Source organism: Phocoena sinus, chromosome 15 (assembly GCF_008692025.1).
Source record: "Phocoena sinus isolate mPhoSin1 chromosome 15, mPhoSin1.pri, whole genome shotgun sequence".
Classification (NCBI taxonomy): Eukaryota; Metazoa; Chordata; class Mammalia; order Artiodactyla; family Phocoenidae; genus Phocoena; species Phocoena sinus.
In genome coordinates this window covers 5,266,819-5,407,858 of record NC_045777.1, presented here as the reverse complement: position 1 = coordinate 5,407,858, position 141,040 = coordinate 5,266,819, and the positions used below count along the sequence as shown (strand labels likewise).

The window sequence follows — 141,040 nt, the reverse complement described above, 5'->3', positions numbered from 1 at the left end:
CTTCCAATGCTTTTGCAGATATTACTAATGTCTTACTGGTTGGTGAAGGTTCGCTCAACCCCGGGAACATTTGCCAAGTGTTATCCCCATAGCAGGTGCTGGGGATCCCGGCTGAGCCAGACTGGCTAAGGCGTCGGGTAGCAGCTTCATGGCCAGGGGTCCCACCCAGGAGTCAGCTCTGCAAACACTTGGGGGCTGCTTCCTGAACCAGGGCTAAGCCTGTGACCTTTGCTTCTTCCTGGATAAAAATCATCACATCTACTCCCTATGGACAGGGGCCAGGTATCCCACCTGGAGCCCCCCGAAAGTCCTGGAGGGAAATGCTGCCTTGATTCCCACTCTGTTTATGAGAAAGCCGAGGGGAGTTTGCTGGGAGGACCGCCACCTCTCCCGTTCTGTGAGCATCTCCAAGTCCAATAGTAGCAAGCATCCTGCATTCCCGTGAGCTCACTCACCTGCCCGCCCCCTCCCAGGTGAGCAGACAGAGGTGACGCCCAGCCCCTCTCTGTCTCTGCAGGTGGGGAAACTGAGGCTGGGAGCTGGGATGGGGCTGATGTGAGGGCCCCCGAGTTTCCCTTCCCCGCTGCAGACAGGCTGAGAGAGTCATCCAAGGTCGCCCGAGCCGCTGCGGCATGACGGCAGCAGTGTTTTGACTTCTGGTCAGGTCCCTCTCCCATCACGATGCACCACGCGAGGGGAGGGAGGCGTGAGGGCCGCCGGGGGCCTCTTTAATTCATGAGTTACTGGCAGGAGCACAATCTCGGGGGAAGATTGGTGACCGGCTGCAGGTATTGGTGGGCGGATTCATAAAGCTGTCGTCGGCGGCGGGCCGTAAATCAGATGAATATTCAAGATTCCGCCTCGGGAGCAATTCTCGGGCTCTGGCAATAACACGATGGAAGCAGGAAGGCAGGCGCGGTGGCCTCAGGAGCCCTCGGCGCCGGAACGAGGCGCTTTCCACCTGCACAGAACTTCTGCTTCTGTCTGGGGAACTCGGGGCAGCTTGAAAGAGAGAGGAGGGGGGTCATGGACCCCCAAACCCCACTGCAGACCCCATTTCATGGATCCTTTTCACTCAAGCATGTTTTACATGCAGCAAAACCCACAGTCTTAAGTGGGAAGTGGGTTGAGTTTGGACCCCTGGGTGTAACCACCACCCGGATCAAGATCTAGAACATTCCATCTTCACCCCCAAAAGTTCCCTAGTGCCCTTTCCTATTAATCCCCACCTCCCCAAGCCCCAGGGAACCACTGATCCTTCTATCACTAGAGACAGCGTTCGCCTTATCCGTGGTAAACAGAGACAGGGGTGGACCTGGGTTCATCCTCTGTGTGCCGTTTTGGGTCCTGCCTGTTTTGCCCAGCGTCCTCAAGGGGCTGCGCTACCAGCAGGTCACCCTTCTACTCAGCTGCGTGGTTCTCCTCTGCTGGAGGCGACGACCACAGCTGGTTCAGCCATTCCCCTCGGCATGTCTGCCTGGTCTGTTTCTGGTTCTGCCTGTTTAGGGTAAGGCTGCTGTGAACGCCTGACCTGGTCTTTCTGGGCACTTTCTCTTAGGTGGAGTGGATGCACAGTTAACCTTTTAAGGAACCCTCAAGCAGACTTCCAAGTGGACGAGCGGTCCGAGCGCTGCCTCGGCGCCCTGGCCAGCACTCGGTGTGGTCTGCCGTTTCTGTCGCCTCCCCTAGATGTGTGGTGGCATCTGGCGTGGGACTCCCCTTTGTTTAATCCACAGAGTCTCTGCTGGCCCTACAGGAGGGCAGCATCTCAGGCCACTGTCCCACCTGTTAAGCAGGTCCAGTCCCACCCCAGGACCTTTTCACTGGCTGCTCCTTCTGCCTGGAGAATGGTAGGGATGAGGGTCCTCCCTTGGAGATGTCTGTGTTTTCTTCTCTCTCACCCCTGCGTCCTCTGTAGCTGCCCCATCCTGGGGTCCCACAGGCTCACTCGGGGCGGGGATGGGGGACAGCCCTGAGGGTGCAGAGGCTGCAGAGAGGCCCCTGCTGCCCTCCCATCTGCCAGCCCCATCTGTTAGTAAACATGTGTCCAGGGAGAAGTCGCCACTGTCTTCTGTAGCGGGGAGCTTGCTTGCTGTGGGTGAGGTCACTGCGGGTGGTGCCATCATGAACAACCCCATCTGACAGACCAGGAAACTGAGGTCTCCATGGTGCCCACGCCCCGCCCCCGTGTCTCTAGCCCATGGAATCTGGCTTTCCTCTGGGGAGGAGACCTGAGCAGTCTGGGCTGGCTTTAGGCAGAGACTAGACTTGATGAAATGCTTCCGCCTTGGGATTCACGGCCTCCCAGTAGGGCCAAAGGAAAGCCCTTGCCTTTTCTCTCTGGAGGCCATTTCCCCATCTCCCAATTCTCATGAGATGAACCCCTCTGCTAACTCGGGGCTCTATTGCTTCACTGGTATCAGTCAGCACCATAGGTGAATGTTCTGTGGATTGGGAACCTTTAACACCTGAAAGACCTCCTCCATCCCCAGGCTCATCCCCACGTGTCTGGGGCCCCCCTGGTCACCCTGGTATAAGGCCGGCTTCTAGGTCTCAACAAAACCCCAGATGAGAGCCTCCAGGAGTGGGGAAACTCAAAGCAACCTTTGTCCACGGAAACTGCCCTGCCCCAGTTAGCTCTGTCTTGTCTCCCCAGAGCTGAGAGCACTAACAGCCCTAGTCCTTAAAGAAAGGGAGCTGGGACATCCCTGGCGGTCCCGTGGTTAAGACTGCACACTTCCAAAGCACCGGGCACAGGTTCCGTCCCTGGCTGGGGAAGTTCCGCATGTTTCTGGGTGTGACCAAAACAAATAAACAAACACCGGGGGGAAAAAAAAAAAAAGAAAGAAAGGAAACTGTCCCCAGGTTATCTCTGGAGGATCCTGCAGCAGCTGTGATTTCTATTTACCGTTATCGGTGCCCTCCATCAACCCCTCAAATCAACTCCCCCAAAAGGCAGACGCCCCAGATTTCCCCCATGGAGATAAAGGTTTCTCGTTCTAGACTCTCAGAGTCCAAGAAGGAGCCTCGGCAGCACAGTCACGTCTGCTGGCAGACATGTGCGTCATGGAAATCTTGGAGGCTGCCGATTCGGCCGCCCCTGCTGCGGCGCGTCAAGTCCCCAAACGCTTGAAAAACAACATAATGTATTCCTGTCGGCAGCTCTGAGCAAAAGCTCATTTCGTGTCTTGTGTTTCCATTTCCTGAGGATTAATAAGTGTGGAGGGGGACTCGGGCTTCGTGCCGAATATTTATTTGGTCAATATACACATCAATTTAGCAAATTAGAGATTGCAAGCCATTTCTAAGCAGTGCTGTAAAAAGAATAGCTGTGCTTTAAATTTGTAATGGATTTTGGTGTATATGGGGGTGTCAACTACGTGCCTGACACTTCATGAGCACAAAGTTGAGCTCTCCTTAAACTGCCGTGAATGTCGGAGCCATCGTGGGTGTTTGTAAGAAAGCAGACCTTTGAACCCCATTGTCTGGGGGACAAGGAAGGGGTCTGGGCTGGGGATTCTGAAACGCATTTGGAGAAGACAGAGAGTGGGCTTTGGGTGAAGTGACCCTGCGTTTAGACCCTGACTCTGCTCCTTCCGGCTGGGCGACTGCAGAGGGCGGGGTTTCTCGGGCTCGGCACTGTTGACTTTTGGGGTCTATGATTCTCTGTCCTGGGGACTGTTCTGGGCATTGCAGGATGTTTCTGGCAGCATCCCTGGCCTCCATCCACTGAATGCCATTCGCAGCAGCCCCCTCCCCCGTCGTGGCCATCAGAAACGTCTCCAGACATTGACACATGTCCCCTGGGGTGCAAAATCCACCCTCCTACCCATCTGAGAACTACTGGTCTAGAGCCAGGTTCTTCAGCCTCCGTAAGCCTCCATTTCTTCACGGAGACCCCATTGTGCGAATAAGATTCCACCCTACAAACCAGTGAGAGAGTGGCTACCGTTCACTTTGCAGAGGAGAGAAAACGGGCTCAGAGAGGTACTGGGACTTGCCCAGGGGTGCACAGCGGGCACGTGGCTGAGCGGAGGCACGTAAGCCATCTCCTGCTTCTTGGAATGGTCAGTAGCTCCATCCAAATGTCTCCTCCCCAGAAAGGCTCACTCTGTGTCCCTCGGCTCAGGCAGGTTTTTGCCCCCTCTCTCCCCACTGCTCTTTCTCTTTCACCTCCTCTCTCCCCAGTCCCCATTCTCTCCATAGGGCTTTGCCCAGAGCCACCAGTTCATGCGTGTGTTGGCCTGATTCTCTTCTGTCCCCCTGCTCTGGAATGTGGGTCCCATCAGTCAGCAAGCAGGGCTTTCTTCATGTTGTCCCCTGCTGTTTCATCAACACATACGAGATGAATCAAAGAATAACAGAATGGCAGAACTGCCGGGCACTTGCTTGTGCAATGAGTTGTAAGTGGAAGTCTTATGTGTGGCGTTCTGTGAGGTGTTTGTATTAGGAGGGAGCAAGGTCTTCCTTACCTCTTTCTTTTAACTGATGGCTAGAATGCGGACATGATGGCTGGAGCGCAAGCAGCCATCTTGGACTATGAAGTAGAAGCTCTGTGTTGAGGATGGAGGGGCAACAAGGCAGAAAGGACCTGGGCTTTGCTGACTTCTGCGAGTTACCTTACCCACTCCAGACGTTCTTCCTCTGAGCCTCTTCTACATGAGGGTAAATAATCTGCTGCATTTAAGTCACTCTTACCTTGGTTTCTTTGTTCTATGTACCACACTGAATCCTAACCCATGTTCTGGGCTTTTGGGAGTGCCTAGGATGGAGGAGGAAGCAGATGTTGTTCATTCTGTCCAGGTTGTCCAGGTTGTTCTCAGACCTATGGGGCTCATGGGTCCCTTCAGCTAGAAGGAGTCCCACCTAGACTGTCAAGGTCAGTGCTCCCAGCTGTCAAGGTGGGAGGGGTGTTGGTGCTCCCACAAGAAAAGTGAAGCAAGAGGGTCAGAGGAAAGATGCAGGAGGGAGAAATGGGCTGGGATTCAAGCCTTGCAGTGCCAGCTCAGGAACCCATGTTCCTTAGATGACATTGCTGGTTCTCTGACTCTCAGCCAAGTACTTCTAGTCATTCATTCGTTCATTCATTCACTTGTTCAGTGAAGGCCATTCTGTGTTTGCTAGAGTCTGGAGACAGGATGGTAAACACTACTGCTTCTGGAATCCAGGGTGAAATAGACTAGTTGGGGGAGACAGATTGTGAACCAGTAAGCAGGGAACTGGACGAGGAGATTCTGGAGTAGGCGTGCTAGGCTGGGAGCGAAAGGGGAGGAGGAATTGAGAGGGCCGGTGGGGCTGGCTTTACAGGAGAGATAGGAAAGCGCTCCCTGAGCAGGGATGGTGTTGACATACGAGGACGTGGGAAGAGAGGCCCGTGAGAGCTGGGAATGATGCTCTGGGCAGAGGACACAGCCAGCGCAAGGGCTCTTGGGAGTGTCAGGGGAGCAGGAAACCGGCCGGGGGGCTGGCATGGGTCAGCCAGCCTTGAAGGCGATTCGGATGGGGCTCAGGTCATGGGGGGAGTTAGGGAAGGAGCTGGAACTCCACCAGCTCTTCCGCAGTGCTCCGCCTGCCTTGCTGGTATTTTTCAGGAGGTCCCCACTTGCCCCTGGCTCTCTCCCAGTGGTGAGCATGACTCACTGGGTGGGGGGCTTTCTGGGACCACTGGAGTTGCTCTTCCAGCTGTGGGGCAGGCTGCTTACACTGCCTCACACCCACACTGGGAGCAGCTGTCAACTCGCGGCTGCTCCCCGTTGTTGGATAAACACCCCATCTCCCTCACCTCCCAGAGGGAACAGCCTCGATCTCAAGGTTACCAATGGCATGTCCTGCACTGGTTCCCAGGGCTCCCCTGAAGGGCCGGGTCCAAGCTGCCCATGGGGATAACCCACCCTGTCCAGGCCCCTACACTGCCTGCCTCCTGCTTCCGGGTGTCCCTTCCCCACCCCTCCCTCAGGGCTTCTGGGATCACTCCCATCCTTGTCTCCAGTCTGCCCTTGGGAGAACCCGACCCAGACACAGTATGAGCTCTTTCATTCCTCACAACAACCCTGGAAAGAAGATACTGTTATTGCTCCCATTTTGCAGAGAAGAAAACTGAACCGAAGCACAGAGAGGTTAAGTCGTTTGATCAAGGACACACAGGAAGCGGCAGAGCCAGGACTTGAAACCAGACAGTCTGTGTGTTAACACCCTACCCTGTGGCATAGTTGACGTGTGGTTCTGATTTCTGTTTGGAGGCAGGATAAGGCCCCGAGCAGACCACCGTTCTCCTCCTGGGGTCTCTCGGCACCCGCAGCAGCAGGAGTGGCCCTCGGGAACTCATTACCGAGGCTGACTTGGGAGCCCCACTCCTGATCTGCTGAATCAGAAACTCGGGGTGGGCCCAGGATCTCCTCCCAGGAGACTCTGGCCCACACTCCCTCACGTCTGAGAGCCACCAGCGTAGACAGCGGTGTAGATGTGACCTGACATACAGTTTGAAAATCTTCCTCTGGCTGCCATGTGGGAGAAAGGTGGGAAGCAGCAGAGGGCTTTCCATCCTAGGGAGGAGAGTCTTCAGGGGAGAGAGGAGGGTGGAAAGAACCTGTCAGAGTCAGGCTACATTTAGGGCTGAGCCACAGACCTGGAGATGGATGGGCTGGTGGGGGGCGCGGACAAGAAGAGCCAAGGATGCCCCCTAGGTTTCTGGCTTCAGGTAGGGCGTGGGCATAGGCACCAGGGTGGAGAACACTGGGGGTGAACCTGGCTGTGCCCCACTCAGGAAAGAAAAAATCAATAGCTGTGTTCCACAATTGCATTCAAAGCTTTAAAAGAATGGTTGTCCAGCCAAACATGGAGCCCTCCAAGGACGGCCACACCCTGGCAGTACTAAGGTACGAAGGGGGCTTTGGCTGGGACACCAGTGGGCTCACCGTGAATTTCCACGCCGGAGAACAGAGCTATCCCCACACCAGAACCAACTTAAAAACCAGATGATCACTTTTAAAAAGCATTGAAAAATAATTCCGTTGTTTGCACGTGGTATTCGGATGCTCAGGAAACCGATGTTTGATATGGCCCGAGGACGCTCGCAAGATGGAGAGGTGGGGAGAAAGGAATGTGTTTAGGACTTACAGAACTCTGGAATGAAGTGCAGAGCTGTGAGGACAGACCGATGGCAGAGGAAGGAGCAGAGGTGGGAAGGACCGTGTTTGGGGACCAGCTGGCCAGCCGGCTCCCTGAGCTCAGGAGAAGATGCCTGGGGATGGGCTGGGGAGAAGCCTGTCAGGCTGGGGAGGGACATATGGATTCACTGAACGTAGGAGCTCAGGAACGGCAAGTAGAGAATGAAAACAGATGCTTATCTCTGGAAGAGGCTTTGATTGTATGTAATCTGATCCAGCACATATTAATTGAACACCCACCAGGTGCAGGAACTTTGCACATGTGAAGACACAATGGAGAACCAGACAGATGTGGCCCTGTCCCCATGGAGCACATGCTCTGGTGGGGCGGCCCAGGGGTCATCGTACAAGGTCATCGTTGAGAAATGACTCCCTGGGAGCAGGTTGAGGGCGCATCAGGGGCCTCTTCTCTCCCCTAGGGCAGCTGGCGTGCATCTCAAGCAAAGGGGACTGAACGGTCCACCTTGTGGTTTCTTCTGGAAGGAGGAGACACACCTTCTTGCTGCCATAAGGAACCTGTTTGTCTCCCATCTTTCTCCATCCAGAAAGGGGCTTCTCAGTTTGGGACTGACTCTTGGACAGACAGAGGACAGAAGGCCCCCAGGCCACCTCCCCCTTGGATGTCTTCGTGCCTGTGTCCTGTGTTCAGAGTGTAGAAGGTGACAGGATTTAGCTTCCATTTTTGGCCCGAGCAGTTCTGCGCCAGCCCCAACGTGCTCCGCTGAACACGAGGCCTTTGGAGCATGGCTGCACCTCCTTAGAAGGAGCTTTTGGGGCGCTTCTATGGTCCAAACACATCTTTGGAAAAGAGGTTTCATCCCCAGACCGGTTAGTCTGTTCTGAGATTTCTTGCAATCACAAACATGCTCTCTCTGAGAGGGGCTCTAATAAATATGAATTTCTCCAATTGGTCACGTTTCCACGGATGTTCTAGCATACAGGCAGCCGGCGCCCAGAGATGCTTCTAGACTCGCTCACTCCTTAACTGGTTTCTCACTTAATCCTTAATCCTGCAGCATTTTCTCGCCTGGTGTCCCTTCTTCATGCTATGCACTGGGGCATATACGCAAAGCCACAGACTCACGCAATTGAGGACAGGAAGGGACCTTTAACGAATAACCAGCACACAGAGGGCGCTGTGAGCCAGACGCTGTGCTAAATGCTTGACCAGGTCTTAACTCAGTTACCCACCCACCCTCATTGTCAAACTGCCGCCTTAGGGAACTGTCCGGTTCACCCTCCCACCTCAGGACCACGGGCAATGGGACGCACATCCCAGCTTGGTTTCTTCCAGGGATGGGGAACTCCCTCCTCTCTCCCAAGCAGCTGCAGAATGGCTATGCCCAACAGTGCCAGCAGCCACGAGCCCACTCTAGTCCTCAAGGGCTTCGAGTCTACATCCCAGAAAACATTCCTGTGATTAAAAACAACGCTTAATGAGCCCAGATGTTCCTCCTTATATCCTGCTATCCTGATGTGGGTGGCTCTGCCCTTGCTTACCTAACCCAGTACCTGAAACAGACCTGGTCTTCCAAGGAAGCCCCTGGGGTTTGGCCTGCTGCATCCCTGGTGTCACTCCACATTCCGCAGGGAGTAAGAAGCAAGGAGAGAAGGGCACCTATCCCAGTGGCCTTGGACCCTTGGGCTGGCTCTACGGATGCTGGCATATCCTCGGGGGTGCCGGGGCTGGGGAGCAGTTAAGCGAAGCATATGGTTCCACCTCGGGAATAGTGACAAACCGCCCATGCTCGGCACTCTCTGTGTGCCAGGAGTGTTCCAGCCTCTTAGAAGGACGAACCCATGTGCTCTTCTTAGCAGCCTGGGGAGGTGTGGGCCACCCTACCCACACCTGTACTCACGGGGCCTGGTACCTTCTCAGTGCTTGAGAAGTGCAGACTGCTATTAGTCCCATTTAACAGATGAGGACACTGAGGCCAGAAAGCGTAAGTGATTTATGATCAACCCTCCTGAGCCCTGGGCTGGACCCTGGATATTAACCCTGGACACTAACCCAGACATTTCAAGGGATCAGTTCAAGGACATGAATGATGAAAGTGAGGATGATTCTGGGGGCTGTGGCCCCAGAGGTGCTTTCTGAGCACCCCCCACTAAGAGGGGCTATCGTCCTCATTACGGATGGGGACAGTATGACCAGGGAGACTAGACCTGCCTGAGGCCACACAGGGAGGCAGGATTTGAACTCAAGTCCCTCGAAGAGCAGAGCTCCAGTAGTTAACAACCACACAGTACTTCCCTACTGCTTCCTCCTCACGGGCAGCAAAGGCTGGCTCCACCCTAAGTCAGCGCCCTTTACGCTGACGCCCTGTGACGTGCCTAGAGGTGGCTGTAGTGCAGGCAGGATCTGCAGGAGGGGCAGGGCTGCTGGTGGTGGCCGGGGGAGTCAGGGACTCAAATCCTGCAAGGCTGCTCTCCAGCTGTGTGACCCGTGGTCAGTGGCCTACCCACTCTGAGCTCAGCTCTCTGAGTTGGATTACTGTGCCTATTTTGCAGAGAACAAAACCATGGCACAGCTGGGGTTGAGCCCAGCCAGTGAGGCTCCCAGTCTGCCCTGGTTCCTCCCCGCCGCCCTGTCCTACCCCTGGGGCTGCTGGGAGGAGGAATAGGGGCAACTGTCACACCGCTCCTCGCCTAGCTTGGCACACAACAGGCCTGGCCCATCCCGACCCTGCACGGCTGCATTCTGGGCTGGGGCTGTGGCCCTGGGGGGAGAGCTGCAGCTCAGAGGAGGGCTGCCCAGGGCAGAGGGCTGGGCTGGGGGAGCTGTCCTGCATGAGTCCCCAGCTGGCCTGCGGGGTGCCTGGGCTCAGAGCCTGCGAGTGAGCAGCCCCCTCCCCAGGAATGCCTCCAAGTTCAAAACCAGTCAAGGAGCAAACCAGGACAGAGCTGCCTCGTGCACTTGAGGTCACCAGTCCCCCTCCTCCCTCCTTGGATGCCACCAGCTCTGGCAGGTGGGGGGAAGTCCAGCCGGTGTCCCCTGCACTGACCCCTGCCCTACTAGGACAGGGCTTGGCAGGGCCTGGCTTTTCGTTACCAAAGTCCTGAGCAGTGGGGGCAGCGAACCCAAACCAATGTCTCCGAGAGCTCAGGAGTTTCCAGCCAGAGATCCGGCCCAAGCCGGCTCTGTGAAGCATTCCCTGTCCATCAGACAGCCCGCCTGGATGGATTTTCCAGGCCCCGGCATCACGCCCGGCCACGATCGTTCCAGTGGGGTGTTTTGTGAGCACCTGAGAAAGGGGGAGGTTTGGGGTCTGTGGGGAAGGCCTGAGCTTCCGTGGCTGGGGTCACACCACCTCACGGTCCTTCCAGAGCCAAGATGCGGTGGGATGAGTTCAGATGAGAAACGGGGTCTGGTGTACAGGAGCTGGGCAGCCCCAGAGACACCCCCTTCCCGTCACAGCCTATAAAGAGGGGCGGGGTCTTCTTGGAGCCCTGGGGACCACTGCTTATTCACTAAACACCGAAGGAGCACCTGGTGGCGTGAGACTCCAGAATCGGTCATGAATATGAAAATAAAATCTTGGTAAAAGGATGAAGCGATTGAAAAGGAAATGTTCACATTTATTGAGCTTTTACTACACATCAGGCATGGTTCTGGGCGCTCAACAGCTGCCTGGCTCACACCGGCCCCACTGGGTGGGGAAATTATCCTTAGCTCCACACGGGGGAAGGGGGGCGCCTCTGAAGCTCAGCGGGGTCAGCCCCCTACCCAGGGTCCCACGTGGGAAATGGTAGAGCAGGTGAGCTCTGAGCCCCTTGGCCACCTGTGAGCCAGGTGTGGGACAGGCCTGGGATGGAGATGGAGAGAGACACTTCCCCCTTGGGGACCCGTGGCCAGTGGCCAGTTCCCTGTGAGGTGGTCCGGTGGGAGGCACCGCTGGGGACTCACACAGATCCTGAGGGCAGGACCAACACCCACTCACATCAGCCGGCGGGAAGAGTGAGGGGCTCTGCCGGGAGGGACCCGAGCAGCGGGTGGAATGTGCCCCATGAGGGCCGGGCAGGGAGCTGGACCTCCCTCCGCACTCTTCTGTGTCTGGGAGCATCCACAGCTTCTGCCGCCCCAGGCCCACGTCGGCCCAACACAGCTGTCTCCAATGGAGACGGCGGCTGAGTGCCAATCCCAGGGCCACCCGCGGCACTAAGACGGCACCTCTGTGGGGACAGTGATAGGAACCTCCTGCCTGGAAGAGGGACGCCCAAGCTGAGCCACGTGAAAAAGGAGGAAGGGCGTCCCGTGAGAGGGAATGGCCTCGTCCGGTGGCTCCGAGGCCAGGGTGAGGCCAACACGCGTGGGGAACCAGATGCAGCAGCTGGGGGTGGCGGGCTGAGCTGGGGGAGGGCCGGGGAGCAGGGAGAAGAGGTGGAGGGGGTGGAGGGTCTGGCCGGCCCAAGGGCCAAGTTCAAGGGGGCAATGGGGAGCCATGGAGGGTTGCAGCGGGAGAGCAGCAGAACCGGAGCGGCATTTCCCAAGTCTCCCGGATGCTGCGTGGAGAATGGGCAGAGGCGTGAGAAGGGAGGGCAGTGGGGAGGCTCCTGCAGTGTCCCTAGAAGAGTCCTGGTCCTGCAGTGTCCCTAGAAAGATGGTCCCAGCCAGAGTGGCTTCGGAAGTGGGGATTCTGGTGGGTTTGAGGGCTCTAACGAGTGAGTGTTGTCGGGACCATCCCCGGGGAGACTTCTCAAGGGAGAAGATCTGCGGGGTCCTGGGGAGGGATGTGATGCGCAGGGTTGGGGACGCCCAGAGCCCCCTGGCCAGGCCCTTGCCTGTTCCTGGGGTGCTGGGAGGGCCGAGACCCAGGGTGCCGGGTCCTGTCCCTCCGAGGACTTCTGTCTCACCCAGGAGGAGGCGGAACAACCTCAGAGCTGCTGGAAGGGCCAGGAAGGCGTGGCTCAGCCCCACCCTTCTCCATCCCTCACAGGGGGAGGGCAGGCTGGAGCGGGGACACAGTTGGGCAGAGGAATGGAGGCACACTCGGGGTGCAGGTGGGGGGCTGGGATGGCGGTTTGGGGCCGAAGGCAGAGAGGAGGGGCTTGGTCTGGGCCTTGAATGCCAGCAAAGGAGAGGCTGGGTTAGGAGTGGGAGGGGTGGCCCCCGCCTCAGGTGGAAAATCTCTGGACTGTTTTCACCACGTCCAGCCCCTGGCAGTTCCCTTAGATGTCCCCTGTCCAAAGCCAGAATCAGCCAGAAACATCGATGCTTAAGCCGGGGACTCCGATGGGGACATCAGCCACGATGTCAGCGCTGGGAGCGAGCCCTGGGTCTCCGTAACTACCCCAGCCTGGAGCGAAGTCCCAGCCCGCCATGGGATTCAACCCCACATGCCTGACTCTGCATGTGGGTGCTCGGCAGCGGGAGCCCGAAGGGAAGTGGGCGCAGAGACTGTGGGGTTCCCAGGGCACCCGATCTTCCTGGAGCCTGACCGGGGCCCCCAAGGAATCCGAGGTGCAGCCCCGCCGTGATGGCTTCATCGGGGGGGTCACAGACTCCCTTCACAGGGGCGAGGGCACAGGACCGTCTGGGAACATGGACCGGGATGCGGGAGGGGGCAGGACCATGTGGGACCGCGCACAGTGACGGGGCCGTGGTCTTCAGGAGCTCACTGTCCAGCGGAGGGAACAGCTGCTGAGTCCCTCTCTTCCATCCAGGGCGGAGGTCGGATGGATGAGGGACCCTTTTACAGGCGAGGGAAGCGCCTCGGAGGGTCACCAGCACCCTCGCCTCTCTGCCTTAGCGTCATACGGGGCCTCGAGGAAGAGCCCGCTCTCTGCTTCTGGACTGACTTTCCCTTCTTCAATAAACAAACAGCTCTCACTTCCCTGTGTCAGGCCTGTTCGGGCGCATCAGGTGTCTGGGATCCCTGGACCCACACAGCAGCCTGCGAGGTTGGTGCAGGAGGAAAACCGGTCACAGAGAGGCTGTGCGCTTGCCCACAGCTGCCCAGCCTGGGAGAGGGTTTGAACTGCCGAGGCAGCTCTGGGGCAAAGCCCCTGCCCTTGGCTCAAGCTGGAGAAGGAGGCCTCAATTTATCCTGCTGCCCTGAGTCCTGGCAGAAGGCAGGGGGCAGAGGGCAGGAGCTGCTCATTCTGGGTTCTGGGCCCCTGAAGACGTGAGTCACCGAGTCCAGCCAACCACAGCTCGCGTCAGCTCCCAGGGAGGGGGCTGCTGAATGCTGGTTCCCGGGGCCACACTCACCCTACACCTCTTGGTTGGGAGCTCCGGAACCAGCACTTCTATGGAGTCCACCTGGGGTCTGAGGATGGTCGATACAGGCCGGGCCCCGGGTGGGGCTGCCCCTGGAGAAAACAGCAAATGCCTTGGGCGGAACCCCTAGAAACCCATAAACTGTGGGGTGGAGTTTATAGGACAGAGAAATAAATATTGACTCAGGGAACAACCCAGGAAGGCTTCCTGGTGGAGTTGGATGTTGGGTGGGACCTTAACAGTTGAGTTTAGTGGGCAGAGTTGAAGGAGGGCATCCACGTGGAGGGCACTGCCCAGGCAAAGCCTCGGCAGCTGGAAAGGGGGACCCTACACTGGAGTAATCAGGTCTGGGGAGCCCATGAGGGAGGTGGTATAGGGAGTGAAGCCTAGTGGTGAGGCCACATCTTGAAAGGCCCTGAAGGGTAGGCTAATCGTCCAGGTTTCCAGCCGTACTGGACATCAGTCACCTGCGGGAGTTCATTCATTCATTTATGAAATACATACACATTGTGTCCCTACTCGAAAGCCAGACATAGTTCTTGAAACTGAGGGGACAGCAGACAAGCTGACAGACGAGATCTCTGCCCTGGTGGGGTGAAAGTGTTGTCCAGGGAGAGAGACTGAAATGAAAGGAACAGGGAAGTAAAACGATGGCCGATTGCTCTGGGTGCTTAAATGGAAATTGCTCAGTGGGTGTGACAGAGAGGGCCTGGGTGACAGGGAGGGGGCCTCTCTGAAGAGGGGACCCTCTAAGACCTGGAAGATGAGCCAGCCAGAAGAGACAGAGAAAGGAAGCCAGAGGGAGTGTGTGTGCAAAGTCCCTGAGGCAGGAGGATTGCAGTAAATTCGAGGCTGGTGAGATTGGGGCTAGGGAGGGAGACAGGAGGACATCAGGAGATGAAGCCAAGGGGCGGGCAGGGCCAGGTCTGTCCTCCACCCCAGGTTGGGAGGGATTCTGAGCAGTGAGCTCACCACAGACGGTTTTCAGCAGAGAAGAGTCTGATGAGATTTACATGAAATGCAGATTCTGGGGCCCCACCCAGACCTGCTGGCCTGAATTCGCATAGGTGGGGGGCTGGAAGGCTACCTGTGCAGACACATGGACTTTGCTGGACCATAAGATGTCATGTGGTAGGAGGGAATGGTGAGCAGGAGACAGAGACACAGAGACAGAGAGAGGAAATCAGACAGAAGGATGCAGAGAGAGACCGGCAGAGAGACACAAGAGCTCTTAGGGCTCTAGGCGCACCTAGGATATGATACCTACAAGAATGAGGGGGTCGGAGAGGACTGGGAAGGGGCCAGAGAAGATGGGGCCCCCTGCAGGAACTGAACACAAAGGCACCCGAAGGTCACTTTGAGGACACACACCTCTGGGCAGATGGGATACATGTGCAGGGTTGTCACCCTTGCTCTGCAGAAGAACTGCCCAGCTTGGGGATGGCGGGTCCACAGAGATGAGGTGGAGATCTTAGAGTCTGAGCTCTGGACCTCAGGAATCGGTCCTCACCCTAGGCGTCCCGGCTTAGCTGAGGCAGAGAAGTGGATCCCATGACCCCCTGTCTCACTGCTCAGTTAATTCCAAACTTGGGCTCATTTTGCAGAAAAAAGATCAGGGGTGCCACCTGGTGGCCAGAGCCGTGGCCATAGTCGCGTCAGGGCCCACAGCGCCTGGTGGCCCAGGAGTCTATGACGGATGTTCATAGTTATGCAATTACTGCACGTGCCCTGCAGGTAAAGTCGAAGACCCGGACAAAGTCAAAAGAAGCTGACCACCTGGGATTTCAGCCAGAGAGAGCCTTTCTTCACGTACACTGACTTCCTTCAATCTCTTTTCCATGCATCCAGACATTTTTTAACCCAAAAAGTGCATCACACCCCACACAGAGCTCTGGGACCTGCTGGGATTGTCCCTATGCACCACCAGACGCCGGATCTCTTTCCGTGTCGCTGAAGATTCTTTCACAACATAACTTGAGCAGCTGCTCACGCCCTCTGGGTGTGGCCAGCGCGTGACTCAGGCTGGCTGAGCGCTGTAGGTTGGATTTACTGGAGCAAAGTGAGCTTTCCAGAGTTTTTTGGTTTTGTTGTTGCTTCCCTTGAGGAAGATTGAAACTTCAAAGCCCTTGGCTCTGTGATGAGAAGGGGTTTTTGACAAATCCACATTCGGATACAAACCTCATGGCTCTGGGGACCAGGCCCACCCAGCCTCCCAGCGTCGCTCTGAGTTACCTCACGACCCACCCCAGGCTCCTCGCAGAGTCGGAGGGTCCTGACGCAGAATGGGACCGGTCTGGGCCAGTCAGACCTGGATTTGATCTTGCTTTCCTGGGCCTCAGTTTCCTCATCTGTGCAATGGGCAAAATCTGTTTGTCCATTTCATAGAGCTGTTGTGAGTGTTAAACAGCCTTCGTCTGTGTGGAGGGACAGTTCCTAGGCCTCTGTTCAAATGTAGATTCATGGGCTGTGGGTCGGGCAAACCCTGGGATGGCCCAGCCTGTCCTCTTCCTCTGCAGGGGGCTCGGATACCTCCTACCCCTGAGTGACAGATGTCATTAAGTCACAGCTGGTTACACTCACCGTTTGCTGTCACTGTGGCCGTGGCCTTATGGGGAACCGTGAGCACAGGGATGACAGCGGCCACTTCCACGGATGTCCACGGCATGCTCACTGTGTGCTAGGCACTGCCACGGATTCTCTGTTAACCCCCCGCTTTGCAGATGGGGAACCGAGGCTCAGGGAGACTGCACAATGGTTCCAGGGCCAAGCCTCTGCTAAGAGTCTGAGCCCTGACGGGTCCCAGGCTTGGCTGCCCCTCGCTGGGCAGGAGGAGGTGATGCTGCCCAGTGGCCCCGAGGTGTGATGTGTGTGATGTGTGTGTGAGTGATGTGTGTGTGTGGTGTGTGTGATGTATGTATGTGTGTGAGTGATGTGTGTCATGTGTGTGAGTGATGTGTGTGAGTGATGTGTGTGTGTCATGTGTATGTGTGTGTGTGTGATGGTGGGAGGGGGCTGCCCTGTCAGGAGGTCCCCCCTCTGTCCCGGACACTGAGCTGTGTGGGCACTGGTGGGTCAGGCTGCTGAGGTCACAGCCCAGAGGGAGAAGCCGCTGCCTGCTGGGCCTGAGCAGGGCTCACTAGGGGCGGTTCAGCTTCCGACCGTCCTATCCAAACTGATGTCAGATTAAAATTAGGGAGTCAGAGAGGGACGATGGGGTCTCGGGGGGGCAACATGGCAGGGGGGCGGCCTTTGAGATGTGGGCAGCTCAGGAGGCCGTGCGGCGAAGGGCACACTTACCAACAGCACTGACACGGGGACTCCTGGTTCCTACGAGCCAGACACTGATTTCATCCTGCAAACCATCCTGAGAGGGAGGGGCTGTGATTAGCCCATTTTACACGTGTGGAAACTGAGGCACAGGCAGACTAGGTATCTGCCCAAGGTCACACAGCAGGAAGGGGTGGGACTGAACTTCTAACTGGGGTGGCCCTGAGCTTGCTCTCTTCAGCCCTACACTGTCGCAGAGACCCGGGGGCATCCACCTGCGTGGTGGGCCTGCGTGAGGACAGGGGCCCTGACTGTGCTCAGGTGGGGTCCTGTTCCGCTCACCAACGGGGCCCCCAACCCCATATGCCCTCCCAGACCGAGGCATTGCCCAAACATGATGTGGGCCTTCCACGCATGAAGGTTTTCTTTTACATCCAAAGGGGTTATCTTATCCCACTTTGTCCCCTGGATTCAACCCTGGCTGTATGACCTTAGGCAAGTGCCTCAGCATTTTCACCATGTGAAATGGGTTGAGAATTCCCTTTCTTCACAGGCTGGATGGAAGGATGAAGTGACTTAGTACAAGTGGGAGTTCCACAAACGTCAGGGCTCAGGGCTGCAGCGCTGCAGGCAAGGTCCCTGGGACTCCTGCAGGAGCTTGTCTGGGGTCTTCTGGGGGTGGGTCCCAGCTTACAGGAGGGTTCCTCTTGAGGGAAGAAAATCAGCTCTTGTGGGCACTGGGTTTCTGACTTTGGGGTGCTGGCATCCGTGGGAAGGGAGGGCAGTGCAGGGACTTGACCTGGGGTCTGTGGATAAGCTTAGGGTGCAACGCAGAGCCCCAGAACCCTAGGGGAAATGCCGTAGGTCTGGCCACTTTGGTGGGAGGGAATGGTCCCATCCTGCCTGGCCCCAGACTGGGACCCTGGAAGTTCACAAGCCCTGCCTGGTGAGGGGCTATATCCAGCCAGCAGGTGGCGCTCGGACCAAAGCCGTGACAGGCTGAGCCCCGAATCCTCCACTGCAGGCTCTCAGGCTGAGGTCGTCTGGGACCTGGGACCTGGGACCTGGCTGGGACCTGGCTTGGGGCTCCTCTCCCCACAGACGCTCTCCTGCCACAGAGACCAGCCAGAAAGTGGTGCTGGGTGGGGGGTTTCTGGGGTCCCAACTACGGCTGTGGTCCATTTGTGCCCTGGGTGTGTCCACCTGGAGCCAGGCAGGGACATCTCAGCCCCCGAGGGGCTCCTTGGGATCATGGAGGAGCTTTAAAAAATACTGCTTCCCAGGCCCCTCTCCCAGAGACTGTCATCAATCGATCTGGGCTGGACCGGGACTCAGCATTTGTTAGACGCTCTGAGGGCTGAGAATCGCTGTGTGAGATACCCTTTCACTCCATGGAGAGGGTGCTGTCCTTATCTCTGCCCATGTCACAGAGGAGGAAACTGAGGCTCAGGGGTGATGGGACTTACCTGAGGTTATGCTCAGGTTACACCTAGGGCTACAATGCTAAGCCCCACTCATTCTTTTATCTCCAGGATATTAATAATAATAACATCACCGATGCAGGGTTTCTCAACCTGGCACTGCTGACATTGGGGTCCTGACAATTCTTTGCTGTGGGGCGGTGCTGCCTAGCAAAGGGGGAGGTGGAACACAGTCCCACCCCCACCCCACAATGATGTCCAAGCCCTAATCCCCAGAAGCTATGAGTATGTCACCTTACATAGTGAACCAGGCTTTGTGGTTGTGATTACGGATTTGAGGGGAGATTATCCTAGATTGGCGGGGTAGGCGGAGAGTAATCACAGGGGTTCTTAGAAGAGGGAGGAAAGAGGAGGGGGTGGAGGGGAGATTGGAAGATGTGATACTGCTCAATCTGGGGACAGAGGAAGGGGCCACGAGCTGGGAAATCAGGTGCCTCTGGAAGCTGGAAAAGGCAAGGGAGCAATTCTCCGCTGAACCTCCGGAGGAACCGGCTCTGCCCACGCCTTGATTTTAGCCTGCCGAGCTCGTGTGGGACTTCCGACCTCCAGGACTGGAAGATGCTAAGTTTATGTTGTTTTAAACCACTCATGTGCTGCAATTTGTTACAGAAGCAACAGACTACTTCCCCTGCCCCGTGACAACCAAGTCTCCAGACATGCCACTTGTCCCCAGGATGGGAGGATGTGGGTAGAGTGGGCCCCAGTGGGGAACCACTGAACTACTTATTCTTTACTGAGTTCTTCCCACGTGTGGTCCAGCCTTCGGAGGCCCCCATACCGTCTAGCACTCTCGCATACCTGAGCTGTGTGCCCTTAATCTCCTCCCCGGCCCATTCTGCAGATGAAATGGCTGAGGCTCAGAGCCTTTAAATGGGCAGTGAGGGATGGGGGTCACACAGATAGGACAGTGAAACGGATTCCCCTTTAGAATCTCGTAGCCTCCTTCCCAGACTCTGCGTCCCTGCACCCTCATGCCTCCCACCAGTGGGCGGAGCTGGGTCTGTCTCCCCGAGGAGATGCCAGACCTTTCGGGGGCTCTGCAGCCCAGGTAAGGGGCAGCCCTGCCCTCACACCCACTGTCTGACACCCCTGATCTCTGGGTTTTGTGGCCTTTTCCCAGCTGGGCCACTTCTCCAGCAGCTGGTGGAGACTCAGCTGAAGGAGGCAAAGGCCATAGGGTCTCAGGTTGGGGTGGGAAAGAGAATGTGCAAGTGGGTCAAAAGACGTGGGCCAGGCAGTGAGAGCCAGGATGCCTTCACCTCCCCCACCACGGAGGTGAGCGCATTTGACTCCACATTAGCCAATCAGAGCACTCCATTCTCCCCGATTGGTTCAAGGATCAGCATGTGATCCATGCTCAACCAATCAGAATCCTCCCTGGGACATTCTACCTGTTGTGTTTGGCTTGAAGAATTCTCTTTCTGCTGGGGTTGCTAAGCTGACACGCTGTAAGTCTTGGGTGGCTGGCAGCCATCTGCAAAGAGTCTCTCAGAGAGATGGAGAGAAAAGGCCTGAAAATACTGCTTGAGCCCCTGGATCCAGCCATTCCTGAAGCTAGTTCTCTTGATTTCCCAGTTGCATGAGTAAATAGATTCCCCTTTTAGGTTTCTGTCATTTGCAGCCCAAATGCTCCTGGATTTCTCCCTAGACTATTTTTCTTGCTCTAAGCCTCTAATCTTGGCTGTCTGCTAAAGCCCCACAGGTGAGGAGTCCTGTCTAAGCTTACTCTGAGAGGAGTAGAGAAGCTGGGATAGGAAAATAGAATTGCAGGGTGTGGAGAAAAGGGAACCCTCTTGCACTGTTGGTGGGAATGTAAATTGGTGCAGCCACTATGGAGAACAGTATGGAGGTTCCTTAAGAAACTAAAAATAGAGCTACCATATGATCAGCAAATCCGCTCCTGGGTATATACCTGGAGAAAACCATAATTCAAAAAGATACATGCACCCCAATGTTCATTGCAGCACTATTTACAATAGCCAGGACTTGGAAACAACTTAAATGTCCATCAACAAAGGAATGGATAAAGAAGACGTGGGACATATATACAATGGAATATTACTCAGCCATTTAAAAAGAACCTGAAATAATGCCATTTACAGCAACATGGATGGATCTAGAGATTGTCATAGAGTGAAGTAAGTCAGACAGAGAAAGACAAATATCATATGATATTGCTTATATGTGGAATCTAAAAAAAGGGTATAAATTAACTTATCTACAAAACAGAAATAGAGTTACAGGTGTAGAAAACAAACTTGTGGTTTCCACGGGGTAAGAGGGGGGAATGGATAAACTGGGAGATTGGGATTGATATATACACACTACTATATATAAAATACATAACTAATAAGGACCTACTGTACAGCACAGGGAACTCTACTCAATATTCTTTAATGGCCTATATGGGAAAAGAATCTAAAAAAGAGTGGAGATATATATGTATATATATAAACGGATTCATTTTGCTGTATACCTGAAACTAACACAACATTGTAAATCAACTCTACTCCAATAAAAATTTTTTTACAAAGAAAAAGAAAATAGAATTGCATTTGTGAGCAGGTCATGGTGCTTTGGAAAATCACTTCCAACTCTTGTAGCAAATTCCTCCTCCCCCGACCCCATTCAACTCCAGGGATGGCAAGTTCTGTGTGCACAGCTATCATTGCAGAAAGCGGGGGGCGGTGGATGAGCTAGTGAGAGCAAAGTATTGGCGGGTGGATGGACTTAATCATTCTTTGCTTTTAATGGTAGCTAGTTAATTTCCTTCCTGAAGAGACCAGCTTTGACCTTCACCTCCGGCCCCTATTAACTGCTCAGAGAGGGGAAATCTCGCAGGAAAATGGAGTGTTCTGGCTTGGGCTGCAGGTGGGAGCTGAGGCTGAGTCCTGAGATGCATTTTGATGGCCCACTGATACGGGCCCGGTTAGCCACAGACCTCGGGCAAACTTTGAGGCAAGCGGTTAGTTTTCAGCTCACCCCAGAGAGCAGACAATGCCCGAAGCAACGAGTCAAACCTGATTTCAAGCCCCTTACACCGTGTGGCATGTCTGCGAACTGGATATCCCAGGCAGGAGGGATTTGGGGGCCCCAGGTCACGGTGGTGGCCGAGATGACTTTGCCCCCTGTAGGCTGGGCAGTTCCGGCTCATTGGACAAAAGCCTTCCTTCCCTGTGATGAACCCAACTTCCTTGTTGCATGGACTCGCCCAGTTCCTCCTGGAATATGTGCGCAGGTAGAGCCGTGCTTGTCCAGAGCTCAGCATCAAGTCCAAACTCCTCTCCAGCCAAACCCCCACTCGCATTTTCTTTGCATTGGGCTTATCTAGCAACACCCAAACTGCTGTGCTGCTCTAAGTCCTCTTGTTCTGACCATCATGCCTTTGGCCAGGCCGAGCCCCTGCCTAGAACACCATTCCCCGTCCAACCTCCTCCCTCTGCCAGATGTTGAAGAATGAGCCCTAGCGCTTTCTCCTTCCCCGGGGAGCCTCCCGGGCACTCTGGACAGTGTCTGCATTGGTGTTCTGCACTCCTTTAATTCCCCGTGATGGTTCCTGCTCAGGACTCACTGCCCATGTCCCAGGCCGCCTCTCCCGCTGGCTGTGAACTGCTCCCCAAGGGCAGGGCTTGGTCTTCCTCTCTCTGTAGCCCGAGAGCATGGTACTCAGGAGGTGGTCAGTGGAGGGGCCGGTCCAGCGTACACTGGAGGTTCAAGGGTGAAAAGACAGGGCCTCTGTGCCCAGTGAATTTGCTGGCCAGTGCTTGGGGAGATACAGCCGACTTCTGAGGTTCTTACCTGTCTGGTGGTATCCCTTTTCTGGCAACTTTAGAGAATGACCCATCCCTAGCCCTCAAGGCCGAGGTAGGAAGGTTCTAGAAAGGTCAGGTGGTAAAGTGGTCAGGTGGCCAAGATGGGCCTTGAGGAAGTCAGGTCCTGAGTGAAGGGCAGAGAATGGGTGGCCCTGATGGACGGCGGGCCCGGGAAGGTGACCCCCTGGCAGGCTGCTCCTGCCACCAGCAGCCCTGCCCTTGCCCCACGCCGGGCCCAGCCCAAATGCGGAGGCAGGCTGGCCACGTGTCAGGAGGCGAGAAGGTCAAAAATGACACTGACGTCAGCAGAGAGCTCACTGGCTCCCAGGCCCTTCCTGTGGGAGTCCGCCTACAGGCTTCTTGCTCTGAGTTCCACCCTCCAGGGACACTGGCTCTGAGATTCTGTCGCTCAGCAGGTGTCTTCCGCACTTCTGGGACCCCTGCGTTTTGAGCGTCATAGTCGCTAGCTCTTCTGAGATGAGTGTCTCAGCGTTGACGGGGGCAGCCTGACTGCTGCCGGGAGGGACCTCGCTTCTGAATCGCGCAGCTCCGGAGGGAGGGTCTAGGGAAGAGATGGGGCCCCAGGAACACGTGAGCCGCCTCCCCTCGAATTACCGAATAGCCAAGGTGATTTGCTTCACCGGGACTGAGGCTGCTGCCCCGGACACAGGCTTCCCCGGTGGGTGACCTTGTGTCCCCATCTCCGAGGCCCCGTCCTTTCTCCCCTGGACCATTGCTCCCGCTTCCTCAGCCCCCTTTGCTTTCCCCCGATTGTCTTCAGCCAGACTTTTAAATTGTGCCCCACATCAAGTTGCCCCTGATTGAACTCTCCAGGCCTCGCCAGGTCACTTCAGATAAGATCCGGACCTTTCTTCTGGGCTTCCCGGCACAGAGAGACCTGGCCTTGCCCACCGGATCTACTCCCTTCCGCTCCCTGGGCTCGTGTGCGTGTGATTCTGGATGTCACCCTTCTTCCCACCGTGGGGCCTTGGCACTCGCTGTTCCCTCCACTGGCGATGCTGTTCCCACATCTGTGCTTGGCCGGCTTCTCCTTCCCCACAGGCCTGGGCTTAGATGTCACCTCCTCCTGAAGCTTCTCTGGCGGCCTGGCTAAGGCAGCTCCTCTCCATCACGGCGCTGCCCAGCCACCGCCCCAGGTTTTATAGTTTTTTATAGTGTTGGTCTTAAAAGCCTCAAAAGGCTTGGTTTGTGACTGTCTCTAGTCCCTATACTGGGCTCTGGCCCCTGTGAGTGGGTAGTATTTGTCTGTTTGTGCTCTTAGCTGTATCTCCGGGGGAGGGAGCGTTTGAGGGCGGGAGTGGGGCCTGAGTGGGAGCATGAATGAATGAGCGACTTCTTCCTAATAATCGAAACGGGGAAGAAGCGTAAGGTGGCGACAGCGTTATCTGGGGGGAAGAATCAGTGAAGTGGGTGACTAAGAATCGAGGAGGGATCATGTTCCAGAAGTTTCCAGGGAGGCCCAGCTTCACGGGCATGTGGCCTGGGCAGTCACACAGGCCCGTTCAGAGGGGCCTGTTCTCAGTTTACTGCTCTGCTGTCTTTGTCTTGAAATTCTTGCTAAGTTTTGAACAAGGAGCCTTGCTTTTACTGGTTGCGCTGGGCACCACAGGTCACGTCACTGGTCCGGTCCAGGTGTCCCAGGAGTGAGGGGAGCGTATCCAGTCCTCACTCCAACTCGGGAGCCACAGGCTAGACTAATCACCCTCATTTTACAGACGGGGAAACAGAGGCTCCAAGCTGAGCGGTGGGTTAGGTGGACCCCACACGTTCTACCCTAGAGCCCCCGCTCCTGCTACGACCCTCTCCTGTCTCCCAGACTCCAGAAATGGGAGGCTCGTGACTGTTGAATAAATGAATGAATGAGAGAGGGAAAGAGGACACACGGGGCGTCCCAGGCTCACCTGTGCTCCCTCCTGGCTCGCCAGCCCTTGCGACTCCTCTGGGATCAGCTGCCCCTAGGCTGACGATCATCTTGTTGTTGTTGCCTATGGTGGTGTCCTCCAGGAAGCACGAGCGGATGTGGACTCTCTGGGCCACGCCCCCTTCGGAGTGAGGTCCTGGTTCGGGGATTTGAATTTTTTTTTTTTTTTTTTTTTTTTTTTTTTTTTTTTTTTTTTTTTTTTTTTTTTTTTTTGCGGTATGCGGGCCTCTCACTGCTGTGGCCTCTCCCGTTGCGGAGCACAGGCTCCGGACGCGCAGGCTCAGCGGCCATGGCTCACGGGCCCAGCCGCTCCGCGGCACGTGGGATCCTCCCAGACCGGGGCACGAACCCGTGTCCCCCGCATTGGCAGGCGGACTCTCAACCACTGCGCCACCAGGGAAGCCCGGGGATTTGAATTTTGATGGAAGCTTCCGGGCCTGTACCCAGGACAGAGACTGCAGGTCAGCCAAAGAGAGAGATGCCGGGGGGGTGGGCGGGTGGGGAGGTGGACGGTGAGAGCAGCTGGACGGTGGGCCTGACCCCCAGCCTGGTTCTCAGGTCCTCCACGGCTGTCCTCCTGGAACCTCCCCTCAGCGGCCCATGCCATGCTCTGTCACTGGTGGACGCATGGCCTCACACGGCGTATCTGCACATGCCTTTCACCTGCTGGGGCTGCCGGCTCGCTCGGCCCCCGGCTCTGCCAGCTTGGGTGCCCCTCCTCCTGCAGCCCAGCCCAGCTGAACTGGTCCTCTGGGCCTCCCCTGGGACTCAACCCCTCCCCACGCTGCCTCCTGCTTCCCGTCTCTCTGCTGCCTGCTTCCTGGCAGCTCTGGAACACCCTCTCCATCTTTGGTTAGAATCTCCCTGTGGCCCCCCAGTCCGGCCCCCAGCCGCAGCTGTCTCGCTCCTGCCTCTCCCGGCCAAACGTCAGGAAAGAGCTGCCCGTGCTCTGTTTCCCCTCCTTCCACTCCCCGTGCCCCTTCTGTCCCCTCAGGTCACCACTGACCCCTTGTTGCTGGACCCTACAGCCCTCCCTTGATCTCACCAGCCTCGCCTCCTCTGGAAACCCATCCCCTGGCGTCCCTGGTTCTCCTTCTCTCTCTCAGGCCTCTCTGCTCTGCTCCCACACCCCAGCCTGTCTCTCGATGACCAGTGCCAGGGAGGACGCGGCCTGGGAGCTCTGGTCACTGGTGACAGCGCCTAGGTGGCTCCTTAAATGCATGTCCAGCTCCAGTCCAGCCATCTCCTCTGTTCCCGCTTCAGCTGGCCCAGGAAATGATCCCTGCCCATTGTACAGATGAGGAAACTGAGGTTTCCTGAGGGGGGTAGTAGGGAATGGGAACCCAGGTGCTGACTCTAAAAGAGCCCCCCGCTCTACAGCCTCCTGGTGGGAGGGAAAGAATTTCCCATCATGCTTCTCTCCCCACAAGGACTGGCTCAAGTTCCATGTAGCCAGGAGCCGAATGCAGTGGGCTGGGGGTGGGGTGGCAGCCTGTTCTCCAGTTACCTGGGGGGCTGCCACAGGCGCTGTGGGCAGGGCCCTTGGCTGGGTTGCCGTGAAGACTCATCTCGTTGCCGTGTCCCATCTGTACATGTCTGAGCACAGACTTCTCCACCCGGATGTCCTGGGGCCCCCAGGATCCAGCCAGGGGACCCTGAGTTGAGGGATCAGTGGGTGCCAGTGGAGGGAGGTAGAGGGGAGCCGAGGAGCCTGGCAGGGGACACAGAAACGTGACCCCTGACCTCCCTCTGACCTCCCCCTACCCCCTACCCGCCCCCCCCCCCCACCCCCACCCCCCCCCACACTAAGTCCTGGCTGGACAGAGGAGACAGGCTTCGGGATTATTTCTGGACACCATCAGACTGGGAGTGATTACTTCAGGGTCTGGATTGGAGAGCAGGTGGGCCGGCAGAACAGGTAGCGTGGGGTTCCAGGGTTTTTACCACTGGTGCCTGGGGTGTCACTGGGGCACTGAAAACCCAGACAATGAGCACATCCTCTGCTTCCTAGCTGTTCTCAGTCCTCTGGGCCCATCAGGAGAAAGTCTCCTTTGGGGTTAACTTGCTGTTGACATGGAGCCCTCAGAGCTTCTGACATTGTTTTATTTTGTCAGCATTTATTTTTATGGTAACCTTCGTAGTTTTCAAGGAAATGCTGTAAAAGTTTACTTTAAAATTAATTTGAGTAGAATAAAAAGTAAACCATTTAACAACATGGTGTAAAGAATCAGCCATGGGCGTGGCCAAAATTAGGGAGGTGGAGCTCAGAGGACCAAAGCTGGGGAAAGGTTGATCTAGACTCTAGAATGAAGTTCCTCATTTCACAGTTGGGGAAACTGGGGCCTGGAGCGGGGAAGGGCTCTCTCGAGGTCACAGGGAGCGTTCCAGCTTTGGGGCCAGCGCTCTCGCTCATGTCCCATGGCTGGACTGATGGGTGACCCTGTCCCTTCTGCCCACAGTGCCCGCCATGGAGCAGGCACCCATTTGCTTACTGTATTTCACCAAAGCTCGGGTGCACCCATACGATGCATCCCAGTTTCTGAGATGTTAACACATGGGAAAAAAGAGTGTCTCGGGACACACAGAATGCTCCAACGACCCCTTGTGACATCCTAGAGAGGAAGAGTGAACTGAGTTGTTTCTTGTGGGAAAATATTGGGTCCCGATGAAAATGAGGCAAAAGATGTTGGCAGGAAGGGGAAGCAGGAGAGGTTTGATCCAGGCACAAGGAGGGACATCCTTATTCCTGAGAAAGCCAGAAAGGACCTTGGAGATCTGAAAGCTGCCCTTTCTCCCTGGAAGGTTGAATGCCCCCCGCTCCCTGCCCCCACCCAGATGGAGCAGATGCCCCGACAGGTCCCTTCTCCTGGACATTTCAGAGGACTCACCATTTTCCCCAGAGGCCATTTTTCTCACTATGACATTCCTGTGTCCAATCTGGATGGCTTCGGAGTTCTCAATGGAAATGTGGCTGTTCAGTCCATTCTGACTGATCATGTTGATTGGATTTTGCTGGTAAATAACTGGAGTGGACTGGTTTGTAGAACCTTCTGCAAAGTAACATTCCACTCAATCCCTCTGTATCTCTCTAGGAGTCAGAACTTCCAAATACTAGTCGGCAGCATCAAAATCTCCTGGGGAGCTGGTTAAAACACAGATTCCCAGGGGCCCACCCCGGGGTTCTGAGTCAGTAGGTCCAAGGTGGGCCCCAGGAAGTGGAGTGTTTACCAAACACTGCAGGTATCACAGACGAGCCTTGCTCGGACTTTGTCCCGCAGGCCACCCGACCCCTGTGTCCTCTGCCACCCTGGGAGGATGGCAGGTGCCTTGATGCTCGCCCACCCTCTGTACCTCTCAGTGCGAGGAACCCACAGCCCTAACCATTGCTTCCAGGGTCCTCTCTTCCTTTAGGGAAGGATGCAAGGTGGCTGTCCACAGGCTGTTTCTGGCCATGGGATAAGCTTTGCTTGACTCATGAGGCATTTTTAAGAACGTGGATTTGTCACCAGTGTCTAACATCCGGCCTAGGATGCTGAGATCCTCCTTGGGTACCATAAGCAGGGGTGTCAGCCCCACGTGGGCTCCACACACGGGACCACATTCCCGCCTTCGGGAGCCCTTGGCTCCTGGGCCTTTGTGAGCCCCTACATCCATAAAAAATATTAAAAATTACATTTTATGACTGCGTTGGGATATAGACAAGTATAATCTTGGCTAGAGTCATTAGCTATTCATCGTTACTATAATACTCATTTTTTCTTCTGATTTTAAGAGAAACTAGAGCATTTTTGTGACCCCCCTAAAAGCACCGTGGGCTCTAGGCCCGGTACCTGCTGCATGTAATGGGTAAGTCGGTTCTGGGACTCCACCCTGTGGGTATCTGAGCTCAGCCTAACCTATTCCTTCAGCAGCCTTAAAACTCCAAGCTGGGCAAAGTGCTTACAGAAGACTGTTAGCAAACTCAGGCTGGGACCTGCGCCCCAGGACTGATACAGTCAGGGGTGGGCCACACCTCTAGGAAGCCCTCCCTGGTTACTCCTGCCAGCATGCCCCTCCCTCCTGGAGCCCTCTTCAAGGGACGGGTCAGCAAGAGCACAGCCAGCTTCTGACAAGGTGGGGCAGGCAAAGAGCTTAGCGGGAGCCCAGCAAGGACCAGGTGTTGGGTATTATGCTTTCTCTTCACAGCTCTGCCCTCTGCCCCGTCCAGGTGTGGGCAGCAGGTAAAGGGCCTACCTGGTCGATAAATAGCCCAAGTGTTTGATTTCTGGTCTAAGTCCAGGAGGTGCTTGTTCCTCATCGCGTACAAGTCTGGGTTGACTTCCTTTGCTGTCTTCATTCCCAGGGCCTGGGCAATGATCAGGGCTCTATGGGGCCCATGGGCTTCCAGAAACCGGAAGATCTCTTCCTCTGGGAGGCAGGACAGCAAGTAGTTAAGGAGGACCCCGGAGGCCGAATCCGCTCCCCCGCTTACCAGCTGTGTGACCTGGGACAGACACAGCCTCTGTGCCCATTTTCCTCATCTGTAAAATGGGCATAATTATAATGGACCATAGAGGTTGTTCTGGGGGTTGGGGATATTCGTCAAGGGCTCTGAACAGTGCCTGGCACGTGCTAGGTGCACAGTACCATCAAATGGTTTCTCAGCCGTTTAGCTTCTTTCACCGAAAGACACAGTCTTGCCTCCGAACGCTTTGTGGGGACCTGTGAGTGGGTGGGCCGTGGCCCCTGAACACTTGTAACTTCTCGAGTGGCCAAGGAGAGTTTGGGGTTAGAGGAAACAAGAGCTGAAAGGAAACAAGATGCTTACGCCGCTGACTGAGCTCAGAACCAGGCTTCCGGGGAATTGCAACTGCATCTTTCTGGGGCCTCTCTGCTGGGAAGAAAGACGGTCAGGGGTCAGCCGAGCGGGAGAGGGGATGGGGACCCTACCAGACAGAGGTGGGCTGCTCTGTAGAAGCCCCTAGCGCATGGACGCTCCAAACTCAGAAGGAACTTAGCTTCAAAGCCCGCCCCGCTCCCTTCCAGCTGTGTGGCTTGGGGTTGGGGAGAAGACCATCTACTCCCTCTGGGGTTGTGTGCGGGCTAGAGGACCCCCGGGCACCGCACCAGAACTAGAAAAGTGGATCTCGTGCGATGCTACGGCTCTTCTATTATTATCATATCGTTACTTCCATCATCATCATTATTAATGTTTTGCTGAGCACCTACTACATACTGGCACTAGGCTCAGCCCTTTGCATCAAATCCTCTCGCAACCCTACAAAGCAGCCCTACTGTTACCTCCACTGGCCAGAAAAAGAAATCAGGATGCAGTGAGGGTACATCATGTGTCCCTGAGGGCAGAGCCTGTATTTGAACCCAGGCCCAAATCTGGGCTAGGCCGTTGCCAGGACAGCTCGTGCTGGGTCCAACACCCGCCCCCTCCAACTGCCTCTGTCCCGGGGTGGCAGGTTACCCAGCTCTGCAGGAACGACTTCTTCGGTCCCACCATTGGTCAAGCACCACGTTGCGGGGCCTACGAGCAGGACTGCCTTTGACTCCTTCTGCATCTTGTAGAGGACCTGGTTGAGTTTCTTCCCGGGCACTTGGCATTTCATTACCAGCTGGGCAGTCTTCATAGGGGAGCCAGAGTCCCTCAGCACCTCCAAAATCCTCTGCTCAAGGTCTTGGGGAGGGAGACAGGGGCAGAGACAGAACTGAGTCCCCCCAACTACCCAGCCTGGGCTGGCGGCCCTCCAGGAGAGGGATCCAGGGCAGAGGCAGGCACAGAGGTCTGAGCAGACATCCACCAGCATCTCTGTACAGGGAGGGGCACATGGGCTGCTCAGAAATGACCTTGGCTGGACAGCCTGGTGGCCAGAGGCGGTGCCAGGCCTTCCGAGCGTCCCCCACCTGAGTGAGTGCTGGAGGGCAGGTGGGAACGCTCAGCTCTCAGACGTCCTCAGAGAGAGGGGAGTGGAGGTGGCAGGATGCTGGAGGGTGGGGCAGAGCACAGGAAGGGGGGAGGGTGGGGAGTGAGGCCCAGCCCGGTGTCCTCCATCCCCCATCCTTCTCCTCCCGGTAGAATCTGCCCGTCCTCTTGGGCTCACAATCCACTCGGGCGATGTCACTATTCATCCCCACCAGGAACCCAACAGCTGCTCAGAAATGGATCTTTCACCCTGATGCCCAATCCCAGAGTCCTAGCAACACTGTCCCTGGCTGCCTCAAATCCTCTCTTCTCCTTTCGTTGCCTCTACCTTCTACTCCTTGTCACCACCATCTCCCGGATGACAGCAACGCCACCAACTCCTGGTTCTGCCAGCCTCGTCTTCACCTGCCCTCAGCTTCCCTTCAAGGGCCAACCTGTCTGCATTCCCTTCAGACACACTCACCCCTGGGCCTTTGCACATGCTCTTCCCTCTGTTAGGAGCAATGTTCCCTCCCTCCACCTGTCCAACGGGTACTCCACCTCAGGTCTTGCTCAGACTCCATCGTTGGGAGGCTGTCCTGGATGCCCTGAGTGGGTGGGGTGCTGGGTGTGTGTGGGTCCCCTGCAGAGTGTCCCCAAGGATCCCCTGCTGTGATTGCCAGGTTCAGTGTAGTGGTTCAGTGTCTAGCATGGGGCCGGGCACACAGTAGGGTCTCAGGAAATAGCATTTGAATGAAGGAGTGACTGAGTGAAAAAGTGGGTGTACACTACTGGGTAGGTGTTTGCCCAGATGACCTGGGCAAGGGATGAGTAGCTCCTCTGGGGCCTCTGTTTCCCGCCCCCCCCGACCCTGAGTTAATGGTCCTAAGCAGGATGCCTCGAGGCTCAACGAGGAACTTTCCAAATGGCCCCTACTCCTCCCAGACAGGCTCCCATAAACCCAAGCCAGCTGCCCTGTGGGGAGTGAGAGAACTGGTCAGACACGGGGCCTGCAGCGCCAGGGGCTGGGGAGAGGAAATGTCTGCCCCGAGAACCCTGAGGAAAATGCAAAGCAGGTCCCTTCTTGGGAAGACCTAGGTCCCCTTCCAGGGCAGCAACCCAATCCTTTACCTTCTGGGTTTTTCCTGGATTCCTAGTGGGCGGCACTAGCGGGGGAAGGGACAACCCATTTGCCAACTCTGCGCTGGGCACCGTGGCCTTGCCCTTGTGGTTGGAATGTTTGCGTCCTTCTGGGCGCAGGTGATGTGCAATTAGAACACGTGGGGTCACCCACCCCTTCACCCACCAAACTACCCCTCAACTGGGATACCCGTCCAACCCACTGTGGCTTTGCCTAGTTTTAAAAAGAGTTTTGATTCTTAAAAAACCTGCCCCTGGGGGAGCCTCCTCCTCCCCCTCCAGTGCCCTGACCTCAAAGGGAAAATGGGGTCCATGGCGGGGCTGACGTCACCTGCTGAGTCTTCAGGCTGGTGAACTGGAAGTTGTGAAATGGATGAGGTGTAAGTGACACGTCAGTTAAAAGGAAAATCTGCCGGGGAGCAAGTTAAATTCAGTTACCGAGTGCCCCTGACATGTCTCGTTGGGGATGTGCAACAGGAGCTTGGGAACCAGCCTGGGGTCCTGGGTCACACCCAGTCGGCACCCCTCCCCAGCACAGCTCTGCCACCTACTAGCTATGTGACCTCTCTGGGCCTCAGTTTCTCTATCTGTGAAATGGTGCAATAGCCGCTACTTCAGGGATTGTGGTGAGGATTAAGTAGCTAACAATCACAAAACAAAGACAAACAGGGCTTCCCTGGTGGCGCAGTGGTTGAGAGTCCGCCTGCCGACGCAGGGGACGCGGGTTCGTGCCCCGGTCCGGGAGGATCCCACGTGCCGCGGAGCGGCTGGGCCCGTGAGCCGTGGCCGCTGAGCCTGCGCGTCCGGAGCCTGTGCTCCGCAGCGGGAGAGGCCACAGCGGTGAGAGGCCCGCGTACCGCAAAAAAAGAAAAAAGAAAAGGCAAACAAAAAGCGTCCCGGCCCACAGCCCTCGCGCTTTCAGTGGGGACCCTAGGAAAATGCGCCGCTCGATAACAGTTAACTTGCGTCATGTGCTTGCAGGAGTAGAGTGCTACCCGAGGAAGGAATGCAGCAGGAGGAAAACCACATACATGCACTTGCCCCTCTTAGCAGACAACTTCTGTCCTTCCTCAAAACGAGTGCGAAGACGGGTGTTAAGGCCCCAGGCTCTGCCGTGGTCCCCTGAGTCATTTCACCTGCAAGCCTCAGTGATCTCACACGTAAGACGGAAACCTCATCGGGCCCGCGGGTCATTGCAAAATGCACGCGAGGCATGTTGCGAGAGGCCTGGGCAGAGCAAGGCTCTGAACCTGATGCAGTGCCCTCTGTCCCTCTTTCTTACTACCGTTGTGCTTTCAGATACTGTCCTCTCGTGACTCTAATCTGGACCAAGAAAAGGAACCAGAGAAAAGGTGCAAGTCCCACCCGGGCACTCCCACTGTTCCTTAGAAGTAAGAACGTACCTGCGTCTCCTGGGCTGGCAGGGGCCTCAGCCATGCTGGCAGCGAGCTGACTGCGAGCCCAGGTGACTTGAGGGCAGTGGCAGGCTCTCCGACCCCGTGGCCTGGAGAAGGTGGGCCCGGTCGAGGCTGGGTGTGCTTTTGTGGTCCTGGCGGTGCTTTGGCAGCTGTGGAGCTATTCCAGCTTCACCCAGCCAGCTGTCAGCTGTTCACACCCCCCGGAAACAGATGCCTAGTCAGCCCAAGCTGATCAGATTCCGGAGAAAAAGAAAATGAAACTTCTGTGTGTGGCTTTTGAAGGAAACAAAATCGAAAACGAAGTTGATAAGCGAGACACAGTTAGGCCTCCAGCTAGATGCTAGCAGGGAACAGCTGAGCTGGGCAAGACCAGCGCTTCCTCTGGGGCCAGGGGACTTCCCACCGCTGCCCACCCTGAGCCCCACACTCAGGCCAAGACACCTGGGTGGGTGCCTGCGTTTGTGCATATCAAAACAACAACCCTCTTTAATGAGTAGTTACTATGTGCTTTCCAATCTCGTGTGCCCCTGAATCATCTACAGGGTAGGGGCTAGTACTGGCCTCTTTTCTTAGGAAACTGAAGCTTAGGTCAGTAAGGCAACTTGTCCAAGGCCACAGAGATGCTTGGGTTCTAACTCAGCCCCACCATTTACTGTCTGTGGCGCCTTGAGCAAGTTATTTAACCTATTTATGCCTCAGTTTTCTCATCTATGAAATGGGCTAATACAAGTAGCAACCTCAGGAGGTGGTAGTGAGGGCTAAAAGGGTTAATTCATGCCTTCTACAGTCATGAACACAGCTGGACACCCACTTACCTGTTTCTGGAAGAAGGATGCATCGCTTTTGTAAATTCTCAAAGGGGCCGTTGACACCCCCCCTGCCCCAAGCAGTTCAGAGCCACTGTTCTGGTCCAGATAATAGAACGGTAAACTGAGGTCTACAGAGGTGAACGGCTTTGTGTGAGGCAGCCCAGAGTGTCAAGAACTCAACCCTGGAAGCCCCTGGGCCTGGGATCCCAGCTGCAGAAGCTGGGGAGGGGGTGCCAGGCCCAGGCTCCCAGGGGGACCCCATCCCTAGCGTTTCTGCAAAGGGAGGAGCTCAGGAGCAAGTATAGCCATGGAAAGGGCCCTGGAGACTTGACTCAAAGCTGTCCTTGCAGAGCAAGCAGGAAAAATCCTGATGCCCAGTCCACACGCAGACCACTTAAACCCCAATCTCGGGAGGCAGGGCCGAGAGTCCCAGGTGATTTCATTCCAACCAAAGGGGGAGTGTTGGACAGCTCAATAAAAACAGGAAGCCACGATGATGCTTTTGTTCCTTTTTTCATGTAAAACCAAAGAAACGTGTATCTCTATGTAAACTGACCGTCTTAATGTTAAATGCGAAGTGATTGGGGGTGTTGAGGGAGATTGTGGGGTACCCTCCGGGCTCTTGCTGAGCCCTTGCGGGAGGCTGGGAGGCGCCGTGCCTGGACTAGCCACTAGATGGCGCCCGCTCACCAGCCTGCGTCCCGGCTTCCCTCGTCCGGTCCCTCGGATTTAGGGGGGCCTCTCACCCGTCCCCCGCCCTAGAAAAACCCCAACTCCATCTGGATGTACCCCAGCTTCTCCCCATTCCCCATGCCTCTCCTACACAGGCTCCTTGGCTCCTTCCCTGCGTGCTGCTGACCCCTTAGTATGGACACCCCGACCTAGGCCTTGACTAGGGTGCCTGGTGGGCTTGCAGGTCCGGCTGAGGAACTCAAGCTTGATTTGAGGGTCGACTTTGCTTCCGGCCCGTGTCTGTCTGGACATGTTTGGATGGCCCTTTCCGGTGCCCCTGTGTCCCCATCACCCCCTCCCTCGCTGTGTGTCACTACCTCCCTGAGCCTTGGTTTCTTTAATTATAAAACAAAGATAATAGATAAGAAAAAGCATGTTTATCTGACCTTTAGTTGGTGTTCACAAAATTTGCATCATTTAGAAAATGTGATGTGATGGATCTCCATAACTCCATAATATAACTTTTAGACATTGGGGGGGGGAAAAAAAGCAAGAGAGAAAGAGAAAGAAAAAACAATTTAATGTGGGTGGGCTCCATCTTCCATAGCATTTTGTGGCAATTTGGAATTCATGGAAGCCATGTACCTGCTGTGAGCATCTCACCACACTGAGTGGGGCTCTCACTTTTAAAGTTTTAATTAGCTTGCATTTCCTCTTCTCAATTTAAGAGATTTTCCAGGTAATTTTGACCATGAGGTTTGTCTTTAACTGCAATATCAGTGGCTTAAACGATACAGAAACTTGTGTCTCTCTCCTACAACAGTCTGGTAGGCAGTCCGGGTGTGGTGTGGCACACCATAGCGCTGAGACCCAGGCCCCTTCTATCTTGTTGCTCTGCCATTTGCGGCCTTATGTTCTAAGACGGCTGCTCAAGCTCCAGCCATGACAACTGCATTACTTAGAGCAGGAGGGAGGCAAGGGAAGAAGAGTAGGTACCTCTCCTTTAAGAATACTCACAAGTTGCACAGACATTCCCCTGACATCCATCAGTCCCATGGCCCAGCAAGGGAGGCTAGGAAAGATCTTTATTCTGGGCCACCAGGCACCTAGCTAAAATTAAGGGATCGATTAACTTCCAAATAGCTGACAACAGATATCAGAGGATACTTAGCTGTCCCTGCCGTTGCAAGGCTCTGTTTTCCCCCCAAGAAAGGAACGAGGAAACCTCCTCTATGCCTTGAAGTATATCTGTTCTCCCGAGCTTATGTATTGAGAAGGTCCGAGGCTGAGTTCAAAGGCAGTTCCCACACTCTCAGAGACTCCCGTCTAGCATGCAAGACAAAAGGGGAGAGGAAGGGAGACAGGGACTCTGGTGACCCCCGACTCTGCCTGGGAAGGACCTCAAAGCCCACAGGAGTTCCAAGATGGCATTACTGCCTGCTGGGGCCCAGATCCCTTTTTGTCTTGGAAAGCACACTCCTTTTTCATGGCTTGTGTTTTTCTGGAAACTATTAGAACTCTCCGCCCAAACCAGATGATAATTACACGTTACTGATCTCTAGTCTTTAAATCTCTCTCTCTCTCTCTTTTAAAAGAGAGATATTTTTACTGCACATTGTGTTGGCAAAACCCAGTCTCCTTTCTACCCGGCAGCCTGGATGTTACGATCAGGGTTCCTCTGTGAATTCACCTCGGGGGGAGGGAGTGGAAAGGTCTGAAGGCACCAAACGGGGACAATAATGTGTCTTTGGCCAGGGGCAAAGGGCAGAGAGCCAGAGGTGGCCAGAGACAGGGACTGCACGAGATCACAAGAGCTACCAGCGGAGGGCGAAGGGCAAAGACCCAACCAGGGGCTGCAGCGGGTTCTCAGTGCAGCCCCCAAAGGCATCTGCCTGGGCTCCATTCACTGACCTTCAAGGCAGAGCTCAGTGAGCCTCCTTGGGTCATCACGTCAGATAGACCTGGGGTTCTGATCCCCGGGCCCCGATCTCGTACCTCTGCGCCTGGAGCCAGTCACTACTCTTTCTGAGCCTCCATTTCTCCTTTTGTAAAAGGGGATCACAGCAGCTCCACCCTGGGCTTGTGGCAAAGCTAATCCGAGATCTTGCTCCGGAAGGTCCCAGCAGAGCACCGTGCACGTAGCATGTGCTCAATAAACAGGAGCTATCGTATCTTCATGGTATGACCCTCCTGTCCCTCTCCGAGTGACAAGCAGTCCCATTTACTCATCTGGTCTTGTACCAACTCATTCCTTGTGCCTCCTTTATCCCAGGCGAAGTGCTGGAGCCAGTGGGGGGGGGGGGCGGTGGGGGGGGGTGAGGGCGCTGCGGGGAGAAAGCCCCGACCCCCTCCTAGTTCCTGGCTCTACTTCCCATGTCGGCTGCAGAAAAGGCCACACTACCCTATCGAGGGATTGACGGGTGACTCAGGCCAAGTCCTGGGTCTCCTCCCCCAACTCCCAGCAGTGCTGGCTGGTAAAGGGGAGCTGGGCAGGGGTCACATGAGTCAGGGAGTTGGCCAGGGGCCAGGGCATTGAAGGCCGTGATTGAAACTTGTGATCTTCCCTCGGGGCAAAGGAAGAGTTCCTGGAAGATTTTCATGCAAGGTGGGCTGGGGATTGGGAGAGGCCGCCAGGGGTGCCAGAGAGCGTTGGCAGGAGGTTGACGGGGGAGAGGGGCTGTGGCCACAAGGAGGCTGTGTGGAGTCCCAGGGGAGGGACCTGTGGCCAGCATCAGGCTACTTTCACACCCTTCCTTCCCCCACTAACTCTTTTTAGAAGTCCTTCCCCACATCCCCCAAAATAGATTGAAATGAATTCACAACTAACTTTTATTTTTATAATCAAAAGATTTTTTGATAATGCTGCTTCCAACATTCTTTGCCTACAAGAAATTCATTTAATTACAATTGGCCACAATTCCTCCACCGAGGGTCCAGTATTCTTGGGAATTCTTGCACAACGAAGAGGTCTCACCTATAAATTTGTTTCAAATATAATGAAGTATAATGAAAAATTTTTGACGACTAAATGGAACAGCTAATGAACTTGACATAATGTCATGTCTTCTAGATGTTTAATTAAACATTTATTGATTCTGATTTTGCAAGGTTTTCCCCCCCATATTTTGGAGTTCATTTTCAAAAGCTCTTGAAGCATCTGTAGGCCTGAGGTGCTAAGACTTCTACACCTAGAAGATAAAATGGGGAAAGGCAGAGAGACAGATCGCGAGGGCCAGGATTCCTGGTCTTTTGGGGATCGTGGCCCAAGGTGAGTTGTGGCCAGGGTATTGTCAAGTATGGGGTAGAAGATGGGGCACCAGCAGAATACTTTTATGAGTTAATTCGTAACTTCTTTTAGTTTTAAATGGGTAACGTACTCTAAAATTTGACCCGAAGATGTTTCTTAAAAGACTTATCAACTGGATAGCAACTGACTTATTTAGAGCTTCCTATGGACCCTATTTCCAGTGCTTTACATTATTTTATTCAATTCTTCCAGCAATCCGACAAGTAATATTAAATCTGCATTTTAATATTAAATCTGATAAGAAAACTGAGGTACAGAAAGATTATTAAGTAACCTGGGCAAGATCGCGTGGCCAGTGGGTGAAACTGATGGAGATGAAACTCAGGCTATCAAGCTCTAGAAGCCAAGCTCTCAGCAATTATTTCCATTGTTATGAACAGGTACGTTGTCATCCTGACACAGGATAAGGAGCAACGCTTTCTATGCTGGACAGCTTAGTGCTGCGTAGTGTGACTTATCAGATCTAGCAGGAAAAAGGTTGATATCTTATTCTTTTTTCTAAAGTTTCTTTGACTGAGTGTGCCTGTCTCAGTCAGCTTAGCTGCCATAACAAAATACCATAGGCCAAGTGGCTTAAACAACAAATATGTATCTCTCAGTTCTGGAGGCTGGAAGTCCAAGGTCATTGGAAGATTTGGTGTCTGGTGAGATCTACCTCCTGGTTCTTAGATACCCGTCTTCTCTCTGTGTCCTCAGATGGTGGGGGTGAGGGGGAGCGAGCTGTCTCATGACTCTTATAAGGGCACTAATCCCATCATGGGGGATCCACCCTCATGACCTCATTTAATCCTAATCACCTCCCAAAGGCCCCACCTCCTAACACTGTCTCATTGTGGGGTAGGGTTTCAACACTGAATTTGCTGGCGGGGGGACCCAAATATTCAGTTCCTCACAGGGTCCACATGAGCAGAGCCCTGTCCTAAGTCCTCGGAGACACAGAAACCTAAGTTAGTAGAAAAGAGTCCAATGTTTAAAATTTTTGTTCTCATTAACAATTTTTATATTGATTGATTGAAATGATACTTTGGCTATGTTGGGTTAAAAACAAGACTTGGTGACTGAGCGGACACACAGGAGCCCCTCCATGCCTTCCTCACAGGGAGCTCTTCTCTCTAAGGTGCTCTGATCTCTCGCTGCGCCCACCACCACTTTAGAGTTTGTAGTCTGAGGCTGGGTGCCCCAGAAGCACACTCTGAGGCACAGAGTTGAGTGCAAGTAGTTATTTGGGAGGTGATGCTGGGAAACCCAGGGAGGGTGGTGGGGACCTGGGACAGGGGAAGGATGGGCTAATTGAGGGCTTCGCCATCGAGCAAGCCCCCTGGGGGCACCTGGGGTTCAGTGCCACAGGGAGCGCTAGGAATGCTGGGAGCATGGGGAACATCTTCTCAGGGCTCCCCACCGAGGTTGAGGGAGCTGGGGTGCTTACCCTCCACTCCCATCACTGAAGGAGGCTGCTCCCATCTGTGTCAATCCCCCAGCCTGTCTGGCCTGCAGCATGGTGGGCAACTGGACCCACATTAAAGAAATGGAAAAGGCCAAGGAGGTATGATGGGGATACTGATGGCTTTTGCTTCAGTGCTCTGCACAAGTAACTCCTCTTGGGACTGAGGCCCCAAGGGTTAACTAGCTGGAGAGGGACAAGGGGTGGATTTGAATCCAGATCAAATGATCACAGAGCTGGGCCCTGAGTCCATCCTTTGCGACTTCCCCTGCATTTGCCCACACCTGTAAAGAGCAGGCAGAAGTCTAACTCCATGAATTTTAAAAATTCGTTTTTACATTTGCTCACTCAATCAAGTTAGATGCTTTTAAAGGCAAATTTAATTATTTTGAGCTCAATAAAAGCCTTTTCATAAGCTGAACATCATGGTTTCAGTGTTTTGCTTTCAGGGTTATCAGTCATGGCAAGGAGGGGCCACAAAGGAGAGGGGAGAGTGGGGGTGGGGGGCGTGGGGCAGGGGAAGGGGCAGATCATGCCAGCCCACACACACGGGCGTGAACACACACATACTCACACACACACATGCATGGGTGGATATTTATTTTAAACTTTTATTTGCACATTTAAGCCCATCATTTATTCCAAATCATTTCATTGTGAAGCTTTTATAATATTTGGTTTTATTTTTAGAAACAGTTCTTTTACTTCGAGGCAACTGTACGACGTGTTAAAGAAAATGCGATGCTGGTTTGGCACAGACTTCCTGTGTGTTCTGTCTCCCCCGTTTGGCTCACACATCCTTCCTCACTCTGAACGTTCCATCTATGCCCGCGACTGAGACAGGAAGCCAGACACACATGCTGAAATAATTTCAACAAATATCAACTTTAAACCAACTTGAAGTAGTCAAAATGGCAGGGCTGGTTCAGGCACCACGGCCTCTTCCCCAGCTCGGTGCAAAGGAGGCAGTGCAGACTACACATGGCAAAAGTGTTGCTGTGTTTATAGAAAGCTTTCTGTTTTCATTATTAAGGCCTTTACTTGTCCAGTGTTATGGCACCTGCTGTTTTTGGCTGTCCAGCACCCAGCCCCCTTCTTCTGGCACAATCACTCCAATTTTCCTTTGGTGAGCCACCTCACCCCCTTCTCAATCCACATGGATGGGAGGAAGCTGACCCCACCTCTAGGTCCAGAGCAGGGCATGAGACTCAAACCAGGCCAACCAGAGCACTCTCTTCTTTTGGCTGTAGTGATTGGCTCGGGGATGGGCACATAACCTGAGCCAGCCAATGGGATTCTATTCTGGGACTCGTGATAGAAGATTGAGAGCTAATTTCTTCCCACTTGACTTAGAGCTGTCAGGAAATGAACCTAGAGAAAAGGTGGTGGGAGAGGAGGATCTACTTGAAAGGGAAATCGGTAGGGGTGGCAGTTTGATGGAGACAGACACCTTCCTAACATCATGGTGTGCACATCTGGACCTGGAGGGCATGTGATCTAGCCTAGCTCCCAACCAGTTGCCAGACAGGCTGGGGGATTGACACAGTTGGGAGCAACCTCTTCTGCTGAATTCAGTCTCAGTTGTTTTGGGTCATTTATTATATAAAGAATTAACAAGAACATACACTTTTATCAGACAGAAGACTAAAATACTGGATGAATTGATTCAAGGCTACTTGGTGGACATCTAGGAATGGAAAGCATTTTTGAGGGAGGATAGAGAGGGAGAGAATCCTTTTGCCATGTGCTTGGCATGTGACCTCTGCTTTTTCACCCTCAGTTTGGACCACTGTGTTCTGTAAAAACATTAATATTAGGAGCTTCTTTCTTTTATCCTGATGAAATAATATCACCTATGTACTGAGACATATGCCTGAGCTGTTCATCACAAGATAGTTTATAAACGTGAAGGAATTATAAACAACCTAGATGTCCAACTGAAGGGGACTAGTTAAGTAAATTAGGAAATCTGTACAATAGAATTCTCTGAAGCTATGAAAAAAATGCCATATAGAACTGTATTTATGGATAAAGAAAAGTGTTTATAGTATATTAAGGAAAGATGTTTATAAAGCTAGAGGATGATTCCATTTTTAAACATATGTGATTACCTATAACATAGAAAAATGCCTAGAGAGAGTATGGATTATCTCTTAGCAATACATAGGTGATTTGTATTCTATATTTTCTACAATATAATTTGTATTCTATAATTTTCTACATTTTCTACAATAAATGTGGATTACCTGTGTATCTTGTCTGCTGGGGCTGCCATAACAAAATACCACAGAAGATGGGGGGCTGGGGGCTTAAAGAACAGAAACTAATTTTGTCACAGTTCTGGAGGCTGGAAGTCTGAGATCAGTATACCAACCTGGTTGGGTTCTGGTGGGAACTCTCTTCTTGACTTACACATGGCTGATTTCCAACTGTGTCCTCTGATGGTTGAGAGAGAGAAAGAGAGAGAGAAAGAGGGAGAGAGAGCATGCGGTGGGGGCTTGGGAGAGTTCTCTGGTATCTCTTCTTCTAAGGGCACTAATCCCATCATGGGGGCCCCACCCTCATGATCTCACCTAAACCTAAGTACCTCTCAAAGACCCCATCTCCAAATACCAGCACATTGGGGGTTAGAGATTCAACACATGAATTTGGGGGACACAGTTCAGTCCATAGCACAGTGTAATAAAAAATAATATCAAAACTCAGTTCTTTATATTGAATGGGACTTTGCATGCAATGAACAATATCCACATAGTCACAACAATGTAAATGGCATTTACTGAATTTCAGTTTTAGGATCAACTCACAGATAAAGCACAGAGGACTGAATTATGCTACGGGCAGAATAGAAATGTCACTCATCTTGATAAGTTGGAAGTAAAAATGGAGAGAACACAGGGAGAAAGGAAGTGAAAGGAGGTTGGGAAGAGGGGGTGAGCTGAAGACCAGTCAGGCAAGGGGTACAGTCTCCTCAACTTGCCAGGTGGGGAGTCCAGAAACAGTGTCCCCATAGAAGGAACACAAAACAGAGGTGTAGATAACAGTACTTCAAGTCATAAAGACAATCATAAAAGGAACCCAAGTAAGAACAATTCTTTATTGGGAAGTAGGGAGGCGTGTCAATGTGCTAAATATTTGTCTGTCAAAGCAGGAAGTCAGTAAGTAACGTCTTGACTTTGGGAAACCGCAAGCTAGAGGTAGAAGATTATTGTTTTGGAGATGAAGTAGTCATTCTCAGAAGGAAGAGGTGTAAGAACGGTTGTTGCCTCTAAGGACTGGGCTGTGGGTTTAGAAAAGATGGGGCAGGAGGCTGTTGCTTTGGACTTGCTGTTTTACTTTGATAAGCATGTAAAATACACACAATAACAAAACACAAAACAAAAACCCAACCACATCCCTGCCTGTTACAGACTATAAGGGACAGTGTCCTGCTGATCTCAGTGGGCCTCTCAGCAAGAACCATGGGGCAGGACTCGCCTCCCCGGCCTGTTTCCCGGAAGAAAACAGGACTCAGGTTGGTAAAACAATCCATGTTTGCAGGACCTTGAAGGGAGGGGAGGTGGAACAGGTGAAGCCCAGGGGAGTTTTTCAGGACAGTGAATCTCTTGTGTATGATACTGTAATGGTGGATACATGACACTATGCATTTGTCAAAACTTTACAACACAAGGGATGAACCTTGGTGTATGTAAATTAAAAAACATTTAGGAGGTCAGAGGATCCCTGGATGGAAGGCAGAATGTGACAAGACACTGTAACTGTCTTACAAACATGTGTCACTGCCTCACGGAAAGGGGTTGGGGGAAAGGGTGCTGACCTAAGTATCTTTGGAAATGTATGACCCTTGATAGGATGTGGTGAGTTCCTCTGGGTTCTTCCTCCCCAAAACCCATCACCCCAGTCTAAACTATGAGAAAAACCTCAGACAAATTCCAATACAGAGACATCCTACAAAATAATCCTACAAAATAAATACCTGACCAGGACTCCCAGCTCTCAAGGTCATCAAAAACAAGGAAAGTCTGAGGAACTGTCAGAGCCCAGAGAAGCCTCAGGAGTTGTGATGACTAAATGTCATGTGGTGTCCTGGGTGGGGTCCTGGACCAGGAAAAGGATGTTAGGGAAAAGCTAAGGAAATCTGAATAAAGTTTAGACTTTAGTTAATGATAATATATCAACATTGATTAATTAATTGTAACAAACATATCACACTGGTATAAGATGTTAATAATGGGTGAAACTGGGTGTATGAAAGCCCACTATTTTCTCAATTTTTCCATAAACATAAAAGTGTTCTAAAAATAAAGCTTATTTTTTAAGGTATTTTTTTTTTTTAAAAGATACAAAGAAGAATGGGATTCTTTTTTATCTTTGATTGTAATGCCTGGAGCTGCAGCAGCCATCTTGCAGCCACGTGGGGTTCTAAAGCAGAGATCAGAAAACTTTTCTGTAATGGGCCAAATAGTAAATATTTTAGGCTTTGTGGACCATTTGGTCTCTGTCGCAACTACTCAACTTTATCATTATTGCACAAAAGCAGCCATAGATGATGTGTAGCTAAGCTGCTGGGGCTCTGTGCCAATAAAACTTTATTGACAAAACCAGACAGCTGGGGATTTGGTCTATGGGTCATAGGAGAGTAGAGAAGGCACTGGCTCTGGGTGATGGGGATGGTGGGTGATGGGGGAGACCAGTTGGCCCGTTGATTTTTAGGTAACTGCTGAGGTCCTGGCCTCACAAAGAGCTACCTAAGGCTGCCCCCCGCTACTCCATCTCAATGTCAGACCTGCGGGAGGCCAGTCAGGGGCTCTTCCCATCACCTGCAGCACACACCAGCCTGGAGGCTGCGGAGGGAGGACGGGGTCTTTCCTGTCCTCCTGTGTCCCTGGCACGGGCGTACAGAGGATGTGAAATACCTGCTTATCAGATCGGCTCTAAAGGAAACTTACGCCCTTCTCTTGGTCACATGTTTATCTTCCTAGTGTTTCTAACCGCGCTGGGCTTCTCCGTGCCCCCACTCCCACCCAGCCAGGGGCTCAGCCTCCCCTCCAGGGCATGGTTTTGCCAGGCTGCGCAGGTGCCCTGCCGAGTGCCCTCGCGGCCTCTGCTCACGCAAGCGCCTGGTTCGGTCTCTGCTGTCCTCGTCTTCCTTCCTCACATCCTTGAGCTCCAAGTCCAGCCTTCACAAACCACTCCCAGCTCCTGACAGCACACTCTCCTTGCCCTCAGCATACTGGGCTGTGGTCCCAGGCTGCGGGTCTGTCTCTAGAACCAGAAGGTGAGTTCTTTGAGGTCAGGGTTGGGTCTGATGCGCCAGCATCCCTCAGCAGGGCTCAGAAAACGTGGCGGGAGTGAGTGCAAAGTGAGGCCTCCCGAAAGGAGATGCCACCTTCACTCAGAATTTGGCATTGTGCTTGGAACCTAGTAGATGCTCAGTAAGTATCAGCCGTAGCGATGTCAGTTGTTAGTCTGGACCCATATGGCGATTTCTGCTTGAGCTAAACTCAGAGTGGGGCAGGGGTGTCAGCTTTTCGGTTAGAACCGCAACTCCCCTCTCCAGCGGGGAAAAGCTCTGTTCCGACCAACCCCACCACCTGGGGAGGTGGTGGTGTCTGTGTGCTCAGCCCAGGACATGCAAACTCATCCAGAATCTTCGAGGGACATTCAGTTATATGGAAACTGTCCCAGGGAGCCTGTTACTAAGGAGAGTGGCTAATATTTGTGTCTGCCAGGCACCCTTTGGCGTTATTGACTCAGACACCACCTCACAGGCACTGCTGTCAACCCATTCTACAGACCAGGTGACTGAGGGTCAGCAAGGGGAGTGACCGCCAGTAAGAGGCACTCAGGTTCTGGACCCAGGCCAGGGCAGAGAGCACCATGGTCCCTGCTCTCACCAGCCAAGAGCAATGAGCTCTTTTGGCGTCTCCCCAATTCTCTGCAATCTTTTCACCAGAGAGGGAAACAGGTAAGGCAGACAGACGTGTGTCCGGTTCTGCCCCAATCACAGGGCTCTATGGCCCAGAAGATTACAAGACCCGGAATGAGGCCAAACAGTGTTCATCCCTGGGGATCAGCTCTGTTTTGGCTGACTTGAAAAAAAAAAAAAAATCCTTGACCAGACATGAAAAATGGTTCAATTTAGAGAAATAAACAAGAATTTCTGTAGTGGGCACTGTGAGTGTCCCACCCAGACCCTCGGGATCCCGTTCCCTGCTTCCATGTGGGTCGCTGCTAAGGGCTGGCATCTGGGGATGTTTCCAGAGGGCCACCCTGGGGCCTGGGGGACTCCTCTCTGCCCCACTCTCAGGCAGGAAGAGCCAGGAGCATCTGAGAGCCTGCCTCTCCCGGGTGCAATCTGCATCCCAGAGCTTCCCAGACTCCCTGCGGCTCAGCCTGAGGCTGGGACTTGGCCTAAAACAGTCCCCCTCGCACTTCTCCTCCCTCTGTCCTTTTCCCAGCTCCCTTCACTGTCTCCCCTGGGAGCAGAACTTTGATACATCCCTTCACACAAGTCCACGTCTCTGGAAGAGCCCCATTTAAGGCAGTTTCTTTCTCGCAGCCCTTACCAGAGCTTTCATCATGCCACGGTGGATGATATCCCAAGAGGGGGGAAAAGTACGCAATATTTTGCAAACTCTTTTACCCCAATGTCACCCAACGCACCCCCTGCCCGTGCAAGTGTTTTCACTGGGCTCCCTGAACGCTGCCTGAATTAAAACAGGGAGGTTGATGGAATTGCTCAAGGCCACACAGCAGCTCCGAGGGATTGCTTCCTTCCCACTAAAGGCATCCAAGTGTTGGTGCTGAGGGCGGTGGGGTGGTAGGGGGAAAGCAATGCAGCCCAAGAAAGAGAAAGAGCCTCGTTCCAAAGAATTGTAAAATTTATTGTATAAGTATTGCAGCTTTTCAGAATGTCATCATTGCCACTAATGATTATTGATACACAACAAGCGATTTCATCAGGCCTGTGGATTGGCATCCAAATACAGAGTCTTACGCAGCAGCGACGCGGGCGCCGCACCCAGCGTGCCGCGGAGAGTTTACATACATGTAACTTGAACAAAACTTGGGAAACAGGGCTGCGAAAGAGAGTGGTTCCAACGCCAAGGGAGCAACGTCACCATCAGCACAACCACCATGGAACCAGGCAGGCAAATGAGAACGCAGCAGGTCCTTCTGAGCTCTATAGTACAGCAGAATTTGAAGCGCAGTTTCCGGAAAACCAGACAACACGGAACATTTTCTCTCCTTTGTCATCAGCATGTTCTATGGATCTGGAAGCTTGGTGTTGCATGTAGAAAAGAAAATTCTCTGAAAAGTACGATTCACAGAGCAGACAGAAAAGGACTGGGAAGGGTTCGGTCCTCGCCCCGCCCCGGTGTTTGCTAGCCGTGGGGAGGTATCGCTCTCAGCTCCTGGCAAAAACACGGGGACGTGGACGGCTCTTAGGGCACTTTGCTAAGTCCGTCAGTGTAGACCTGGGCTTGGCGGGGGAAAGAGTTTTCCTCCGGAGGAAATGTGATGATTGACAAGCAGGGAAACAATGAGAGGCTTAGAGAAAGCCAAGCTCTGCCACCTTCTCTGAGCCCAGCCTGGTCCCCCTCCAACCAGCCACTGCCAAGGGCCACCCCCCCCCCCCACCACCAACTTTCTACTGAAAAAAGGGGGCCTCCCGAGGGATGCGCAAAGGCTTTTCGAAGGTAAGGACATGACAGCCAACACCTAGTGGAAGGAGTGTACCCTCAGGGCTCTGGGTCTAGCAGAGAAACCAAGAGCTCTGCAGAAACACACCCCATGGTTTTCTTGGGAGGTGCCCTGGCCTTGACGAGCTGCTCCACCATGAACTTCTGTAACTGTCATCCGCTAGGCACGGAGCCCAGGGACAATGCGGCGGCCTTGAGGCCTGGACTGCCATCCTGGGGCATAATGGGGGCGTGGGGAGGGTGCTCTGCCCTCAAGCCAGCTGAGGTCAGTAACCCTCTCATCTGCTTCCTTCTTCTACCTCGCTGCTCATACGGCGACGGCAGACCGCACCACCCAGCAACGAGATTCAAGGTTTGGTTCGAGGACCTTGGGAACACTTCGGCCTGGCTCTCGTCTGCTGCTATACTCTGCTCGCACAAACAAGGTCCACGACTAGGTTTGTGACCCAGGTGGGAGATAAACGAGTACTGACAAGAGGCTGGAGGGGCAGGAGGGGTGGCCTGACCCAAGGGAGGCACATCCAGGGTGGAGGGCGGGTGGGTGGGACACGGCACGAGGCGATGGGGGTGTTTTTAAGGAAGCAGTAGCCCTCTGTCCACCTCGAGCGGGAAGGCCGGGCCAGGGTGAGCAGGGCATTGTCCAGGAACGCCGCTGCCGGGGGACAAAAGGGGTCAACCGTTTTCTCAGTAAGGCACTGGGGAGACGTTTCACATAAAGGAACGATACTTTTTTTTTTTTTTTTTTAAACTTTATCTATAAATGTGTCCCTGTACCTTTCAGGACAAACTATGGATGTCTCTGCATGAATGACCTTTTCAAAGAATCTTTGAGAGAGAAGCAAAGGTTAGGCAAAGGTTAGGCTGAAGACCCCACGGAGAGGCAGGTTTTATTGTCAAGGTACCAGAACTTTCTGCCAGGCTGGTGAGCGGGCACTCAGACACCTCGGTCATCTATTGGTCACCGTGGTCTTAAAAGGTACGTATAGAAATAGAGTTCAAATGGTCAGAACTTCAAAACTGTTCTCGAGTTTTTGTTTTTCAAGTGATAAAAAAGTTGTTTAAAATCAATACTTATTGCCTCTTATACCTTTCTCTTATGTTAACCGGCTGGTTGGCATTCCGCCGAAGATGAAAAGACACCTCCGTGGGATGCAGGGGGCAGGGGGGCAGGGTGGCCTGCTCTCCTGCTAAGGGCGTCACCCCGTGGAGTATTAGCCCACCCTTGGTGGGAGGGAGGACCCCGACTCCATTCTCTCCCCGCCTTCTCTACTTGCACACACGCACGCCACCAGCAAGGGGTCCCGCCGACATCTACTCAGTAAAACCCTGGTAAACAAGAGTTGTGTCTGATGAAGACGCTTATGAAAACAGAGATACACAAACACATCAAAAACGATGGTTTCCACGGGGAAGGGAATGAAATGTGAAAGAGAGGAGAAGGGAAAGAATTCTGCTTCTACATCCTAAAGCTCGAGTTCGCGTTGGTTTGACTGTCTTTCTCGTTATAACCCTTTTGCAGTGTCCTGGGAGAGACCTGGGCGTGTCACTTTTTCATCTCTGGTCTTCTGGTTATGGGCCTGTTACGTGAGAATCAATACATAAAGACAGGGATGAGGTCACATTGCTAGTCCTTTGGGCCTTTCCTATACGCCGGTGGGCTGCACCCACCTCAGCCGGTAGAGTCTGGAGCCAGCTGAATCACCAAAGCATCCTGCACGCGCGAGCCACCTAACCGCCTCTGGCGTGGCCCTCGCAAGGCAGGCAGGGGGCAGAGAGCACCTTAGCGAGCCCCTTCCTACAGGGACCTTCGTGGTTCAGAAAAGAGGAGAAAATACTAAGATTCCTTCAGTAACAGTTTATCTTCATTTTGGGAAGAGCAAAGCCCACCTCCTGGAACTTGGGGCCTCGAGTAACTTTCCTATTTTCTTTGCGATCCAAAGGCTGTCCTGGCCCAGAGGGGAAAAAATGCGTCTCCTTCGGGAGGGAATGTATAACGAGGTAATAACCTATCACTAGACAGAAGCTCCCACTCTGCAGGAAATCAGCCCCTCTGGGAGCCTCTCTCCAGACTCAGCGTGGAGCCCACCCTCTGCCTGACGTCCACCGTGAAATTCCAACATTTCTCCCTTAAAAGTCTCGACAGACGTTGATAGAAGTTTCCATCAAACAAGCACTGACATATTTATATTAAAAAATAGTGCAAAAGCTCAACATTTATATAAATAACTCTAAACCCCTGCTTTGTAGTTTTTTTTCTTTACAAGGTAATACACACTTTCTGAGTTGGCACTCAAAAATGGCCATTTTTTTTTCTCTTCTAGCTCAGAAAACAACTTTTTTTTTTTTTGTAATAGGCCTCTTCTAATACAAAAATACTCCTGCCCTCGCACATACAGTTTCTCTTATTTTATATATATTTATATTTATATAATATTGCAGATCTTTAAACAAAGGTTTTGTGCAAATATGTCTTTAAAGTTAAGTGAAATCATCATAAACAAACAGAAGAAAGTAAGCATTCACGCACGCAGCTCAACTAGAAACAGGAAAGACTAGCGTAGAATTTTGTTTCCTCTTTTGCCTTCAAGACGCAGCTCAACAGAGAAGCATGGTTTTTTTTGCAAGTCTTCTTAGCTTTGTGCATTCAGACCAGACAGAACATGTAAATATTTATACACAGAGAGGTGGGGAGAGGATGGTCATGCGTGGCAGTTTCCTGTGTGTCGCCCCGTCCTCCTCTCTCTTTTCTTTCAAGAAGTGCGGAGTGTTTTGCTGTTTTACCTACTGCGGCCCCGGCCCTGGCCCCCCGGGGCTCCTAGAGGGGGTGTCCCTTCTGTTTATCCTTCTCTTTGCTCCAGGCCGCTGTGCTCTCCAGGGGGGCGATGTGTGCGGGGTGCAGCCGGGTCCCCTCCAGCAAGGAGGCCGGCCCGCTGCTCTGCTGGTGCTGGAAGGTGGAGGCCCCGGGGTAGTGGCCGATGACCTCGCTGTAGGTGGGGGGCGGCCCCTCCATGCGCCCACCGCCCCCGTAGCATGTGGCGCTGATGCCCGAGTTACTGCTGGGAGGGCAGGGGCCACCCAGCATGGCGCTGTCCATCAGGTCGCTGTCGAAGATGGTTCTGTTTGGGGGCGCGCGCACCGACTCCCGGTTCAGCTCCAGCTGCTGCTCGGGGTCCCGCAGCTGGAGCGTGCAGGGGCCCTGGTAGGGCGGGGGCTCCTCCCCGTCCGACAGCGAGATGGTGGGCGGCAGGTCGATCTCGTGCTGCAGGTATGGGTAGGTGGGCTGGAAGCGGTGGAAGCGGTCCCGCTGGGCGAAGGCGGGCACGGCCAGGCGGTCGGTGGGCCGGGGCGGGGCGTAGACCTGCGGCTGGAGGGGAAGAGCAGAGTGAGTGTCCCCCCGGCGGCAGGGCCCCTGTGACTCTGCTCTCTGGGGAAAGGGAGCGATGGCCGCCGGGGGGCGGGGGGAGGAGCCAAGCCCAGGGTCCAGCCCCCTGATGACTGGCGAGCCCCGGAGTGTGAACACTGTCACACAGTTGGAAGAGGGCAGTCTTTGGCCTTCGGTGTCGCAGATACTGAGGGCTGCTCCCTGGGGGTGGGGAGCGTATGATGTCCCAGTAGGGACGATGCCAGCAACCAAGGAGGATTCTTTAGAGAAGGGCAGGTGTGGGCCTCCTGTAGCCACTCTACTAGCAGGGGAGGTGCCTCCGGTCCGGATTAGGGGAGCTACTGGGTAGGGGGCCTTCGGCGTCCACTACAGCAGCCTTGGGTTGGGGGGGCGGGTGGGCGGGGGGGAGGGTAGTGGTGGAGGGGAGGCGGCGCTGGGTCTCACCTCCGGGATTCCACTGCCTGACACCGTGCTCTCCGAGGGCCAGAGGCATCCTTCCTGTACGGGGAGGAAGAGGACAGGGTCAGCGGGACGGGCAGAGGTGGGAGAGCAAAGGGGCAGCCTGGCGTGGGCTCTGAGAGCCTCCACTCGGCATGAGATGCTGCACCCATCCCCCTCTTCAGCCCCACTGCAGTGACCCCAGCCCGGGCCTGGACGTTCCTCTCGGACATGACACAATCGCTGATCTCCCAGGTCCCAAGGCTGCCCCCCGAAAATGCATCCTCCGAACTCACACTTTCCAAAACATACATCTGATTCGTGGGTCCCTCCTTCTCAAAACCCTCCAGCAGCTTCCGTGGGCCTTAGAACACATCCAAATGAACTGGTGAACCGGCTCCTAAGAAAGCCTAGGTACTTGCTGTGCGACCTCGGTCAAGTTACTGCATCTGAAAACGTGCATAACTGCAGTATCTGTCGAAGAACTGAAGGAGGCGAACATGCAAAAGCCCCTGGGGTGCGCGCAACGCTCAGTGAGCCTAAGACGGTGCTGGGTGCCACCACCAGGGTGCGCGCAACGCTCAGTGAGCCTAAGACGGTGCTGGGTGCCACCACCAGGGTGCGCGCAACGCTCAGTGAGCCTAAGACGGTGCTGGGTGCCACCACCAGGGTGCGCGCAACGCTCAGTGAGCCTAAGACGGTGCTGGGTGCCACCACCAGGGTGCGCGCAACGCTCAGTGAGCCTAAGACGGTGCTGGGTGCCACCACCAGGGTGCGCGCAACGCTCAGTGAGCCTAAGACGGTGCTGGGTGCCACCACCAGGGTGCGCGCAACGCTCAGTGAGCCTAAGACGGTGCTGGGTGCCACCACCAGGGTGCGCGCAACGCTCAGTGAGCCTAAGACGGTGCTGGGTGCCACCACCAGGGTGCGCGCAACGCTCAGTGAGCCTAAGACGGTGCTGGGTGCCACCACCAGGGTGCGCGCAACGCTCAGTGAGCCTAAGACGGTGCTGGGTGCCACCACCGCTCTCCCTCCTGTCACACTGACCCGCTCTTTAGTGCATGGAAGTGCTAACTGTGCACCACAGGGCCTTCGCACTGGCTGCCCCACTGCACAGCTGGCTCCTTCTCGCTTTTCAATTCCAGTGCCCACCGCAGGCTTTCTCTAGCACCATTATCTAAAGGGCCTTCTCCCATTAAACATCCCGTCATCTGCTTATCTCCTTCAAAGCATCCGTCATGTCTGTAATCACCTTGTCTGCGTATTTATTTAGCACTTACTATGGTCTGTCTTGCCCCCGTTGTTGGGGGCCCAGTTTATAGATGAAGAAATACAGGAGAGTTAATCATGCAATCATTCAGCACCACTTCTGTTCCGGTGATACTCATGGATAGGCCCGGGCCTGTGGGGAGGGATGCCTTCCTTCCTTTAATTTTATAGTTTTATTGAGATGTAACTGACATATAATCAACTGCACATATTCAAAGCATACAATTTGGTTGTTTTGGCATAGGTATCTACCGGGAGCCCATCACCACAATCTAGATAATGAACATATCTATCACCCCGAAGTTTTTTGGGGGACATGTTTTCTTGAGGGTTCCCTTGCAAGACGATTCTCACCGGCAGTTTGGGGAGGAATTGCCAGGAGGGCTGCAATTTCCTACATGGCCACTAGGGGAGCTCTGTGTCTCTCCAAACTGTTCCATCAGGAAAGCACCCCACAAAGACTCACTGGGGTCTAGTTTATTCCAGGCGTGGGGATACGGAGGGCCATTCTGTTACTGATATTAGGAACGCCTCGGTGCCAGCTACTGTGCTACGCTCTTTAAAGCACTAACAACTCTCCCGACAAAACCTGCAAGGCTGAGGTCAGGTGGCTAAGCCGAGCTGCTCCAGCTGGTAGCAGGCAGTGCTGGGATCCAAACCTCGCCCACCGCCTCCAGAAGCATTCGGGCTCAAGCCGACCCTGGCAGGCTCTGTGGCCCCCAGTCGGGCCCCTGGCACAGTCCATGTGAGCACCAGGAAGCAGATAGGGGGACGTCCACCTGCTCCCCATTCAAGTCGGGAGTCCTGGGGAGGGGTGCAAGCAGCCAAGGTCAACTTGGATAAATGTGACCCAGACGGGCCCCTGCCTAAAACCCCCCTGGGAGGCCCTCTGTTCGAGGTCCCCACACGTCTTCCCACCACTGCCCACCCCCCAGCCCTCCGTCGAGCCCTAGCCTGGGGAGTCTCCACCCACAGTGCTTGGGAGGCCCCACCGCAGACCCCAGAATCACTTCCATCCTTGTCACCTGACTGCCCCCAACCTGTGCACCTGGAGGTCACCTCCTCCTCCAGGGAGGCCTCCAGGAACCTCCCACCTGCCGGATGCCCCTCCCCAGGCTCCCACAGCATCTCAGCTCCTGTATCAGCCTGGCCCTGCTGTGAGGAACCCGGAGGCCAGCTGGCTGCACGACACCTGCCCACAGGCCGTGTCTTAACTCACCTTGTTCTCTTATTCAGTGAATGGCCCTGACGCCTTTCCAGGTGCCAGCGCCCACAGGGCTGCTCCTGGCAGCTCCTTCTCTCACCCCCGCTCCACTCCCCGACACCTCCTTCTCTTTCGAAAAGCTTCCTTGGAGAGTTCGTCCAGCTGCCCATGGCTTACCCATCTAGACCAGGGGTCCGCAAACTGGCTCCATAAAGGGCCAGACAGTCTGTCACACCACCAAGAAGGCTGCTGCAGGGCAACCGCAGCCACAGAAGAGACCGTGGGGATGAGCCCAGGAACCTGACTCACAGAGTGGGCACCCGGCCCTGGTCCATCTGGACCTGGCTGACTCCCGCCCTGCCTTCAGCTGCAGACGCCGAGCCACAGTCTGTACCCCTGCAGGATTTTCTAGCTTCTCTGGCTGCAGCGTCAGGTGGGGAAGTGAGGTCCCAGGGCCACAGGGCTTTACCTGCACCTGAGCCCCACCCTCTGACAGATGAGGAAGTGAACTGCCAGAGGTTCACCCTGAAAAGGGGCCACGGCAGGACAGCCATGCCAGGGGTGGGCCCAGCGCCAAGCAGACGGCGGCTGCGTTTGGGTCTCTCTGGGAGGTCATGGGCCCTCGAGACTCCTCAGACACGCCCTGTCTGGCAGGGGCCCCAGGGGAGCCGCCACACGTACCCCAGGTCTAACAAGCCTCCATGTTTACCCAGCTGGGCATCCCCGGGGGCCTGTGCAGGTGGCTGGTAGAAGTCGGCCGGGGGCAGGGGGGCAGGGGAGACTTTCTTTAAACCTCAGATGCTCAGGAACCAGAGCCCGAATCCTGACCTCCACCTGGGCACAAAGTCCCAGTGCTGCCTACAGGGCTGTCCCTGCTATGGTGGCACGGGTCCCTCACGCCAGAACCTCTGCCATCTCCCCAGCTCCCTCAGCTAACTTCACCCTCCCTGTGACCATGCAGGGTAGGAAGGAGAAAGGCTCGCTCCACCCATTTTACAGACACACACACTGAGGCTCAGAGCGGGTAGGATGCCCCACCCTGGAGCACGGCTACCAGGCTGATGTCTTCTCATTTGTCCAAAGCTTGCCCCAGCATCCGAGGTGGGACAAAACGGGTCACGGGCTCTTCAAGCTGTCGCTTAGAAGCTGTGTGGCCCTAGGCAAATGTTCCCACCTCTCTGAGCCCCAGTTTCTCCTCTGTAAAATGTGGGAGGGATTACTGAGCGCGGACGTGGCAGTGCAGCTGGTGGCACTGTCACTCAGGCAACAGCGACAGCAAATAAACACGCAGGTAAGCCCTGCAGGAAGCTGCCAAGTGTCCTCCGGACACACCGGGCCTCGGGTTTGGGGCACCCAGTGCTCCCGTCAGAGGGACCAGAGCGGATGCTCCTTGCCCTGGCAACCTGGTGACATACTGAGGCCTGACGCAAGCGGAGATGCCCAAATTTGCCAGGGACAGGCCTGCCAGCCTGACAGCTCAGCCCCACAGACTCTGGGCACCAGCGCCGGCCCCAGGCGTCCCCCAGAGCCGGGAGGCCATGCCCGCTGCCGCTTCCCCCCAGTGCCCGGTGAACACGCGCCCAGAGATGTGCTCCCTGCACAGCCCCGGGGCCGCCCACGGGCCCCCCTCTCCGTGTCATCTGCAGCCTGTCCCTCAGACGGCGACTCCTGTCCAGGTGGTTAAATTACACCTGACAGGCGTGGAGATGGAAACTGTTTAGTGATGGACTCTACACCGCCCCCTGGTCCATCTGCTGAGGAACACGGAGCGGCGGGGCAGGGGTGGCACCGAAGGTGAAGGTGAATGAGGGGAACTTGCATGCTCAGGTCTGGAGGAGGGCGAGTTCCCAAACCGCTGGGAGCTGCTCCATCTGCCCCAGTTTGTGGAGTTTTGTGGGGATATTCCTGGGTTTCCAGAATGCCCAACAGGGCACACAATTCTAGTAACATATCAAACTGCAGTTTTGTAGGGACAGCAAGGACCGTGCCGTGTTTGTCCTTCTCACCCTTCCTGCGCTCACCCGCTCTGCACCCCACCCTTGTTTCTCCCTTCAGAGCTCGGCCTCGGGGGCTCACCTCGACTGTCCTGGGTAAACCAGCCACTCTGGGATTCCCGGTGACTCCTTTCAGCTTCCTTCGGAGCATCTGGCGCTCCTGTCTGTCTACATCCAGCCCATCAGGCAGCAACCCCCTGCGACCTGCTCGAAGCTATCTCCCCCCAGTGCCTGGGAAGGCTCTAGACACACAGAGGGTGCTCAGTAAATGTCTGTCCAACGGATGGATGGACGGATGGATCTGGGGACCAAAGCCCCACTGCATGCACTGGTCCATGGGCTCCCTTCCATCTGGGTCACTGCCTATACCTAGAAGCCCTCCCCCCCCCAGCCCCCCCCCCCCAGACTGTCTCCCTGCCGTCAGTTCCTGTGAGCACCCGACCCTGACACCACAGGCGCTTGATCAGGGGCGTCCACGGGCCCCCTGGAAGCTCAGGGAGGGCAGACACTCACCGAGGACAGGGCGTCTTCCCTCCTCCTGCCCTGGCTGTGCCGGCCAATGAAGGAGCGAGCGGACAGTTTGTAATGGCTCAGCAGACACGTGATCACCACCACCATCACCATCACCACCACCACGATGACGGTGATCTCAACGAACTCCAGCTCCGCTGTAAGACCAAGGGGACACGTGAGACCTCAGGGCTTGGGGCGTCTGAGCATCCACACACCCCAACACAGCCGCGTACAGACACATCTATCACACACGCGAGACGCACGAAGACACACCACCCTCCACGGCACAGAGTGTGCGCGGGCCGCCGCCGGGAAGAGGCCTCAGAAAAACCACATTCCGGGCGGCGGCAAACACTGCCGCTCTCATTTCTTTTTTTCGGGTTTGTTTTGTTTTTCCCCCAGAAGGCGGAAAAACCCTCAAGTGCTGGAAAGGAAGGAGGTTATTTTGATCCTGCCGGAGTCGGGTGGTTTCTGCTGACTCGAGCAGGTCCGTGTCGGGTGGCGCGGCAGCTGGCCGTGCCCGGTGCCAGCAGAGTCCCCAGCAGCGGCGGGCGAGATGCCGGGGACCTGGGGAGGGACAGGGCGGCAGAGGGGGCGCGGCCAGCCTCCGCCAGCCTGAGGCTGCCCACGGATGATCCCACAGGGCAGGCAGGAAGGCCCCCCTCCCCCGCTAACAAGCAATTGGCGGAGGGCTCCCCAGGGGCACTGCTCAGGGCCACTGACTCAGCTCTTCTTCCCCCCAGAGAGACGCGAGGAAGCTGGGGTGCGGGGGGCGGGCCGCAGGTGGGGACTGTGTCGCTCGCGGGTCGCTCAAGCGGGGCCCCGCCAAACCCGGCGAGGGCCAGCTCTCCTGCCGCCAGCCTCGGTGTCCCGCGGGAGATCAGGGCATCCCGGTGGGCGTCCCTGCTGGTACAGCCGCGGAAGCTCCTCCACACGCAGCCTGCCTGCACGTCCTCTCCGAAGCCCCGGCCACCCCTTCTCCCACCGCGGGCTCTGCAGGACGCCCACCTTCCTCCACCACGTCAAGCCTTTGCCCAGCTGTGCCAGTGTCTGCCTGAGGCCGTCAGTGAGTCGGGTTAGTCTAACCCCCAGGGGACACGTGGCAATGTCTGGGGACACTAGTGGCTTGTCACAACTGGGGGCGCTCCTGGAACCTTAATATCCTACAGGGCACAGGGCACCCCGCAACAAAGAGTGTGCTGGGGCTGAGGACCTCTGTTCAGGGCTAAGCGTACACACGGGTACTTTTTATCATCCCGTCTTGCAGGTGAGAAGACCCAGGTTCAGGCCTAGTGACAGACTCGTGTAGCCCCAGGGCCCAGCGCTGGTGGCTCCCCCCGCTCGACCACCCACTGGACGGCCGCCTCTGCACCCGGGAATTCGATCTGGAGCCTGGGCCCTGGCTCCGGCCTGTGTGGAGCTGCATCCCTCCCTCGCCTTGGGGGGCCCAGGAAGGAGGATGAGGTAGCCAGGGACTTTGATGAGACCTTCCCGAGCCCCAGAAGGCCGTGCCCCGCCTAGCGGGGAATCGGACAAGCCTCAAACCCTCTGAGGGGCTCCTTCACTTTCCCGCCAGGAGGACGGCAGGGCCTGGGTTGGGCAAAGGCCAGGTCTCTGGCCTCAGCCCCGATCACTGCAGCCACACCTCTTGCCTCCCCAGACGGGCTGGTCCAGGGCCCGTCCGCTAGGGCCCCAGATAAAGCTGCCCATTCAGAAGACACAGAGGCTGGCTTTGTGCAACACCCACGGCCCCCCTCAGAGAGGCCTGCACCCGCGCCCCCCCCAAGGCCGTGCACTCTTCACCCCGCAGGGGACCTGGGGGTGGGCACCTCTCTGCCCCTCCCCCCACCATCTCCAGGCGCCCTGCCCGCCCGGGCCTGCAGGAAAGGAGGTGTGCGCTGCCTCTGTCTCTGTCCCCGGCCCTGGCGGCCTGCAGGGCCCTGGCCAGGCCTCTGCCCTCCTCCCGGTGTTGTCCAGCGGCCGAGGCAACAGGGCTGGTAGGGCCTGAAAGAGAGCAGTGGACGAGGCCCCAGCAGGCTGAGCGGGTGTGAACAAACCGCACAGCTCTCCCGACCCCAAAAGGGCAGGAGGACCTGATTTCTGGGGGCCGGGGTCCAGCGTGAAGCGTCACCCCCAGGAAGGAGCCCAGGGTGCCGAAAGCGCCCATGTGACCACCCTGGTCCCTGGGCCCCAGCCCTGTGCACATCCACGTGGGAGAAGAGAGGGGCAAACGCTCAGAAAAAAGAGAAACCACGAATCATTTCTAGGCTCCATTCTGGAAGCCAAAGGCCTGGGGTCTTGGCCAGAGGAGGAGGGAGACTCCGGGCTCCCGAGACCCTTGGGCAGGTCCCCAAGGGGACCCCCAGGCTGGCTCCGGGACCCTGACTCGCTGAATCCATCCCAGCTTCCCTGTGTGGAGGAGGAGGTGGTGTGAGGGCGACGTGCCCAGCACGCAGAGAGCACTCCTCAGGGTGACCACAGTTAGTGGGGGACTCTGCAGCACTCCAGCCACGGCAAAACAAGGGCGGCCCGAACCCGGAAGCCTGAGAGGGTTCGAGCAGGACCGAGCTGAGTATTCTGGGCCATGCAGAGACACGGACTGGGGGGGGAGGGCGGGCACTGAGGGGTGCAGGAGAGGCCCCCCCGGCCGGCAAGTGATTCACCCCTACCCATGAGGAAGAGAACACCCTGGGCTGGGTGTTTTGACCTTGGCCACGGGGTGAGGGGGCTCTGGTCCCGCCGACAGCACCACAGTGAACTTTCACTCTGAGGGTGCTCCTTCCGGGAGACACTGCCTCGGGCGACAGGAACCCACCTTTCCGGGAAGTGTATCGGAAAGGACCTGCTGGGAACGGTGGCAAACTGGGGACCTGAGGGCGCTTGCATGCACAGTCCCCTGCCCCCACTCAAAGGAATGGAGCTGCAGGGCAGCCACCCTCACTACACAGGCTGTGCTGTCCACTTGGCCCCAAGCTCCACCTCGGCCCCCATTCTGCTTGATAGCATCTGCCTGGCCCCTGTGGGCAGCCTGGGTTTCAGCATTCGTACCCAACTCCTCAATCCTGCTCCCACAGCAGGCATCACTAATCGAGCAGGAGCTCCTCCTCACCAGGTCCACAGGGCACTCTAGACTGGCACTGCTAACTGAAAGCCCAGCAGGCCAAACAGGACAGCCCCCAGGCAGGCTGGCCCAGTGCAGCCACACCTCCCCATCTCCCCAGAACTGCCTGGGCCTTAACGCCGGCAACACATTCTAGAGTTTTGAAAGCACCGAGCAGGCCAAAGCCTGCAGAACGGGCAGCTTCGGGAGTTCCAGCCAAGAGAGGAGCCCCCAAGATGTGGAGCCACACCGATCCTGCTGGACATGCGGCCGAGTGCCCGGCACAGTGGTGGAAGGCGTGGGTCCAACCACTGCCCCCCACTCAGCTCAAGTCTCCTGTGACCATGGGACTCACAGCAAAGCCTGGTCACAGACAAAGGGAGACCAGAGCAAGAGGAGATGGCAGGATGGTCCACAGCCCAAGCTCCCCGTTGTCGTGGCGACTACTCACTGGGACTACAGTCAGGATGATGACATGTACAACACACGCACGGCCCTGCTTTGAGCCCGCCTCCCCCAAGTCTGTGAGGTGCCAGCCATCACCACTGCCATTTTGCAGATGGGCAAACCGAGACAGGGAGAATTTGCTCTAGATCAAAGGGCAGGGCCGGTCCCGAACCCAGAGCCTCCCTCAGGGAGCGAGAAGGGGAAACTCTGCTAAATTCTCCCAGCGTTCCCAAAGTGTCTGTTAGTTCCCCCTTCCCACGCTGGGAATACCTCTGAGGATGCCCAGTCCTGTCTCCCTGCATGTGCCAGCTACTAGCTGTGTGACCCTGGGCACAGGCACCCCCATGAGGTCCCCGGGGGATGAAATAATAGATGTCAAGAGCTCAGGACGGGGCAGAAAACAGCACGTGATCCTGTCACAATTCCCAACACGCCTTTGGGGACAACAGGCACCCCTCACCCAGGCCGATGCCCTGGAAACGCTGAGCATGCCTCACGGGCCTCTGCCCCAGGGTCAGTCCAGAAAGGTCACCCAAGGTGGCGGCTGGACTTCTGGGCACTGGTCTCTGCTCCAAGGACAGGAGCCTTTGGGGAGGAAACATCACATTTCCCTCATCCTGTTCTGGGCGTCAAGTCCGCTCGCTGTTGGGGGGTGGGGGTGGGGGAGAGGTCCTGCCATTTTTCTTCATAATCTCCCCCTTGGGGTGGGTGATGGATGCGGCAGGCTCTTGGGGGTGGCCAAGCCCATCTTCCACATGCAAAGTAAGGTCATTCTAATTTGACTGTCTTCTTTCCTCGTGAATAATTTCAAATTAACAGGTTCGTCCGCCTCACTGGAGTGGCCTGACCCTCCTTTTGTCTCCTCCTCCAGAGACAGACGCAATCACGTCCAGACGCGTGCACGGGCATCTCTGATCCTCTCCCAGCCCCTCTGACACTAGTGAGAGAGGCAGCGTCACGGAGGGGCCCCTCAAGGCCAGGCACAGCCCGAATCCGTACAGGCATCAACTTACTGAACCGTCACCAGCATTCTGTGAAGTAGACACTAACATGACCCCCGCCGCCAACTTTACAGATGGGGAAACTGAGGCTGGGAGAGGGGAGGTGACTGGCCAAAGGCCACACAGCCCAAGAGAGCCCAGACCCCCCAAGCCCATACTTTCAGGCCCAGGTTAGGCTGATGCCCCACACCCAGTGGTCCTGGGTGCCGTGGCCCCGGAATGTCGGGAACAGTGTGGGTTCAAGCCAGGCACTTGTGTGGAGCGGGCTTGGCTGCCAGGCTGGTTCAGGACCGCTGGCGCATCGCTTGTCATGTGTCCTCGAACCCAGTATCTTGGCCAGCGGTACCCACCTGGCCACCAGCATGGAGGAACGTCACAGTACGGTCCGAAGGACCTCGTGCCAGGCACTCAGGGCAGCTCTGGGCACCTCCCACGAAACTGCATAGAGATACTCACAGCAGCGTTCTCCTCTGCTGCTACCTGAGTGCCAAGCACCCGCCCAGGACAGGACCTTCCCTCTTCATTCCCACAAACCCCCGAGGGGCAGCAACGTCGGTCAGACCAAGAGTCAGAAGAGAACAGTCCTGACTCCGAGGCTTCCTCCTCCGGCACCTGGGGAAGCCAGGACGCGCTCTCAGAATGAGATTTTTAAAATAAAATTAAACCGAATAAAAATTCAAGTCAGGCTTTGAAAGGAAGCCAACTGTATCAAAATAGTTCTCAAACTCTCAACCAGACTTGCGACATAGGAAGAATGTAGAGGATCACACGTGAGACCCGGGGATACTATCACGGTAAATATAACCCGGCAGGTTTCGATGCGACAGGCAACCTGTGGCTTCCACTGGCGACCACATCGCAGGTGCTGCTGACGCCCTGTGGTTTGGTGTCCATGTTCCCGTTCGGGCTGGTTACGGTAAACATGCAATTCTTTTACATCCAAGCTTATGGTCCCCTGTTCTTGGTGACGGAGCCACAACGTGAACCAAACGCAGGAGCCTTGGTTCAAACCCCTGTCCGGCCACTTCCCAGCTGTAAATGGGGCTGGTGTAGAATTCCCCATGTGATGTGGGCACGACTGTCACTGGGTTCTCAGTTAATAATCAGAGCGGCAGCCCGGTGCTGGAGCGCTTTTCTCCTTCCTTGGCTGGAGAGCTGGGCCAGAGTCCACCCAACTCCTGCCAGCCCACGGGAGGTCTCCAGACCAGACGGCTCTCCCCCCTCCCCCGCCGCCTGCCCCCATGGCGTCTGCTCCAGGCGGCGGGGCAGCCAGCGTGCTTCCTGGTTAACAAGCAGCCCGTGCAGGCAGCCCTGTCTGGCCTCCCGGCCGTGCGCCGAGGAATTAGGAATTGGTACTGTCTGAAGTTTATGAAAATCTAATCTCGTTAGGCCTGCCTGGATGCGACGGGGCGGGCGGGCGGGCCTCGTCATTCCGCGGAGCCCTAGCCTGCCTGGGGTTCCTGCCACTTCATTTGCTGCCCCTCCTCCACCACTGCATTTGAATAAGAGCCCAGCTCCTTCCCCCACTGGAATTTCAAATAAAATTGAACCAGACGTCAAAGGAATAACTTTCTGATCGCTCCTGGTGCCATTTCAAACACCCCTGACGCACCTTTATTTCTTAGGGTGAGACCATTTGTAAGTAAAAAATGGATCTTTCTCTTAAGGTTTGGGAGGTGGGCAGCAAATCTAGGCCAGTTTTCTCTTTTTCAGAGACCACATCGCTTACCCAGCACCTACTCTGTGCCAAGCACACGGCTGGGCTCCGGGCACCTCATACCGGAACACATAACCGTGAGATACTATCCACTGTTGTCTGGTGTTGCGGGTTAGGGGCAAACAAGTTCTAGGCTGGCTGGGGCGGGAGGACCCGGCCTTGCACAGGAGCCTGGGGCTCCCCGCATTGCTGTTCATGGAAGAATTTAGGGTACAGACTCAGAACACGAGGTCTGCGAACCTCGATTCCTGGATTCGCATCCCAACTTTGCCACTTAAACTGTGACCTTTGGTGTATCACTAGTGTCCTCATCTGGGGGGCAAAAAAAAGAGGGATCACCCAGTCCCCACTTCACATGGCTGTGGTGAGAACTACCTGAGTTAATTGGAGCCAGACTCAGGATGACAGCACCTCTGCAGGGAGACCACCTGGGAAGCCTCATTACGGGGAACCAAGAACTCCAGGCCCTGGGCCACACCTATCCCCTAGCAGACCTGAGCTGTGGAATCCACAGGAGCTGGAGAAGGCCCATCAAAGCGGGCCCCTCTGCCAGTGCGGCAGCTGATGGACGGTGCAAGCTGGGGGCATCTCTGCAGAGCAAAATAACAATCCCTCAGAACTTCCAAGAGACAACCTTTGACCGGGCAAATCACTTCCTGGGTATTTATCTCCACGTGCATTTCTCCTGGGACCCTCTCCCTTTCGCTCTCTCTGCTCTAATAAGAGTTCTGTTCTGTGTTCTGTAAAAGGTCCCAACACAGCCCACCTGAGGGCCTTTGCACGTGCCTCTCCCTCTGCCTGGAATGATCCTTCCCCACATCCACGTGCTCGCTCCCTCCTTACCTTCTGGTCTCTGTTCCAATGTCACTTCCTCAGGAAGCATCCCTGAGCATCCTGTCTGAACCAGTGCCTGCCCCAGTCCCCAGGACCCCGTGTCCCGTGCCGGCTTCCCTCTTCTCTGCAGCTCTAATCAGAAGCCACATGCGGCCTGTCTAATGGCTTATTTCCTGCCTCTCCCTCCTCGAATGCCAGTGTCCAGTGACCCTGTGAGCATTCTCTGTCCCCAGCACCTTTCCCAGAGCAGACGCACAATAATTGTGTGGAATAAAGGATCGCAGGGCTCTCAGGTAAACAGAGGAGGGTCAGGAAGGCCCACTGCGGGTTTGCAGGGAAAGGGAGAATGACTGGGAATCATGTAAACGTCCCTCCAAGGGGTCGACGCGACCAGGAAGGCACGGCCAGCAGGTCTGTGGGCGCTGACACGGAAAGATGCCCCGTGAGAAAGAGGAGAAGCCACCAGATAGGACGAGCCCGTCTTTGTTTAGAAAAGCACAAATGTGTGTATTTTAAAACAAAAGCGAATCTTGCGATAAATACATAGGCCCGTGACTACATGCATCTACACAGACCAGGGGACAGGTGTGGTTACCCTGGTGGGTGCCCAAGAGGAGACGGCCCCTTCCTTGTAACACACGCTCCTGCACACTGAGCACTGCTGAGCGTGTGTAATTACACTGATAATAAAAGAGAAAAACAAAGATGTAAGAAGCACCTGTCAGTATCCAAACAGGCAGCCTCTCCCCGTAATGGGGCTTCCCAGGTGTCTCCTGGCAGAGGTGCTGTCATCCTGGGTCTGGCAGCAGGTCTGGGTCAAGCCTCTCAGCCTGGGATTGAGGGTAGTGGAGCCCAGGCATCGGGTAGCCTCTGACTGTTCCTGGGAGATTAGGTGCGGCACTGAGATTGCCCTCGGTGGGGCACGGAAGGGCCTGATGGCCCCTCCAGGTGGCCCTGGCTGAGGAGCCCAAGGTGATACCCAGGTGCCAGGTGGTCATCTAGTCCCCGGGCCTGGCCTCCCCTCGCCTGGAGAGGGAAGACGCGTGTGGATGAATGCGCAGCTTGCCCTGTGAGACTGTGGCTCCCTGTCTCTCCCCAACACTGGCTGGACTGACGGCCTCTCCAGGGATGCAGTGTGTGGTGCTGTAGAGCGAATGGGACGACAGGGGATGGTCCACGCTCACACCTGAGCCACACCCTCTGCCCGACCACTTCCAGCCTTTCCTCGCCCAGCTGACCCCTTCCCCCACTTCCCTCTCCCCCCCCTGGATTGCACCCGGGCACACGCGCACACACGCACACACACACACACACACGCACTTCCCTGCTGGGCTTGCCCCCCACGCCCCCCCGAGCTCTCAAGCATGTGGGCATCAGTCTCCCAGCTCTTATACTCATCTACTCTAGTCTAGAGCATCACGGGATAGGAGCACCGGAAGCAGCTCTACAGCCCCCCACAGCTGCAGCCTAACAGAGAAGGTCCACTCTAGTCTGTCCCAGTGGCGGTGGAAGCATCCGGAAGCCCAGGGGACCCTACAGTCAAGGTTCATTAATTAGACAATAAACACAGGGCCAGGTTTAAAGGGTGTTGATGGTAAATCATTAGCCCCACATATCCTGCTTACGTGTGCGTCTCCTTTTAACTAGTAAGATACCTTGTCCTGGTTACAGGCGAACTGCCTTCTTGTACCCGAGTGGCAGACGTGTGCAGGGCCTCACCCCGCACATCCCGAAGTCACCTTTTGGGAGGTGGCCTGGGAAGGGGCTGCAGCTGGGTGATGGGTGAGCCCCGGGTCTCAAAGTGCGTGTGGGAACGGGGTGGTGAAATCAACTCCAGGGAGAGCAGAAGGCCTTTATAATCATTTTAGAACCACACGATTAAGTGCGCCTTCAATAAGAAAAGACAAAGCAGTGCCTTTTACCTTTCTTGCTATTATCCACATGCAAAGAACTAATGGGACTTGCTTTTTTCTATTGTCACTGATGTCGAACGTCTTTAAACACCGTCAGCAAAACAGCAATCGCCGTTCGAGAGTTATCGGCAGGATGGAGTGAATTTGTGGCGAGAGAGCCCTTTCTGTCAACGGACAAGGAGGTGCAGTGGAAAGTTATTTGGAATAAATGAAATGCGTTTTGTTAATTGAGGAGAGGGGGCACGGGTGAGTGAGCTGTCTGTGGTGGCAGTGTCAACGGCCATGATCACTTCGGAGGGCACCACGGCAGTACCTACCAAAATCTGAAATGCGTGCTACCTTTCCACCCAGCAATTTTGGCTTCCAGGATTGTATCCAACAGAAAATTCGCAGAAGGAGCTGAGAGCATATACGTATAAGGACACCTCTGCAGGGTTTCTGGTAAACGTGAACAACCAGAGACCGTCCAAATCCCACTAGACAAACCCTGGTGTGTGTATAAATATATAAATCTATCTATCTATCTATCTCACTATCGAATACAATGGGGCCACTAGAAAGATACATAAATGTACAGTGGGGCTTCCCAGATGTTTTGAGCTGGATGATTCTCTGTGGTGTGCTCTGTGCATTGCAGGATATTTAGCCACACCCCTGGCCTCTGCGCGCTAGGTATCAGTAGCACCGTCACTGCCAAGCTGTGACAACCAAAAACGTCTGCAGACGTCGCCCAATGTCCCCTGGGGGGCAGAATCACCCCTGGCTGAGAACGGCTGATCTATAGGTCGGAGGGTGGCTGGCTGTTTGCAATTACTGCTGAGCAGAAATAATGAAACTGGAACAGTATATATAATATGGACCCATTTTTACAGCAAAAATGAGGATAAAAATCAAATTGTTCGTGATGGCTACTTCTGAAAGAGGGCGTCTGTCCTTTTTACTTTTTGTATGCCTATATTGCTTGTATCTTTATAACAAGCACTGACAACTTTAATTTAATCAATCTTAATTAACATACCAAAGAGACTCAGGCGCGTGTGTGCCTGTGTGTGTGTGTGTGTGTTTCAGCATGCAGTGACAACGCGACTCACGCTTGCCCTCACCACTCAGGAGTCACCGTGTGCTCCTTGGAAACCAGCAGATGTTTCTCTCAATTACCAATTTTCAAGGGCCTGGTGTTTCCCAACATGGGCTCCGAGGGGCTTGGAGGGCAGCGCCAGGAGAGGGGAGGTGAATGCGGCTCCGTTTCCAAGCCTCTCAGACAAAGAGCTCAGCTCTGAATCGGCCCACAATGCGGCCGGTATTGAGCCGCTTCTGAATAGCTCCTCCATCAACCCGACCCCGTGCTGGAGGCTTCGGGGTCGGCGAGATCCGCTCTGTCAGGAGGGATCTCAGCGCCGGCCGCGGGTGCCCCTTCCTTTAGGACCGTGAAGGGCCCAGCCATTCTGGGTCTCAACCAGGGCAGTGGCAGGAGATGCAGTGATGGCCAAGGTCAGACGTCAGGAGAGGCTGGAGAAGCTATAAGAGCAGGACAGGCTCCCCTGCACCCTTGGGCTCCCAGGAACTGAATCTGATTCAGCAAACACCTAGAGTGGCATCAGCAGAAGCCCTGGAGCTGGCCTGCCTAGATCCAAACCCCAGCTCTACCTATGGCCAAACATGCGACCTGAGGACGTTCTTTCATCTTCTGCGCCTCAGTTTCCTCATCTGGAGAGGCGGGGCACCAGGAGCGTCCAGCTTAAGTCATGCAGGTGAATGGGGTGGCTGAATCCATATGAAGTGCCCGGAGCGTGTTAAATGGCCCATAAGCATCAGCTCTCATTCACGAGGGCTACTTGCTCGGCTCTCCGACTTTCATTGCTAATCGCCTCCTGATTGCCTACAAGATCCTCTCAGCCAACAGCATCCCTGCTGCCCTATGAGCAGAATCTCCGCTTCCCTTCTGCTGGGCCTTTGCCCAGGGTGGTCCACCTTCCTGGGATGCCCCCTTTCCTCCTCCTAATCTGGCTTGTGAGCCCAGCTCCAACTACCCCGCCCCCCGCGGTCACTTCCTTCTCTGGCTTTCTCTGGCAGTTTTAAGCTCTCCCATATCACTGGCGGTTAATTTTGTAAATACCAACCAGGATATCCGTTATGACTTCCAAGAAAATGTATGTGTCATGACTTAGCCTTCCCTTGGTCTGTGTCTTATTGCCACTGTCAGTCTGTCCACACCATCAGGATGCTGTCTCCTTGTCCTGCAGCTTCCTCACAGCCAGCATAAGACTGGCAAGCAGGAGCCTTTCTGCCCAGTCTTTGGGGGGGGGGGGGGGTGCACACTCCTCTTCAACCCTCAAAGCCCACCTGTGGTTGTCCCAGAGCAACTTTTACATCCTATTATGGTGTCAAACCTAGGCCATTGCCATGTGGGATTCCCAGCTCCAAGGAAGAGGGAATCCCCTTTTCTGGTTTCTCACTGGTGTCTGGCCCACCACGGTGCTCAGGCAGCAAAGAAACTTGTATTGGTCAATACATAGTCAGCCAAAAAGCAAGGAGCCTGGAACCTCCAGAGCAGTGCAGAGGCTTGAGGTGTAGACCTAGATGTGCCAGGCTCATAGCAAACCCTAAAGTGATAGCTACTATGGGGGCTGGTGCTAATAGATCAACTTACAAGGAGTGGCAGTTCTCACCTGCCTTCCCAAATCCTCTGTTTGGAGCAGAAGGGTACCTTGTGTTACGGACTGAATGTGTGTTCCCCCCAAAATAGTATGTTAAAGTCCTAACCCCACAAGTGTGGCTATATTTGGGGATGGGGCCTCCAAAAAAGCAATTAAGGATAAATGGGGCCATAAGGGTGGGGCCCTGGTCCTATAGGATTAGTGTTCTTATAAGACACACCAGTGGGGATTCCCTGGTGGTCCAGTGGTTATGACTCAGAGCTTTCACTGCCGGGGCCCGGGTTCAATCCCTCGCCAGGGAACTAGGATCCTGCAAGCCGTGCGGTGTGGCCAAAAAAAAGAGACACCAGAGAGCTCACCTTCTCTCTCTGCACACACACACACCAAGGAAAGGCCACGTGAGGACACAGCAAGAAGGTGGCCCGTCTACCAGCAAGGAAGGAAGCCCTCACCAGAACCCAATTTACTGGCACCTTGAATAGTAGGAGTTGATGTAGGGAAATCAACTACAAGCCGTGGAGGCAGGAAACCTGCCCTGGGTGGGGAGGTGGGGATGGGCCTATGGAGACACAAGTGCACCCAGGGGGACAGAAGCACAGCCAGCAGCCTGCCCGCAATCTCCCAGGGCCCATGTGATTTTATTTTCCATGAGGGATGTTCTCTTCTGTCATCTACGTCCAACCTCAGGGACTTTTCAGTCCCACTCATTCATTCCAGGGCGCAAGTTCACTGTGTACCTACTATGTGCCAGGCCCTGCACCAGGCCCCGGGGATTCAGAGCCAGGCCCCGGGAGCTGAGGATATCCAGGGCGGTAAATAAATCCTGCTCTCTGTGGCAAAAGGATTCGAACCTGTGTGCTCAGAAACCTGGGTGGATTTATTTCTGGGACAGGAAATCAATGATCTGGATTCTCCCAAGGCCGTTCTAACAACACACGCATACAACAGGTGTGGCCCCCACTCCCCGTGTTTCCCGGGTCCGAGTTTTCATCTCATGGAGCTTTCCCAGCAGCTCCAGGTTTGGGCGGGGGGCTTAGTCGTATGGTCCCCCTATTACGGGGACAGGGAATCTGAGGCTCAGGGAGGGACACGCCCACACTCACACAGGTTTCCACGCGGGGCCTGGTGTCCTAACCGTCACCCTCTCCCGACAAGAAGCTCAACACAAAGCCACACCACAAACCGCCGTCTCCCGGCAGCCCCAGGCTGAAGTGGTCCCTCACTCTCTCTCACCTCCTCTCGTCTCCTAGAAAGAGCGGCAGCCGGCAAAGGCCGAGTCCGTCGGGAGACAGACTGGGCTGCAAGGTGACACGCGTGCCAACGTGCTGGCCTGGGGACGCAGGTGGTGCATCACCTCGATGTGGGCCTCGGGTCCCGAGGAAGAGCCCTGGCCCAGGAGTTTATTTACAGGTTTCAGGGGGCGGGGGCGTGGGCTCTAGGAAACAAGGCTGGACACACTGACAGTCGGCCACTGCATGGATTCCCTGGCTGGGCAGGGCCCACGGCCAGGAAGAGCTCGGGTGGGGGAAGTGACGTCACCACGGCAGGACCCCCCTTCCCCCAGCAGGTGGGAGCCCCAGCGTCTGTCTCTGCCTCTCTCCGAGGGCCTGTGAGTCTGGGTCTGTCTGAGGGCGTCTGTGTGTCTGTCTCGCATCGTTGACTGCGTTCGTATGGCCTTCTCTCGGGCTGTTTGTCTTTCTGGGTGTCTCCCGTGCGCGCGTTTGTGTGTGTGTGTGTGTGTGTGTGTGTGTGACAGTCTGGGCTCTAAATCTGTCCAGTCTTTCCCTGCGACTCTTATGAGTCCCTTCCTCTCTCCTTTTCAGGCAACAAGCAAAACAAACTCCCAGAGGGCAGTTACAAGCCTCCCAGACACCAGCTGCCTCTCCAGGTCCCCACGCCACGGGTGAAGCTATTCCAGCACTTGGTATCATTTCCTTTTGAACATCTTCCAGGAGCAGAAAATTCCAAACAATGGAAAGACCAAGGTTCCGAACAGCTGTTCTCTGAGGGAAGCAGAGCTTATGATGGGGACTGAGATGGGGACATAGCAAAGCCGTGGGAGACAAGCGGCCCGGCTCTGGATTTGAGTCCAGGAGCTACCACTTCCCGTATGTGTGACCTTGGGTGGCTACTTGGCCCCCTTTGCTCTGTTTCCCCATCGTAAAGCATGGATCAGTAACAGTATCACCTCCCAGGATTGCGGAGGATGAACTGAACTAGTAGATGTGTACTAGCTCTCCCAACACTAACTGGTACACAGCAAGTGCATAATAAATGGTGGGCGTCATTAGATTAAAAAGCAGGCAGCCCCACCTGACCAGGTGTGAGGGACACGAGAGCGTCCGCACATGTTCGTCAGCGATCCGGAGTGAATGAGGCGGAGCAGGCAAGTTCAGTTTGTGGGATAACAACTGGCGTGGACAGAGGGAGGAGAGGAAAAGGCAAGGACAGAGAAACCAGGAAAGTCACCAGGAGACAGACCCACAGGGGAGTCCAAAGTCCAGGTCCAGATGCTCGAGGGGGTGGCCGGTGGGGGTCCTCTTCCTGCCCTAACGGCTCATCAGATGCGGATCCAGCCACGGGGAGACTCTGCCCTGCGCTGTGCTCCAGAGGGAGCCCACCGCCCTCACGGGGGGCCTGCGGGGGTCTTCCCAGGCTGAGGTTGGAGGAGACTTGGGGGTCCTCCCTCAAGAGCAAAAGGTTTGCCTACGTGTTCTCTCTCAGCTCCCTGCTTCCTCCACTGCACGCTGACACCCCTCCCCAGTCTACCCTGTGCCCAGCAAGCAGAGCAATCTTTAAACAACACCGACTGGATCCCTGACTCACGCTCAGATGAAAGCCCTGCAACGCCCACTCAACCTCATTTCTGTACCTCTGGTCTCCTTCCCGTGCTCACCACACTCCAGCCATGCTGGCCTTTTTCCTGTTCTCACCCCAGGACCTTTGCACGTGCAATTCTGTCCTGGGATGTTTCACGTTCCCACCTCAGGGAGGCCTCCCGGTCATCCTATCCCAAATGCACTCACCTCCCACCACACTCTGCACCTCCTGATGGCCTGTCTTGGCCATGAGGGGCAACAGAGCGCACAGTTAGGAGCCTGGATTATCCACTCTGTCCCACGGCTCTCTGTGACTCTGTTTCTTTATCTGCATCTGCAGTGAGGGGCGTTGCCAAGGATGGCGCCCGCTCACTGGCCGGCTTGAGGACTGTAATGTACCTGGAGAGTGCGTGGCGTGGAGCACGGCACTGTGTAAGGGTAACTATCTTCTTTACTGATTGGATGGCTGTTTATCGCTGATCTCACCTCAGCAGCAAGAAAGCTCCCTGCGAAGGCCCTCGTTTACCTTGCTCTCACTGAACCCCTGGAGGGTAACACCATGCTTGCACCGTATGCTACCCTCAATTAATGTTTGAAGGAGGAAGGAATTCATGTCCAAGGTCCACTTGCCGGGACTCACATCTCTCCCCACAGGCCAGAGGATGGATGGGTGTTGCTGAAAAGTGGAGGGTCTTTCATAAAACGAAATATGCAACTACCATACGCCCCAGCAATTACGCTCCTGGGCTTTTAGGCCAGAGAAATGAAAACTTACGTTCACACAAAAACCTGGGTGTGAATGTTCACAGGGGCTTTATTCGAAACTGCCCCAAACTGGAAGCAGCCCAGATGCCCTTCGGCAGGTGAGTGGTCAAACTAACCGGGGGTACCTCCGTGGCCCAGAAACAATGGAAAGGAATGAACTACTGATACACAAAACGACCTGCGTGGCTCTTCAGAGTCATGCCAAGTGAAAAAAGGCCAATTTCAAAAGGTTACATACTGTATAATTCCATTTATATAACGGTCTCAAAATGGCAAAATTATAGAGATGAACAGATTACTGGGTGCCAGTGGTTCATCTGATAAAACTGCACGGAACTGGGCACACACACAGGTACACACCAACGCACATGCTCAAATGAGCGCATGAGAACGTGGGGAAGATGGGAGCAAGGTCAACGGACGGTACTGAACGCCGATTCCTGGCTGGGATACTGGGCCATCGCCACAGAAGCTGTTAGCACTGGGGGAAGCCGGGGGACGTGTATAAGAGCTCTCCCTGTATCATTTCTCACGACTGCATGCGAATCTACGATTATCTCCAAATAAAAAGTTTTAAAAAGAAAAGTGAGGGGTATGGGGGGCCCTGTCTCTTGGGGCTCTACGTCACCCTGGCAGGGGGCAATGCCAGCTGCTTCAAGCGATCCCTGGGGCACCCACGGCCCAGGTCCGGTGCTGGGAGGATGGCTTACTTCGGGGGGAGGGTAAGAGCCGAAACAGAAGCGCCCCCGCCCCCCTGCCCCAGCCTCGCTCCGTCTACCGCTCACGGCATCTGTCATCTGTGCTGCAGCCAGCCAAACGAAACCATCCCTCGGCTGTCATCTCTCAACTTGCAGGGCTGGCTCCCAGGTTTGAAGATTAAATTCTAAACATGCCGTTTAAAATTTAGAAATGAAGAAAGAAGATTTTAAGTAACCTCTAAGCATTGTCCTACCCCCCCACGCCCCGCAGCAGAGAGCAAAGCACCTCCTACTTCTGTCCCAAAGGGAGAGAGAGCAGCTTGGCTTCCCCAAAGTATCACCACATCCCCAATACAACCCAACAGCCCCCAAACGACAGGTCGAAGCGTCAGGTCTCCCCAAGGTAAAGCATCATTGTTAAGTATCAACGTGTCGCCGATGACGAAGTGACTGCAAGCTGCTGCCGGTCGCCATCTCGGACACAGAAGAGTCAGGAGCTGCAGGGATCTTCAAACAACACGGGCGTCTTGGGAGACACCTGCGTGTCCTCTCAAATACCGCTCACCTGTCTTCTCAGGAAACCTGACCGGAACCGGAATTGAGCTGTGATGAGCGCTGGTCCCTCCGCATCTGGGGGTCCAGGCCAGCCCTGTGCCAGCTCAGGAGAAGCAACGCCTGCTCCCATGGGGCTCCAGCCGACTGGGGAGGGACCAAAGCTGAGCTATAAATATGCAGATAAGCACCAAGAGCTAAGGGTGTTTAGGAAGACAGTACAAGAGGGTGATGGGGGGAGTGCCCAGGAAGGGGGGGGCTCCTTGGATGGGGAGTCAGGGACCCATCTTTGAGGAGGTGGCCTTCAAGCCAAGACCTGAAAGATGAGGAGAGCTGGGGGAAGAACACTCCCGGCTTAATGAATGTCCAGTGCAAATGCCCCGAGGCAGAACGTCTGCCACATTCAAGGGGAAGAAAGAAGACTGATGCCTCTGGGCCACGGAGTGAGGGCATGAAGTGGAGTGAGCTGCTCTGGGGCCGGCAAATTACACGAGAGTCTCTGGGGTGCCTGGGTGTGTGCGTGCAGGCAGAAGCAGCACAGAAAGCGTGAGTTTCAAAGCGATTCACTTTCCAGCGCGATTTTCCGAACACGGCCACACATCAGAATCGCCGTGGAAGCTCCTTGAACGCAGCACACGGCCCCCACGTCCACGACTGAGTCGACATCTTCCAGTGCTGTGTTCAGGGACCTGCAGGATTTGGTGTGTCTTACAGTCACCCTGCTGTGGATTAGTCGATTTCAATCAGGCTTTTCACTCCTTTAGTGGAGGATCCACTTGTCCAAATAGACGCTTACACTCAAGTCCCGCATGTAAAAGCAAATGCCGGAACCTAACATTTAAACTAATTAAGGTGAAAGGGAGAGGAAGGGGTGGACACCTGGGACCTTGAGTGGTTCAGAGAACCCTGAAGTGACTGGGGTCAGGAACGAGGCTGGGCAGAAAACAAGCCTGCGGGATGCCGGGCCTCTGGGGAAGGCAGCAGCTTGGGAACCCCCAACGTGGGTCAGAAACAAAAAGGACGGACCAGAGAGGGGAAGAGACCTGCTCAGAGTCACGGAGCTACCTGGGCAAGGCCGGAGGGGCCGGCGCCAGCCTCCCAATCCCTTGGATACCAGCCGCCCACACCGGCATTACCTGGTGGGGGTCAGCATGACGCACCATGACCCTGCCTGTCTTTTCCAGGTGGCGTGGAGGCTGCCTCGCGGTCACCGAAAGCCCCAGGTTGGATGAGTGAACGGGAGGCATGAGTCCTGCCCATCAGACACACCAGTTACGATGGCTCGGCTGGGCTGTGCTACAAGCTTTAAGTGCATTCTATCGTTCAAGGCTCCCAACCAGCCACCGACAGGATGTCCTGTCAGCGCCTAATCTGACAGATGAAGAGACAGACTGCCAGCCTGCCCACACTCACACGGCCACCTCAAGGGCAGGCCCTGAGGGTACAGGTAGCGGTTCTCCCTGGGGACGATTCTGTCCACCGGGGGACATCTGGTAATGCCTGCGGACATTGTGACTGTCCCACCTGGAAGGGGGTCCTACTGGCTTCCAGTAGGTAAAGGGACCAGGGATCCTGCTAAACATCCTACAACACACAGGACAGCACCCACAGAAGGGGATTACCCTGCTCCAGTGCCACTAGGGCCGAGGTCGAGAAACTCAAGCACGGTGCCTGGTACATAAAACCTGCTCCCTAAGCAGGAGTCAGGCGACACGAGAGTCCTCATTAGGCTCGGGACGGAGACAGTGGCAAGGACTTAAGTTACACACGGCTGTTTTCAAGAGTATCAACAGCCCAGTCTAAACATCTGATGTGAAAGGAGACACACAAGGGAAAAAGCACTTGTTCACTGAACACCTGGATTGTAAATTTCTGCAGGTTGGAGCTGCAGGAGCTCCCTGATCACAGATGCATCTCCTGTCCCAGGCGCACAGTAGGTGCTTCATAAACGCTTGTGAAAGGAGTAAATGAGTGGAAATGAGGGAAAGCAGCCCCTGCGTTGTTTACAGGCCCTTCTCTGCAGGAAGGAGAAGGAACCAACCACGGGCGGGGCCCAGATCAGCGATAAAGGGGATTTCTGGAACAGGATGTCCATCTGTAGGAAAACAGGGGTCTATGAAAACTTCTGGCTTCGGAGTTTTGTGCAAAAAGCAGTCACTATCTGAGAACGCTTTTGCCCGAACACAAAGACCATAAGCTCAGGGGCCTCAAAGAAACAGTGTCTTCATTCAGTCTTACAGGCAGCTGCAATGTCCCGGGTGACCTTAGCCTCCAGATGCAAAGCGGGGCCCTCTGCATGGCCATCTTCACGACCAGTCCTCCTGGGCCTCGAGACCCTACTCATCCACCCCAGGTTCTACCACCGACAGGGGGTAAGGCTGTGTCCAGGCCCACAGCAAAGGGTGCTGTGAGTGATTAGTGATGTCTGCCCCAGGTGCCGGCGGGACAGACAAGAGACGCGTGTGTTTCCAACTTCTGGTGGTTACGGGAAACCCTGCCTCACTGGGTTCCACCATGCCCTCCAAACCAGCTGCCTGTGTGAGGCCCAGAAGTCACCCTGACCCTTGCATGGGCCTCCTTTCTGCCAGGGCCACAAGGGGCAGTGTGCAAGCTGCCCAGAGCCCCCACCCGACAGTTTGCAGGTGCACACGAGACAGAAGCTATCCACGTTTTCTCTTCCTGGGCTACAATGGTAAGGATACTAAGGGACCCGCATCAGGGTGGTCCCAGCAACGAGAAGGGAAGGGATCCTGCCAGGTCTTCCGCTTTTCAGAACACAATTTTTATTCTGAGATAACTATAGATTCACATACTATAGAGAGATCTCCCTACACCTTCGTCCAGGTGTCCCCAGTGGTTACCAACCTGCAGAACTGCATCATTTGTGGCTCTCCCACGTGAATCTGAAACTTCCCCACTTTTGGTCAACGTGCGTTTTTCAGGCGAGGGGACTGAACTCCATCTCTCCCTCCACCAGGTGCCAAGGCCAGCAGACCCCACAGCTTCCCATTGCTGGCTGGGTCTCATCCCTCAAATCTCAGCATGTGTGTCAGCCCCTCCGAGAGGCCTCTCAGCCCCCGCCCAGCACACGCCCCCAGGCACAGTCACGTGACCCTGGCATTACCAGCGCCTGAAACTACCGCCTGCTCCCGCGTGAGCGCCTGAGCTCCGCGAGGACTGGCACAGACCCTTTTCGGTCGCCGCTGTCCATCACCAGCTGCCTCAGTGGCACACAGTAGGAGCTCAACCATCTGATGGATGAACACGCAACGGCCAATTCCCCAAACCCTGGGGCCACCCTCTTTCCCTCCATAAACTGCACGTACGCAGACACCGGGCTATTTTTAGCTGGGGGTTATGGTACCTGGAAAGCTGCAGTTGGGAATGAATGCTTGAGCAGAATCTGAACAAGCCGGGTCATTTCTGTACCCTGCCCCTGAGCCAGGAGACCAGCTCCACCATCAGTGCGTCACACGATCTTGGGCAAGCTGTTTCTCTCTCAGCCTCCGTGTTCTCATCCATAAAATGGGGAAATGACACCCAGGTCACCCTGCAAACCTAAACACGAACTCCCCACTGATAGAGGCCCAGGTCCTGGGTCCTCCTGGAGTGTCGGGGGTGCCAGCTGCCTGCCCAGAGGGGTCCCCCAAGACCAACCTCCAACTGCCCCTCCTGACAAAGAGGTGCAAACAGTGACAGGAAAGCAGGGCTCCTTAGCGAACAGCCCACTCTGAGAAGACCCGCTGACGGGGTGGAGCACAGCTGCTCTGACTGGCTGGCACCCCCAATCCTCCATCAAAAAAAAAAAATCCCTGCCAAGCCCCCACTGCCTGCGAGAGTCAGTGTTCCCAGTCGCCAGCAGAAACCAACTTCTCCTGGAAGAAGAAAGGTTCAATTGATGAGCTATAAATATTTCTGCTAAACGCTGCCGCGGAGCTGGGCCCTGTGGATGAGCAGGCCCCACTGAAAAGGAAGGCGGCCACCAGATTTGTTTCGAATTATGAAAATAGATGTTGTCTCCCTACCACATCTGTTTTGCCTGACAAATGAGCAGCAAGTCGCCTCCTAAATAAGGCAGCACAGCAAGGCCGTCTTGAAACTGCAGCTTCCCCAAGAAGAAAAAAACAAGGCCAGGCCTCCCAGATTTGAGACTGAGACACGAGACGCTTTTCAATCTCATCTCTCAAGCTGCAGGCTCTCGGGGCATCTGTGCCACGCACATCCTTAAGCTCGGCTTTCAAAGCTCACATCTCCCTGTGTGAACCGAAGCTGCTTGTATTAGAGGGAATGGGGATCCCGCTGCTCTTTAAAAGGAAAAAGAAGACCAGGAGACATATGATCAAGTATAAAAAAAAATGCAAAAAAAAAAAAAAAGTCCCCCCAAACTCAAGCCAAGAGTGCATTTTTGATGTACTGAAAAAGGCCAGTTTTTGGAGTGAACATCAATACTGGTGGCACTCGTTTCTCTATGCCACGATGGCTTGGTGACTGGGTTAATATAATCATTTTCCTTTAATTACTCCAAGACAGACCCAATTACAGCACAGACACGTCTGCCAGCCTGAGGATATCTAATAACCCATCCGTCTTAAGGACCATTCCTGCTTGGGAGCTTGGAGGAGGGAGAAGGGTCAGCAGTGTATCTGCACACAGCACAAAACTGGTGATGCTGTCCTGGGCTCTCTCTTTTAGTTTTTTTTTTTTTTTTGCGGTACGCGGGCCTCTCACTGTTGCGGCCTCTCCCGTTGCGGAGCACAGGCTCCGGACGCGCAGGCTCAGCGGCCATGGCTCACGGGCCCAGCCGCTCCGCGGCATGTGGGATCTTCCCGGACCGGGGCACGAACCCGCGTCCCCTGCATCGGCAGGCGGACTCTCAACCACTGCGCCACCAGGGAAGCCCTCTCTTTTAATTTTAAAAAGGTCCCTGACCTTCATTTTGGATTTTTCTCCTTCAAGATGTACGTTATAGTAATGTGGGAGCGGGGAGAGACCCCAATGACTGTGGAACTCAAAATATTACAGTTCAGTCACAAATCAGAACTGATAGATCTGGACTTACAGAATTTCAGGCTAAGGCGATGACCAGGACAGGCTTGGAACCCCACAGCGGTCCAGTTCTCCTTCGCCTGTTGTTGAGCTGCCCGCACAAAGCCGGTAATAAACCAGTGCCGGGGTACAACGGGAGAAGCAGCGTCACAGGCCCCTCTGCCTGTGGGTTTTGTCTGTTTGGGGGAAGAAATGAAAGGATCGGGCCGAGAAGCCCAGAGTGTTTTGGGTACTTTATCTCCCATCTCCTGCGGATGAAATGTCCAATCCCCCCACCACTCAAGGAAGCAGATTGATATGCTGGATTTGCTTGGGCCGGCAAAAATGAGATGCAGTTCAGGGATCCCAGGAGACATCTGGTCAGCCGGACGCCTCCAACCCCCTCCCCACCTTTTGTGCCCCCTACCATGTAAAACCCAGAGGGCCGATTCATGACCGCAGGGCGGAGGGTGGAAATTTATGGCTTTGCAGCCAGGTCAACAGCGGCGACCATAGTTTTTTGGGGGGCACCTTGTGGCATTTGGCTGGGGGGGCAGGCAGGGAGGCAGCGCAGCCCTGTCTCCGTCTTACGATTCACCTGCTCCGGACGGGAGGTCTGGTGTCTGCTTCCCTCCCAGCCTAAGCCTAACGTATAGCTGGACTGCAACGCAACTTGACTTCCTACCTAACACCAGCGCCTTGTGGCTGCCCCCAAGGGGAGGGGAGTTTGAGAAGAAGGCCCCCCCCCCCCAGCCCCGCCTCCAAGCCCAACTTGCACTGCAGGGTCTGGAAACTGCCCAGAGCACCCACTCTCCCTTCCTGGCAGGACAACGCCTGTTTGCAGGTTCAGGTCCTGCAGGGCTGGCGATGGGTGTCTGGGGGCCGGGGACACTCCAGCCACACAGGCTGCTCCCTGTTCACTGAGGCAACAGTCCCCTAGTTGCTATGGCAAGGAGGTTAATGAATGCATCTATTTCGAATAACTAAAACCTAGGACCCCATTCAAGTCGCCCTGATACTTTCATCCTTAAAAAGCTAACTTCTGGTGTTTCGTTTTATTAGTCTATGCCCCGGGGGCGGGAGGAAAGAATGCCAAAGAGTGATAAGAAGAGGGGGAAGTTGGGGGAAGGGATGGGAGGGGTCTCGGCCCACCCTTCCGAGAGGAGAAAACCTGGATGTCACTTTCTCTCTTTTTTTTTTGGTGGCGGTATAAAATTAGCACAGTCAAGTAAATGTGTTATAAACACAAAGACGCTGCCAGAAGGCGAAGTGCCTTAAGTTAAGGGAGGGAAGATGGCGGGAGAAGGTTCTGGGCAGGGGGAGGGCAGTCAGATGGTAGGGGGTGGGGAGCTCTGCAACCTTCCTACTCAGTGTCCCGTAACCAGAGGGAAAAGCCATTTCCCTGCGAACGTCTAGACAGTCATAAAGAGGACAATTAAAGAAAGAAAAAAGCCGCAAGCCCCCGTCGCCCCTCACCTCCCCTCGCCAGGGCACCGGGTGCAACCCGCTCACTGCCCAAACCGGCGAAAAATTATAAAAGCAAGAAGAGGCAGCGTGGGCGAGGGGGAGGCCGGGGCAGTCTGGGCCGAAAACAGTTTATGAGCAAGTGTTTGGAAATTCTGCTTTAAATAAGCCGGTAAATGAATTCAACCTTGTCAGAGCTCTCTCCCTCACGCAGACCAAATATCCCGCTGGCGTGCTGTCTAGACACAGATAACAAAGGACTTTTTACGGCGGCCCGGAGACTCGCTGACAAAGTCGCCATTTAAAGATGCAGTATTGCTTTCTCCGTCGAAACCATTTGTCAGATGGACTTCAATGAAAACGCTAAGTTAATGGTCTGTTTTGGGGTCTGCCGGTGGACGGGGCGGGGAGGGGCTTGGGCCGCCCCGGAGAAATAGAAAACACATCATCTCTGATTGGGCCGCCCTCCAGGTTGCCTGGAGAAGAGGACTGACTGTACGTGGCCCACCGGCACGTAATTCTCGCTCTTCTTGTTCTAAGAAGCCGGCTGCTAAAATGTTGCTAGCCAGGCTGGGCAGGGTTACATTAAAAAGCATGGGCGGGGGCTGTGGGTGGGATGAGATCTCGTCTCCACCTGCCTCTGTGGGGGGAAAGACACGGAGAATAAATGGGGAGGAGGAATCTGGTGTCACCTCCAACCGTGCATTTTGCAGGAGTGACCCTTGCCCCTGTTGTAGAGTCGCAGCGAAACAGGCAAAAAGTCCTCCCTTCCCAGGCAAGGACGGTGTCGGGGGTGGGCCGGCCTCAGGGGTGCAGCCTTTGGACACGTTCAGTGTACCCCAAACGCCCCCAAAACCAGAGGATGTGCCTCTACTCGGCCAGGTCAGGTCAGAGGGAGGAGAAACTGCACCCAAGCTCGTGGGCTCCAGCCCAGGGCGTGTGCAGGACCTGGGGCGGCCAGACGGGGCGGGTCCCCGACATGGGGTCTCCAGTCTCTTCAATTCAGATTTGCCAACTTCTAGGGGAAGGCCTGGTGCCCACTGGTGCCCAACGCGGGGTCATTCTTTCCATCAACCCTCACTGCCTTCTCTGCCAGGGTGCTGGGTTTCTGTCCTCCCCTGTCTCTCAAACGTGCGGAGTCCAGACCCTGGAGCCAGACGGACACAGAGCAAACCCCAGCTCCACCGCTTTCAGGCTACGTGGCCCAAAGCAGGTTGCCTCTCTGAGCCTGTTTCCCCACCTGTGCAGCGGGGTCCCGGCCACCTGCCCAGAAGGGCTGTCGTGAGGATTAAATGCCCCCGCCACTGGCCCAGCATCCCGCAGGCCCAGTCCCAGCTCCGGGCCTCGCTGCCCTCACCCGTGAAGTGGGTACCGGCCTCCTTCACACGCCGGGAAGAGGAGAAAGTGAGGACACAAGACACACGGTCCGTAAACAAAACACCGCCAGGATTGGGAGGCTCACCGATGAAAGCTGTCTACACTGTCCACTGGGGAGGTCAGCGTGCTGATGACATAAAGCGTCAGCAGCCTCCCACGCTGGTCCTTACAGGGACCCCGATCCACTCAAATAAACGGGGGATTGATTGTGGGCTATATGTCAGAGGACTAACGAATGGAGTGTTTCCTCCCTTTTCTGGTTTTGGTTTCCAGACTCATTTTTAATAACTGCTTTTCCAGAGGCTGCTTCTCCCACAGTGAACAGCCCACAGGCTCCGCCGTCTGTAGGCAGAACCTCTGGTTTCACCCAGACACACGGATGTGGAGGTTCTGCAAGACAGCCACTGCCGCGGGGAATATGACACCGGGGTTTAAAACGGTGTTCTCTTTGGTCAAGGGGTTCAACCGAGGCAATGGGAAACGGGAGCCCGCAGTCTCTTGTGCCTGGGACAGGGCTGAAGCTCTGGAAGGATGGGAGAGGCCGGCTGGGTCGGCACGGCCATTTAACAACTGGACCCCAAGGCCAGGGCCACTGGGGATGCGACTTGCCCAGGTGACCCAGCCAGAACTAGAAAGAACCCAGATACTTCGTGCACTGGTGAGTCCCTCCTGCACACACCTGCTGCCACTCTCATCTGGCAACCACAGCAGACGTTACTAATCAATGACTGCACATTCTCCGAGCCCAGCACAGGCCTCTGGGAGCCTCCTGTCCCCAGTGTCCCAGGAAGTAAGTGAAATGTTCTCTGCCAACTCTTTTCCAAACACAGTCGTGGGGAGTCTTTGACCTGAAAGGAAATGATAAAATACGGGCAGGAACTAGGAGAACTCCTGCAGGACCAGGTCCGGGGCAGCTGGGAGGACCACTGATGGGCTGGGCCCCAGGGATCACAAACACCCACAGAAACGTCCACCCTCTCTCCACACCTTTGCCCACACGGGTTCCTACTCTGCCTGCCTCTCTCCACCCTGTTCTGCTTTCCCGAACTCATCTCAGACCCCCAGGGCCTCCCAGGAGGCTCCTAAGAGGCTGGAGCAGCTCTCTCCACCAGTGGAGGAAAGTGTCCAGGGGCGGAAACCAAGTTCTCCTCACCAGGCTCAGGGACAGCCTCTGTCCCTGACCATTCTGGGTCCTGTGTCCCTCTGTCTTGCCCTCAGCTCTGAGCACCTTGAGGTCAGCCTAGTGGCCTAGGTCCTTCTGTAACCTCTGTCTTCACCATAACCTTGAGCCCATCCTCCCTCCCCTTATACCCGGTCCGACCGTCATCCCTGGTATCATGGACCTCGACAGGACGGCCCCTCGCTGCGCCCCCGCCTCAAGCCCGTTCTCCACTCTGCAGCTGGAGATGGGCGTCCACTGGACCCTGTTACCCGCCCCCCTCCCCTGCTCTAAACCCTTGCAGGGCTCCCCGGTACCCAAACTCCCCTGAAACCAGGCGAGATCAGACCCCATCCTCCCAACTCTAACGGCCCCCTCTTCACCCATCAGCTCCAGCCACCATGGTGGCTTTGAAGGTCCCAAAGGCACTGCACACTTTTTCTGGCTTCAGCAGGAAATCTTCATCCCTGAGATGAAATCCTGCTTCTCCTTCCCCAAGGCTGGGCCAACAGGTACTGTGGCCTGAGTGGGTGAAGAGCGCCATGTGGCACCCCGATTCTGGGGGCCTCCCCCCAGCACAGCAGAGCTGGGAGGGGCCTCCTGGTGAGAACACGCCATTCAGAGAGGGCAAGCGACTGGCTACATCACACAGCACCAAGTCCTGGCCCGAGCCGAGCCCCACTGGCCTGACTCCCATCCTGGGCATGTCGCCCCCCACCCCAGCCCCAGGCCTCCACGGCTGCCCCTACCTCCCAGTGCCATCCTCCACTCGAAGATGCTTCTCTTCCTAACTGCGATGGCCTCTGCCCAGGCTGCCTACTGCCTCTGAATTCCCCAGGGGAGGGGGCTCATTCCAAGACTGAACGATGTCACGATCACCAACAGCAAGAGGGATGGCACTCACTTGGTGCCAGGCAGGGAATGTGGACAATCTCATGTGTGTCCCCATTTCACAGATGAGGCAACCGAGGCTCTAAGTGGTTACAGACTTTGCTAGCCAAGAACCAGGCCTAGAACCTGAGCTTCAAACTGGAGGCTCTGCATCTCTCCTCAGCCAGTGCCAGCTCCCAGGCAATGAGCTTCCTGTCACCGAAGGCCACAGGACACGGTGGCTTTGGGCTCCCACCTTAGTGATGTTTTGGTCGGCCCCACCCTTGACGAAGCACCCAGACATCGGGAGCGCCCTGGGCAGGTGGCAGCTGGAGGCCGGGGGATGTGGTACGGCTGTGTCTCTTCCCACGGGGTTTCTTGGTCTCAGGCCGGGCCAAGCACTGCCCTTGGGACCTGGCTGGCAGCCTGGCCCAGATCTCCTGGCATGGGCCGCAGGACTTTATTTAGACAGCGTCCGCTGGGCAGCTTCGGGCGCACAGGCCCAAGGGGGCGTAGCTCCAACGGGTTTCACGGCGCGTCTGCGCCGGGAGCGGCCCCCATCGTTATAAATCGGTGCATGTTTTGCTGGGAGGCTGGTCACTGGCCGAGCAGGGGAGACAATGGGCTGCCTCCTTCACCCACCCCCACCCCTTTCTTCTTTCGGGGAAGATTTCTTCCTGCCTCGGCCCAAATCCCACTCTCTGGGGCCTCTCCCCAACCCCTGACCCACCAGAACAAAAGGGAGCGTGAGTGTCTAGACCGCCAGTCTGAATGTGAGAAGGGGGCATTGTATGACCAGGACGGAGGCCTGGCCTCCCAGGCGGAAAGGTTGGGGTGTAGGGGGGGGCCGGGAGGGGCGTGGTGAAGGCCCGACACCTCTCGGGTCCCCTACGCTCGCTGCCTGTCCCTCCTGGGACAGAGATGTGGCCAGAGCTCAGCCCTGAGGATCCAGCCTGGGTGGCTGCCAAGGCTGGACATGCCATCTCCAAACTAAATGCAGGGAATTCCTTAGCCTGTCACTAAAAAATTAATTCACTCAGGGAGCTAATTCACAGGAAAGCCGCGGAGCAGTGCCCAGGCGTGGCCATAAATGTCAGCTGTTTATCTTGATCAGTTTAGAAGCTTCACGTGTATTTTGGGCTGAGGGGACCAGGGTGGAGAGTCCCCAGCAGGGACCCTGGCGTCTTCCAGCATCTGGAAGGCCTTGCTCCGAGTAGGGGAGGGGACGTGTTCCTGGACACCTGGGTGGTGAACACTGGCTGTGTGACTCCATGTTCCTACTCACCCTCTCTGGGCCTCTGAGACACCTTGTCTGTAAAAAGAGGCTCGAATAAGATCTGTGGTTTTTCAGACCATGTTTCACCAGCAAGGACCTTCAGTTCAATGAAAGTCTGACCCAGGAGCTTCGCGATATCAAATGGATACAGAAGCAGCACTACTCGGCCGATGTGAGCCCCAGAGGTGAGAGGCTGTGTCTCCCATAGCAGCTGAGGTCCAGCGGGCGCTGGCCCGGCCTCTCCAATGGCCATCAGAGGTGAAGGTGCAGGCTGCTGTCCAGGCAACCAGCATCAGCAGGAGGTCCCCAGGCGGGCCTCAGACCCCATGTCTCGGGGGGGGGGGGGTATGAGGCACGGGCAAGCTGGAGGGGACGTCTTCCTCCCCCTCGCAAAAACCGCTGCAGGGGAGGGGGCTGTACCCATCCCTCCAACCACTGCTACCTGCCCTTCGTCAGCCTGCAGTGTAGATGCCTGGAAACAGACCTGCGGAGTGAACTCACCTCCACGTGATGGGGCTGTGGGCATTTACACTTTTGTCTTTGTCATTTATCAAATTCTTGGAATTTTTCTTAAATAAGGAGCACGTATCACTTTTCTCTATCAGAAGAACCAGGCTATTTTCACTGTGAAATCAGCATTATCTCTTTAGGGCTGGTATACATTGCTCTGGGCGTTCCGAGGGGTCCTTCTGGAAATACGAGCAGAAGCTTGAAAAGCAAGCACACAGGTTAGCCCTGTGACTCCACTGCCTGGCATCTATCTGTTCTAGGAAACCTCAGAGAGGGGACAAAGGCTTCAAGGCCAGCCCTGACCCACTAGAACCCCTGGGGATGGGCCCTGGATGCCAGCATTGCTGGGGCCCCAGCTGATAAGAATCCAGGACTCTGTGTTCTTGAATCTGTATCTCCTCCAAGAAAACCTATAAAAATGCTGACTCCTGGCCCACCCCAGGTTTCTGGATCAGTGCCCCAGAGGGAAAGTCGCGAAGCTCCTCTTTTTCAGCTCCATATCTGAGTTAAGAACAAATGCATGTGATAAAACGGGCTGCACTGGTCCCACAGGATAACCCCAGTTTACGAGGCTGATGGAAAAGCAGAGGAAACAGAGAAAGATGGTCCCGGGCCCCCACTCCGCCCGCCTCTCCCTTTTCCTGTGGGACTTTGGAAAAGCTGTTACACTTGCATTGGTTTCCTTACTTCCTGTCTGCCCCACTCAAGTGAGTCTGCCTTTTACATGGCTGTGAACTTCCAGAGTCTTAGGCCCAACACATAGTAGATGCTCAGTAAATGTGTCAGATGAATTCACGAGTGAAGGAATGAAATATTCCGGCAAACTACCCATCAGTAAGGTTCCTAAATGAGCACAAACTTACAGATGACACACCCACCCCATCCAGCCTTCGAGTACCCCTAGGATGGGCCAAGGGCTCTTGCATCCACAGATGGATGCCCCAGAGATGCCTTGAGTGGGGCACTGGTCAGGAGCCCTGGGCAGGCTCTGTAGGGGAAGGGGCGGATTCAGGAGAGTCAAGGTCCCCAGAGGTGCTGCAGGGCTGAGTCATCAAGGGTCTCTGGGCTGGTAGACGGGAAGGTGAAGGAGGTGCTGGGGGAGCCCAGGCTGGCAGGCCCATGGGCAGGGTCTGGAGAGGTCCCCTTGAGGCAGCAGCTCCTCCCATCCCCCAGAACTCCTCTCCTGGTCCCTCAGGGGTGGGGGAAGGGCGAACATTTCCCCCAAAGAAATCACTCCTCTGCTGTGGAAAACTAACAGGTCAGAGTGGAGGTGGGCAGATGCCCACACCCTCCACACTCCCAGAGCAGGGAAGAAACCGGCCCGAGGCTGCAGAGCAAGCTGGGGCCAGGTTCACGTCTCCTGGTCTCGGTTTTGTCCCTGACACACATACAACACAGGGGCCCAGACCCACCTCGCTGGTGCCCATAGCCTCAACTCTAATGCCGCCCCGACTGCACGGCCGTGGACAACTGTGCCTCTACTTCCTCTGGCGAGTGGGGTGAACACAACCCTGAGTGTGCCTGGGAGGGGCTGGTACCTGTAATCTCACGGGAGAAACCTCTCCCTGGGTAGAACTCCTACTCATGCCTCGAGGACCCGTCTAACTTTTCCCACCGGAGCCAAGGGCTTCCACATCACTCTCCCCTCCCTTCTCACAGGCAGGTCCTGGGGCGGGTGTAGCCATCTCTCCCTCAATACTGGCCACGTCTTAAACCACAGAAGAGGCTGCATTTCCGAAGCATCTACGAGGCGCCCATTGCTCAGCTAAGCATGTCTTCTCTCCTGTAATCCTCACTACGACCCCATAACGTGGGTGACTCTCACCACCCCCACTGTGCAGAGGAGGAAGCAGAAACTCCGAGACCAGGAGCAAGCACCAAGGACCCTCTCCTAAGCTGCGGCGGTCAGACCCATGCCCTCTGCTCCTTGGGTCTGGGTCCTCAGTGACCACTCACTCCCCGCATGCCGGGCCTGGCCTCACCAAGGGCTCCAAATGCTGCTGCTGCCGCTTCAGGGCGGATCAGATATGCCCGTGGAATCATGGGGGCGGGGCGGATAGCCACGGGGCAGCCAGGAGAAAGGGTCCTGCCCCCCAGAAGCCCCCTCCTCTGCTCCTTCAGGGAAGCCCGGTCTCCACCTGGCTTGTGGCCGGCAGGGGATGACATGGCCACTCCTGGCCGCAGGAGGAATTCCTCGAGGGCTGAGGCTGCCAGATGGAGCAGAGGCAGGACGGCTCTGCCACGCCGGCTGGCACCGCTAGCTCGGCACCCACTGGCAGGGTGGCCTGCGGAAGCCTGGAGGCTGGGGCCCCTCTGTCCGCTGCCGCCTCACCTGGACACCCTCCAGGGTGGAGGGAAAAGGCAGAGCTCTGGGAACCCCAGGCCACCATCCCTCCTTCCTACTGCTGACCTGCAAGGTTGATGAGATCCTTGGCCGAGCCCGTAGCCCACACGGATACATAAGCGGAGCTGAAGCCACGCTGCTGGGATTCAGGTCCCGGCCCTGCCCCTCGGCAGCCACGAGCCCAAAGCCCGGCGCCCTCTCGACCTCAGCACGTGTGCGTCTGTACACGGGGACTAATGATCTTCGTCCTGCCTGCCGGGGGCGCCGGGAGGATCCCACATCACAGGGAGAGTCCCGGGCCGCGTTCCTGGGGACACGGTGGGGCTGCCTAAGTGCTGCAACCAACTGTTGATTTAGTCCTTGCTGTGGTTTGAGGTCTCGGGGGAAATGGTCAAAGCAAAATGTACCCAGAGGGGAATCAGGGCCCAAAGAGGCAGCACAAAGGCCAGATGGGGCCCGAAGCAGCGGTACCACGCCGGCCATGCTCACCTGTGAGCAGGCCGGGTGCCTCTGCCCCTGCATTCCCGCCCAGGGGCCAGGACCGACGGATGCCCGCCGCACACCAGGATCTTTCACATTCCAGCCAAGCTGCAATGCCTCTGTGGGCTGCAATAAAAATTCCTAGACAGGTAGTCAGGGACGAGGCGGGCCCCAGATGAGCAGGGAGGGCAGGGACCAGGGCCGTGTGCTCTCCGCTGCCCCACGGGTAGGGTCAGTGGGTTCAAGGAGCCACCTGTTTGCCCTTTCCTCTCGGTTCTTTAGGACCAGACCCAGGCCCAGGGTCTGAGACCTGGGGTCCGGGTGCGGGAAGGTCTCCGAGTCAGGGGCTCTTTGGGAAGAAGCCTAGCTCACACCCCAGCTAGAGCAGCCTCACGGGGTCGGGCCCCCAGGGAGCCTTGACACCACTAAGAGGCTCAATTCTAGTCTCACGCGGGGTCTTCAAACAGCTCCCGCCACCGTCTGTCACATGCAAACTGTTTTTTTTCTTTTTTTAACACTGATTGATTGATTGATTTTTTTCTATTTTTTTGGCCGCAACACGTGGCAAGGAGGGATCTTGGTTCCCCGACCAGGGATGGAACCCACGCCTCCTGCAGTGGAAGCGCAGAGTCTTAACCACTGGACCGCTAGGGGATTTCCACATGCAAACTGTTCGGAAAATAGGAGAAATAAGCACAGCTCTGCCAAACCCCAAGCCAGGCAGGTGGCAGAGCTTCCCCCAACGACGGGACATGTCCCAGCAGCGACCAGGTGATGCTGGGGGCATCTCAGCCAGAGGGCAGGAGCCCACACCCCCCGCGAGGCCCCGGCCGGAGCTGGACCCACCGGGCCCTGCGCTTCCCTTTCTTCCCACTGTGTCTCCCTCTCCCCAGAGCCGAAAAGGTGCATTAGCAGGCTACGTCATAGATCACAGGTCTATTCTGCAAAACATCCAATCATTTCAGGCAGTGCGGGGCAATTAAGTTAAGGAGATTTTTCCCATTACAAAGAAAGAACGTAGAAATCTTGATTCAAACACACACCGAGATCCGGATGACACACAGCTGTGCGGGGCAGGTCGTGGACACCCCGGCCCCAGGGCACTCTTGTGCAAACCACGGCCCTGAGATCTGGTGGGGCAATGGGTTTGCTTCTCCCCACTAGCACCTTCCTGAGGATAAAGCTGGAGCCCGTCACCTGCCGGAAGCTGCTCGGAGCTGTCTGTCTGGGGGAAGGATGAGAGTTTCCCCTCCATCCATAACTCTACCCATGAACCTTCCCCTCGGGTTCCCGCCCATGACGCGACCCCGTGACCTAGATCTCATTAGAACTGAGTTGACCCCGACCTTCAAACGGCCGGGTGACCTTAGAGGGGCAAAGAGCAAAGTGCTGCAACTCTGCAGGAGGTGCCGTGAGTCTGTAATTGCTTATTAAAGACCCCCGAGGACTCCTCGGGGCGCGCATCTTAAACATCACGTCAACCAGCCTTCCTGACCTTTGCCATTTCCAAATACCCCGTTAAAGGAACTTAAACTCCTTGATATTTAAGAAAAATAAATACTCGATCGACCGAGTTTTACTACTTAGCCTTGTTTTAAACAACACTCATGAAGTCAATGATGTGCTGTCTTTGCTTGCTCCGTTCTTCCTTATTTACATTTAACGTACGTTAACCTAAGACTATAACTATTAAGTATGAAATACCCGTCCGCATGCCATCTAAAATTTTCTCACGGGCTGCCAGTTTGCTTTGGGTCTGCTGATTTCTTTGACCGTACCAGGTCAGGTGCTTATGACCCAAGTGGTGTCAAGGGGTTCCAGATCCAGCTCGGCCAATTATCTTCGTGTGCCGCTGGGCAAGTGACTTCTGTCCTCTGAGCCTCAGCCTGACCGTCTGAAAAACAGATCTAGTAACGGCAGCTCCTGCAAAACTGCATGTAGCATGGTGCCTGGCATTCACTAAATACCTGGAGTGAGCTATGTGTTGTCACGTACAGCCCCCAAAATTCAGAACGCTTACTAACATCCCCATTTTACAGGCGAAGAACTGAGGCCTGGCGGCCACAAAGCTGGTAAGTAACACAGCCATGTTTCTGAACTGGCACTTGGCCTCTGAAGCCATTCTGCGGGTATCCTTTTCTTCTTCAGGGAATGCTCGAGTCCCAGTGTCGGGGACCCCGTCTGCCAGCTGCACACTCTCCAGTGAGGCATGCCCCAACCCCCAGGACATACAGCTCCATCCCGAGGTCCAAGCCATCCGTCAGCCATCAGCCGTCAGGAACTCAGCCTGGGTGCTCTCTGCTTGAGTAACCACCTCCCCCAGACATGATTCATACCTGTCTGGGGTCACCCACATCCTCATTCCCTGCAAAGGAATGCGGGCCAGGTGAGGCGGGCTGGCGGGCTGGCATCTGTGGCTGGCGGGGCCGTGCCAGGTGGCGGCAGTGGTGTAGCCTGCTGAGTTTCCAAAGCCTCTGCCACCACCCTGAGTCTCCCTGGCTAGGGCTGGACAGATGCCCAGGCCCCAAGTGCCCGTTTATGGGGCTCAGATTCAGGTTATAAAAGCTCTTCCCCACGAAGGCGCCTGGAATTCCACCCTTAGAGAGTCATTCCTCTGGGTCCACATGACCCTTTTACGGGGCTTTTCCCTGTTTGAATGGCAGCCCTGTGGTTCATCCACACAACTGAATGCCGCTCAGAAATAAAAAGGAATCACTACTGAGACACACAACACGGATGGATCTCAAAGTCAGGAGGCTGAGTGAAAGAAGCCAAACAAAAAGAGTCAACAGGGCTTCCGTGGTGGCGCAGTGGTTGAGAGTCCGCCCGCCGATGCAGGGGACACGGGTTCGTGCCCCGGTCTGGGAAGATCCCACGTGCCGCGGAGCGGCTGGGCCCGTGAGCCATGGCCGCTGAGCCTGCGCGTGCGTCCGGAGCCTGTGCTCCACAGGGGGAGGGGCCACAGCAGTGAGAGGCCTGCGTACCGCAAAAAAAATAAATAAATAAAAAGTAAAAAAAAAGACTGAACATACAGTGTGACTCCATTTACGCAAAGTTCTCCACTCAGAAAATTTTTTACAATTTTTTTTTTTTTTTTTTTTTTTGCGGTATGCGGGCCTCTCACTGTTGTGGCCTCTCCCATTGCGGAGCACAGGCTCCGGACGCGCAGGCCCAGCGGCCATGGTTCACGGGCCCAGCCACTCCGTGGCATGCGGGATCCTCCCGGACCGGGGCACGAACCGGTATCCCCTGCATCGGCAGGCGGACTCTCAACCACTGCGCCACCAGGGAAGCCCCACTCAGAAAATTTAATCTCTGAGATTCTGTGATTGAATCTGCAGTGACTGCCTCGGTGAGGGGCAGGGTGGGGCAGGGGGCCGGGTGCTGAGACGGAAGGTCCCTCGTCTCCATCTGGGCACCTGTAACATGCACAGACACGTGCCAAACCTCATCACAGTGCACCCTTACGTCTGTGCACTTTCTGTCTATGAATTATCCCTCAACAGACACGTCACGGCAGGGGAAGTGCAGGTCCCAAGAGGAAGTTGAACAACTGAAGGGAAGGGAAGGGACAGTCGGTGAGGTCTGACTGGGTCTTTGCAGCGCCTTCCTTCCCACAAGAGCCTCAGGGTTCAATTAAGCCCGTTGTACAGAGAACAAAATTAAGAAGGGAGGGGAAGGAAAGAAATGGTAGGGGGAGAGGTATGAGCAGGGCTCATCGGGGGCTTCCGTGATGAAAAATTCTTGTGTCTGGAACATTCCGCCTTCAACTGCAAGCCCACCAGTGCCCTGTTCCCGCCTCTGCGTGATTCTCCCTTCCACCCCCTGGGAAAGATACCCTTCAAGAAGAGACGTGCCACCCCTGGTGAAGCAGAAAGCCACACGTTGGGAGCCAAGAACCCAGAAGGCAAAGGTAGGGGCAGCTCACGCTGAAGGGTGGGTCAAAGGCGTGTCCGGCAGCCACAGGGGGCAGAAGAGGAAGCCAGGACGCTAGGTGCCCAGCCTGATCCTGGTGAAACCGGGTGCCCCTACCATCCCCTGAACTAGACGGTAACTTACAGGCCCTGGGCCGCCACTCCACCCACCAGACCCCAGGCCTTCCCCTGCACCGCAGCTGGCAGAGGCCTCAGGGGTCGCTCGGCTGCTGGAGCACCTGGCCTGGAAGGACAGGACGGGTGCTGGAAGATGAAGCCGACGCCAGGGCTCACGGGCCCCGCGGTCCTGCTGCCCAGCTCAGAGTGACGCGTGCAAGTGTGAGCTCCGGCCTGGCTCACACAGAGTCCCCCCAGCCTGCTGTCCTTACAATGACGACGTTATTAGTGGCAGCGCTCTGATTAGCCACAGAAAGGCTCCAGGTTGAAAACTAGCCCGGATTTCCTTTCCCTCGACTGAATCTCAGTTTCTCCATCTGTAGGCACGGGGTGGGGGCCAGCCCAGCGGGGCTTAACCACAGCCGCACCCTGGAAATTAGCCGGGGAGCTTTAAGAAGCCCCACTCCTGCCCTGGGGTGTGTCTGAGGGTCAGGGTTGCAGACCCCCCAGGGCTTCCATGTCCAGCAGGATGGAGAAAGGCTGTTGAGAAGGAGGCTGGAAAGGGACCTCAGTCCTAACGCTCTCTGGACCCTCTCCTCGCGCCCTCTCCCGAGGCACCCTTCTTGGGGAGCCCAGGCCCTGCCCAGCGCCCCACAGGTCACCATGACCCTTTTCTCCCGTCAGCTGCAACCCGACACGGGACAGATTCCTGCTCTCGCTGGCACGGAGCCCCGGGATCGTCGCCGGTGACCATTCCAAGAAGGGGAGCGTGTGCAGGAGGGATGAGCGGGACGCAGGCCCAGCTGCAAAAGCCCGAGGGCAAAGGCGGAGAGGCCTGGAGTCGGCCACAGCCTTACACGGGCGACAGGCGGTTCTGAAGCTGGGGGGACGGCGGGCAAAGCACAGACTTTGGAGTCCTGCAGCCCAAGTTCAAATCCTGCTCTGCTCCTGGCTGGTGATCTCCGCCCCCTGGCACATGCCTTAGCTCCGCTTCCTCCTGTGCCAACGGGGTTGCCCCGAGGGCGTACACGGTGCTTGGTGAGCGTCTGTGACTGTTGGCGGGAATGGCTGGGGTTCGAAAAGCCACAGTGCCACTAAGGCAATCATCAAGGAAACAAAGTTGCTGGACACTGGGGGCTCACTGCCCGAATACTGACTGCCCAGCTCCTCTCCTTTCTTCCTCTTCTTCCTGAAGCCCACCCCCACTCACTTGGGTCTATTCCAGGAGAGGGTTCAGAGCTCATTTTCACTAGACTGCAAAAGAACGCCACAACATGCATCCCAGGTAAAAATGGAGGCTTCTGTGACATTTGAGTTGGTGACCCTGATTTTAAAGAAAGACAAATGAAGTAATAATATTGGGGGGCTGAGAGTAACATGGGTAGGGGGCTTACTCCAGATCTCCCCATGAATGAGCCCAGAGGATTGGGAGGGACCCAGGCCTGACAGCTGAAGCCGGGGCCTGGGTCCTATCAAAGTGGTGGCACAGCCTTAAGAACTCATAGTAGGGACTGTCCCGGACTTGTCAGGCGGCCCAAGGGCCTCCATGTGACATGACGAGCAGATGGGGAGTCGCGGTGGCTGCATGCAGGAGCAGTCCCTCCCCTTCCAGGAGTTCTGCAGCCCTTGCCACTGTCCCATGCTGGGATCGATTAGCAGTGTCTGTCACGGGCAGCAAGGGGAGTGCTGGCTCAGATGCCATGCACTCATCCCTGATCCACACTTTGAAAGTCACAAAGTGGCTCCATAAGTACCAGCTAAATTCTCCTCTAACTAAAGAGTTATAGGAGCTGGGGATCCACAGATACCCGAGCCAGGACCTTATTCAGTGATGCGGAGGACAGGATACAGTGGAGCAAGTCACACAGATGGAGAATCAACCAGACAAGGAGACTTCAGAAGAGAAATGGCCACAGGAAGAAATAGTCCTTAACTAAACATAAGCAACTTCTGGGTTATGCACTTGCAGGCAGGGCCCAGATCCACGTGGATGATTGGAAGTTGGACTCATAATTGCACCTCCGCGCCATGTCGCAGGCGACTCTAATTACCCTCTAGATGGGAGGATGGTGACCATTTTATTTAGGGCGAAAAGTAACTAATAAAATTAGACAAAATTAGCAGCTCCACGTGTAAGTCCTCACACGCTACAGATTAATGCAGAGACCTGACAACTGCAAACATCTAATAACTGTCCTTGTTAGAGAAGTGAGAGGGGGGACGGGAGTGGTCCCTGACCCTTAAGCCTGGATATCTGAACTACCCCGTGGTGAACCTCGTGGATAGACTTTTTTAAAAGGCAACGTTCTCTGCATTTGTGGCTTTTGGGTTGAAAGTCTGCTCTAGGTTTGCCTGGGGGTGTCCCTAGATGTCAGCCTGCTTCAGAGATTGGGATCCACAAAACACAGGAGAGATACACCCGAGATAGGAGTGCATTTAGCTGTGGTCCATCAGGACGATCAACAGCAGCAAATGGAGGGGTGTTCAAAGGGCTGGTCGGTGTCATGTCATCGGCTATACTCACCGATGTAATTGACACCCTTTCCATCATCTCGAGGCAGCCACCTCTTTCTCCCGTACCATAAACAGATTAGAAAAAATTGTTTCCCCTGTGGCTGTGACCCCCATCGGCTGCTCAACTCTGCCCCGTATGAATCATTCCCGGCTCACCGCGACTGGGTTCTGAAATGACTGGACGATAACGGGGCAGCACAGACACCAATAAATGAATCATGCCTTCCACAAGACCAAACCTTTGGCTTTTACAGACACCAATTTACAAAGTAGAAAGAAAAGAACAAAGAAATTACTCAGGGTGTTTGCGCAAAGTTGATTCATAGGTTTACAGAATTATTACCGACTAAATTATTTTCAGGAAGGCGATTAGACCCGTGACCAGCTACAGGACCTCAGCCTGAATTCTCAGACTTGGGAATTCGCAAACTGGGGCAGGGGCAGATACCAAATTCCTGCAGGGCTCCCCAGGCTGAATGGACCCTCCCTGCCTCCTTCACTTTCTACTTTCTTCTGGAGGGTTATTTAAGACCTTGATGAAGCCTTTCTGTGTAGCCACGTGAGCTGGGTAAAGGAAGTACGCATGTACGCACTTAGTTTTACTAAACGTCTTGGTATTGACTTTTATTTTTTATTCTTGAAGTGCAGCAACTATAATAGACCATACAGATTCTCCCTTCTGTGATCGGGATTTTGAAATACATTATCTACAACCACCAGACTCTTCCACCATCTCTCAACTGACGTCCACTGGAGGGATATCAGAGCAGAGCTACTCTACCTGCTATAAAGCTTAGGCAGATGGAGAAATAGCGCTTGCTAGGGCCACGTGCAAATTCTGAGCCCCCCCCAATGTAAATGTGGCCTCTGGGACGAATCACCCCACAGGGCTTGGGTTGACGCTGTTGGCCAGGCATTCGAACACTATAGGGCAGCTTTAGCACAGTCTGAAAGCACCCCCGTCAGGAATGTCTGACCCTGGTGGGCAAAGTGACATAAGCGAGAACAAAACGGAGCTCACGCTTGGCTGACGCTCTAGGGCAGCCCCACTTACCAGCAGCTGCCCGGACCCTCTCAGGCAAAGCAAGGCAAGGGGAGTGACGGGGCCGTCCTGCGGAATCTACTTTAGATGAGTAGTCAGCAACCAGGTACCCAAGACCAGCGGGACTGAAAAAACCTCTTTGGGGAAAGGGCAGTTTGCTTTGCCCAAAATGTGCAGGAAAACTGACTGAGCTGCTCGTTTCTATTGCTTCTGAGGACAGAGCCTGGGAACCCTGGTTTTACCTCCTTGGGGGAGCCCAGGGCAAAGCACACCTGCAGGGGGTGTGGTTCCCGCTGTGGCCTCCAGTCGGGGGACCTCAGAGAAGTCTCCTAGCCTTGGGTGGAATGCACACGTCTTAAAATATTCTGCATATTTTATATTATAAATGTAAGTCTATATATGTATGTATTTTTTATACCCAATGATATGCGGTTTTACATATTAAAGCACATATTTCTGTATTCTTAACCACTGACACCCACACAGATCCACAGCTGGATCTGTCACTTGTGCCTGCAACCGCAAAGCCGGGGATAGAAACATCAGCTCCTGCAGACCTGAAGGACCTACAGAGACTCTCCTATCCCTGAAGCGTGACAGCGATGATAGAAGGTGACAGATCAAATGCCGGCAGTTACAGAACCTCCGTGTCTGCTCCCAGCAGCCACGGGGGTGACGAAGGAACACCATAAATCCACTCTTTCACTCACTGCTTCATTGTTTACTGAACATCTACTCTGTGCCAAGATCATGCAAAAGTTGTACGCATCCTAAGTAGAACCTGGCACAGCTGCCCCCAGCCCCATCACCACCGAAGTCCATATTAGGGGTAGAAGATAATGGGACCGTTTCTCCAAACATCAAAGGCAAGTTGGTGTCCTGAACTCACTGTTCAGTGGTTTGAGGTGTATCTGTCCAGCCCCGGGGAGCCCAGCGCTGGTGCCGGGCATGGGGCACCAGGAGACGCTTCCAGAGGACAGTGTAACTTTAACAGCTGTGGCTCAAGGAAGACAGAAGCGAACTTTACCCACAACATTCAGATCCCAGAGCCCCTGGGATTTTACACTTGTTACCAAATAATTAAAACTCTCTTTTCTGCCAGGAGAACCACTTCCCAAACCCACCGAATACAATAATAAATGACTATAGTTAAAATACATCTGAAGGTAAAGAAAATCAGACTCCACATTTCCCAATGCTTTCAACATCCTACAAGTGCATTGCAGAGAATGCACCGATTCTAAGCCAAGTGACCACCCCCTTCCTCCCCCCTCCCACTCCGGTGAAAAACAAATACATATCGGACTTTGCGGACCGTCAAGAAGATCCGATCGCCACCTGGTTACCTCGGACGGTGAGTCACAGTAGCTGCGTAACTCCTTGCAACCTGTGGGTCTCGCTGTCACATCCGAGCAGACGCCAGCTCCACTGGGGTGACAAATGGATAGAGCGATCAAAAAACCCTCCAAGTCTGAAACAGCTGTGTGCAGAAAAGAATCGCCCTAGAAATCCCCCTTTTGGGGGCGAGGGGCAGGCCCGGCGATGCACCTGTGTCATTTCTAAGCTCTTAGTGGCACTAAAGTGACGCTGAGAGACCCCTTTCTGCGTGGGTTTCGGTACCTGCCCCCCGAGGGAGAGGTGGGGAGAGGGCTGAGGCACAGCTTCCTGCCCCAAACAGTGGAAACGTCACTGGAGCATTCAAAATGTTTTGTGCCCGAGGTGCTTTTCATTGCTGGGCAGTTGTCTTGACAAGCTATGAAGCAGGTGTTAATCTCCCCTCTGTTTTGCAGAGGGGCAAGCGGGGAAGCTTAGGAGGGATCCCCAAAAGGATGTTTTTCCAAGTCTATATCCTGACCACCTCCTGTCCTGCCTGGAATCTTCTAGGAGCCTGCCGGCCCGCCCTGCACCCTTCCTTCCCCCCTCATACACAAGGTACCAACCAGGCTCGGGGATATAACGAACAAAATGGACCCCAACCTCTCAGCGACCAGAGGGAAGAGAGATGACACAACTCATTACACAACATTCAATACCACGTGATAGGTCTGGAAAGAGACCCACAGGGTGCTCTTGGAGCCCAAACACAGTGACCAGTCTGGGAGCCCGGGGGGCCTCCCCGAAAGACGCTTTGAGGTTGCCCCTGTTTCGGTTTCCTCTCAGCCCTCCTCCCCGAAATGAACTCATTTTCTTGTCCCTGTCCTTACTAGAACGGCAGCCCTTGGAGGGTAGGTTTATCTGTGTAGCTGTCCCCTGATGTTCTGCGGTGCCCAAAGCAGCACTTGGAACAGCGCCCGCGGTGCAGGATGAAGTGCTGAATTACTCAGCACCTACGGGATGCTCTGCCCCACGTAGGCCCCCCGTAAAGTCTAGATCTTCATCATCTCACCCTGGCCAGAAGGCTGGCAGTGCTCAGACCCCGGACGGCCTGGAAATCCTAGGAAAGCTAAGCTATGGTCCCTCCAGGAACAGCCCTGGGCCACTTAGCAAGCCCCTGCCACAGGATCGGATGGTGGTGGTCTGGGGGTGCAGGAAGGAGCAGGAGACAGAGACAGCCTGATGTGGGACACATGTTTGGGGGAGACCTTTCCAACGAAAGTCAGCCAGCGTGCTGTCCGACTGCGTGCTCTGAGATTTCTTTTTCCCTGATGAATGGGAGTCGGTGTGGTGTCATGGGGAAGAAATCACGGGAGCATGGGCTGTGGGCTCAGGGAGCTGAGGTTTGAATCCCAACAGAGCATCAGTTCCTGGCTGTGTGACCCGGAGCAAGTGTCTTACCCTCTCTGATCCCGTTTTTGCATCTGCAAATTGGTGATAGCAACAGCTCTCTCACAGAGTTGTTTTGAAGATTGAGAAAAATGCGTCACTAGTACCTGGCACATAATAAGCTCTTCATATCCAACTAGGAAAGCGAGTGGAAACAAAAACGCATCAGTCACCCTGGAAACAGGAGACAGAAGCTGTTCTGTGGCTCCTGGAAAGCCTGGGGATGCCCCCAAACCTTTCTCAACCCATCCCAGGGTGCTGAAGCCCCTGCTCCTCTCGGCAAGCCATTCTGGGACCTTTCCCGGCTTGGTGACAGACACCTCTACCCGTGCCTGACAAGGCCCTGGCAAGACCCTGCCATGTCAGGGTTTGGCTTTGTGCTGCCACCCAAAGGAAAGTGAAGTCGACGTGACTTCATGGAGGGTACAGCCCACCTGGGGAGGTGGAAGGGCAGGAGCGAAGACGCGGGTGCTCAGAGGTGGAGAAGTGAAACCCACCGGGGAAGAAAAGATCACGGTCTCTTTTTGATGGCTCACCCTCCACCCCTGCACCCTCACTTGTTCAAAATGGAAATGAATTTTCAAAGTGAGAGCCTCAAACCATTTGGAGTTTCTGGGCTGTGTGCTCCCAACTGTCTTAGGAATGGACCCTGTGGGGTACCTGGTGTCAGGGTGGTGCTTCTTCATGGCCACATACCCTCCACCCCCAGAGCCCAGTCTCTGCCCCCAAAGCGGGCTCTGGATTCCAGTGACCCAGCGGGGGACCCTAAGAGATGTCTGGGCCTTCCTGGGCCAAGGGTGGACCTGCTGGAGGTTTGCCAACCAGGGACAAGGAAAATCACACAAATATTCAATTACCTCCACTTTCAAGGTCATGGTACCCACATGGGCCTGTTCGTTCCAACATCCCCAACCAGTGCCGGCACCCCAGCCCCAGGGTGGAGGAACCCTCTTCTGAAGTCCTTCTCAAAAGGCAGAGTGCCAGAGTGTGACCGCTAGGGGACAGGACAAGTGGGTCATCGGGTCTAGTTCACCGCACTGTCACCACCGACTCCCACGAACGCAGAGCCGTGCACACGCCAGGCCACACTCCCCGAGAATCATCTTTGAATCCTCCCAATACCCCAGCACACCGGAGCTGCTGTCACCTAGACCTACAGATGGGCCAAGTGACAGTGAAAGGTGACACAGCCAGCAAGTCCGGGAGTCGGGGCAGAGCTTCCATCCCTCTGGCCCTGGGTCACACTCTTAACCCACTTCAGCCCTCGGGAGAGAGAGGACCTGCGAGCAGGTGAGAAAAGAAGGAATTGTCAGTCCTTAAAATCCAGGAGTTTTACAGCAAAACCTAGCTGTCCAGGTCCTGAGCGATCTGGCCTCACAGGGCCCACGTGACAACGGTGAGCCCAGTGGCAGTGGTCCCTTTAGGCAGGACTTCCGTCCGCCGTTCTCTGCAGCTCCCCGCTCCGAAACAGAGAACACTGAGTTTGCCACCCTGAGCCGTGCTCTGCTGGCCTCTGGGAGGGCCGGGGCAGTGGGGTGCATCCCCTCTGCTCCTCAGGCACACCAAGAGGAGGGGGCACGTGGCACCTGTGGCACCCAGCCCCACCCCTAGCCAAGCATCTTCACACGCACACATGCAGGCACGCACGCGACACCTTTTAAAAAGCACAGAATGTGTCCTCGGCCTTGATCTCCTCAGCACGTGTGCCATACAGGAGCCCAAGGCTGGCAGGAGTACAGTCTCCAAGACTCGGTGCGTCAGAGCTCTTTCTCTTCGCGCGGGACCCCAGGTGCCAAGCTGCCTGCCAACCTCTCTCCGGGTGATGACACCTGGAGACAAGGCCACGCGGGCCCTCTGGTTTGGGCGCCCCCCCCCCCAACCCCGCCCCGTGTCCTCCTCTCCAACACTTCCTTATGTTTTAACAATTGACCAAACCATGGACGTTTAAAAACCCTGAGATGAGGTAGGGCAGGTACGTGGAGGTGGTACCTGGGCACACCTGAGCTGGCCGCTCTGGGGTTACTGGGGCTCAAGTGCATCTCACCTTGTCCCGAAGTTAAGCAGCCCCCGCCATCCCACCCCGCCAGCCTCCTCTCCCAGGCAGCCTCACACACAGCTCCATCTCCCTCCCTCTCTTTCAAAGGGAGAGTGCATACATTTGCACAACTTATAGGGGAGAAAGTACGTGTGTGTGCACTTTTTTCCTCTGTATTTGTCTCACACGCCCAGAAGAAGCTGTAACCATTCCCAACCTCGAGTGAAGCTGGCCGGAAAGGTAGAAAGGGGTAGCAGCGAGTGTGTGAGCCCACACGTGCGTGTGTGTTGGCCTGGGTGTGTGCCTGTGTATGCGTGTGTGCACAGAAGCCATTAGTTATTCTGTGTCTTGACAAACACTAAGCTCACCCCTGCCCGCAGGACGTGCTGGGAGGTGTAGCTGGCTTAACCCAGACTTCCTGGGAAGCTGTGGCCAACGGCCCGACCTGAGATCCAGTCAAAACTCAGCCTCCTACGGCACCTCAACCTAAAACCCGGACAGTCAGAAAACATGTGCGTTAAAAGTCCCAGGTGAGAGGGTCCACAGGGGTAAAAGCTGGTGCCGGCTGGACGTCCAGAGTTTAACCAGAAACCTGAAATATCAGCTTTCAAGGGTGCCCGAGTCTTTCCTCCTAATAAACGCAAATCCAAGGCGAAACCCGGAAATTTCATCAAGAAGGAGCCCCAATCCTCCCTGCATGGCACACAAGAGGCGCTCAATAAAGGCTAAGTGGATGAGTGGCAGGTGTCACCTTGGGCGATTACAGGGACTGATTTTGGAAAGGGACTGAGGATCGTCTTCTCTCCACTGAGATCTGCCCTCCCGCCCCCTCCAGCCCCCTTGGAAAAACCAGTAACTGATTAAAACGGTGGTTCTCAACCAGGGACAATGCGCCCCTCAGAGGGCATCTGGCAAAGTCTGGAGACATTTTTGGTTGTTGCAACTTGCTGGGGGGAGTACAACCCTGTTCCTGACACCTAGAGGGTAGAGGCGGGGATGCTGCTAAACAGCCAACACACAAGACAACCTTCCCTTCCCTCCCAGCAGGGACTTATCTGGCCCAGGCGTCCTAGTGCTAAGGGTGACATACCCTGGATTCCAGTGTTACACATGCACCGCCCATGTGCCAGACAAGCCACCAGAAAGTTGGGTTCCTATGAGTTTCTGAGTCTCTAGCGTGTGGGGATATTTGTTTGGAATCGGAGGAGAGGTCGGAGAAGAGGAATCCGAGGCTCAGTGGCTCCGGTTGTGTTAAAAAACCAAGCCACCACCATAGACACTGTCTGCAGAGGTGCAGGGCGCAGCCAGGGCAGGGGCACCTCCCAGGACCCTCCAGAAATGCTGCCACGAGAGCCAACAGCTGTCTGGCCCTACAATTCGCTCTGTCCAGAAAGCACAGTTAGCATCTGTCTGCCCCCAACGGTCTCAAGCAGAAGCTGGAGGAGAAAGACAGGGGGTAATTGCTAAGAGATGCAGCAGAACTGAAAAGAGGTCAAAGAATGCCAAGAAAAATGCAAATGTGTGTGCCAAGAGGAATCCTTTCCTCAAAAGTTGCCACATCGAACTCCCTGGCTGTCATCTCCGGTGGGCTGTCACTTGAGCTGGTTGTTTTCCATTCCAAGAACCCTGGCTCTTTTCCGGAATGGTGTATTTTTCCGTGGGGTGAGTTCTGAGAACAGCAAAGTCCCATCGGACAGCAGCCCACACCCTTCGACCCTCAGGAAAGATGGGGGCCCCTAGAGAAAGTCGTGGCAGTGTCTTGTCAAAGAGAAGACCATCCCAGGTATCTGGCTCCCTCAGGGCCGTCCCAGTTCCCATTCTTCCAGGTGCAAAGGAGATGTTGCTGATTTGCTCCAGCCCCCAAGTTCAAGGTGGACCTACTCTGGGGCCCCGGTTCCATTTTCAAGATGGTGTGTGCGTTCCATGAGAAATAACCCTGGGTCTGAGTCTAGCATTGCTTGGGGACCTGGGACAAAGCTTTCCCCTGCCACTTCCCCTCATCTATAAATCGAGGGTATGAACCCCGAGTGTGCCAACGGTCCGCCCAGGTCTGATATTTGGGGCCGCTGAAGACCCACACCAAGGACCCAGCACCATTCGAGGGGCAGGAAAGCCGTTTCCCGCACTGATGCCTCCAGCCAGACTTTGGAGAGCAGAGGTCTCATCTTGAAAGACGGTAGAGTTTTTTATTTCAACCATCATGGTCTCGTTTTTCAGATGAGGAAACTGAGGCCCAGGGGGCTTAACGGGCCTACCAAGGGCAACCTCTTCTTTTCTAAAAGAGGAGCCACCTGGACACTGCCCTGCAGACCAACTCCAAATCCAACTTTAACGTTCTACTTGAACCCCCAGCTCAGATCATGAGAAATGCACAGCGACCACTGCCCATTTCTTTTCTCCCTTCAATTTACCCTTCCCTCCTTCCTTCCTTATTTTTGTATAAAGAAACTCCAGGCCTTTAAAGCAGTCCTCATCAGACTGTTTCCGGGAAATCTGATTCGCACTCGCAACGAACTGTTATATTATACCTGTGCTCTAAAGACCGCTTCCCTCCCTGCCCTGGGCTTTCTTCCAGGAAGTAGAGGGCCGTGTGTAAAAAATACACTGAGCCTGATGACTAATGGGCCACCTCAGGGCCAGCTGGAGCGGGCCAGGGTTCTGAGCACTAATAACCTCAAGGGTACCATTCAGATGCTGAAGCACAGCGGTCAAAACAGGCATCGGACTTAACGGCCTCTCGGTGTCGCGGCCAAAATATTGTCAGGGCTGATTAGCCCAAGAAGGCACAGAAATAAAAATGAATTTTGTAAAAAGTCCTGAACACAAAGAAAGAAGAGCAGAATGTCCCGCCATGCTCAGCCCTCATAATGGATAAGTTCAACCTGACAATGTGGAGCGGGGTGCGGGGAGTTCCCTAAGGCAGTTTTACGGGAGGGGGAAAATGAGGCACCAAGAGTACTTGAGCACCAATCCACTTAGCACCAGCGAGACTCTCCAAACATGTGCGAACATATTTTAATAATATCCTCCTGCATTTCATTAGCCTCCCGAGTTCACAAAGGGCCTTTGGGAAGCAATCTGGTTTAATGCAACTCAATTCCGCAAACGCTGGCTCTGGGCAGGTTCTCCTGGCATCTCGCTGGCCTGGCAAGAGGCAGCTGCCGGGGGGAGGGGGGGGGTGGCGGGGGGGGGGGCGGGGGGTGGTGGTGGTGGTGGTGGTGGTGGTGGTGGTGGTGGTGGTGAGGGAGAGCAAGGCTTTCAATTCCAGGACTGGAGGGAGTGGGGACCGGCAGATGGAAGGACCCACCACCAACGCCAGCCAGCCTGCCCCAGCAGGGCCGGTCATGGGTTATTTTTACCCCTTGCGCCTCACTGTACAGGCTCAGGGGTCGAAAACTGTGGCAGCCGCCTGTGGAAACTGGCTTATGAGTCACCCAGTGACTGCCCTCGCTCGGTGGCGGCTTTTCCTGGACTCCTGGTCCCAGATGGAAGAAGGCTGGCCCCAGCAGGGAAGGGCTGTGTGCCACCCTCGCCTGGGGAGATTAGGGGAGACCAAGGGGACACCGAAGCTCAGAGACAAGAGGTCTCCAAAGGGTAGGCTGGGGGAGGGGGTATAGGTTAGAAGGCAGTCCCCTGGGGGTGCCAGTCAAATGCCCATCCACCCCAGTGTTCACCTGGGTGGGCTATGTGTGACGGACGTCCAGGCTTATTTGTCTCAACTTCTCCGAGCACAGGGCGAGTCAGCGCCAAGCTTCAAACACTCCCCTCCCCACCCTTGGTCCACCTCCCCCTTTCAGAGCAAGGCAGTCCCAAATACAGACAGCCCCAAACTTTGACTCATTTGTAACCACCGTCCCAGCCAGACTGAGCCAAGCTGTCCAGACAGAGGCTATTTATAGGTGCGTCGGGGACACAGACAATCACACAATGACACACACTCAGGATCCACGTTCGCCAGACCCGCCAGAGCTGAGCCCTGGATTCAGACACCTGGACACAAATGGTCCCCAGACCCCCAGAGAGATGCACACACGCAAGAGAGGCACCCAGACCCGGACACAGAGAGACCCTGAGACCCACTCGGGCACACACACTCCTGGGGCAGCCCGCGAGCCAGACACACAGACACGACAGAGAGAGGGACGCCGAGACCTAGACCGAGACACCCAGACACGCACACTCCACAGACGTACGGAAACCCACTCACACAGACCGAGACCCACAGAGCCACGCACGCTCCAGACACACACCCGGAGCCCGAGGCACCGCGCAGGCCAGACAGTGTCTCACACGCCTGACACCCCCCTGCCCCCAATCCAAAGTTGATAAAGAGCCGGCCTAATTGCTCCATCGCGACTGCCCTTTAGGGAAATAAAATGGAAACTTCACGGATCCACCCGCCCCAGCCCTCCCGCGCCGGGCGCCCCGCCGCCCTCCGCGCAGCTCGGCCCCGGGTCCGAGTCCTGGCGGGCGGGGCGCGGGCAGCGGGGGCCGTGCCAGGCTCGCAGCGCCGCGGGACAAAGCCGGGACGGCCGCCAGCTGCCGCGAGCCGGGAGGGCGCGCCCCGGGCGCGGCGGGCGCAGCCGGGGCGCGGGGCGCACGGCCCGAGGGGGCGCGCACGGTCCAGGCCCCCGCCCGCATTTGCGCCTCGACTCGGGGTCCGAGCCTGACGGGGCCTCCGGGGAGGGGGGCGCGGGGTCACTCACTGATCTCCATGCTCTGGAACAAAGAGCGTTTGCAGTTGCACGTGCAGGAGACATTGGGCTGCCCGGCGGCGGCGGCGGCGGCGGTGCTGTTGACCCCCATCAAGCGGTGCATGGACGGCGCGGCGGCGCGGCGCGGGGCGCAGAGGGCTCGGGGGCGGCCGGGGGGGGTTCCGGCCGGCGCCCGGCGCTCGGGCCCCGCATGCAGGAGGCGCGCGGCGGGGAAGGCGCGCCCCGGCTCGCCGGGCTCGGGGCGCCGCCAAGTTCCCGGGGCGCCGCGGGACTCAGTGCTCGGGGCCGCGCTCCCCTGCGCCCCACGGCTGCCCCTCCGCAGCCCCGGGGGCGTCGGCAGTGCCCGCGGGTGGCGTCCGGGAAATGGGCTGGCAGCCGGGGCGCGCGCTGCCGCCGGGGCTGAGCCTCCGCTGCTGGCTTCCCCCAGCCGAGCGCCTCCGCCGCCGCCGCCGCCGCCGCCTCCTCCTCATTCAAGTCCAAGGAGATCGGGTTTCGCTCCGAGACCGCGGTCGGAGGCAGGCAGACGGTCTGACGTCAGCGCTAGACGGGGCTGCCGGTTCCCACCGCGCGGGGGCCGGGGAGGGGGCGCGCGCTGCGCCAATCCCCGCCGAGGTTCCCCCGCACCCCTTCCCCGGGCCGCGGGGCGGGGTGACGGGGAAGGGGGCGGGCTCTTAAAGGGCCAGAGCAAGGCGGCCCGCGTAGACCCAGGACCCGCGCGGCGGAGGAAGGGCGCAGCGTCCCCTCCCCTACGGGGGTCAGTTAGGAAGCTCTGCCTGGCACAGACCAGGCCCGGGGCAGCGGGACTGTGTCCCAGCCATTGCGGGTGCGTTCCTCCCAACCCGGTCCCCGGGGTCCTTGACCGAGGCTCTCGGGGGGAAGCTTGTCCCCCACCCCTCCAGAGAAGCACGATGTCCCTGGGACTCGGGGCAGGGGAAATTAAGGGAAGGGGGGAGCCCTCCAGGTTACCCATTACCTGATTTCGCAGTAAGCTCCCCGACTCCAGATCTGCAGCCCCAGGAGGCCCCAAGCCCACTGCGCCCCCCGCGCACTTTAACCCGACCGAGAGGAGGTAGACTGGGGAAAACTGGAACTCGCGTAGGCACGCCCCGGACAGCTCCGAGAAACGCCCGGGAGCCCTTGTCATGTAAATACGTGTCCGGGACTCGTAACTTCCCAGCCGGCCGGGCCCCGAGCAAATCCACACCCAAAGTCTGCTGCCCGAGGGGCCACCGGCTGGGGGTGGGGGGGGGGCGGGGCAGGGGCGCAGCTCGGGAGTTCTAAAGACGGGGGAGGAAGTGCGGGGGGGTACTTTTATTTCAAGCTTTAATTACAGAAGTGCTGCAAGAGCACATTCTCCTGGAATTAAAAAGCTATTAAAGTATTACGTAAGAGGCCCCTCCCCGGCCCAGCTCCACATCCTCTCAGCAACTCGGTGCGTCCCCTCCGAGACCCTGCCCGAAATCTCCATTTATTTAACAAGTACTTTTTTACCGTGCGCCAGAAACTTATCAACACGAACGCAATCTGACGCCTACTCTGAGGGGCAGGAATATTATTATCCCCATTTTACAGACACGGAAAATGGCCAGGGGGTCACTTGCTTGCGGTCACACAATGGAGGAGTCTAAGCTGAACCCAGGTCAGCTCCCCACCCTGGCCCCCGCCCAAATATTTTTAGTTCTTTAAATACCCACATATCCCTGTAACGCCTGGAGTTTTCCTAATGAGCAGAGAATACTTTTGCATTTGGGAGGGGTAGGTGTTAAAAGTTACTGGCATTTCCTTTTAATAGCCTGGAACCAGAGCTGTATCTTGTAGAACTCACTGAATGGCAGCCCCCAAAGTGGTGAGGTCTCTTCCCCAAGGGGGCACAGTGATGCCTCTTGCTTTCTTAGGAGGGCAGGCCCAGAAACTTTTTCTAGAGGCTTCGAGCTCAGGAGTGATTGACTGGTGAGGGAGCCAAGCCCAGGGGTCAGGAAGGGGGGAAGCGCTCAGGGCCTACGGTGGACGGCGCCCCTGCCATGGGCTGGACAGTCTCAGCCCCTACCTTAAGGAGGGGTCGATCTCACCAGCAGGTCCAAGGAAGGAACAGGGGAGGTCTGGCTGCAATTTGACCTCAGCGGTTTGGAGAAAAAGCTGGAGAGTCAGGAACATGCCTTGGGGAGTCCCTGAAATTGTTATCAGGACCTGGGGATGACCTTGAATCCCACTCATTCCCCAAAGGAGACCACCAGCCTTGCCCCTCATTTCAGCCATTCCTTCATTCATTCAATCAACAGACTTTCACTGAGCTCTAGCTAGCCCTGAGTGCCAGGAATTCAGTGAGGCCAGGGGCAGCCCCTGCGCTCCTGAATTCTCTCGCAGCCGATCTGGCCTGTCTGGCAGCAAGAATCACACACCGTTGACTGTCTTGGAAATGAGGCAACATTTTACACAATTCAGGTTAAACTGCCACCAGGCAAAAATAACCAGTCAATTCAGTGGATTAAAAACAAACCCTCTACACTGACCTCTGGTTCATCTGTCTGGAGCAACGGCACTGGTCACATTTAATGCGCACCTATAATGTGACCCCACTGTTTTGATGGTGACACCTGGGACTAGTTAGTGGTCTCCGTCCTGGCTCCAAAGCTAGTTCTGCCTGGAGGCCTAATGCAGGGTCTCAGTATGGTGGTGGCAACGGCACCTCCAAGGACGAGTGGGACACAATCATGTGATCTTGCTGAGAATCTTCACTTCTCTGACCTCAGTTTCGTCCTCTTCAAAGTGCGGATGCTAAAGGTGCCTTTGCCTGGGGTGATTGTGAGGGGGTGTGGGGGGCAGTGCCTTGGAAGGGCATAAGAAGAGGGCTGAATATATATTAGCAGTTACGCTATCTAATCCTCATGGAACCCCGGCCGGGGAGGCTCTGGCCTTCTGTTGTTTTCACTTTTGCAGACGAGGATATTGACAGTTGGAAAGCCTTCCCACAATGACGGGGCCCCTGGCTGAGTGGGTAGCAGGAAAGGACAAAGATGCTTTGGAAGAAGCATACACTTGACTACCCACACTCACGGGAGGCTTCACGTGTGCCTAGGGCTGCCAGATAAATGTGAATGTCAGATAAACCATGAACAATTTTTAGTATAAGTGTGTCTTGTGCAGTATTTGAGACATACTTATACTGGAAATTTATGTGTTGCTTACCTGAAATTTAATTTTAACTTGATGTCTTGTGTTTTTATTTGCTAAATCTGGCAACCCTTGTGTGCCAGGCATGACCCTATGTGGTGCTGGGAGCACAGTGATGGGGGGACAGAGCGCGCTGTCAGGCTGGGCGCGGGAAGAGGTGATGTGGACTGAGATGGGAGAGCTCACTCTGTTGGCAGTGCGGGTACTGGGAGGTGGCCCACCTCTGCTGGGCCAGCCTGAGTCTGTGGGAAGGAGACCGAAAGTCAGGGAAAGACGTTTCCTTCCTTCGCTCAGTAAATGTGCCTCTATTCAGTGCCAGGCTCTGTGCTGGGTACTAGACACAGGGCAGCAACCAAAACAAACTCCCTACCCTCCTGTGACATCGTGGGAGTCAGGAGAGACTAGAGACAGGCCCGAAAACCCGTAGCTAAACTAGGTTACTTCAGACACGGTAATGATGGGCTCGAGGTTGCGTTGCCGATCGGGGCAGCCCACTCCGAGGAGGTGGTGCTTCATTCAACTCATGTTTACTGAGCACCTTCCTAGGGCCCTCCTGGGGCTCGGATTCTTGCGGGTGAGACAGACAGCAGATGCGTAAACATGTAAGTCCAAGCGATGGTTTCAGAGGGACAAGAGTTGGAAAGAAACAAAGGGACTCGGCCTGGATGCAGCTGGAGCCCAAGGGGTCAGGCGGCCCCTCTGGGGAGGTGGGACAGCAGGGAGGGAGCCCCAGGCTGGGGGCAGCACATGGCCAGGCCAGAGCCCTTGGTGGAAGAGGAACTAAAGGAAATCTGGGACTTCGAATACATTTCCCAACCCGGTTACAGGTCGTGGGGTTGTGAAATGGGTGTGTGTTCCCAGACGACCGCTGGCACACGCCTTTCTGGGCCTCCAGACAGCACATGCTGCGGTCTGCCCCTAGCAGGGGTTGGATCTCCCACAGGGGGATCTTTAGACAGAAACGTTGAGGTCCAGCCCTGTAAGGAGGCCTTGCCCCCGCCAGTACCTGCCGTCTGGGCTGCACTGCTGGCCGGCTTCACGGGTGTGCAGCCCAGACAGATGCCAAGGCTCCAGGCTCCAAAGGGCCCCTTGCTTGGTTTGATGTTCTATTGTCACCGCCTTGAAGTTCTTCATAATTAATAGTTTTTGAACAATGGGCCCTGCAAGTCCTGCAGATGGTCCCACTCAGGTGCCAGGCCCTCGTCGGCAGCCCTTCAGGGACCAGGGAAACCAGCGTGGGTTTTGGTTGTGGTCGAGGGTGGCCGGCCGTGTCCTGACTGTGCTCGCTGGGGCCTGCTCTGACAGCGGTCAGTGGGGACAAAGCAGACCCCGGCCTGTGAGGTCCAGCCCTGCCCCCTCACCTCATGCCATCCCCAGGCCTGCGGGACAGAGCTGCCTTTTCAGAAACAGTCTCTGGTAGCCTGAAGTGGTTTAACCACTTCTTCTCCCGACTCACCACTTTTGGAAACCCCTTCCGCTGAGTCATTTTTTCCCCCAGCTCCTCCAGCCCCCAGTGCTACTGGTGCTTTCATGGGCCTATCGATCTTCCCAAGTTAGCATCTTTGGACTTTGTGTTTTTATTATTATTTTTGTCTTGTTTTGCTTTGAAACACTAGTAAGAGCTAATGTTTGTCGGACACTGCCTGTGTGCCAGGCCCTGTTCTAGCCTCTTCGTATTTGTACATTTCATCATTCAACAAATATCCATCGGGATCCTATAGGGAGCCAGGGCTCAGCTCACTGGATCCCCACGTCAGCCCTGTGAGCTACAAGCTGATAGCATTTCCATTGGACAGATGGGGATACTGAGGGTCCGGAACCCATGAACGAGGTGGAGCAGGCTATGAATGCAGAGCCCCAGAGCCCGTCGGCTGACCTGAGCAAACGGTGTTTCTGCTCCCCTGCACCATCCTCGCTGTCTCTGCCTGGGTCCGCCTTGCCTTTGCCGCTGGTCCTGGGCTCCACAGACGCTTCCCCAGCTCCACCATTTGCCCCACTGCTTGGTGATTTCTGTCCGTAAAACCTCGCCTTCGAAGACCAAGAGCAGCTGACCTCTGCAGGGGCACCTCCGGGCGCCTGCTGCCCCCTAGATGACCTCGGCAGGCTGCCTCACCTCTCGGAAGCCACATCTCCTCTACTCCTCAGCGGGGCAGGAACAGGATGTCATAGGGTGGGGTGGGGAGAGCGTTCCAAGGCCTCAGCACAGTGGCCAGCAGCATCAGACACGTGTCTGTGTGTTCACCGTCTGTCTCCACTTGAGTGGTAACCCCACGGGGGCAGGACAGTCTGGCTTGTCCCCCATGCATCCCTGGTGAGTGCACTGAGCAGGGCCTGGCATGCAGCGGGCACTTGGCAAACCTCCGTGGAGTAAATGAGTGGCCCTCGCACACGTACACAGATAAGCCACACTTGGGGCCACCTTCCTGCCTGGCTGACAGTCCTGTCTTCCTGGCTGGCTCACTTGCTCCACTTCCGATCTCCATGTGCTCTCCTAATGACCAGCTTCTAAGTGTCCAGAAGCCAGAGACCTGGGCAGTGCCTACCAAGAACAAGTGCTTGCCTCGTACCAGAACCAGATCCGGAAGTCGTAACCATAAAGATGCGAGGAGTGTGTGTGTGCGCATATATGTGTTGCACGTGTGTGGGCTGTATCCTGAGACACACTCGTGCTGTGGGGAGGGGTGTGTGTGTGTGTGTTGTGTGTTTTGCTGGTTGTGTTGTGCGTGTTTAGGTGCTGACGCAGGAGCTTATCTCCTGGACAGATGTCACACGGTTGAGCTCTCCAGCGACCAGCAAAGGAGCCCTGCTAAACTGGTCACAGATGCCACCGGGGAGTCACCTCCTTCTCTCCTGTGTAGTTTCTCATTTCCATCAGGGAACTGGTTTCTACAGAGAAGACGGGGCTTTGAGACCAAGGCAGGGAGATGAGGGGTGGACCGAAGGAAAGGACAGAAGGAAACATTTCAGCTAAATCCTGTCTTCTGACAGATGGGTAAACTGAGGCCCAGGCAGGGACATGACTTGGCCAAGGTCAAGCTGCTGGAGAAATGCCAAGCTGAGCCAGCACCCCGCTCCTGGCTCCCGGCGCAGGCCCTGCGGGGTCTTTGGTTACCTTATGTAGCTTAGGATACAGACTTTCCTGCCACAGGCTGAGCCTGAGAGGGGTTTGGAAGATTCCAGATGTTCAGCTCATGTCTGAAACACGTCCAGAAAGAACTGTTTGTCATTGAAGCTGATTTCGTGGACCAGAAACACTGGGGCAGAAATGTTCTGTGTCTCTGTTCTCATGAACGATACATTTTACTGTTGTCAGAAGTGAGTAATAGTGTAAACCTGTGATACTTGGTGGCATAAAAGGCACTTGTGCCAGGCTGGGCAGTGGCACTCTGCTGCTGGGATTGGGGGGGCTGGTGAAGAAGGAGGCGGGTATGAGGGCACAGGCCAGGCTAGTCACAGAGGGTGCAGGGAGGGCTGCGTCCGCCTGGCTGGGCCGGGCCAGCGACGGGCACCATACCTGGCGCGCAGAGACTGTTCCCCACTGCAGCCGTGGCAAGCCAGGCTCTGCCTTTGTAGAGTTTACTCTCTGGGGGCTCAATCATTCAGTGATTCATTTCCCAAATGCTGAATTCTGCATGCCAAAACCTGGGGTCACACATGTATAGGCCACCACTTCTAACTGCATGGCCTTGATTGGGAAAGTTACTTAATGACTCCAGGCCTCAGTTTCATCATCTTTAAAGTGGAGATCATCAAGTAACTTAGAGTGCTATTGGGAGGATTAAATAAGAAAACTCCTGTAAGGCAGGTAGCATAGGGCCTGGCTAGGAAGAAGCTCTTGAAAAAATGTCATTAATGTTATTACTGCATGCTCTGTGCTGCAGGAGCTCCCTGTTCCATACAAAACACAAATGAACCCTAGAAATCCCCTCCTTCCCCTTGGAGAAGTTAGCCCAAATTGTAATTTTCAAATAAATTTGTGAGTTGCTTCGTTCAGTGTCTCTTGCTGGACTGTGCCCTGCGTGTCCCGTGTTTGGTCCCAGGAACAGATGCTCAGATGTCCCCAGGGCCTCCAGAATGCCAGACAGGAACTGTTGGAGTCCAGAGGAATGGGGCATCATGGTACCCCAACAGTCCCCTCCCCCCAGGGGTGTGGCACCCATATGCCTTCTGCCTGCAGTCCCTGTGCCAGAGCTGGAGGTACAACCCCTTCCTCTCTGCACAGAGAGCCCTGGGCTCAGATAAGGGGTTTGGGAACACAGAGCTGGCTTCAGAGGTGATGAAACTGGCGCAGCATTTTTGAAAGAGGTGTGGGCTACACATGTCTCGTTCTTTGCTGTATCCACAGCTCCTAGCAGCGACTGGCAGGTATAATTGCTCAGCATATACCTGCTAAATGAATGAATGCAAGACAATTCTGCAATGTGCCTTAAAGGACGAGTGTCCTCACCCTCTGGCTCCATTTCTACAACATATTTTAAGGAAATAATCAGAGAACTGATTTGTAAGGACAAGAATATTTATTTTCATTTGGAAAAGCAAAATTCAATGAAATTAAGAAAAATATAGGGGATTGCTTGAATAAAGTTCAAAGATAATGCAACTGTTTAAAAACATGTTTTCAAAGATTATTTGACGATACAGAGAGAAGTCCTTCATGAAGTAAATTTTAAAATAGGCTTCAGAACCCATCCGAATTCTGTACAAATCAAATTATATTATTAGAAAAAAAAATGAAATGATAACTGCCAAAATGTTAACAGTGGTTAGTTTTGTGTAATGGATTAAATGAAACTTATATTTCTCTTACACTGTTTGTTGTAGCTTTTACAATGAACGTTAATAAAAAAAAAATTAAAGGCTACTTAAAGGCGTCTCTGAAGCAACTCGCGCGTCTTCTCCCCTGCGGCTCCTTTAACTCCAGTCAAGACGCGGAAGAGGCGGGGGTGCCAGACACCACTGACGTCAGAAGCAGCCCAAAATGACACAGCGGACGAGCCAATCCCAAGTTTGCATTCTGGGAGCAGCCATTCGATTGGACACAAGTGCGGGCGTCTTCGCCCAATGGCAGAAGAGGGGCAGGAGCCCGGCGGCAGCGTGGGTTTTAAATCCACATGGTGGCGGAAGGGCGGGGCGGCAGCGGCGGCTGCACCTTTGGGGAGAGAGTCCTCTGCCCTGGAGGGTGTGCGTGGGTGCCATCCTCCACGCCTCCTGCGTCCTGGGCCAGGTGATCAGCCTCACCGCACCTGTTTGTATCAGCAGGTACCGTATAGGGTCTTGTGAGTATCCAGTGGCGTTCGTTCATCGGACAGATGTTTGCTAGCCTCTACTGTGTGCCAAGCAGGGCCTGGTGGGATAAGGTAGAACCCACGAGAGATACCCTGAGAATCCACGCTCCTGTGTAACGACCAGCAAGTGTCTTACCGTTACCTCCACCCTGCTGTGCTCTCTAGCGCTAACTCAGTACCTCTCCCAAGATGTGAGCTTCCCAGGGGAGTAAGTGACGGGGATACCGTGTGCCTTGTGAAGGGTCTGCCCCGTAGTTCATGTTCAACATGTACTTGTGGAATGATTATTTCAAAGACCGATTTTTAGCGCAGGGCTTGCCAGGTAGTAGATTTGATAAATGGTAGCTGTTTGTGCAGTAAAGAACAATAGCTAGTATTGATTAAACGCCCATTGTGTGCAAGGCGCTCTGGGCACTTGCCATGTATTACCTCATTTAATAGTCACAAGATTCAAGTCTTCCCTAATTTAAGAGTTATAGCAAGCAGGTTAAGTACCATTATTATTCCCATTTCACAGATGTGGAAACCGAGGCAGAGGGCGGCCAGGTAACTTTTCCAAGATCCTGTAGCTAGGAGGCGGTGGGGTTAGATTCAAGAGGCCTTGGTCTTAACCACTGCCTTATCCCAATATTTATCCAGTACTTGTTTTTCTTTTCTAAGAAAATTCTCATAAATCAGCCCTGTGCTCCTGGGAATTCAGAGAAAAGGGAGGAATCAGGTGGGTGTGGCACAGCCAGGTGAGCTGGAGTCCTGCCACCCACCACATTGCCCAGCTCTGCTGGGTAGCGGAAGTCAAAGAGGGGTGAACAGAGAGGCTGCCACTGGGGCGTGCCAGGCCCTGTGCTGGGCTGGGCCGGCGGTACATTGATGGGCATGACAGATCCATCCCTGCCCTCATGGGGCTGGCAGTCTAAACCAGCAACCACTAACTGGTGACCTGTGGGCAGCCTGCGGAAGTGTTTTAGGTTCTGCCTGCCTAATGTTTGCAATTTTTCTAAACTTTTTAGCATAAGTCGCCACAGTCCCCACCCCTCCCTGTTGTATCACACATGCCTACCTTTACTCAAGTGTCCCTGCCAGCACCTGAGTGTCTCTGTCCCCTGGTTTAACCATGAAGGAAGCCCCCAGGTGGGGCCAGGCACCTGAAGACCGGCCTCCTCAGGGGTGGCACTCAGGTGAGTGCTCCGGCATTCTTTACCTTGCCTCCTGTCTGCATTTAAAATCCCAGAATCTCCACCTTGAGCCCTGGAGTCCTGCACCTCCCAAAGCTGAAAGCCCCTCCACTGGCCCCTGATGTGTGGCCCTCGCTGGAGTATCTGAAAACTCTGGTGGTGGATGCCAACTCTGACTCATTTAAACCTGGGTTCAAATCCCAGCTTCACCGCTAACCAGCTGAGTGACGCTCGACCATAAGAACTTGCTTCCATTTCCTCCTCTGCAGAATGGGGATAACAATCGTCCCTCCTCTCAGGGTTATTGTGAAGAGTTAGATGATGCAGGGAAGATGCTTGTCACACAGCAGGCACTCATCAGGCGGGCTGCTGATCTTTCTTTGGGAGGCACTGTCACCGGCAGGAAGTTCTTCCTTACATCAAGCTGAGGTCCAGTTCCTCTATAACTTCCATAACTTCATGCTCTTGCCACCAAAAATGTGCTTCTGTTTCCATAGAATAGCCCTTCAGAAACTGAGGACCCAGCTACACATCACGGCTTCCCATTCAAGACCGGCTGCATAATTTGTGGAGCCCGGTGCAAGCTAAAAATGTAGGGCTCCTGGTTCAAAAATTAGTAAGAATGTCAAGGTGGTGAGAGCAGAGTTCAGATCCCCTTCTGAGGGCAGAGTCCCATGTGACTGCCCATGTCACACCCCATGGATGGGCCCTGCTCCCATGGGTGGTCTTTGGCCCTGTCATGTCCTCCAGATCCGCATGTTGCTGGAAGAGGTCTGCCTGGAGCAGGACGGAATGAGGAGGGTTTCCAGCTGGGCGCAGGGAAAGGCACTGGCTGGCATGGTCTCCACCTCCTCGGGAGTCCTGGCTCACAGATCCTCCCCTGCCACCTGCCCTACAGCCGCTGGCTCTCTCCGCACTCGACGTTTTGTCTGTCATTGTGAACATATATCTAGAGTAAAGCGCACAGGTCCAAAATCTATAGCTGGATGACGTTTTATGTTGTATACACCTATGTGACCACCACCCACCAGTCTAGAAAGTTCCCTCCAGTCCCTTCCCGGTTACTACCCACCACACCCAGTTGCAGGTAGCCACCACTCTACCTTCTTTCACCGCGGATTCGCTTCTCCTGTTCTTGAATGTTATAGAAACAGGATCCTACAGTACGTGCTGTTTTGCGTCTGACCTTTCCACTCGCTGTCAACTCCGGGAGCCTCATCCTCGTCGCTCTGCTCGTGGTTTGTTCCTTTGCGTTGCTCGGTAGCAGTCGTGGCGCGCCATGATTCTCCCGTGGGTCCTCCTGTTCATTTTGGTTGTTTGCAGCTGTTGGCCGTTGCAGGCAGGGCTGCCGCGGGCATTCTGGAACCATCTCGGCGTGCTCACCGTGCATGTGCGCTCATTATCCTGGGGTCACTGCCAGGAGTGGGGCTTTGGGGCAGAGGTCGGCCTGTGTTTGGCTTTAGCGGATACTTCCAGAGTCTCCAGAGGCGGTGGTGCCAGCGTGCACGCCCGCCAGCGGTCACGTGAGCCTTGCTGGTGTTCCACAGCCTCACCGACACTCACCATCGCCACTGTTTTCATTGCAGCTATGCTGGTGATGTCACTCTTGACTCTTGGGACTGACCTAAGGAAGCCGAGTGCCGCGACTCACACTTGCGGTTCCTTCCTGACCGCTGGCGAGACCTTGAACCCTGGACTTTCACACACCGGCCCTGGAGCTCCCCTCCCCCTTGGGGTCACTTGCAAATTTCACACGCATGGACTTCATCTAAGTGAGTGATGAAACTCTGAACAGGACAGACCGCAGAGCAGGGAGAGCCCCAGCTTCCTCCTGGACACTTCTCTCCCCAGCTGGGTCTCGAGTCTTTGACTGATCTCTCCCGACGTGATCATCGTGCACTTCGTTCCCACACCTTGAGCAGGAAGGTATCCGATCTTTTTAAAGTCACACAGTCTATTTAAGAACATCTTTGGAAGAGAGAAGAGGGGGCAGAACAGATGTTAAATGTACACAGTGATTGTAGGTTGCAGCCAAATGTATGAATGATTAAAATATGCAAAAGAATGCATCTCAGAAACACAACAATAGTAACGCCCAGCCCTTATAGCACATTCACTGTGGGAGGCCCTGTGCTGGGGGCCTGGAGCATCTCAGTGTGGACTTCCCAGGGAGGTTGATTTTATTCTTTTTAATTTTTATATTTTAAACTAAAAAAATTTTTATCGGAGTATAGTTGATTTACAATGTTGTGTTAGTTTCTGCTGTACAGCAAAGTGAATCAGTTGTACATATACATATATCCACTCTTTTTTTAGACTCTTTCCCCATATAGGCCATTGCAGAGTATTGAGTAGAGTTCCCTGTGCTATACAGTAGTTCCTTATTAGTTATCTATTTTATGTATAGTAGTATGTATATGTCAGTCCCAATCCTGGGCAGGTTGATTTTATCACCCCATTTTACGGATAGGAAAACTGAGGCCTGGAAGTTGTAGCTTGCCTGCAGTTCCACAGCTGGTGAAGGATGGATTTGAACCCGAGTCCATCTGTCCCTAGAGCCTCAGCTGTGGACCCTCCTCCCATACTGCTCCAGAGAAGACCTTCCTAAACGCTGGCTGGGTTCTGATAGACCCCAGTCAGCAGCAGACAATGGGAACTGGCCACCCACTGGATGTGTCTTGCTTGATCTACAGAGCACTTTAAATTTTTAAAATTAGTTGCTTACTTAATGAGGAAATTTCACCTTAACAAATCTGACTGTTCCTGATAAACCAAACGATCAGACCATACGGGGTGAGAGCTGAGTAGGTGCTGTGTCCTGGGGGTGAGGACCTCAGGCCTAGCTTGCCTCATTTTCCCCACTCCCCACTTTTCGCAGCCTGGCCTGAGAGCATCGCCACAGCCTGCCTGTCGGGTCTGCTGATGGAAGATGGAAGTGACCTTTATTCCGAGTGGACCTTTGCCAGCTCCTGGGCATCACTTTCTTTTCTGGGCCTTTGAGGCAGGGCCTCTCACAGATCTGTTCTAGAATGTGACTGGGGGGGGATTCCAGGACGGTCATTTGATTAGGAAAGCCAACCATGCACCTTGTTGAAAATCATGTCACTTGACCATCCACTCTTCGCAGATGTGATGAAATTAAGGATCTTGAGATGGGGCAGTTAGCCAGGGTTATTCAGGTGGGCCCAAGGCAATCGCAGGTATCACAAGAGGCAGAGGGAGAGTTGATACACACAGAGAAGGTATGTGACCTCAGAGGCAGAGATCGGAGTGATTCGGACACAAGCCATGGCACAGCGATAGCCACCAGAAGCTGGAAGAGGCAGGAATGCATTCGCCGGGAGGCTCTGGAGGGAGTGTGGCCCTGAGACACTTTGATTTCGGCCCTGTGATACTGATTGCAGACTTCTGGCCTCCAGAACTGTGAGAGTAAGAATTTCTGTTGTTTGAAGCTACCAAGTTTGTGATAATTGGTTTGGGCAGCCCCAGGAACTGAATGTGGAAGGTCTGGAATGCTGTTTTTCCAATGTCTGGACCACACGGCTCCCCAGTCATCAGCCGCTGTGGGCAACGGTAAGGGAGATGCAAAAGGGTCCTTGTCTTTTTGGGGCTGCAAACGACCGAGATTTATTTTCTCACGGTTTTGGAGGCCAGGAGTCCAAAATCAGGGTGTCAGTAGTGTTGGATCCTTCTAGGGGCTCTGAGGGGCCTCTCTTCCAGCTGCCGGTGGCTGCCGGCAACCCTTGGCATCCTTGGTTTATAGATGCCACGCCAATCTCTTCTGTCCTTCTTATAAGGACACCAGTCATTGGATTTAGGGCCCACCCTAATCTAGTAGGACCTCATCTTAGCTCATGAGATCTGAAACAGCCTTATTTACAAATATGGTCACATTCTGAGACTCCAGGTGAACACGAATTTGGGGGCTGCCATTCAACCCGGTACCACCCTGTTCTCCAGGAGGTCTAGTCCTCGGTTTCTGAAACGGAACATAAGTTGCAGTGGATAGGCATGTATCATTCAGGGCTCCGTTTCCTGGAAAAGGTGTTCTCGAATCCACGGCGTGTTGATTGCTCCCTAGGAAAGCCTCTGTAAGTTTGCTTCGAAGAACTCAGGTACAGCCAAAACACCTACCAGAAGTTCCCCGTTCCTTCATCTCATGTGTTCATCCACGTTCAGGCCTCTGCTGATTTGGTTTGGAGCAGAACAGATGCAGTCTCTGACCTCATGCAGCCTGTGGTCCAGCGATCAGAAAGGACACCTGAGTCCCCTGACTCTGCCCGTGCCTCTGGGAGCAGATGTTGTCAGGGAAACAGGCAAAACCACAAATACCCATCCTGGACCAGATTTCAACTCTTACCCCTTTCCTCCTCACCCAAAGCCTGACAGAGCAATCCGATTCCAAACGTGTTGCCCCTGGATAAGAAGATCACATTTCTCCCACCTCAGGCTGAATCTCTGAGACAGATGAGGCCTCCTGCCAGCCAGGGCCTTAGGAGCGCTGGCTGAGGAGAGCCACCTGGCAGGGGCAGCTGCAATCTTTGGACGCTTCCTCTTGTATTTTCACATCCCTGCCTGTGGCACTCAAGCTGCCCGTGACCTGCCCCGTCACCTGCCCTGCCTGGTTTCCTCCCACTGCTTCTTGCTCCATATCCAAAGCTGCATGACCTTGGACGTGACACCTCCCGACCCACCCCAGCCCAGGGCCTTTGCCTTGCTGTGCCCTCTGCTGAGAATGGTCTTCTCACGGCCAGTTCCGTCTTGTTGTTCAGGGCTCAGCTCAAGTGTCACCTCCTCTTGGAAGCCTCCCCCTGGCCTCCTGCTGTGTCCTACCCCATCGCCCTGTTTCTTTCCCTCGGGCCCCTAGCAAGAACCCCTGAGTACGAATGTGTGTGTTTGTTTGCTGTTCATGTCTTTGCCTCACAACCTATAAGCGCTGCGAAGACAGGGGCCCGTCTGGCTTTTTTGCTGCATGACCCCACCTTCCGGCCCGGCACAGAGGAAGCTCAGCAGAGCTGCTGAATGAACGCCTGTCAGGTGAACTCGGGCCTTCTCCCCAGGAGGCAAACTGGCCTCGGAGGTGTCCGAGCCTGCTGCGTTCTCCTGGGGGGTGGGTCATCAGGTGCCCCGTTTAGGGTGCCGTGTGCTTTGGCTGCTTTTGTGAGGTATCAGGGTTCAAAGTGACCGAGGCAGCCTGACTGGGGGGTGGGAAACACCTATCCGAGGTCAGCAGGGCCGCGTGGGCCCCTCCGGCAGGACCAGCCTCACCTGTTAGTTCAGGAGCCAACCAACAGCCAAACTGCTTTCTTGGTTTGACATTTGGGGGACTTTTTTGGGTTCTGCAAGGACAGGTGGCCCAGGCTTCCTTTTCCTGGAGGGTCTGGTTCCTTCTGGGGAAGGTCTCAGTTGGTCAGTGAGGAAGCCACACTGCGTCTACCTGCAGGGCCCCTCAGTGCTCCTGCCTTCACGGCCAAAGACAGCCTGGCACTCTGGCCTGTGGGTCCCGACATCTTTAGTCAAATGGACTCGGGAGGGAGGGAGAGAGAGAGAAGGGCAGATGGCGTCGTGGAAAGAGCATGGGGTCTGCAGTTGGGCGGGCTGGCTTACAGCCACAGCAGTAATGACAGTGAATTCAGTCTGAGTTCCTGCCACGTGCTAAGCACCGTTCTCAGGTCTCTACCTGCGTTATTTCACAAGATCCTTACAAGAACCTTGCGACGTGGGCCTCCGTAGGGTCCCCGTTTTACAGACACGGGATCTGATTAATGGAAGGACTCAGATTTGGAATCAGAAGATAAGACGGGGCTCGGAGGGAGGATACGAAGGCAGCAACAACAACTCCAGCAGTAATAGTGACACCCACGAGGCTGCAGCCCCAGCCAGGGTAGCGGCCACTGACGAGCCTGGCTCTGAGCCGAGCCCTGTGTGAAGAGCTGCCTGCAGCTCCTTTCTACAGCCTTCCAGCCGTTTCCCGCGGGCAGCACAACACAAGGTGCAGGGTGCTGTTAGGGATGAGTCCGCCAGCTTGCAGAACAGCCCTGGGCGGCGGTTATTTTTATCTCCATTTTGCAGACGACAGAACTGAGGCTCAGAGAAATGAATGTGTCCAGTGACTGTCGCTCTCAGGGCTAGGAACTGCTTCTGGTCTGGGATGACCTTTCCATCAGGCCACTGTGAAATGAGACCAACAGGGAGCTGTGTGAACTTTCTGCAGAGATAGTCTGCTTTCCATTTTGTTGATATTAAAGAGTTCTTTCTCCGAGGAGATGATGCGGACCGCAGAAAGTAACTCGCAAAACGTTCTTTGTTGGCAATTTAAAAATTACTAACCAGGGACTTCCCTGGCGGTCCATTGGTTAAGACTCTGCACTACCATTGCCGGGGTATGGGTTTGATCCCTGGTCGGGGAACTAAGATCCAGCACCCCAATAAATAAATAAGCAATAAAATTTACTGACCTATGGTGGTCTCCTCACATGCCCTTTAAAAAAGTATACTAGCCCATGAGTTCTGCCCATGGGGGAGCCCACCTCTCCAGGTCACCCCACTCAAGTACCCAGGTCTGGGTGGATCCACAAGGCTCTGCCACCCATTAGCCCAGAAACACCTTTCCCACCTCTCTTGGCCTCATCAGGAGCACGGGATATTGCAAGGACCCACCCTGGCAAGTTATGGAGAAGCTGGGGTGAGGTGAGCTTGGAAAAATTCCATTTCCTGGCTTCACGCTAGTGCAATTTCAGGATCCAAGTGCCTGAGGGTAGGTTTAGAGATGCTGAAATTGACCCATCAAAGAGGAACTCAGAGGGAGGGGAGAAGCAAGTATGTTTGTCCTAAAGGAGTGCCTGTGGGGTGGAGACTGTGGGGATAAACCTGGAAGGAGAGAGCTTACATTTCCAGTTAAAAAAAAAAAAAAAAACCCATAAGAAAATATCGATATACGTGCACAACTGGGTGAAATGTCCCCATGCTGGAAATAAATAAGAATATTTATTCTTATTCAGAGCACCATGGTGGGCTCTGGGGAAATACCAGGCTGGGGGAAGCCATGAGGGGGGCGTTGAAGTGGTCAGTCCAGCCCTGGGGTGGGGGCAGCTTGCTGGGTGCCTGGGTCTCATCACAGCTTCACTTGTCTGAAACTGGATCACCTCAACCCCCTCCTTGGGGCTGGTTTCCTAAGAGCTGGACCCGCCCAGCTAAGGTCCTGGGGCAAATTGCTTCACCTCTCTGGGCTCAGTTAGCTCATCTGTAAAATGGGTGGGAAAATAAAAATGATTCCCTGGGATATAGAGGTGTGAGGCTGAGATTCAGTGCTGGTTCCCCTCCCCTGGAGGGAAGGAGTGGACCGCATTCCTGCGTGGCCCTTCCTGGCACCCTGCACAGGGGTCAGGGGGCACACAGGGGTCAGGGGGCACACGGGCCCCTCACTGAGGAGGAGGGGGGCAGCTTCCGGTGTCAATTCACAGAATCCAAGTTCTGGTCTAGACTCAGGCTTCTATTGGCAGCTGTGGGGCCTCCCCTCCTGGGGGTGTTAAGAGGTGAAAATGTGGTCCCCTCTGTGCCCCTGATTTGTAAATAAGAGACTTTGTTGTGTTTCTCGCTGTATCCCAGTCTGGCTGTGTACGCCAGTGCCTGGCGCATCGTAGATGCTCAATAAAATAACGCGAGTTAAAAATTCACTGTGGTTCCTCTAGACCAGGGGCGGCAAACTGCACAGCCCGTGGCCAAATCCAGCCTGCCGCCTGTATTTGAGCTGAGAGTGGTATTTACATTTTTAAAAGGTAAAAAGAGAAATATTCTATGACACATGAAAACTCTATGAAATTCAAGCCTCTGTGTCCATCGATAAAGTTTTATTGGAACACAGACATGCCCATCGTTTACGAGTCATCTGTGGCAGCTTTCCTGCTACAAGGACAGGCGTAAGTAGTTGCGACAGACCTCAGGGCCTGCACGACCGAATACATTTACTCTCTGGCCCTTTAAGAGAAAAGTTTGCCGACCCCTGGTCTAGACATTGGGTCTCAACTTCCACTGAACACTGGGGGAACTTTAATAACGCTGAGGCCCAGGGCCCAGCCTCAAATCCCAACTGGTCCAGGGAGTGGCCTGGGCATAGGGATGTTTTTTGTTTGTTTTGCGGTAAGCGGGCCTCTCACTGTTGTGGCCTCACCCATTGCGGAGCACAGGCTCCGGACGCGCAGGCTCAGCAGCCATGGCTCACGGGCCCAGCCGCTCCGCGGCACGTGGGATCTTCCCGGACCGGGGCACGAACCCGCATCCCCTGCGTCGGCAGGCGGACTCTCAACCACTGCGCCCCCAGGGAAGCCCTGGGGATGTTTAAGAGCTCCCAGAAGGTTCTGATGGGCAGCCATGCTGAGAGCACTGCTTTAGGTGCTGCCCGTTAATTACTACTCCTCTTTTTTGCTGTCGATACAGCGCAGAGCGTGCATAGAGAACCAGAACGCCGCGGCAAGACCAGGACCAGCTCCCCAGGGAGAGACTGAGCCGTGGGGCAGGGGGCGGGGCAGGGGGCGGGGCAGGCCTGTCTGAGGGCCATCTCCCTGGGCTCCAGCCAGGGTGGGCACGGGGGCATGCCGGCTCAGGGATGCGCCTCATCTAATGGTGCCCCCTCTCCGCGTGCTGCACGCTGGCCGCCTGTGCCAGCTATTCTGGAAGTGATGAAAGTGGCTTCTAGATTTAGGGCCTCACTCTGTGCCAACACCCCGGACCGCCTTATGAGATGGGAACATCTTCCCTTTTGCTGAACAAAGAAGGCAACTTCTCAGAGGCTGGGGGAGGTCAAATGATACGTTTACAAGCTGTCCTAGGGTCAGGATTTGAATTCAGACCAGTCTAGCTCCAGGGTCCACCTCGTCAGGCACTGCGCTGTCCTGCCGTCAGGATGAAGAGAGAGTGAGGCACTCGTCTGTCCCAGGAGCCTGGGGTGTCTGGTTTTTAAAATGACGAGCGATCCTGACAGCAGCGGTGGCAGCGACAATGTCCCGTGGCTTCTTTCTTGCAATTCTTTTATTTTTGGCCTGAGACAGCTAATGCGTGGCCAACGTATCCAGGGAAACCAGGATGCTTGGAGCAAGCTGTACCAAATCTCCATGCTAAAACCATCAGACGGCTAATTCGGGCCTCTCCAGTTATTTATTTATTTTTAGACCCCTGTGTATCATTTTACACATCCTCCTGACAAACTCGACCGTCAGACACACGCGTTCAGGGCATGTGACAATGTGCCTGTTCTTTTTGGGGTGGGGGGGGCTGGTGCTCTCTGTTCCTCGTTTGTGAGCTTCCTAAGGGAGGCGTGAGGTGGCCTAGGTCTCCCTCTGCTGCATCTTCTCACCCCACAGCGGCAGATGCAGAATTTCAACCCCTGGAGGTCTACCTCTAGGCTGGCATTTATCAGTGTTGTCGCTATTGACATTTGGGGCCAGAAAACTCTCTGTCCTGGGGGGCGCACCACCTCTGCCCCATTCCTTGATCCATGAGTCTGGGATCCCTCTGACACCTTCCTTCTGTCCCTTGCCCCCCACGTCCCATCTATTGGCAGATCCTGGGGTTTTACCTCTATTTTAAACAATAACTTTATTGAGGCATTGTTGACAAACAATGAACCGCACGTATTTGAAATGTGCGAGTTGACCAGCTTTGACCTAGGGACACACCCACGAAACCATCCTCGCAGTCATGATACGGAACATCTCTGTCACTACCCAGAAGTTTCCCTGTGCCCCCAGCCATCTCTCTCGCCCCCTCCCACAAAGCAGCCACTGATCTGCTTCTATCACCATAGATTACTTTGCATTTTCTAGAGTTTTATATAAATGGAATCATACAGTATGTGCTTTTTTGGGTCTAGCTTTTTTCACTCAACATAATTAGCCTGAGATTTGGGCATGTCGCAGTGTGTAGCAATAGTTCATTGCTTTTTATCTTTGCGTAGTATCCCGTCGTGCGGATAGACCCCAGCTCCATTCACCTGCCTATCAACCTACCTCTTTTTTCCAATGAGATTATTTACTGACGTATAATATACATACAACAAAGTGCACAAATCCTGTGTGACCAGATGGGTGAATTTTCATGGTGGACACGCCCTTGCAACTAACATCCAGATAGAGATGCAGGACGAGAGCAGCAGCTCGGAGACCACGTGCCCGTTCGCGTCCCTGCCTCCCATCAAAGGGGGCCCCCAGCCTGTTTCTGACACATAGATTAAGCTGATGGTCTGGAGCTTCATGTGCACGGATCATACAAGATGTTCTTTTCTGTGTATCTGGCGTCTTCGCTCCACGTTATGACTGAAACGTCGCCCTTGTCTTGTGTCGGCGGTTTGTTCTTCTGTTGCTCAGTAGCCCTCGGATGTGTGTTTATCCCTTCTCCTGTGAGGCACGCGGGAGCCGTTTCCAGTATTTGGCCATAATGAATAATGCATCTATGGACAGTTTTGCACGTATGGATCTCTTTCCTCCCTCCCTCCCTCCCTCCCTCCTTTCCTCCTCCCTCTCCCCTTTTTTTCTCTCTTTCTCTCTGGCTCTTAGGCCGTGACCCACTTGAGGGATGAGACTCTATCTTACTTACCCTTGTAGCTGGGTGCCAAGAGTCGCAGGCCCCGGGCTATGCTATGTGGAGGGTGGGCTGTCTCCATTGGACGGGAGAGCATCACGTGTGAAGGGACCAGCCCTTGCTGTTGGGGCCAGGAGTCCTGGAGGTGGGTCCTGGGTGTGTTCTGACCCAGGAGAGCTGAAATGCAGGGCAGGGCACTTCAATTTAGGGCCAGAGATATGGTGCTGAACATCTGGGGTTATGGAAGAGGAACTTGGGGTTAGGTCCTTGTCTTCCTATCTGGTCTTGTAGGGTTGTTCGCAGGGTGTCCCTGTGTTTGCTGTGCAGGCCTTTCCAGCAGAAGGCATGGGTATATGCCCAGCTCTCTACCGATGACGTCCGCGGTAGGGGCACCAGATAAAAGAAAGGACATCCAGTAAATTCACATTTCCGTTCAACAATAAATACTTTATTAGTATAAATATGCTCCAGATATTACAGAGGACATACTTATACTACAAAATTCTTCATTGTTCCACTGAAATCCAAACTTGATTGGGCATCGTGTATTTTATTTCCTAAATCAGACACCCCTATCTAGCAAAGCTGAGTTGGGTGAATGAATTACCGAGTATGTTTTAGGTCTCTATTACTGCATAAACTTCACAGTGTAAAACAATCCACATTCACTCTGTAATGTATAAAATAGATAACTAACAAGGCTATATTGTAGAGTACAGGGAATGACAGCCATTAGCTTGTAATAACTTTTAATGGAGTATAATCTGTAAGAATACTGAATCACAACGCTGTATACCTGAAACTAATATAATATTGTAAATCAACTATACTTAAAAAAACAATCCACATTCATCATCTCACAGTTGCTGTGGGTCAGGACACCAGGCGTGGCTTAGCTGGCCTCTGCTTCAGGATCTCACCTGGCTGAGATCAAGGTACTAGCTGGGGCAGTGGTCTCACCTGAAATCAGGGTGTGAGGCTGGAAAAGAATCAGCTTCCACACTCCCTCAGGCTGTTGGTGGAATTGATTCCCTTGTGGCTGTAGGACTCATGGCCATTTGCTTCTTCAAAGGCAGGGAGGAAGCCAAGTGTCCAGAGGGAGGCTGGCAGCAAGACGGTCCTTACAGCATAATGTAAGCGTGGGAGTGACACGCCATCGGCTTTGCCGTGTGCCGTGAGGTGGTCACAGGGGTGACACCCCATACCCTTGACTGTCACTGGGGGAATGGTTGAATAAGTGTGATCCCTCCATACTCTAGAACAAGGGCAGCGATCACAGAGAAGCCTTTGATTCCTATCTGTAGGTCTAGAGAGGTGCCCACGATTCATCTTGAAGTACAGAAAGCAGTTGTACATTTTTCCAAATGAAAAGAGCTAAATCGGTTTTTGCATCTCCACCCGCCCCCAATTATAAAAGCAATACATGCTCATGGCAAAAAATAGAGAAAACAGAAAATTATAAGGAGAAAGAAAGTGGAAAGAATCCAGAATCTTACTGCCCAGAAACAAACACTACTTCTAACATTTTGATGCATTTTCTTCCAATCTCATTTCTATGCATATTTGCACACATGGGGATATATATGTATTTAATATATATATTTAAATACATATTGAAGCAAAAATAGACTTGCACTACGAGTGCTGTTGAGTGGCTTGCTTTTTTCTACTTCGCTGTCACAGCTTTCCATGCTAATGAACATAGATTTCTCATCATCTTTCATGGTGGCACAGCATCCAGGTTTGGGTGTAGTATTTGTGATTTGAGCAATCCCCGGTGGATGGACATTTAGGTTGTTTCTGGTTTTTCATCACAGTGTACGTGATGCTGCAGAGAGCACCCCTGAACATCATCGTCTGTGTAACTGTCTGATTTTTGCCTTGGGATGAATTCCCATCGGTGGAATTGATGCCCGAGAGAGTGTTCCGAAGAGGCGGTGGCTCGTGTGCATACCATTATAACAGTGGGCCCTGGAATCAAGGGCATGAGGGCGAATCTGGGCTCTTCCCTTCACCAACCATTTTATCTGGGACACGTCCCTTAACCTCTTGGTGCTTCTGTCTCCTCATTTCTAAAGTGGGAATTAGAACTGAATGCACCTCTGGAGCTGCTGGGAGGGGTCCATGAGTTGGAAAGTGTTTAGGACTGCTGTTGGCTGGCCCCTCGGGGAAGCCAGGACAGCTTGGATTTGCTATTGGGAAGGGATTCTGGGGACCTGTGTACCTGCTGAGAAGTGGAGGATCACGATGACATAGTGATGGCTCACACTGCGTATACCCCACACGGGGCACCGTTCTAACCCTTACAGACTCATCTAATGCCCAGATGAGCCCAGGAGCTGGGCGCTGGTTCCCATTTACAGCTGAGGAAGATGAACGACAGAGAGGGGGACTCAGACTCTGCAGTGGTGTGGTTCTGGAGCCCCGATGTCCACCATGGAGGATCTCTTATCACGATGCTGGAGGGGGGCGCGAGGGTTAGAGGGAAGAACCCCGGTGGTCAGAGGAGCCTGGGTTCGAATTCCAACTCTGCCTTTTTACGGGGGCTGAGCGCTGAGTGGCTGAATGAGCGTTCATCGAGGGGTGATGGAGGTGGGAGGAGACAGACAGCAAAGGAGCAGACAAGCAAATGATACCAAGTGATGGCAGATCCTGGCACTCCTGGGGAGATAAGGGAACAGGAGGAGGGGAGGGACCTGCTTTGGATTTGCAGGTCTGGGAGGGCTTCCCTGGGGTTGAGGCCTCTGTGCTGAGGCCAGAAAGACCAGACGTGAAGGAGCTCTTTTTGGAAAGAGGCTGGGGTGCGAGGAACAGTCCGGCCCGTTAAGGACAAGACCTTGGTGAGTTTGGGAAACTAGAGAGGCACGTTCTGGAGCAAGAGGAAGGAGGGAACACGTGCTCTTCGCATCACTGTTTTAACTCAGAGGAAACCAAAGCACAAGGAGATGCGTGGCTTGTCCAAGTTCACAGGGCTGGGCTTCCAGCACAGGTGGTCCTCTGCCGGAGTCTGCGCCCTTAACGAGTCCTGTCTGAATACTCGAGAGAAGCCCAAATCCTGATTTTTATGGGAAACGTCCTGATATGTACATTTTAGCAACCAGGTTAAAAAAAATTAAAATAAGTTATACAGAGATCCGAATACATTTGGGGGCAAGACCAAGTATATTCTGCCATCCCCTCTCTGAACCTCTGCCCCCTAAGCTAACAGTGCAGACGACACTGGTCCCTACCTTGTAGAATTGTTACAGGTCGGTCATGGTTATCTGAGTGAGAGCTCCAGGAGGGGGCTGTGTCCTGCAGCCCAGGCTGAGTTTCCACTCATGAAATATGGTCCCTATGGCCTTACTCCCCACCACCTTGTCAGTGACCTTGAAGAGGTCAAGTTCATAGAATAGCCCTGCTTTTGTTCAGAAAACAAGAGTGGAAACAGTTGATCCCTCAACGTGCCTTCAGCCTGCACTTTGCCCAGGGGTGTGCTTCAGGCATTTAAAATACTCCTTCATAACGTTCAAGGGGCCCCTCCTGCGTCACCCAGCAATCCCAGTGGGAGGCATGCAGCCTCCTGCCACAGATGCCCAGGGACCTGGGTGTGAGACCTGGAAGCATCGTTTGAAAAGTCAAACTTGGAAATGACCTAAATGCCCTACAAAAGGGAACTGAGTACGCAACAGTACAGCAGCATGGGGATACCGGGGGAGCTATCCACGAGGGCGGGGCTGGAGTCGGGCTCTGCAAACTGCAGCCTGAGGGCTAGGGATGGTGCTCTGCTTGTTTTTGTAAATAAAGTTTTATTGGAACACACCAGTTATTTACATATTTTCTATGGCTACTTTCAAGCTATAATGGCAGAGTTGAGTAGCTGCCATGGAGACCAGATGGCCTGCAAAGCCTACAGTATTTACTCTTTGACCATTTTCAGAAAAACTGCTACATCAATAAACATCAGGGTGGAAGGCTCTCCAGGACTTACTGTCACATGAGAAAAATACCTAAATAGGGGTGGAGATGTACCACAGTATAAATAGGAGGATTTCAGTTCTGTAAAGAACAGTGAAAGAACAACGAAACAAAAAAATTCTAGAAATCTGCATGCAGATGTATTTTATAGGTGCACTAAAGTCTGAAAGGGTACACCCCAATCTGCTGACAATGTTACCTCTGGAATTTAAGAGGTCGTGTACTTTACTGAGCGTTAACTAGGTACTAAGCACCGTGCTGAAGGTACAGAGTCTCTCACTTAATTTTACAACATGACCAGGAGGTAGGTGCTATCCTGATGCCCTTTTTACAGATGAGCAAATGAAGGCACAGAGAGGTGAAGTCACTTGGACAAGGTCACACAGCTCTCGAGTAGCAGAGCTGGGATTCGAGTGCGGAGGAGAAGGGCAAACACTTTTTACTTTACAAAAGTGTATATCGTTGGGCAAGCATGAGAAAAATAAAAACGTGACGTGGTTTACACAATTCCAATCACGTACCCTTTTGATCTCAGACCCTCTCCTACCTCCCAGGGTGTTCTTCTGAGTGGGGCTCATGGGTGATTTTTTTCAGAAGGTCTCCTGGAAGGATCCCAGGCCTGCTCTAGTGAAGAGGGAATGACCGGGAAGCAGCTGGGTAGGGGAAAGATTCTGAGACCCCAGGTAGCAGCACCCCCCCTTTTAGTTTGGGACCTGCCAAGCTGAGGGCACATGTTTGCAGGGAAGCTGAACACTCAACTGTTCTGCTCCGATTTTCCAAGGCATTGCGTTTCATGAGTGCTATCAAATGGTGACATTTTTGAGTACGAGTGGTGGGGTTGTTGTTAATCCTGATTTAATGGTGCTAAAATGATTAAGCATGGCAGGCTTTTAAACAATGAGGTTCATAAAAGGTGTTAATAACCTCTTAAGTGCCTGGATAATATTCCCACCTATCATAAACTGCTCCCAATTAGGTCTCTTTGCTTCTGTTTACCCAGGGAATGAGTGAGGAGTTGGCTGGAGGGCTAGATGGAGCCTTCTGGGGCAGAGAGGAGGTGTGTCCATTTGGGAAAAATAAGTAGCAGGGGCCGGGAGGTATGCATGCACAGTCATACCTTCATACATTCATTCATGGGAGAGATTTTCAGGGAGAGGAATCTGGTCAAGGAACCACCAAGGATATGGTTAAGGGGGCGGGGGTGTGGGCTCTGAGGTCCAAGAGGCCACATCCTCGCGGATAGATGCACAACGGAGCTGCATCCATTGGACTGCGCTCAGCCGCCAAACCCAGACGGCGGCACTGGAGTGCTGAGAGCACCTGGGCCACTGCGTTAGAAGCTGACTCTGCTACACACTCGCGTTGCGGTCAGTGTGGGCAGCTGGCCTTCCTGTGTGTGCCCGAGTGCAAAATGCGAACACCCATCCCCTCGTTCCTGGGTTCTTAAGAATTTCAAGATGGCAATAACCTCTCCCAGCCGGGGGCCCGTGTGACTGGACGGATTTCTTTCCCCTGACTCTGCTCCCCGCTCTGTGTCCTTAGTCTCCCCACCTATAAAACAGCCTGAGACAAATATGTAATTTAAAATTTAGTAATCACGTTAGAAAAGTAAAAGGAAACAGGTGACATTAATTTTAACGATATACTTAAAATTATGTATAACCTGATATATCCAAACTCTTATCATTCTGACATGTAAGCAAATAAAAGAATTATCATTGAGATATTTTATACTTCTTTTTCATATCAACCAGTGGAAACCCAGCAAGCATCTGACACTGACGGTTCATCTCATTTTGGACCAGCCACGTTTCAAATCTCACAGGGCTTGTATCGTCGGACCACGCAGATCCAGGCAAAGGGGCCCCCGTGGCGCCTGGAACAAGGCAAGTGCTCATCGACTTCAGACCAGGGTCCGTTTCTTCCTGTGCCTCGGTATCTTCGGTCACCGAGTGGTCACCGCAACAGGAGTCTGGCGGGGCTGTTGGCGATGCAGAGCGCGGCCCGGTGGCCGGGGGTCCACCACTGCCTGGCCACGTGGCAGCCGGGGGACCTTGGGCCAGCCTCATTCCCATCCCTCAGCTCAGTGTGAGGAGGGCACCTGCTGACCGCACACTTCCCGGGGCCGCGTGGGGAGGACCGGCCCCGGCGCAGGCTCAGTGGACGTCAGCCACGGCTGCCGCTTGTACATCTTGTTTCCTTGTCTGCAGCCCTGGCACCTTGTGTGTGGGCCCCAGAGGCCCCATCTGAGAATGGATGTGATGAAAATGTTCTCCTGACGTGGCGGTGTTAAGACTCCTGGGAAGTGTCATTATCCCTCTTGTATTTTCGGCTTCTAGAACACGCCCCCCCCCCCCCCCCCCCGCCCTGTGGACGGTAGGCGCTTAAAAGTGTTAGTTAAATAACTAAATGAACTAATGCATGAATAGATGAATGTCCATGAGAAGGGGGGCATTGTGTAGTTGTTTGGGGTTTGAAGCTACAGTTGAAGCCCTGCTGGGGGGAGGGGCCCGAGGGGGGAAACGTGCGGATCTGGGACTCTGGGTGGGGACTCTGAGGCCCCTCCTGCCTTTGTCTGTTGGGCTCATGGTCTCTGCTCTGTGAGGTCCCTTTGGGCCGACTCCCAGGGCCCAGAGCCGCTCCGCTCAGGGTCTGGCTCGGCTCCACCGAGGGTCTGCAGCCCCCAGGCTCCAAGCGCCTAGGTCCTCTGGGTGGAGCCTGCAGCATGGCCTGCGGATGCCCTCAGCACAGAGCCCTTCAACACTCCCGCTCCACGAGCCAGGCCTGTTTGCTTCTAATGCATTTGGATTTCCAGATGGGATCATTTTAGCAATATTGCACTTTTATATCGTTGAAAGGGAAAGATAAAAAGGCAGTGCTTTCCTTCCTGCCCTTTCTCCCAAGCTCTGCAAGGATGACATCAGACCACTGGCCTCATCAGGGGCCCACGTCCTGCAGCCAGAGGAAGAAAGTCCTGGGGAGGGGGAGGAGTACACCCCCCTCCCCATTTCCTGGGAAGGAAAATAAACTTGTAAAAGTTGAAAATAAGTCGCGTGCCAGTGTTCTGCACGCCTTGCTCGTTTGCTCTTCCCGGCCATGGTTTTTGTCGTCTCTGGGTACCGCTTACACTGTTACTTCACCTTTTTCTTTAAAACAACTTACTGAAAAGTCTTTTTAATAGAATTTTTTATATAGAATTAGAAAAACATTTGTATCTATGGAAAATTTTAAATACATACAAAAGTAGCTTAAATAAAATAATACAAGGTGCCCACAATATGTAATACATAAAATATAAACTATATTGCAATATAATATATTATGTGTAATTAATATAGGGTCTAGTTATATAATTATTTATTACATAACTGATAATATTTTAATATATTATATATAATATACTATATTCGATGGTATATTAAAATTTTAAATAAATTTTATATAAAATTATATATAAACATATTTTGAATTATACTTATTACAATATACTACCCATTAGCTAGCTTCAAAAAACTTCAGCTCATGGCCCATCTTGTTTCTTCTATACCTTGACTCAGAGTCTGCCCCCACTCCAGATTATTTTGAAGCAAATCCTAGACATCATGTCATTTCATCCATAAATATTTCAGTACCTGTCTCTAAAACATTCGACTTTTTAAACTGAGTTTATCTTAAAAGCGAACTCTTGTATCACAACCTTAAAAGGAAAATTTGGGTCACTCTCCATAAAGATGGAAAGATAAACACAAAGAGAACAGATCAGTGTCATAAACTTCTAGGTGGTGCTAGCCTGCTCTCTTGGCCCCAGAGGGAGCCTAGTAAGGGCTAGCGGGTGTTAAGGACAAGCCACGAGCTAGTACCCCACAGAGACTTTCTCTGTGACAGATCTCACTGGAAAAGATGAAAGAGAATGGAAAGACAAGAGCCCTTTCTGTGTAGTTTGTTCATTGATGCTGGGTCTGAGGACCCCTAAGAGCCTCCTGAGGGCTGCAGGCCATGCCTAGGCGGCACTGCCGTAGGCCGTGGGTGACCAGAGGCCGGCGGGCTGTCAGGGAGATGCTGCTGAGACGTGAAGGGCCTGGGCCGTACAAGAGGCCCACCTGGGTTCCCACCCTAGGGTAACCCTTCCTGAGCATGGGACAAACCTTCAGGCCTCAGTTTCCTCATCAGTAGAATGGGGGCAAGAAGAGCTCATACCCCACATGGTTGTCGTGAGGCTCAAATGAGATGTTTCAGGCAAAGTGCTTGGAGCAGCGATGGGCAGAGTGAAATCTCAATAAATAGAAGCTGTTATTATTATTCTTGTTGCTGTTATTGATTTTGTTATACTTTGCAGGTAAGTATGCCACCCCTATCAATTCCTAAGTGGGATCCGGTGGGGGTAAGGGTATCCCTGAAGGTGGAATCTCGTCCCTTGCCCCTCAGGCATTTGGCTCCTGAATGCCTGAAACCTCCTGCGACCGACATCTGGGGCACTCATGAACCCCCCGAGCCCAGCCTGCAAGCCCGTGAGTCACTTCTGTCTACTGGGGAAAACCAACGAGTCCAGAAAACATCCAGACACCCATGGGCGTCCCCAGCTGCCTGCTCCTGGCATGAGCCACGCCACCCCCCCTCACCGTCCCTGCCAGACAGTTGGGCAGACTGCCAGGTCCGCGATTCACACCCGGGATGGCAGCAGACAGCCCCCACTGGGCTGGGCTGCATGCATGTGTGTTGCTTTCTCGCCCCTCTCCTCCGCTGGGTTGTTTTGCTCTGGGCTGCAAATTCATTTTTAGATCCCAGCCTCCTCCCTCCCCCATCTCCCACTTCTATTCTTGGAAAGCAAACTGGGATGTGCTTGGGCTTTGCAGTGAAGTCAGACAGAAGTTTGCCCACGTGCTCCGGCCCCCTGAGATTTGGAGTTAATTAAAAAGGGGGCTTTGAGTGGCAGGTTCAGTGGCCAGAAACGCAGCTGGCTGGCACTGACTCTGCGGGACGGATGGCTGCTCTGGGAGTCCCCGGCCTCCCAGGGCCTGGCAGGGTGATGCTCCTGGGATGGGGCTGCCCTGCCAGGACAGGTTGAGTTGACCATGTGTGTTGGTTAAATATGAAATCTTCCAGCACGTTGGACTGCTGAGAGATTTTTAATTAGATAAATACACTTTAAAGAGTTTGGGAGGAGGGTCGCCTTCAGGAACCCAAGCTGGCTGAAATGCGCTGTGTCTGTGGAAGGAAGCTGACCTTCCTCAAGGCCAACCTGGCCTCAGATGTGAGGGAGGAAAGGTGGGAAGAGACGAGAGGAGAGAGGGAGAAACGTACGGGAGGAAGAGGGATTTGGGGACCACTGGGGGACAGGGTGAGTACCCGGAAGGCCAGGCAGCCCCGTGAGAGGGTAAGGGTCTGGACTGAGGAGCCAGATATCAAGGGTTCAAAATCCCAGCTCTGCCACTTTCCAGCTGTGTGACCTTGGCAAATCACTTAACCTCTCTGTGCCTCCATTTTCCTATCTGTAAAATTGGAACACTGATCATAATAGTACTCCTCTTTAAGTTAAGACAAAGTGATTCAGCAACAACTGGCACAAAGTGGTGATTATTAATTAATCTGAGTTTATTATTATTATAAAGAGCAGGGAAAAGAGGGAAAAGAGAAGCAGGGGCTCCCATGTCTATAGGCATTCAGTCTTGGTCCAGCAAATCCCAATGGCATTGGACGGAGGAAGGAGAGGCAGGTCCTACTGGGACTTAGTCCTCTTGGATGAGAAGCAGGTGAGACCAAACAGAGGGGCTCCCTCTAGGGCAGTTCCTCCATTGACTCAGGGAGAGACAACAGCCTCTGAGAACTCAGATGCCTCCTTTTCCAGGAAGCCTTCCCTGACTGCCAGCTCCATTTAGCCACCCTCCTCTATCCTTCTGCTGCCCCAGTCTCCCCTTTTAGTACACATCATGCCGTATGGTGATGTCTCTCTCTCTCTCTCTTTGATATTTATTTATTTATTTACTTATTTGGTTGTGCATTTACTTATTTTAGTTGCAGCATGTGGGCTCCTTAGCTACAGCTCGTGGACTCCTTAGTTGCAGCATGAGAACTCTTAGTTGCGGCATGCATGTGGGATCTAGTTCCCTGACCAGGGACTGAACCCAGGCCCCCTGCATTGGGAGCGTACAGTCTTAACCACTGTGCTACCAGGGAAATCCCCGAATGGTGATGTCTCTTGTTTAAAGCTGTAAACTTTCCCTAAAACATCTTCATAAGTATTTTGCAAACATTCTTATTATGAAAGATTAAAAAAAAATCCAGAAGCATCGGGAGTAAAATGAGGCCGTCTCACCCCACCCAGTCCTGTACCTCTCCTTACAGTTTGGTGCGTGTCTTTCCTGACCTTCAGGAGGGTGATTGTGAGTATGTGTATAAATATCATTTTGTTTTGTCTATAAAAGTGGTTGTACTATGCATATTAAGGAAAACAAGTAAATTTAAAAACAATGTCTTGGCGTGTTTCCACGGCACTGCTTATCTAACTTATTCCTTTATTTTTAATTTTTATAAATATTTCTCTTGAACCTATGATACAGACACATAGTAAAAAAAAAAAATTGTGCAAAATGATAGAAAGTGAAAATGATGTGTGTCTCCATTTCCTGACAGTGTCCCCAGCCCCCATTTCCCTTCCCCAGAAGCAAAGCCTATTACAGATTTCCTATGCATCCTCCTAGACAGTCTGTGCATGTAGAAGCAGTTGCTGTAACTACATCCCTCTTTTCTTGGTGCTCTGCTCTACCCCTTGCTTATTTTCACTTAACTCTGCACCTCGAATGATCTCCCTTATCAGTACATCATACAGCTGCCTCATTCTTTCCGACAGGCGTATAGTATTCCGTTATATAGACGGGCATAAGTTATCTAACACTCTAGTGATGGGCATGGAGATTTCAACACACATCGCTAAATGCTCTGACATTCCTCCCACTGAGAGGTAAGGTCTATGTTCCCTCCCTTGAAGGTGGGTGGCCTTGTGGCTGCCTCAACTGATAGAGTATGGCGGGAGTGATGCTATCTGACTACATGGTGGGTTAGAAGTACCCATAGTGCTTCTGCCTGGTTTGCCTGGGCTCTGAGGCTGCCATGCTCTGAGGAAGCCCAAACCGTGTGGAGAGGTCCAGTGAAGGTGTGCTCTGGCTCCCCTCTGAGCCCAGGCTACGAATGACTCCAGCTTGGGTGTCCGATATGTGACTAAAGAGGCCTCCAGAAGATGCTCTGACTTTTTGAGTCTTCTCAGCTGAGTCCCAGGACATAGTGGAGCAGAGACAACTAATCCCTGCTGTGTCCTGTCCGAGTTTCTGACCCATAAATTGTTAGCAAAGTAAAATGGTTTTAAGCCGCTGGATTTGGGGTAATTTTTTACTCAAATTATAAGAAGACATAATCAGAATAATGTAATAATAATAAATAATCAGAACAATGTGCTCTTATGTGTCCTTTTCTTCCAAAGAGTTGGCCTTCTCTGGGATTCCTCAGAACAGGGATTATCTCATTGATTTTTAAAAACAGAGGCAAAATTCACATAATATAAAATTAACCATTTTTATCCTACCGTTCAGCAGTGTCTCATACATTCACAATGTTTCTGTACAACCACAACCTCTAACATGTTCCCAAACATTTTCATCACCCCCCAAAGAAAGCCGTGCCTATGAGGCACTCACCCCCCGTTTCTCCCTCCCCCGTCCCCCAGCCCCTGGCGACCACCAATCTACTTTCTGTCACTATGGATTTGCCAGTTCTGAGCATTTCACATCAGTGGAATCGTACAATATGTGGTCTTTGGTGGCTGGCTTCTTTGACCTGGTATAATGTGTCTTAGGGTCTTCCACGTTGTAGCCTGGGTCAGTACTTTATAACTTTTTGAGGCTGAATAATATTCCACCGTATAGATACACCACATTTTGCTTATCTATTCATCTCCCGATGGACATTTAGGTTGTTTCCACCTTTTGGCTATCGTGATTAATGCGGTTTTGGACGTCTGTTCACATTATATTTGAGTCCCTGTCTCAGTTCTTTTGGGTATACCCTTAGGAGTGGAGCTACCGGATCCTGTGGTAATTCTACGTTTAACTCTTTGAGGAATCACCAGCCCTGTTTTTCACACCAGTTGGATTATTTTACGTTGCCACCAGGGTTGCATATGAATTCTGATTTCTCCACACCCTCACCAACATTTGTGCTTGTCCATTTATCTGATTCTAGCCATCCTAGTGGGAGTAAAGTGGTGTCTCACTGTGGTTTTGGTTTGCATTAACCTAATGACTAACGACATGGAGCATCTTTTCATGTGCTCACTGGACTTTTGCATACCTACCTTGGAGAAGTGACTAATTTTGCATCCCCGGCACCTCCTACAGACACTGGTATGGACTCAGACTCCATGCCTCTCAGCTGAATGGAAGGATGGGGACATAAACCAGGGCTCTTCTTGGTCCTCTGTCTACGCTGGGTTCCTCGTGGATATGCATCTTCCTGCGGCTCCATGCGTCCAGTGAAGCAGTTGGACGCCCTCACGTTCCAGGGTGGGTGAGTCTTGTTACAGGGCCACCTGCCCTTGATCCCAGACTCTGCAAGGGCACCTCGGTTAATGCAGAGAGCCCGCTTTGCTTGCCAACCCCCAGGCCACAGCGTGGGGCTCTTCCAACGCTGCTGGATCCCACCAGGGTCGGGGTCAGCTGTGGGTTGGTCTGGGACTGTGAAACAAGAGGAGAAATTCCTCTCGCCCCCCAGGAGGGTGGACTGGGGCCGGAGGCCCAAGGTGGGCTCTACAGAGCTTGTTGGCTTCCTGGGAGAGAGTTGCAGCTCGAGATGCGGTCCACCCCCTGCCACGGCACCCGTGTTGGGTGGGAGCCCTGGGCTGCTGTGTGTGTGTGTGTGTGTGTGTGTGTGTGTGTGTGTAGGGGGCGTGGCTCCCTGGGAGATGGGAGTGAGGAAGGGGGAGAAAAGGAGCTGGAGAGAGGAGTAATGGTGGTGATGCCGGGGTTCTCTGCCAGGGGGAGGGCTTGGGAATGATGAGGGGGCCCTAGGAGACAGATGGCTAGAGTGGCCACATCTACTTTTTAAGTACTTTCTGAGATCTAACAAACCTAGAGTAAACTTAATTACTCTTATTTGTGCAGCTTGATGAAATTGTACGTGAGTGTCCATTGTATAAGCCTCTCCCAGAACCCAGAAGACTCCCTCAAGCCTGTCTGGCAGCGACCCCTCCCTGGATAACCACTTGTTCTGATGGAATCACCGTTGGCTAGCTTTGCCTGTTCTTGAGCTTCGTGCACGTGGACCCACATGCCACCTGCGCACTTTTTTGTGTCTCGTTTCTTTTGCTCAACACAACATTTTGGAGACGTGTTCCTGTGTTTGCATGTGGGATTGCGCCTCCCACCCTCCCTCCTTCCCTCCCTCCCTCCCTTCCATCCTTCCTTCCTTTCTTCTTCTTCTTATTCTAGAGCAGTGGTTCTCAACTGGGGGTGATTTAGCCCCCAGGGGACATTTGACAATGTCTGGAGACATTTTTGATGGTCACAACTGGGGAGAGCACGCTACTAGCAACTAGTGGGTAGAGGACGATACAAAGAACAGCCCCCGTAGTAAAGAAAGATCTACCTCAAAATGTCAGCGGTGCCAAAGCTGGAAGCCCTGCTCTACCGTGTCTCATTGTATGAGTAGATTACAATTTATTTATCCCCCCTGCTGTTGATGGGCGTTTGGGTCGCTTCCAGCTCTAACAAATGGTGCTGCTATGAGTACCTGGCACACATCTTTGGTGTGTTGTGGTGCATTTGTCCCAGGCGTGTTCCCGGGAGTGAAATCGTTGGCAGGTGAAGGCTTAGCTTCAGTGGATCCTGCGAAGCAGTTCTCCAAAGTGGCCGTGCCATCGTGTACCCTCACCCCTTGTATGGAGCTCCAGTTACCCCATGTTCTTGTCAACACTTGGTAGTGTCTGTCCTTTTCATTTTAGCCATTTGGTGGCTGGGCCACATGTGTGTTTCAATGTGCAAGCTTTTGTCCCAGACACCTGGGCTGCAGGCATGTGTCATTTTTTGGCCACCCTGAGTCTGAACCCCTCTCTTACATTTAGGGACCCCCTTTGTTGTACATCTTGGTGGGAGGCCAAGCCCACTTCCCACGTTTAGGCTCTACAGATCACTTTTCCACCCTCTCTTTCGACTAAATTGTGGTTATTTAATCCTCCAAACATCCCTATGGGGTAGATCCTAATATTAGCTTCATCTTACAGATGTTAGGGTCTGGGGCCTTCACAGTCCCACTGTCATCCTTCCCTTTGGGGCTTTCGCGGGCTGTCTACATCTATGCCCCTCACTCCACCACAGTATGGGTTTGTTGGATGAAGAAGGCTGTTTCTGGTCTTAGGTCATCCTCATAGCCATCACTGGTCTCCCACTCTCCATTATATTTGAAGAGGTTGAAGGTCAACTAGGGCCCCATGGGCTATAAGTTCTTGAGGTCAGGCCCTAAGTCTGTTTTCCTCAGTGACGAATCTCACCATGCCTGCACAGAGTAGTTGCTCAATAAATCTTTGTTAAATGATGGAAAGAAACAGGTGAACAATGTGATAAAAATGGAAATTCTGAGAAAGAAGACTTTAAAAAATGAGACTTACTCTCTGACATAATAGGAAGTCCAGAGGGAGGGCTTCAGGCATGTTGTGATCAAGGCTCTGCTTCCGTCGTGCTGCAAGTCTCTTGGCTCTGCCGTCCTCCTTGTGTTCGCTTTGCTCTCAGGCTGGCTTCCCTCACGTCACAAGGCGCTACCAGCAGCAGCAGGCTTCCTTGTTCATAACAGCCTATGGCATATAAGCCTCCCTGTTCTTGGGTCTCTTTGGGTTAACCTAAATCCCATGCCCCTTATTTAAACAGGAGTATTTGCCTAGGCTTTTCTATGAGCTGACTGGCTAAACTGCACCAACTCCTAGCAAGAGAGATGAGATTACCACGACTGGCTTAGGTCAGTTAATCAGATATAGTAACGCCAATTACTACATCTAGGAGGGAGTCAGCTTTTCCTCAGTTACAGAGGTGCCTGTGAGAGGTAGATACCTGAACAAAATTAAAATCTGGGGGAGGAAAGAAGGAAGGGGCAATGGTTATTTGTAGGCAACCGATAATATCACTGTATTTCTCTGTCCTGTCTCTCATTACCAAGTATGAATAAAACCAACATTCATCCACTCATTCAAATAATCAAGTGAAAGCCTGTGTTAGTTACCTAGTGCTATGTAACAAATTTCCCCAAAACTTAGTGACTTATGACAATAACCATTTTTTTTAATCTCACAGTTTCCATGGTCACCCTGAGCTGGTAGGTCTGGTTCAGGGTCCTTCCTGAAGTCGCATGCAGGATGCTGGCTGGGGCTGTGCCACCTGAAGCCTTGACCAGGGCCGCAGTACCTGCTTCCAGGTTGGCTCACACAACGGAGGTGGGCACAGGCCTCAGTTCTTGCCACCTGGACCTCTTTGTAGGACTATTCCAGTGTCCTCAGGACAAGGCAGCGTCTTATCCCAGACTGAGTCATCCGAGAAAGAGCGGGGAGGATGCTGCAGTGCCTTTCATGCCCTGGTAACTTCCTCTACGTTCCAGCTGTTAGAAGCAAGTCACTAAATCCAGCTGTCACTCCACAGAGAGGAACTCAGCTCCACCTCTTGAAGGAGGGAGAACCTGTGGACATATTTTAAAGCCACAAGACTCTTCACCTCTCAACTCTCTCCATGCTGAAGTCTACGGAGCAGACCTGCACGTTCTCGGTGTTGGCACACACGTCCAGCCTTCACACAAGCCCAGCACTTCCTCTGGGCCGAGGGGCTTTCTGCCACAGCTCACCTCTGCTGAATTAGACCCTCCATGGGGTCCCCCAGGAGAGTTTCTTACGCACCTTCGCCAAAAGGCCAACTCTCCTCTCCAGTAGGGAACTCTTGCTTGCAGGAAAGCACTGGAGAAATCCTTTAACGAAGTACCTCCCCTTCCCCAGTGGTTTGCACGTTGATCCCCACACCCTTCTCGGAGGAGGCATTGTCACTGTTACCAAAGAAAGTGGGAAACACAGGTGAGATGGCCCACCCAGGGGCCCCTGGTCCGTGTGACACTAAACCCATGCCCTCCCTCTTACATCAGTTCTTGGTTAGGGGAAAATCTCCTAGAAGATTTGAACTTGTTGATTCAAAGTAGTGGTGTTATATTTCTGACTTCAGGGGGTCGAGAGGGGACAGGCCACTCACGGACCATCTTCCATATTTAAACAATGTTGACAACAACTACTGTTTGTTAAGGGCTTATGTTGTACGACGTCCCGTGAGACCATCTTCCTGCATCATCTCATCTGGTCCTCACGGCAGTGGTCCAGGGAGGTAGGGATTTCTAGAACCACCTCCGCCCCCGCCAGAGAAGGCGAAACTGAGTCTCAAAGGCAAAGGTGATAAGCCCACGGCATTGCAGCTACTGACTTCTCTCCAGGTCGCCTTGGACCCAAGCCCCGTGCTTCTAACTGCAGATCAACAAACGCCGGCTCCAGCCCGTGGCCTGTCATCCCCGAGCGGCCTCGTCACCCACCAGCTGGAGCTGTGACCTGATGCCCCTTGACAGCGTTAGCAGGATGCAGACGCGCGGGGAGCGGCGGGAAAGCACTTGCTTGTCCGCTTGCGGATGCGGCAGCTCACAGGCAACGAGAAAGAGGTTGCCTTCGTTCACCGCATCTACATTAGTGATGTGACTGACAGGCTGAAGGGGGAAGTGATACATCTTTCCTCCTGGTTTTCCATGGAGCACCCAGTGATCTAGTTCATCTTGGCAAGAAGCAGGGGTTCCAAGCTCACAGAGAGAGAGACAGGCGCGCTGTGGCTGGACTGCGCGTCCAGAATGGCCAGGAACAACCAGCGCTGCGCTGTGTGCATTTGGGAGCTCAGCCTGTCTCTTTGGCTTCATTCTCCATCTACAGACCCGATGACCACCCCTCCCCGCCCCCAGCCCTGACATCTTTCCTAAGCTCTAAACCGACACTGCCCAATGGAACCGTTTGACAACGAAAACGTTCTTTCTACTCTGATACCAGAGCTACCAGCCAGCGAGGCTACTGAGAGCCTGCAGCTGAGAATCTGAATTTTTTAGTTTCATATAATGTTAAGTCATTTACCTGTAAGTGTAAACAGCCACGTGTGCCTAGTGGCGACCGTGTTGCAGAGTGGCGTCCCTGACTTTCCTTTTCAACTACCTGGACCTACGTGGGGCTCCCCAGCAGCAAGGATACACGTGAACATGACTTATTAGGGAAGCGCTCCCAGGAGGAATTGGGATGAATAGGGGCAGCAGTTCAGGCAGGAGAAGACGCCAAGCAAGGCGAGAAGGTGCAGCCCCAGGGGAGGACCAGCCGCCTGATCCTTGGGAGTCTGGTGTGTAAATCGCGCCTCTGAGCTTGTCCTGTTTGGAGGTGCAGAGCTGGACTTTTGTCCCCCTGCACTGGCCAGGCATTGGTGACGATTTGTTGCATAGGGGACCCTAACTTCCAGGCACTCTGGCTCCAGTGGCCCAGGGGAGGTGCGCTGTAGAGATGCCACAGGTAACAGAAGCGGCGCAAGGTGTCCCCAGGGGTCAGCAGGGCACTGACAAATCCCTCACTTAACTACAGCTGGTCCCTCACCTGAGGTCCCACGTCCTTGAAAC

At 54.3% G+C, this 141,040-nt stretch overlaps 2 protein-coding genes across 7 annotated transcripts; both read right to left on the bottom strand.

Annotated features, from left to right (window-relative positions):
- Positions 1–20,950: 20,950 nt before the first annotated feature.
- On the bottom strand, positions 20,951–32,530 carry ZBP1 (Z-DNA binding protein 1). Of its 3 annotated transcripts, none has more exons than XM_032606859.1 (9): positions 32,322–32,530; positions 29,344–29,553; positions 28,696–28,761; positions 28,122–28,295; positions 26,777–26,938; positions 25,396–25,599; positions 24,306–24,325; positions 23,869–24,043; positions 20,951–22,508 (listed from the first exon to the last, which is right to left on the bottom strand). In XM_032606859.1, the coding sequence occupies exons 1-9, from the start codon at positions 32,353–32,355 to the stop codon at positions 22,261–22,263; spliced, it is 1,293 nt and encodes a 430-aa protein (XP_032462750.1). In that variant the 5' UTR covers positions 32,356–32,530; the 3' UTR covers positions 20,951–22,260. The 3 variants fall into 3 exon arrangements, with proteins under 3 accessions (XP_032462750.1, XP_032462752.1, XP_032462751.1); XM_032606861.1 differs by having other exon boundaries at positions 26,777–26,935; XM_032606860.1 differs by having other exon boundaries at positions 28,696–28,758.
- A 12,901-nt stretch (positions 32,531–45,431) lies between these two features.
- PMEPA1 (prostate transmembrane protein, androgen induced 1) lies at positions 45,432–104,355 on the bottom strand. Of its 4 annotated transcripts, none has more exons than XM_032604819.1 (4): positions 104,153–104,355; positions 55,072–55,226; positions 50,098–50,151; positions 45,432–49,635 (listed from the first exon to the last, which is right to left on the bottom strand). In XM_032604819.1, exons 2-4 carry the CDS (start codon positions 55,180–55,182, stop codon positions 49,087–49,089), a joined length of 714 nt encoding a protein of 237 aa, XP_032460710.1. In that variant the 5' UTR covers positions 55,183–55,226; positions 104,153–104,355; the 3' UTR covers positions 45,432–49,086. The 4 variants fall into 4 exon arrangements, with proteins under 4 accessions (XP_032460710.1, XP_032460706.1, XP_032460708.1 ...); XM_032604815.1 differs by lacking the exon at positions 104,153–104,355 and adding an exon at positions 103,171–103,717; XM_032604817.1 differs by lacking the exon at positions 104,153–104,355 and adding an exon at positions 80,120–80,150.
- Between the last annotated feature and the right edge of the window lie 36,685 nt (positions 104,356–141,040).

Coding starts and splice junctions, on each gene's coding strand:
- PMEPA1 (XM_032604815.1), bottom strand. CDS start 103,282: ATGCACCGCTTGATGGGGGTCAACAGCACCGCCGCCGCCGCCGCCGCC. Junction 55,227..103,170: donor GTTCCAGAGCATGGAGATCA/GTGAGTGACCCC, acceptor TTGGTCTTACAG/CGGAGCTGGAGTTCGTTGAG. Junction 49,636..50,097: donor CAGGCAGTGGAATCCCGGAG/GTGAGACCCAGC, acceptor CTTCCCCTCCAG/CCGCAGGTCTACGCCCCGCC.
- ZBP1 (XM_032606859.1), bottom strand. CDS start 32,355: ATGGCTGAGGCCCCTGCCAGCCCAGGAGACGCAG. Junction 29,554..32,321: donor TGCCAGCCCAGGAGACGCAG/GTACGTTCTTAC, acceptor TCCCTCCCCAAG/ACCTTGAGCAGAGGATTTTG. Junction 25,600..26,776: donor AATGGCCTCTGGGGAAAATG/GTGAGTCCTCTG, acceptor GTCCCCTGCCAG/GCTCCTCGGCTCCCCTCTAC.